Source organism: Salvia hispanica, chromosome 1 (genome assembly GCF_029641045.1).
Source record: "Salvia hispanica isolate PSC_SH4W2 chromosome 1, Shi_PSC_v1, whole genome shotgun sequence".
Lineage (NCBI taxonomy): Eukaryota > Viridiplantae > Streptophyta > Magnoliopsida > Lamiales > Lamiaceae > Salvia > Salvia hispanica.
In genome coordinates, this window is record NC_142692.1 from 27,993,939 (window position 1) to 28,137,776 (window position 143,838).

General features: G+C 39.2%; 13 protein-coding genes and 2 non-coding genes across 21 annotated transcripts; 6 read left to right on the forward strand and 9 right to left on the reverse strand.

Moving 5' to 3' along the window:
- Positions 1-40,840: 40,840 nt before the first annotated feature.
- Positions 40,841-41,780, reverse strand: LOC125223783 (protein SRC2-like). The gene has a single exon (XM_048127078.2). It carries the CDS (start codon positions 41,709-41,711, stop codon positions 40,944-40,946), a length of 768 nt encoding a protein of 255 aa, XP_047983035.1. The 5' UTR covers positions 41,712-41,780; the 3' UTR covers positions 40,841-40,943.
- Positions 41,781-45,581: 3,801 nt separating this feature from the next.
- Positions 45,582-52,542, reverse strand: LOC125222197 (PWWP domain-containing protein 1-like). The gene is made up of 2 exons (XM_089062605.1): positions 51,264-52,542; positions 45,582-47,925 (listed from the first exon to the last, which is right to left on the reverse strand). Exons 1-2 carry the CDS (start codon positions 52,324-52,326, stop codon positions 45,803-45,805), a joined length of 3,186 nt encoding a protein of 1,061 aa, XP_088918731.1. The 5' UTR covers positions 52,327-52,542; the 3' UTR covers positions 45,582-45,802.
- Positions 52,543-55,126: 2,584 nt separating this feature from the next.
- LOC125219492 (uncharacterized) lies at positions 55,127-57,774 on the reverse strand. 2 transcript variants are annotated; one of them, XM_048121480.2, is made up of 9 exons: positions 57,600-57,772; positions 57,444-57,509; positions 57,194-57,299; positions 56,542-56,584; positions 56,376-56,448; positions 55,940-56,027; positions 55,772-55,828; positions 55,589-55,667; positions 55,127-55,494 (listed from the first exon to the last, which is right to left on the reverse strand). In XM_048121480.2, the coding sequence occupies exons 1-9, from the start codon at positions 57,668-57,670 to the stop codon at positions 55,481-55,483; spliced, it is 597 nt and encodes a 198-aa protein (XP_047977437.1). In that variant the 5' UTR covers positions 57,671-57,772; the 3' UTR covers positions 55,127-55,480. The 2 variants fall into 2 exon arrangements, with proteins under 2 accessions (XP_047977437.1, XP_088914435.1); XM_089058309.1 differs by lacking the exon at positions 55,127-55,494 and having other exon boundaries at positions 55,501-55,667; positions 57,600-57,774.
- Positions 57,775-63,473: 5,699 nt separating this feature from the next.
- LOC125223867 (uncharacterized) lies at positions 63,474-71,232 on the forward strand. Of its 2 annotated transcripts, XM_048127178.2 has the most exons (3): positions 63,474-63,668; positions 69,043-69,525; positions 70,432-71,232. In XM_048127178.2, exons 2-3 carry the CDS (start codon positions 69,170-69,172, stop codon positions 70,913-70,915), a joined length of 840 nt encoding a protein of 279 aa, XP_047983135.2. In that variant the 5' UTR covers positions 63,474-63,668; positions 69,043-69,169; the 3' UTR covers positions 70,916-71,232. The 2 variants fall into 2 exon arrangements, with proteins under 2 accessions (XP_047983135.2, XP_088919090.1); XM_089062964.1 differs by lacking the exon at positions 63,474-63,668 and having other exon boundaries at positions 68,919-69,525.
- Positions 64,636-64,708, forward strand: TRNAK-CUU (transfer RNA lysine (anticodon CUU)). The gene has a single exon. It is a non-coding gene; the product is annotated as a tRNA-Lys (tRNA).
- A 1,139-nt stretch (positions 71,233-72,371) lies between the features above and the next one.
- Positions 72,372-73,615, forward strand: LOC125224404 (acidic endochitinase-like). The gene has a single exon (XM_048127800.2). It carries the CDS (start codon positions 72,512-72,514, stop codon positions 73,391-73,393), a length of 882 nt encoding a protein of 293 aa, XP_047983757.2. The 5' UTR covers positions 72,372-72,511; the 3' UTR covers positions 73,394-73,615.
- A 4,334-nt stretch (positions 73,616-77,949) lies between these two features.
- LOC125185433 (putative membrane-associated kinase regulator 6) lies at positions 77,950-78,957 on the forward strand. Its single transcript, XM_048081963.2, has 2 exons — positions 77,950-78,758; positions 78,882-78,957. Exons 1-2 carry the CDS (start codon positions 78,140-78,142, stop codon positions 78,887-78,889), a joined length of 627 nt encoding a protein of 208 aa, XP_047937920.1. The 5' UTR covers positions 77,950-78,139; the 3' UTR covers positions 78,890-78,957.
- Positions 78,958-80,834: 1,877 nt separating this feature from the next.
- On the reverse strand, positions 80,835-80,918 carry TRNAL-CAA (transfer RNA leucine (anticodon CAA)). The gene has a single exon. It is a non-coding gene; the product is annotated as a tRNA-Leu (tRNA).
- Positions 80,919-82,022: 1,104 nt separating this feature from the next.
- LOC125221731 (golgin candidate 4-like) lies at positions 82,023-88,040 on the forward strand. Of its 4 annotated transcripts, XM_048123947.2 has the most exons (16): positions 82,024-82,420; positions 82,797-82,895; positions 83,281-83,376; positions 83,790-83,903; positions 84,164-84,302; positions 84,384-84,448; positions 84,864-85,022; positions 85,203-85,316; positions 85,560-85,688; positions 85,816-86,112; positions 86,196-86,261; positions 86,486-86,688; positions 86,796-86,850; positions 87,052-87,237; positions 87,483-87,705; positions 87,792-88,040. In XM_048123947.2, exons 1-16 carry the CDS (start codon positions 82,196-82,198, stop codon positions 87,920-87,922), a joined length of 2,301 nt encoding a protein of 766 aa, XP_047979904.2. In that variant the 5' UTR covers positions 82,024-82,195; the 3' UTR covers positions 87,923-88,040. The 4 variants fall into 4 exon arrangements, with proteins under 4 accessions (XP_047979905.2, XP_047979904.2, XP_088918725.1 ...); XM_048123948.2 differs by lacking the exon at positions 85,203-85,316 and having other exon boundaries at positions 82,023-82,420; XM_089062597.1 differs by having other exon boundaries at positions 82,025-82,420; positions 87,483-87,973.
- A 98-nt stretch (positions 88,041-88,138) lies between these two features.
- LOC125221732 (reticulon-like protein B6) lies at positions 88,139-90,318 on the reverse strand. 2 transcript variants are annotated; one of them, XM_048123949.2, is made up of 5 exons: positions 89,954-90,318; positions 89,225-89,405; positions 88,995-89,136; positions 88,571-88,643; positions 88,139-88,471 (listed from the first exon to the last, which is right to left on the reverse strand). In XM_048123949.2, the coding sequence occupies exons 1-5, from the start codon at positions 90,171-90,173 to the stop codon at positions 88,305-88,307; spliced, it is 783 nt and encodes a 260-aa protein (XP_047979906.2). In that variant the 5' UTR covers positions 90,174-90,318; the 3' UTR covers positions 88,139-88,304. The 2 variants fall into 2 exon arrangements, with proteins under 2 accessions (XP_047979906.2, XP_047979907.2); XM_048123950.2 differs by having other exon boundaries at positions 88,571-88,640; positions 89,954-90,316.
- Positions 90,319-91,291: 973 nt separating this feature from the next.
- LOC125220945 (F-box protein At3g07870-like) lies at positions 91,292-91,942 on the forward strand. The gene has a single exon (XM_048123072.2). It carries the CDS (start codon positions 91,292-91,294, stop codon positions 91,940-91,942), a length of 651 nt encoding a protein of 216 aa, XP_047979029.2.
- Positions 91,943-92,661: 719 nt separating this feature from the next.
- Positions 92,662-94,308, reverse strand: LOC125218800 (S-adenosyl-L-methionine-dependent methyltransferases superfamily protein). Its single transcript, XM_048120573.2, has one exon. It carries the CDS (start codon positions 94,103-94,105, stop codon positions 92,726-92,728), a length of 1,380 nt encoding a protein of 459 aa, XP_047976530.2. The 5' UTR covers positions 94,106-94,308; the 3' UTR covers positions 92,662-92,725.
- A 1,769-nt stretch (positions 94,309-96,077) lies between these two features.
- LOC125218801 (RING/U-box superfamily protein) lies at positions 96,078-96,865 on the reverse strand. Its single transcript, XM_048120574.2, has one exon. It carries the CDS (start codon positions 96,750-96,752, stop codon positions 96,210-96,212), a length of 543 nt encoding a protein of 180 aa, XP_047976531.1. The 5' UTR covers positions 96,753-96,865; the 3' UTR covers positions 96,078-96,209.
- Positions 96,866-99,452: 2,587 nt separating this feature from the next.
- Positions 99,453-100,055, reverse strand: LOC125220944 (late embryogenesis abundant protein At1g64065-like). The gene has a single exon (XM_048123071.1). The coding sequence runs from the start codon at positions 100,053-100,055 to the stop codon at positions 99,453-99,455; it is 603 nt and encodes a 200-aa protein (XP_047979028.1).
- Positions 100,056-101,909: 1,854 nt separating this feature from the next.
- LOC125219079 (desiccation-related protein PCC27-45-like) lies at positions 101,910-102,654 on the reverse strand. Its single transcript, XM_048120944.2, has 2 exons — positions 102,381-102,654; positions 101,910-102,313 (listed from the first exon to the last, which is right to left on the reverse strand). The coding sequence occupies exons 1-2, from the start codon at positions 102,581-102,583 to the stop codon at positions 102,064-102,066; spliced, it is 453 nt and encodes a 150-aa protein (XP_047976901.1). The 5' UTR covers positions 102,584-102,654; the 3' UTR covers positions 101,910-102,063.
- Positions 102,655-143,838: the final 41,184 nt, after the last annotated feature.

The following is a 143,838-nucleotide window of genomic DNA, read 5'->3' on the forward strand; positions in this document are numbered from 1 at the left end:
CATGTGGTATCGGAGCATGGTTGAGAACTCATGTATTTTCGTATCATTGAAACCATAATTTTATGTCTTTTGCTTTAATTCTACGCGTCGTGAGAAAGTTAATTGTGTCTAGGGGTGGGTAGGTAAGATATACCTTACCGAAACCACCATACCGTATACCTTACCGTAAATAGGGTATGCGAAAAAATCATACCTTTACCTTACCAACGATTTCGGTATACCGAACTTCGGTATACCTTATTTTCGGTATGACAAATTTCCATACTGATACTGTACCTCATTTTCGGTATACCGTACCGAAGTTCGGTATACCTTACTTTTGCAGTATACCCGACTTTCAACATCAATTAAAATAGAAAATTAGAGTTTTTAAAATATTTATAATTTATAGTTTTAAAAATAAACTAAATATAATTTATTCATAATTATATTTATATTTCACAATAGATTTTATAATTTAAAAATATATAAAATATATTTTATATATAATTGTGTTTATATTTTTGTGGTATATACATTAGTTTACGGTATATACCGAATTTCGGTATGCAGCGGTATACCGCGGTATTTGAAAATTTATACCGTTACCTTACTGCAGTCTTTCGATAAGGTATCATACCATACCGAAAGTCACGGTATACCAAAAATTCGGTATTTTTTATATTTTTTCGGTACGATAAGGCCGGTATTTCGGTATTTTTCCCAGCCCTAATTGTGTCTATTATCTTGTGCCACAATTTAAATATATTGAAATTCATTTGGGTATATTAACCGTGTATATGCACGTTTACCGAATTTGTTTTAAGCTGATGAATTAAATTAGTATGCAGTGAACGTATTCTGAGAATTGCAATTGGTAATTCAGTTTATTTAGTTTCATTCGCATGATTTATTTATGAATTGTATTGTTCGGAAAATTGTTTCAGCATGAGTATTTAATTTTGTTCACATAATTTTATTGTGAAATATATTGCTTAATCACTTTTATCAGTTAAAGGTTATTTATTTTGGGTGATTATGCTTGAAATATATTGTTTCTAAATTGGTTCTATTTATGTATATAGAATTAATTTGAGTATATTGGTTGTATATATATCGTATGTAAATTGAGTGTGAATATATGTATTGGTGAATTGAGATTTCAATTAAATGTTTCATGATTATGAATCTACTATGATTATGAATCTACTGAGAAGGTAAAATGAATGATTTCATAATTCAATTCATGTTTTAATATGTACCTTGATTATACTATGTTTATTTTGCAATCACCAAAGTGAGGCAAAATAAGGAGAGTCTATAATCAAACTCATATAAAAATTTGTTTAAGCAATTCATCTCTATATGTTCTTGGTTATATTATGTTTATTTTACAATCACCAAAGTGAGGTAAAATAATAAGAGTTTATAATCAAATTAAGTGAAAATTTGCTTAAACAATTAATCACTATACATTGTTGATTATATTATGTTTATTTTGCAATCACCAAAGTGAGGTAAAATAAGAAGAGTTTATTATCAAGTTAATATGAAAATCTATGTATGCAATTAATCACCATGCTTGTTGTGGCTATTCATTATCTAATAGTTTGTTTGTCATAAAAGGTCTAGATTCCCAAAGAAAATAGTCTTTGCGACATAATAAACACTAATGGGGTTGATAATTTAAATTGGTGTCGATTACCCAAAGGTAACGTCAATTTATTTTTACTCAATAATTGAACTAAGATATGGATATTAAAAGCATGATTTTTATTATTGTATGAAGACTACCCAAAGGAGTTTTCATAATTGCCTCATGATATGGGTTTTCAAATTAATGTTTGTGTTATTATTCAAAGCTTTTATATGTGAGCATTGATCTTTTAATTGCTCCTATAATGTAAAACATATTTTTTCCTGCTAGTATGTTTACCTCAAACGTTCCCCAACTTAATGGAACTAACTTCTTTGAATGGAAAGAGAAACTTAAGTTCACTCTTGAAGTAATGGACTTGGACCTAACACTGTTGAATGATAAGCCAATTATTTTATGATCAAATTAGTTGGCTGATTACCCATAATGCTAGTGAAAAATCTAACAGGACTAAGTTTACAGTTCATTAAAATGTTCGTTGCAGATAAAGTCTCTCAACGACTGACATTGAAAAAGAATGTTTGCAGAATGTTGAGGATCGCTTCACAACTGCATATAAAGTCTATTGCAGGAAAACTTATGAAGGATCTCATGAGCATGCAATATAATGGTTCTCGGACTATCTACGAGCATGTGATGGACATATATAACATCTCTTCTAAGCTGAAATTAGGATTATAGGTGAATGAGGATTTCCTTGTCCAATTGACCTTAATTTCCTTACCTCCTCAATATGGACCCTTCCAAAATTCACTATAAAAGATTAGTGGACTCTTAAAGAATTGAGAAACGTATTGATCTAGGAGGAGCATAAGATGAAGAAGTATGGAATGAGTGCATCTCATGCTCACATTGCAATCGAAGAAGCATCTAAAGGATAATATTCATTCGAATTTATCATTCTTATGACATAAAGGAACTGGATCATATTTCTAGTAAAAGAATAAGAGGCTTATAAAGGATAATATTCATTCGAATTTAGACTTTACAAGCATTACCGTTTGTGTGGATTGTATTAAATGTAAACAAACCAAACACAATACTAAAAGTGCCACGAGAAGCAATGAGCTCCTTAAAATTATACATATAGATATTTGCGGACCTTTTGATGTCTCGACTTTTGGTGGAGAAAAATATTTGATCACCTTTATTGACGATTTTTTTTTTCGCGTTATGGATTTATTTATTGCAAGAAAAATCTCAGGCACAGTTGAACATTTTATGACTGAGGTTGAAAGACAATTAAATAGAATGGTGAAAATTATTCGATCTGATAGAGGTGGTGAACTTTATGGTCGTACCACTAAAATAAGTCAATTACATGGACCTTTTGCCAAATATTTAGAAAAGCATGGCATTTATGCTTAATATACTATGCCAAGTACGCCTCAGCAGAATGATGTTGCTGAGAGACGAAATCGAACTCTCATGGACATGGTTAGAAGTATGATAATTCTACCTTATCCATAACGTTGTGAATTTATGCTATTAGAACCGCTATTTATGTATTAAACTGAGTTTTTAGTAAGGTTGCCCAAAGACTCTCTTATGAACTTTGGACAGGTAGAAAACCTAGTTTGCAGCCCCTTCATGTTTGGGGTTGTTCAGCGGAAACTAGAGTATACTCTTCGCAAGAAAAGAAATTGGATTTTAGACAGATAGTGGTTATTTTGTGGGTTACTAGAAAAAATCCAAAGGGTATCGATTTTATTGTCCTAATGATAGCATGAGAATTGTGGAAACTGGAAATATATGATTATTTGAGAATGGTGAAATTAGTGGGAGTTCTAACATTCGTAATGCAGTCATTATTGAAATAAGGGTATAACATTCTTCTCTCATTTCCTCAAGAATTAAGTGTGCCAAATATTGTTGAACAGCCGAACAATATTTGAATGACCAACCACTTAATGATGATGCCAAAGTCATTGAACATAGGTGTGGAAGAAGCATCTACAGAAGTGTCATTAAGGCATTTTCTACAAAAACGAAGGTTGGGTATTTTTGATGACTGTGGCTAATATCTCCAAGAATCCGAATGTGATAAATAAATACGTAATGATCCAGTTTCATATTCACTAGCCATTAAGTGTAATAATTCTAATAAATGGATTGATGCATGATAAAAGAGTTAAAATGATATGACCACGGGTGCTCGACGTCAAGGGTCCTCCCTTCGGCGTGAACCATGGGTTGATTGGTGCCCAAGGATGAAAGAGAAGACATGCCAAGGATCCAATAAAGCTAGAGGGCCTCCCGAGGATGCGAGTAATAGAGAAGGCTCGGATTTGAGGACAAATCCTTTCCAAGAAGGGGAGGATGATACGATCATGGAGGCCGTGCGTCAAGGATTTCAGCTACAGCTGGATTCAACCGAAATCCGTCCTATTGAGATGATATCCGAAAGCTATGAAACTGCCACCATTGTCTTCGTCTTGGAAACAGCTTCGCGTGGGTATCTTGCACATCCCAATCGGAGTCCGAATGAGGGAGTTATGGCGGTTTTACGGAAGTCGCGCAGAGAAGGCCGGGAGCTTTGGGAAAAACGCCCGGTCGGGCATTTTTTACTGTGCAAAACGCCCGGGGACAGGGAAAACGCCCGGGCCGGGCATTTTGGCATGTGAAAAACGCCCGACCGGGCGATTATGCTGATTTTTCAGATTTTGTGGGCCAACTTTCTATTTTTGGACCCATAGTATAAATACCTCTTGATGTCATTTCTTTTCTAGAGGTTTTTGCTGAATTATATGCTTGAGAGCTTTGTTTCCTCTTGGAGAGGGTTTCTATCCACTTCCTAGATTTAGGTTGCTTGAATCCATCAATTGCTAGTTCAAGCATGGGATTTCCATCAATTGCTAGTTCAAGCATGGATCAAGTAGAGGTATGCTTTGAGGTTTGTGGTTCCCTTGAAGATCTAGCCATGGATGCATGTTAGTTATGTTGTAAGTGCCTTAGCTTGCTTCATCAATGACTATGTATCACAATTTCCACCCTATCCAATGTTATTTCCTTCTTGTTTATCTTAGCTTCCTTATTTCTTGTTGGGTTGCCCTTTATTGATAAAATAGAAAATCAATTCTCACAAAAAAAATACCTAGATCAAGCATCCAAATTGGGTAAATCCTTGGGAAATGGACCTTACAATACATGGGTCCACATCATAAAATCTATGGATTATAATAGAGTCTAGGACCTTGTCGAATTACCTGATGACGAAAGTGTATTGGGTGTAAATGGGTCTTCAAGACCAAATTCGACATAAATGGTTGTTTAATCGAAGATTTAAAGCCAGACTTGTTTCCAAAGGTTATACTCAGAAAGATAACATTGATTATATAGAGACTTTCTCTAATGTATCAAAGAAGGACTCACTTAGAATCATTTTGGCACTTGTAGCCCATTTCGACTTAGAACTACATCAAATGGATGTGAAAAACTGCTTTTCTAAATGACGATTTGTATGAAGAAGTCTACATGAAACAACCTGAAGACTTCATTAAGAAATGGAATGAAAATTTAGTCTGCAAACTTAAGAAATCAATTTATGGACTGAAATAGGCTTCTCGACAATGGTATTTTAAATTCCACGACACTATTACTGCTTTTGGTTTTAAAGAAAACATCGTTGATCGGTGCATATACCTCAAGGTTAGTGGGAACAAGTTCATATTTTTGGTTATGTATGTTGATAATATATTGTTTGCTAGTAGTGACATTGGATTACTACATGACACTAATATTATCTCTCTAAAAATTCCAACATATAAGATATGTGTGAGACATCCTATATCATAGGGATAGAAATATCTCGTGATCAATCACATGGGCTTTGGATTGTCTCAGAAAAGCTACATAGATCGAATTTGAGAGAGATATGGGATGAGTGCATGTTCTCCAAGTGTTGTTCCAATTCATAAAGGTGACAAATTCAGTTTGAATCAATGTCCAAAAACTAAATTAGAACCTAAAGAGATGGAAAATATTCCTTATGCATCTATTGTGGGAAGTTTGATATATGCTCAAGTCTGTAATACCAGATATTAGCTTTGCACTCGAAATGCTAGATTGTTACAAAAGTAACCCTAACATTGAACATTGGAGAGCTGCAAAGATGATAATGAGATACTTAAAGGGGCAAAAGATTTACATTTAGGAAATCTGATCAATTAGAAGTGATTGGATATTCCGATTCAGATTATGTTTGATTTGTTGACTTTAGAAAATCAAGTTTTTGTTACATTTTTCTTATGGCTAGATGAGCCATATCATGGAAAAGTGTAAAGCAAAGTTCTAATTCAACATCTACCATTAAAGCTGAATTTATGGCTTGCTTTGAAGCATTAATGATTGCAAAATTTTATTTCAAGTCTTGGTATTGTCTCCTCAATATACATGTCTTTGAAATTGTATTGTGATAATAGTGCAATCGTATCTTTCTGTAAGTATGACAAGTATTCAAGGAGCTAAACACATGGAATCAAAGTTTCTTGTCGTGAAAGATGAAGTTCGGGAACAAAGAATATCTATAGAACATATAAGCACACAGCTTATGGTTGTTGATCCATTGACTAAGGTGAAGGAACTGGCAGCGGAAGCGGTGCGACGGATTAACATAATTTAACAATTATTAATCGCACAAATAAATCACATAATAATCGGATCTATTTAGCGGATTATTTAGAAAAAATCTATTCGCGTAATTCTCACATGTATCATGCTCATAACTTGAATTAATCATGCTTTAAGAATATTGAAACCTAAAACATGCTTTTCTACGGAGCAGAAATAATACCTAATTAATTCTCCAAAGAATTTAAGATGGCTAGCAGCTTCTCCACATGACGCTTTGAATACTAGACCACAAATCTTCTCTCTGGTTCCCGAACTGTACTCCGATATCAGTGTGGGCTGATCTCACCAGAATACTAGGACTTAAATAAAGATGACAGAAGAAATCCTTTTTGGAATAGGACAAAATTTCGAGCTCCACTCTATATGGGGGGGAGGAAAAAAAATTTGAGTATTAAAACTTATGATTTCTGTCTCCTTTATTCTCCTATTTATATTAAGTTCCTTTTGGGCCCAGACAGGGATCTATGGAAGGTTTTGGATATGAGCTCATCCAATTTACTTTTTACTAATTAAATTGAACCCACAATTTTTAATATAAGCTTAATTGGAATATTATGAGCAGCCACTACAGAAGTAATATTGAACTCTCCTCATCCAAATCCGAAATTATAAGTAATCCGAATTTCCGTTTAACTTTCATTTCCCGCGCTTAAGATAAAAATGTCCATTAATTAATTGATGTTTGCTATGGACTTAATTAATTAACTTCTTATTAATTCCAAGAGTGGACTTAGCATGAAACACTTATTTATTATTCATAGAGTAATCAAACTCCAACTAGCTAGGTTCCGAATAATAAAACCTTGTTTCGCGCTCCTCTTGAGGACGTTATCAAACGAGACTCTCATCGCGTACGATTCAATATAATAGCAATCCTAGCACCGCTAGATACTAGTCACCACTACCCAATATATCAGGTTTATTGGGTTACGAAAAACCCGCACCATTTGATAAGTCAAAGTAATGCATAATCAATACCGTATGCTCAATGCTAACCTACATTGATTAAGAAACAAATATTTATCAAGAACTCGTCTTTCAGTAGATAGCTGATAAGGCTAATTTCATGCATCGGTATGTGCAAAAAAAATGTTATAATTGCTGGGTCTAACACGTTTCCTAAGCCAGGTGTGTGAAGAAAAGCGCTAGATCAAGGAAGTAAAGAAGGAGGTGGTCTAGCGAAAGAAAGGAATGAAAATGAGCAGAATTTACAAGGAAAAGTGGCGTGACAGAGGAGTCTACAGCTGAGGGCAACAAAGTCATTATCAATACCTCGTTGGGCCCACTAAAACGCCTATAAATAGAGAAGAGCATGCAGCGCAATGGAGGAGTTTTTCAGTTTTTCACTCTTCTTAGCTCATACATTTTCACACACACTTGGAAAAAATTCTGGGGATAATCGTGATAGGGGGGTACTTTCTAAGATCTCGTGTTTGGTAACACCGTCCTCGTGAGGGCGAAGATACAATTGCTTTAATTTCCGCTGTTTTTGCTAGTTTCCACCGTCGAACTTCACTTTTGGGAGTCGACTTTGATGTTGATGATGTTTAACTGCTTACCGTTTATGGATCTGCGTTTATTTGTTTAATTTCAAGTTATTTTGCTTAGATCTCTCTGCTGTTAGCGTAATTCTTAAATTGCTATGTCGATCTCTGTTTATTTCGTTATTGAGGTGTTTGATGTGGAGTTTGGTGACAGATCTGTGGTTGATTGAGTATTCGGAGCTTAAATTTGTAAAATCTGCAGTGATGGAGAATTTCTTCTGTTTGGAGTTCGTGTCGGACGCTTGGATCCGGAGTGGATTTAGCGTCTGAGTTGGTTTTGGCGTGTGAAAGAAACAGTAGTTGATAGACTTGTTTAATTTCTCTTGGTTTCTATTTCACTTCGTCTAGGTATGCAGATCTGTTTAGTTCTTCGTTATTTATGCATAGATTTGATTTCAAGTTAGTAGCTCTGTTTTGATTTGCTTATGTGTTTCCTTAAGAAGTTTTATGCGAGTTTGGTTGTAGAAGACGATGTCACTGTCAGTTAGTACGAGAGTTAGTTATTCTGCCACTTTCCAGTCGTACTCTGCTTTTTCTTAGATGTGGTCCCACCGTAGAATTATCTCCTAGGTCTAGCTGTTAGGTTAAGTTTCTTTCTAATGTTCCCAAGTCAAGTTAATTTTAATTTTCCTCAACCCAAGAAAATGCGTGGCAGCAGCCAACACCAAAAATACTTCCAAATATTTGATCATGAGTCTTACGCATCCTTCTCTGTGGGATCGATCCCTACTTCCCTATACTAGGTTTAGTAAAAGTGGTTGAGGGTTTTTGAAGCGGGAAAGTACTTGTGTGTCCGACGACCGGGATTCTGCACGACCTACGAGTTCCTAGACCAAGTGATCTAGTGGACTTGCTGGATCTGGGGAACCTGCCTTATTTGAATATCGCAACACTGCACACACACTACACTTGTACGGTCTCATTTCCAGTAGCTTCAAGTGGCGCCGTTGCCGGGGATGGATGGCGTTTGCTGTTATTAAGGATTTGGTGTAAATATTTTAATTTTTGTTATTTTCTTTCTCCCTGACAGTTTATGAAAGCGGGCTTCCAATCTGGAAGTTGGGCAAGTTCATCTGGATCAGGGAGTGGCCAGTACGAGTGGCGAATCAAGGAATCTACATCTACCATCACTACTAGATCAGGATTGAGAATGGAAGATCCATTCCCGTTCGAGTCAGAAAGTGAAAAGGAGTGGAATTCATCGACAGAGGAGAATCCAGGGACATCAACCGAACCAGAGCATTCCGAGACCGAGGAGGAGAAGGACCCAGATATGGCTCATCTACTAGACCCCGATCCGGAAATAGGGTCGCTCACCGCACATCTTGACGGTGAACCCGCTCATGCTATAGTCTCGAACCCACGACGGAGGTCGATTGACATCAAGACGAATGTGCTTGGAGTTCTACCTACTTTCTCTGGGCGTAGGAACGAATGCCCTTATGAGTTTCTGAACGAGTTCAGTAAACTATGTAGCATTCAGAAGCGACCCAACGAGGCAACAGAAGAGGACTACCGTCTTCGAGCAATTCCGTTTGCTCTCAAAGGGGAGGCGAACACTTGGCTGCTAAGGCTTCCACCGGATTCGATCAACACGTGGAAGGATTTTAAACTGGAATTTTTGGATTACTTTTTTCCATCTAACAAGACGAATGCCTTGAAGAAGGAGATTCAGGAGTGCAAACAAGAATACGATGAGTCTCTAAGTTCTTATTGGTCCCGCTTCAAGGGGCTGCTGGATGCTTGTCCAAACCACAGGATGATAGAAGCGGAGACTTACTATTTGTTCTATGAAGGTGCAAACCCTGAGTCAAAGGACTTGATGAACTCCTCGAGCGGGGGAAATTTTACTAAGAACAAAGCAAGTGAAGCCAGGGAAACGCTGGGGAGATTGATTGAGGCAAAGAAGGCCTATGATAACCCGCGAAGCATATTGAGGAGAGGATCAGCTAATGCAGTGATGGATCAAGAAGACAAGAAGGTGGAAGATAGGATCGATAAACTGGAAAAGGCCTTGCTAAATGCGATCGAGAAATGCAATCCGCATGCTCCAGTGGAGAATGAGAAATCCCTTGGTCAAGAGGAGAGGCAACTGCAACCATACTACAGTCAACCCTACGAAGGAGAGTGCCACGCTCAAGCAAATTCGATGGGAAGTTGGAATCCCGATGGAAGTTGGAATCAAGGGAGACAGAGGGACGCTCCATGGAGGACTCACCCCAACTTCAGATGGACTGACCATGATCAAAGCCAGCCACCTCCCTTGCAGCTCACGAATTTTGCACACCCTCCGGAGAGGCCGTCCAATTGGTCAGGGAAGGGATAAGAAGGACAATTGCAGCTGGGATACAGGAATCAGGATCAAGCTAATTGGGGGAACAAATAAAAAAAAACCCAGGAAACTCCTATGTGCCACCTCACCAAAGGAATAACCAAGGCAATTTTCAGAATTCCCAACAAAACCACCAAGGGAATCAAGGGTCTGGTGGCCAGTTCAACAATCAAGGGTCGAGTAACCAATACAACAATCATCAAGGAAATTTTCGACAGAACCAAGGTCAAGGACAAAATTTTGGTCAATTCAACTTCAGACCACAACGGAGTTTGGATGACATGGTCCATGATTTGGTAAATTCACAGCAGTTCATGCAAGGTAACCTACATTCCAACAATGACATGGTGCACAAGTTACAAGATGCTCAGTCAGAGCAAAAAGCCGCCATGGACATGATGGCAAAACAACTTTCCCAGATCGCAGTTTCTTTGAACGAGATGCGAGGGAATGAAGGCAAACTTCCCGCTATCGTCAAACCGCCAGACCGAGCAAATATTAGTCAGATCACTTTGAGATCTGGGCGGGGTTACGAAGGACCGACGTTGGGAACTGATGAGGAAGCGCCTATGCAAGCTAAAGATGGGAAACAGAGTCAGAAACAGCAAGAAGGAGGCGCTGAACCGAGGGCGATCATTGTTCAGAGAGACCTCCAGAAGGAAGATTTAGGGGGATCTCTACCTCGACCAAGGGACCCGTTCTTCCTAGACCCCGAACCTGAGGAAGTAAGCAGGGAAGGAAACAAAGCAGTTGATGAAACTCAGGCTGGTACTTCCACAAATGCAGTAAAGCGAGCAAAACCATTTCCATATCGAGGGGAGGCGAAGAAGAAAAAGGATGACACAGAGGATCTCATGGAGATTTTCAGCAAGTTGGAAATCAACTTGCCATTCTTGCAAGCTTTGAAAATGCCCACTTTCAGTAAGTTCATCAAGGAGTTTATTGCAGGGAAAACCAAGCTAGATGGGAAGATTGTGATTGGAGAAACTGTGTCTGCTGTGATACAAAAAAGAAGGATGCCCTCAAAATGCACGGACCCAGGTATGTTTACATTACCCATTTCTTTAGGGGATATCAAGGTTGAGCATGCCATGTGTGATCTAGGGGCGCCAATAAATGTTTTGCCACTTTCAATCTATAAAAGGTTAACTGGGGTAAGAATGGTTGATACCAAGGTAGTAATCCAGCTAGCAGATAGAACTTGCATTTGCCCTGAAGGAGTGTTGGAAAATATTATAATCAAAGTGCATGAGTTTCTATATCCTGCTGATTTTTACGTGATCAAGATGAATGATAATGAGTCTGCTGAGTCTAGTGGGGTACTTTTGGGGAGGCCATTTTTGCGCACAGCTAAGACCATTATTGATGTGTTTGATGGAACAATTTGCTTGGACTATAATGGGGAAAAATATACATTTAGCATAGATGAAGGGATGAAAAGACCCTTAGATGTTGAGAATCTCTACCCTATTGATGTTATTAACCCTTTAGTCCAAGAATATCTTGAGACAGAATTAATACAGGAACAGATTGATAACTCGGAGTTGAGCCATTCGATTGACAAAGAAGTTGTGGGATGGTGTGCAGCAATGAACACAGAAGAATTGACAGATGAAGAGCTCACAGAGGCTATTATGGAATTCTGCAGGAACCCGGAATCAGCTAGGTCTAAGGGATCGGCTTATGTGGCCAGTTTGGAAAAATCTCCTGGGCCAGGGAAAGAGACTTCACCAGAAATTTCAGGAAAAATCCCTTGCCCCAGGAGACGAATGGAACGAAAAAAGAGCTGAAAACACTCCCACCAGGTCTTAAGTACGCTAACTTGGAGGAGGACGAAATATTTCCAGTAATAGTCAACAGCAACTTGACCAAGGGACAAGAGAAGGAGTTGTTGGAGGTCATCAAAAGGAACAAGAAGGCAATAGGATGGACGCTCTCAGATTTAGTGGGAATAAGTCCGGATCTTTGCATGCACCACATCCGTCTAGAAGAAAGTGCAAAGGCTCATCGAGATGCACAACGGAAGCTGAACCCAAACATGCGAGAGGAAGTCCTAAAGGAGGTATTGAAGTTGTTTGCTCTAGGAATCATTTATTCCATTCCTGACAGTGAGTGGGTCAGTCCTGTCCATATGGTGCCAAAGAAGTCTGGGATACAAGTTGTAAAAAATGAGAAGAATGAATTGGTACCCACCAGATTAGTAACAGGGTGGAGAATGTGCATCGACTACAGGAAGTTGAATGAAGCCACGAAGAAGGAGCATTTCCCTTTACCGTTCATTGATCAAATGCTGGAGAGATTGGCAGGCAAACAGTATTTTTGTTTCCTCGACGGATACAGCGGATATTTCCAAATCTACGTTAATCCAGAGGATCAAGAGAAGACCACTTTCACGTGCCCTTTTGGTACATATGCATACCGAAGAATGCCATTTGGATTGTGTAATGCACCGGGGACTTTTCAACGATGTATGATGAGCATTTTTTCGGATCTGTTGGAAGTGTGCATTGAGATATTCATGGACGATTTCACCGTCTACGGGAACTCATTTGATGCTTGTTTAGCCAGCCTTGATCTAGTGTTGCAGAGATGTCAGGAAAAGCATTTAGTGTTGAACTTCGAGAAGTGCCACTTCATGGTGACTGAAGGCATTGTCCTAGGTCACGTGGTTTCTGAGAGGGGTATCCAGGTAGACAAGGCAAAGGTGGATGTGATATCAAAATTACCATACCCTACAAATCAAAAAGAGGTGAGAGGTTTCCTAGGCCATGCAGGGTTCTATAGGAGGTTCATAAAGGATTTTGCAAAAAACGCGCAACCACTCACTCGGTTGTTACAAAATGATGTTGAATTCGTCTTTGACGAAGGATGTGAGAGGGCGTTCCAGCTGCTTAAGGACAGGTTAGTATCAGCACCAATAATCAGGGCACCAGACTGGAACCATCATTTCGAGATAATGTGTGATGCAAGCGATTTCGCTGTGGGAGCTGTCCTAGGACAAAAAATTGATGGAAAAAGCTATGTGATCTTCTATGCTTCCAAAACGCTAAATCAAGCTCAGAAGAATTATGACACCACGGAGAAGGAAATGTTGGCCATCGTGTATTCCTTTGAAAAATTCCGACCCTACCTTCTTGGGTCAAGGGTTATAGTCTTCACGGATCACGCAGCAATAAAGTACTTACTGGCTAAGAAGGAGTCGAAGCCAAGGTTAATCCGCTGGGTGTTACTTTTACAAGAATTTGATTGGGAAGTACGAGATAAAAGAGGAACGGAGAATAGGGTAGCAGATCATTTGAGCAGAATCTTCCAAGGAGAAACAGAAGAGGCTATACTCGATGCCTTTCCCGAGGAACATTTGTACCTTTTGGAGAAATTTCCTAGACCACCTGACTGGGAAGCAGTTTTGGCTCTGACCGGTCTAGGGGAATCGGATAAAGGGAAGCGCACGCTGAATGAAGAACCATGGTTTGCTGATCTAGCCAACTACTTGGTCACGGGAGAGATGCCGGTTTCAGAAGAAGTTTCCCGGGCCCAGAGGATGAAGATTAGAAGCGAATCCAAATTTTATTTTTGGGATGATCCTTACCTGTGGAAAATGTGCTCAGATCAAGTGATTAGGCGCTACATTCCCGAATGGGAACAAAGAGATGTGTTAAATCATTGCCACGCGTTAGCATGTGGAGGCCACTTTGGGCCAAGGAAAACAGCGAGGAAGGTTCTAGACAGCGGATTTTATTGGCCAACATTGAATAAGGATGCTTTCGAATTCTGCCAGTGTTGTGAGAGACTGATACGCCCGGATTTTGCACTGTTTTAAGGCCATTATTTGGTCCGTTTTTGTTATCAAAATCACTCTACATGTCCATTATTTGCATATTCTATACATTTTGGTATTTTGACGTGTTTTGTGAGAAATGTGCATATTTGAGCCGAAAAGGGGAGTAAAAACGCATAGTCTGGAAATCTGGAGTCAGACGGCGACCAGCGACCGCCGCGAAGTTGTACGGCGACCGCCGGCGCCCAGCGGTCAGAGCTATGTGGCGGCCCGCCTCGGAAATTTACGCTAGGAGAAGAGTCTCGCCCGGCGACCGCCGGAGGACATGTGGCGGTTCGCCACCGAAGGGTCAGAGTCTCTGGACTCCAACGCGGCGACCGCCGGCCAAGGTGCGGCGGCCCGCTGGAGAAAGGCGGCGAATCCGACCAGCCCTAGATTTGCTCCAAGATTTACCAAATTTTGAAGATCTTTTCCTTCTATGATGAGGAATAATCTCCCCCTATAAATAGGACCTCAAGCTTCATCAAAAGGAGTTACACACAACAAGAACACATTCATAGAGAAAGAGAGTGACTACTTGCAACATTCATAGAGATCAAAAGCTAGAGTACTTCAATTGTGCAAGGAGTTGGAGAAGGATTTCAAGAACATCAAGAACGACAAGGATTCAACCTACGGGTTTTATTTGCTTTAGTTTTATGTTCAAATTGTTTTCCCTTCAATCTATGTTTTTAGTTTATTCAGTCATGTGTAACTAAACTCATAGGATTCTAGGGATGTGTTAGTAGCAACTTTGGTTATACAATTCCGTTTTCTATTTAATATCCGTTTTGTTTTTACTTTGTTTCTTCCCTAAGTTAATCATAATGCTTCATAATTGAGTGACACAATTATGTATGATTCAATACAACTTGCTTCATAACTGTGACAGAGTTCTAGCGAGTTAGATCCACATAGTAGACACTACAGTTAGCTTCCTTTAAAACGGCACTGTTAATTGAGAGTGAGGACTTTTCAAGGGTCTTAGGAGCTCTTTGGAGTTACGTGTTAGGATTGACAACCCTAATGTTAGTAATCAACGTTTGTATCGCATGAGCATAAGCTAGGTGACTCGTCCTTTCAAAGTATTAACTGTGCTAGGGTATTGTAGTTTGGAATTTGTATAACCATAAAAGTGAAAGCACATCCCTGGAATTCCCCTTATCTCTATACTTTTATCTCCGTGATTTGCTTGCATTTAGTTGTTTACTGTTTTAATATTTACTGTTTTCAAAAGTTTCCAAAAATTCTTGTTTCTCCAGATAGTAATTGAGTTCTAGTAGAAGATAGACACTTTGTGTACATCTTCCCCGTGTTCGATACCCGGTACTAACCTTTTGCTATACTATACCTACTCTGTATACTTGCAGGTATTTATAGTGCAAATAAAAAGTGCATCAAGTTTTTGGCGCCGTTGTCGGGGAAGACAATTCACTTTGGAGTGATATCTTCAAACGATAATTTTACTACTTTGGATTTTAATCGCTTTCATTTTTATTTTATTTTATTTATTTTATTTTATTTTTCTTTTTGTTTTAATGGATTTTCCTGCAGGCGTAGGAAATCCATGTGGTTATTTTGATGAGCAGCATGGGGGATCGCACTACGTCCCAGACTGTTCTGATTACTCCTATGATGCACAAGAGTACTGTTCTAATGATTATGAAACATGTGCAGGTTTGGAGGATCAACCCCGCTCCAGTTGGGAGGTTCTGTTAGAAGTTTGCATTACTGAGGTTCTCAACCATAGAAAGGTGACGAACAAAAGGTTGGAGAATTTGGAAAGAAATACCAGCGCCTTGGAAAGAGGGTTGGCAAACCTCGCTACTCAAGTCGGGATGCTGGAATTCAACCTTGGGATCTTAGCCACAACCATAGGAAACAGGCACACTCCAGGGTCGCTTCCTAGCCTACCAGAAATAAACCCGAAAGGAAAATGTCACGCGGTGCAGCTACGCAGCGGGACTACATATCAACCTCCGGAGGCAGGAGACCTGGGCAGGAGAGGAAGAGAAATAGAAAAACCACCTGGTACCTTGTTTGTCGATGATGTGCGGCGGCCCGCCGCATTCCAACACGGCGACCCGCCGCGTACACACCAACAGGACGAGGAAGATTCTGGAATTGGCATGGCTGAAGACCCGGCGGTCGCCACGCCTCATCGCGGCGGTCCGCCGGCCGATAAACAGCAAGCAGATGCTCTACCACAAAGCAGTGTCACCATTCCATATCCTCAACGATTGAAGAGCAAGAAACTTGACGCTCAGTTTACCAAGTTCTTGGAAGCAATGAGCAAAGTCCACATCAACATTCCACTGGTAGAAGCCCTTCAACAAATGCCCAATTACGCCAAATTTTTGAAAGATGTTGTGGCAAAGAAGAGAAAGTGGGGGAAGTACGAGACAGTGGGCCTAACGGAGAGCTGCAGCGCTATCATTCAAAAAGGGTTACCCACCAAGCACAAAGATCCAGGGAGTTTTACATTATCTTGTGTTTTAGAGAATGATGTGAAAGGTAAGGCGTCATGTGATTTAGGATCCAGTATTAATTTGATGCCTTTATCTTTTTACAGGAAACTCGACGTTGATAGTATCCGTCCCACCTCAATCACGTTGCAAATGGCAGATCGTAGCACAACAACGCCAATGGGGATAGTGGAAGATGTCTTGGTAAGAGTGGGAGAGTTTATTTTTCCTGCTGACTTCGTTGTGTTGGATATGCAGGAAGACAAGAAGGTTCCTTTGATCCTTGGAAGACCATTCTTAGCCACTGGCGGAGCCATGATAGATGTACAAAAGGGAGAGCTGACATTGAAGTTGAACGATGAAAGCATCACATTTAACATCTACGGTGCACTGAAATTCCATGGAAAGGAGGGGGCAGAAGGCTATCAAGAATGCAGTGTCATACAAATCGTTACCGACTGTGTGGGAGAAGTAGAAGTCACTTATCATCAAACCCAGGATCCTCTTGAATCTTGTCTCATAAACTCATTTACTCCTAATGCTGATTTATCATCTTGTGATGCAAGTGTTTGTGCAGTGGTGACAGAATTGGAAGCGCTACCGGAGAGAATTCCTCAAAAGGGAAATGCATTTTTGCCATTGCGTACCCCCGAAGAAGAGGAAGAAAGAAGGCAGGCAGTGGGAAAACCACGGGGACCACCAAAGGTGGAGCTAAAGCCGCTCCCCGAACATCTCAGGCTTTTGAGACCTTGAAGAAAGCTCTAGTGAGCGCTCCCATTCTCATTACCCCAGATTGGAGTCAACCATTCGAGATTATGTGTGATGCAAGTGATGTTGCAGTTGGCTCAGCTTTGGGACAAAAGAGGAACAAGATTTTTAGAGTCATTTATTATGCTAGTAGAACTTTAGATTCTGCTCAAGCTAATTATACGACTACCGAAAGGGAGATGCTCGCTATCGTGTATTCTTTTGATAAATTTAGAGCTTATCTTGTGGGGGCTAAAACTATTGTTTATACTGACCATGCAGCTATAAGGCATCTGTTCGCAAAGAAAGAAGCAAAACCCAGGCTCATTCGATGGATTTTGTTACTTCAGGAATTCGATGTTGAGATAAGAGACAGAAAAGGGTGTGAAAATGTTGTGGCCGATCATCTGTCGCGGTTGGAACATCCGGTGGAAGGAGAAGACTTATCACTTGAAATCAACGAGGATTTTCCCGATGAACATCTGTTTTTCACTCAAGCCACTTTCCCATGGTACGCTGATATTGTCAATTATTTGGCAGCCAAGGTACATCCTCCTGATCTCACTCCTTATCAGAAGAAGAAATTTTATAGAGATGTACGATCTTATTTTTGGGATGAGCCCTACTTGTTTAAAAGATGTGCAGATACTATACTTAGGAGGTGTGTACCTCAAGAGGATTGGGCGGCCATTGTTGAGAAGTGTCATTCATCCCCTACTGGAGGACATTTTGGTGTGCAAAGGACCGCAATAAAGATTTTGCAAAGCGGTTTCTATTGGCCCACCATATTCCGCGACTCAGCTAGTTTTGTTCTTCAATGTAATGAATGTCAGCGCACGGGGGGAATCACTAAGAAGAAAGAGATGCCTATGAATACCATTATTGAGGTGGAATTGTTTGATGTATGGGGGATAGATTTTATGGGACCATTCCCAAAATCATGAGAGTACCAATATATCTTACTTGCAGTAGAATATGTTTCTAGATGGGTGGAAGCAATTCCAACCAGAACTAACGATTCTAAAGTGGTTACTGCTTTTGTTAGAAAGAATATTTTTTGCAGGTTTGGTACTCCTCATGCCCTCATTAGTGATGGAGGATCTCACTTCAACAATAGATGGTTAGACAACGTGTTGGACAAATATGGAGCCAAGCATACGGTCACTTCTCCATACCATCCGCAGGCGAATGGACAAACGGAATTAGCAAACAGAGAGATCAAGTCGGTTCTTCAAAAGACGGTGAGTGTGAACAGAAAAGATTGGGCACTTCGGTTGGAAGATGCGTTATGGGCTTACCGCACTGCCTACAAGGGTCCCATAGGTATGTCTCCTTATCAACTTGTGTTTGGAAAGTCATGCCATTTGCCTCTTGAGTTGGAATACAGGTCGTATTGGGCAATCAAGAAGTTGAATCAAGATTTTCAAAAGGCCGGTGAGGAAAGACGTCTTTTTCTTAACGAGATGGACGAATTTCGAATGGAGGCTTATGATAGTTCATCCATCTACAAGGAGCGAATGAAGGCTTATCATGATAGGATGATCAGTCCAAGAGAGCTCACCTTGGGGGATGTGGTTTTGTTGCATAACTCGAGACTATCTTTGTTTCCCGGGAAGTTGAAGTCCAAGTGGACTGGTCCATACATAATCAAGAAAATCTATGATAGTGGAACAGTTGAGTTACTAGCCCCGGATGGACAGTTGTTTCAAGCAAATGGTCACCGTGTTAAGAAGTATTACAGTGCAGACAAAGTGTTAGATGAAGAGGTTGGTCTCGAAGAGCCACCCAAGGAGTGAAAAAGGGGGGTAAAAGTCAAGCTAATGACTCTAAAGGAGCGCTTGTTGGGAGGCAACCCAACAATTTTTGCTTTAATTTTAAGTATTTTTGGTTTTGGTTTAATTTTGTACTTTGCAAAAATTTTCGCAGGTTCTGACCTCTCCGTGGCGACCGCCGCAAGCTCTGCGGCGGTCCGCCACCTGAACGCTGGAAAACATCTTTGACGTGCGGCGACCGCCGAACAGCTGCGGCGGACCGCCACCTGGGCACAATTTTCCAGCGTGATTTTTTGAAATTCTTCGAATTTTCGCCCCGCTCAACCTCTACGCGAAATTTTTCAGGGTACGTTTTTGTTTTCAGTAGTATATTCACGTCCCTACCGACTCTACAAACTTATTTTACACTTTGTTGTAAATAAGTTTGGGGGGATGAAGTGGTGGACCGTGAGTTTAGGGTTTTCTTTTTGTTGTTAGTTTGTTTTTGCTTTAATTTTCCAAAAACCCGTAGGAGATTTTTGTGTTCTAAAAATGTTTTCTTGAATCCATGTCATGAACATAACATGAAGAACTTAGAAACACGCATGCTTAGGGACACATTAGACCGAGTTGCCAATGATATTATATTCCATCTATGTTTAAGTGTGGCTTAACGTTTTGATATGATGGTTGGGTGAAAAGGTGCATAATTAGTAAATTGCTTGTTCACCTTGAATCGTGCTTTTACCTTGTGAGATTTGTGCCTTAAATTCTTTCTTGTGTGATTTATCTGTATGCATGTATATGTTTCTAGAACTTGCTCCTAGTCTGCCTAAGTTTACATAGTGTTTAAGTTGATTTAGGAGGATGTTAGGCCGTCTTTTCTTAGCTACTTTTATATCCAAAATTTTCGACCCTCTCAAATTTTTCCTTTGGAGCCAATTTTGAGCCTTTAAGCCTTTTCTTTGGAAGCCAAAATAAATGGGGGGACAATTCCTTGGGGTAGTATAGTTTTTGTTATCTTCTTTTGTAAAGGAATTGGAGAGATAAGGAGGAAAGTATAAAAAGTAGTGTGCTTAATATTAAGAAAGTACAAGTTGTGAAATTGAGAAAAATTCCAAATATGTGCTTGATCTTAGAAAAAAAAAGAAAGGATGTGTAAAAAAAAAAAGAAAAAAAAAGAGGAAAAAAAATGTGTGAAAGGTTGTGAAAAGAAAATAAAATCAAAGGATTGAAAGTAAATTGAAGGAGAAAAATAAAGTGTTAGAAGTGCCTTAAGTTTTAGAAAAGTGGAGTCATCTTAACTCTACTTGGGATATTTTTATATTTGAGTCACTTTTTAGCCAAATATTCCTCACCTACCAAAGAGCCTACGTTACAACCGAAAAGAAAGACCTTTCGGACTTTTGATGCTTAATCACATTGAGTAGAGGAGGGATTAGACTTTGAGCAAGCCTATGGTAAACTTTGCATGATGCATGATTTGAGTGATTTACACTTTACCTTTATACACTTTGAGAGTGAGAGAAAGAACACTTCCCATCTTTGGAAGTTTGCCACATGTGAGTGCTTGAATTCAAGGTGTTCCACGAGTTAGTAATGAAAGTGCACTATTAAGCCTTGCTTGATTTGATTGTGTTAATCCATGCTTAATCTATTCTTTCATCTTTTGAGGCAATTATGACGTCTAGTCCTTGTGCATTCCGTGCGTCTATTCTTGTGTCTTTAGTGTTTTGTTCGAGGACAAACAAAAATGTAAGTTTGAGGGAGTTGATACGCCCGGATTTTGCACTGTTTTAAGGCCATTATTTGGTCCCTTTTTGTTATCAAAATCACTCTACATGTCCATTATTTGCATATTCTATACATTTTGGTATTTTGACGTGTTTTGTGAGAAATGTGCATATTTGAGCCGAAAAGGGGAGTAAAAACGCATAGTCTGGAAATCTGGAGTCAGACGGCGACCAGCGACCGCCGCGAAGTTGTACGACGACCGCCGGCGCCCGGCGGTCAGAGCTATGTGGCGGCCCGCCTCGGAAATTTACGCTAGGAGAAGAGTCTCGCCCGGCGACCGCCGGAGGACATGTGGCGGTCCGCCACCGAAGGGTCAGAGTCTCTGGACTCCAACGCGGCGACCGCCGGCCAAGGTGCGGCGGCCCACCGGAGAAAGGCGGCGAATCCGACCAGCCCTAGATTTGCTCCAAGATTTACCAAATTTTGAAGATCTTTTCCTTCTATGATGAGGAATAATCTCCCCCTATAAATAGGACCTCAGGCTTCATCAAAAGGAGTTACACACAACAAGAACACATTCATAGAGAAAGAGAGTGACTACTTGCAACATTCATAGAGATCAAAAGCTAGAGTACTTCAATTGTGCAAGGAGTTGGAGAAGGATTTCAAGAACATCAAGAACGACAAGGATTCAACCTACGGGTTTTATTTGCTTTAGTTTTATGTTCAAATTGTTTTCCCTTCAATCTATGTTTTTAGTTTATTCAGTCATGTGTAACTAAACTCATAGGATTCTAGGGATGTGTTAGTAGCAACTTTGGTTATACAATTCCGTTTTCTATTTAATATCCGTTTTGTTTTTACTTTGTTTCTTCCCTAAGTTAATCATGATGCTTCATAATTGAGTGACACAATTATGTATGATTCAATACAACTTGCTTCATAACTGTGACAGAGTTCTAGCGAGTTAGATCCACTTAGTAGACACTACAGTTAGCTTCCTTTAAAACGGCACTGTTAATTGAGAGTGAGGACTTTTCAAGGGTCTTAGGTGCTCTTTGGAGTTACGTGTTAGGATTGACAACCCTAATGTTAGTAATCAACGTTTGTATCGCATGAGTATAAGCTAGGTGACTCGTCCTTTCAAAGTATTAACTGTGCTAGGGTATTGTAGTTTGGAATTTGTATAACCATAAAAGTGAAAGCACATCCCTGGAATTCCCCTTATCTCTATACTTTTCTCTCCGTGATTTGCTTGCATTTAGTTGTTTACTGTTTTTAATATTTACTGTTTTCAAAAGTTTCCAAAAATTCTTGTTTCTCCAGATAGTAATTGAGTTCTAGTAGAAGATAGACACTTTGTGTACATCTTCCCCGTGTTCGATACCCGGTACTAACCTTTTGCTATACTATACCTACTCTGTATACTTGTAGGTATTTATAGTGCAAATAAAAAGTGCATCACTCAGCCGAAGTGTAATTCCGCTTGTTCATCTCGAAATTGAGCTTCAACTATTGGAAGCTAAGGGGAAGACTCTGAAGTATTATAGTAACCTGGGACTTGGATCGATCGTACCTCCCAAAACCTCAATCTGGTTGAGGTGGCTCATCATCTCGAGGACATGCTGCCTCACTGACAAGCCTTCCTTCATAGTCTTCGTCATGATACTCCGAAAGGCTTGAGACTTAGCCGTTCGATTCTGAGTACCAAAAAGATTTCCAAGATTTTGCATAATCTCGGCGGCAGTTTCCATGGCGGAATGCTGATGTTTGAGTACTGATGACATAGAAGCCAACATGTAGCACTTAGCCATCTCATTCGCCTTATGCCACCGTCTATGCGCATCTCGCAGTCCTTGCGCGGCGTTAGCCGCCGGCACTGCAGGGCGTGGAGTAGTGAGCACAAATTTGTACACTTCGGCTGTGAGTACGATATCCAAGTTTTGTTTTCATTCTATGTAATTTTGGCCCTCGAGTTTGTTTTCTTTGATAATTGTAGAAAGAGGATTAAAAAACATCTTGACGGATTTTATTGCACTGCAAACAGAAGACTTTACTATTTGTCATAAACTTATGTAAGGAAATTGAGTAGATTAACCATAAAACTTTTCAAAAAAATTAATAAATTGTATCCTCCTTTGGAGGTTAATACGCATTAAAATTTTGACAATTTTACTGGTCACAACACCGACGAATAGTCCAGAGACCACAAGACATGGCATGGCCGCCTAATGTTGCCTAAGCACGACCATCAGATTTAGCATTACATAATTTTATTTCTACAACACACTCCCATAACAATGTTCATGTGCTGATATCAAAACCAAGCTATCTCATAAATTCTTATTGAACCCTGAAAATCGCAGTTCCTTAGGATTATTGTCCCTACTTTGCAGGTGGCAATAATATTGGGAACCACTTTCTAGTTCATTCTATTTATTATGTGAGAAGTCCGCCCTTATGAACTTACTGTTTTCGTAAGATTATTGTCCATACAAAGCAGGTGACAATAATATTAGAAAATCAGCTTCACAAAATTTGGCAGTCCAACCGATGGAGATCATATATAAACTTTTAGTTCATAATTATCGCTTAGATATTTGGGTTATGGTTTTTCATTAATTATCCTTTAGCCTTAAGGCAGATTAAGACTAATTAAATTATGTTGGTATTTAATTGACTAGATAATTAAATCTTTTATTATCATTAGTATCTTAGTTCAGGAATTTATTAATCTAGAAATTAATTCTTATTCATGTCATACTATAAGATATATCTAAAATAAAATACATTATTTAAATCTTAATTAGACATGAAAGATTAAATTCACATAAATTCCATGTTCAAGATTAGGAAGAAAATAATTTTTATATTATTTAATGTATTCTTATATATCTATCTTATTTAGAGATTCTAGATATATATTATAATTAGGAAACTATTAAATTATTCTTATTTATATCATCTAGGATATAAAATATTCATAGATATAGAAAATAATCAAAATATTCCTAAAATCTAGAGAAATCTTCCCAAAATATTTTATTTTATTAAATAATATTATTTTTAATGATATCTTTTAATTTAGGAATTAAATAATCATTAAAATAATCTTTCGTCAATATCTCGAGATCAAGGTTCGCATGATCATCAACGGGAAGATTCGCCGGCGATTGGCTCGCCGGAATGGCGAGTTCACCGTTTAGCGTCGCCGGTCACCCCGCGCGCAAAGCGTGGCGCTTCCTTTTCCCTCCGCGGCGTTAACACGTCGCGTTTTTCCCTCCGTCGTCTTCATCCAGCCGCGCAGCCACGTCTACGCAGCTCCGGCGATCTCCCTCTGCCCCGACTATCTCGCGCGTTCCAGCAGTCACCGCTCCCGGCGTGGCTGCTCTCGGTCGCGCTTCGCTAGGGCTGGGCGACTAGGGTTAGGGTCTTGCGGCATTTTCCGGTGGCATCGCCCCCTTGTCGCAACGTCGACAACCTCTGCGCCGTCAGCTTTGAGGAGGACCGACGCCGCGGTCTCGACGGCGGCGTGGACGAGCCCATGCTCGTGTTCACGTTGCCGTGTGATCGCATTGATCCTTCCTCGATCGGCGCGTTCTCCAGGTAGCACCAGGACCGGTAGTGGTTCTCCGGCGGTGCGCACGAGACCATTCTCGTCAGCGCATCGCCGGTCGATCCCTTCCTACACGGTCTTCGAATTGCATCGAGCGCCGCCTAGGGTTTTCGGCCTTGGCCAACGGCATGCACGAGCCCTTGCTCGTCAGCGCGTCGCCCCATGTCCGTCGACCCTCGGCTCCCACTGCTTCGACACCCCTCTCTGATCGCATGTAGTGCGATCCGTCCCAGCGCAAGCGCCGACGAATCGCACATCTCATGGGTTCGAATAATTCAAGTTCCATGATTCGAATGTTCTTGAGTTCATCATGCATATAATAAATAATAAAAATACAAGAACATGCTTCGTAATCAAATAAGACATGCATACATGAATTTCGCGAAATTTAAATCCAAATAATCAGAGCCAAAGACTGGCTCTGATACCAATTGAAGGAACTGGCAGCGGAAGCGGTGTGACGGATTAACATAATTTAATAATTATTAATCGCACAAATAAATCACATAATAATCGGATCTATTTAGCGGATTATTTAGACAAAATCTATTCGCGTAATTCCCACATGTATCATGCTCATAACTTGAATTAATCATGCTTTAAGAATATTGAAACCTAAAACATGCTTTTCTACAAAGCAGAAATAATACCTAATTAATTCTCCAAAGAATTGAAGATGACTAGCAGCTTCTCCACGTGACGCTTTGAATACTAGACCACAAATCTTCTCTCTGGTTCCCGAACTGTACTGTGGGCTGATCTCACCAGAATACTAGGACTTAAATAAAAATGACAGAAGAAATCATTTTTGGAATAGGACAAAATTTCTAGCTCCACTCTATATGGGGCGGGACGAAAATTTTGAGTATTAAAACTTATGATTTCTGTCTCCTTTATTCTCCTATTTATATTAAGTTCCTTTTGGGCCCAGACAGGAATCTATGGAAGGTTTTGGATATGGGCTCATCCAATTTACTTTTTACTAATTAAATTGAACCCACAATTTAATATAAGCTTAATTGGAATATTACGAGCAGCCACTACAGAAGTAATATTGAACTCTCCCCATCCAAATCTGAAATTATAAGTAATTCGGGTTTCCGTTTAACTTTCATTTCCCGCGCTTAAGATAAAAATGTCCATTAATTAATTGATGTTTGCTATGGACTTAATTAATTAACTTCTTATTAATTCCAAGAGTGGACTTAGCATGAAACACTTATTTATTATTCATAGAGTAATCAAACTCCAACTAGCTAGGTTCCAAATAATAAAACCTTGTTTCGCGCTCCTCTTGAGTACATTATCAAACGAGACTCTCCTCGCGCACGATTCAATATAATAGCAATTCTAGTAACGCTAGATATTAACCACCACTACCCAATATATCAGGTTTATTGGGTTACGAAAAACTCACACCATTTGATAAGTCAAAGTAATGCATAATCAATACCGTATGCTCAATGCTAACCTACATTGATTAAGAAACAAATATTTATCAAGACCTCGTCTTTCAGTAGATAGCCTAAGGACAAGTCTTGCTGTTAGACCGTTCAGTGCTATACCACACCAATGTCATCTTATTTCAGTAAGGCTTAGAAATATGCAGACTGACATTGCAACCTTTCTCGATGGATAGTCTAATTCCAACTAGGTTGTGAAATTCATCTTTTTCTTTGTTTAGGACTGACCGTATTACCTTAAAGTGGACGCCGCCCACAACCGGTCTACTAAAACAAAGACTTAGACTTTGTTAAGTTAACTTATACATTTAAACATGCATGAACATCCATTAAATGTAAAACATAACAACATTATGACAAAAATAATCTGTTTTATTCCTTGGAAATAAAATAAGAGTTTTACAGTATTCAATCACTCGAAACGTGATTTCTAGTATACAAACTCTAACATAAGGCGTTACCGCCTAAGACATTTATGGAACAAGCTAACACAATGGGTCTTGGGTATGAAAATGTCTAATCTTTATGTATCCATGTTGGCTCAGACACTTATGTTATGGATATTTTGAATTCAATAAATGTTGTTTCTACTTTTCCTGCTTAAGCTTATTATTTTATGCATATATATGTTTTAGTATTAATGCAGGAAGTCTTGAAATAAGACAATTATGGACATTGTGTCACTTATAGATTATATTAGTGGGGTTATTGGTGATGTGGTACATGGAAGGAACTATGTCGATTGAATGATATACGCCCGCCATGACCCGCAATAGTAGTCTCTCTAATATAATACTTATGTTTACCAATGATGAAAGTATTTATAAAGTCCAATATTATGCGCGTCTTATGTTTATTATGTCTATTTTACTGTGGCTCTGTCAAGTGTAACAAGTGGGAGAATCGAAAGCTTTGTGTCCCACATGTTCGCCAAGTGGGAGAATTTAAGTTTTATGTCTCACATATGTGACATGTGATAGAATCCTAAATAGAATTGAATTTTACTATAATACATATATTTGGTATAAGACACATTTTACCTTAATTAATTGACTATCAATTAATTATTGTCACATCAATTAATTAAATAATCATATTATATTTTTCCAAAGAGAATATATGTTCATATATATATATATGCCGATTGATTGCCAATAAATGGAAAAGATTGATTACATAATCTTTTTATGGAATGAATATTCATTCTCTTGGCCATCAAGTAAAAGAAACGTGCATATATATTATTAAGATTTTATTAGAATTGATTGTGTTCAATTAGTAATATTAATAGACGGAAGATTATATTCTTGGTCAATAAGAAACGTATTTACTAATTATTTTGGGCCTCTTTGATGGAAAGGGCTTTTAGGGTTTGATTATTAGGGTTTGTCCTCTCTTTGCCTATAAATACAAGTGTGGTGATCCCATCAAATCACACACATTAAGAGAACACATAAACGAGAGAAAGAGAGAGAAACAAATCCTTGGAGTTGCGCCACTACGCCGAAAAAGGTTCAAGGAAATCGTCTCCTCCTTCCTCAATCGCTTCCGCTATGGATCGCCAAGGTATATCTCGATCGTATAATGCTTATGGTTTACGTGAAATACATGTTGTTCGAAGATCTTGCTTTATTTATATTCAATTATCTAATCTTGAATATATGATGATAAATAATATCCAACACCTCCGTCCACCAAAATTTGTCCCATTTTATCATTTCTGTCCGTCCCCCAAAATTTGTCTCATTTCACTTTTACCATTTTTGGTAGTGGACCCCATATTCCACTAACTCATTCTTACTCACATTTTATTATAAAACTAATGTATAAAAGTAGGACTCACAATCACTAACTTTTTTAACTCACTTTCTACTATTACATTTCTTAAAACCCGTGCCGGGTCAAAGTGAGACAAATTTTGGTGGACGGAGTTAGTAGTATCTAAGTAATACTCTAAGCAACAAATATGCTAAATCAAAACAAACTTAATAATAAGATATGGGGATATTCAAGGAGATATGCTCTTATCAATCTTCCGCGGTTGATGAAATCCACCTTGCCCTTAAGGGGGTTTATGCTTCTATTACAGTATTCTAATCTATGTTATTTGTTTTTTATATAAAAAATAAAATAATAAAATATGAAAAATGATGAAATAAGGGGTAGATGATTTTGAGATTGTCGAATTGTGACCGAAATTAAAAATGCTAACAGAGGAAAAACGGGTTATAGCTGATTTTGGGGCGATTTTTGAGTCCATGGATGCCCTTAGCATCATCCTTCATCACTTCTCATCAAATCACCAATTTTACTATAATAATTCAAATATAAAAGAATTTACTCTATCTAATCACTTAAGTCCCTCAAAATCTAAAAAAAATAAAAAATAGGTTACGTTACGGTGTAAACCAAAAAATTGGTAAATTGTCAAACCTAAAATGAGATATATTTTGAGGTTTCCTTTCTCTGACTTGGATGTCGGAGATGTCTACATGAAGCAATTCTTGATTTTATAATCAAAGTAAGTAAATCTGGTCCGGCAGATACGGCGCGGAAGGCACAACGGCGTCGTACTGATGAGCATACTCTTCCAAGGGTGGCGCCGAAGGCACAAAAGCCACAACCGTAGCAGAGGCGCAGTAGTCTTCAATCGGTGGCGCTGAAGGCATTAAAGCAGCAAGCCGAGCACCGGCACAGTATTGAGGAGCGTAGTCTTCAATCGGATGGACAAACATGTAGGCCATATACAAAACTCCCCGCGGCTTCCCCGACTTGGACGATATCGGAAGCGCAATATCCACCGGCATATTTCCCCACGAATTCCGTCGATAATAATCCAGCAGCGCTCTCACCGCCAACTCCACGGACCCCACACCCACACTTTTGCCGAATCCCATCCACACACTTCTCTTGCACTTGATGCATGCAACCAGGGTTCCCTCGCAACCCTGGCCGACCTCGAACTCCATGGGGGACCACAGTGGCGCGGCGGTGCGCGTGTCCACCGTGATTCTCTGCGGAGGGGATGAGGAAGAGGAGCCTCCCACGACGGCGTAGAGGAGGTTCATCTTGGGGCTCTTGAAAATCTGCGCTGATCGCACCATGATTTTGAGCTTCATCTTTGGATTCAAAGATTCAGATTGGATATTTGCGCAAATATATAGATTATTCAAACCCTTACCCTAATTCCATCGGCTCTCGACTTAACTCATCTCATATTTTTAATTTTGTGTTATTTTCATGGGTTAATCAACAAATCTACCAATTTTATTAGTATAATCTAATCAGAATTTCACTCTAACGGTCAAACCGCAACATGATATATGTCAAAAGATATGGTAAGATTTACTCCGGAAAATAAGTTAATCACATATATACACGACGATATTTATTTATGGAAATAGTAATTTGTAAGACGCCTATGGTAGGCAACAAACTAGGTAATTTACAAAGATCATAAATAATGGTAGTTTAAAAATCTATTTTAACATTCATTTAAAAGCACAATTTGGATTTGTTCATTTAGTTTACTGAATAGGGGAGTCGAACTATGCAAATTACTGACACAAACTTATGACATGCCATTTCCACAACGAACGTCTAACTCATTAGAAGTTATATTAGCAGCCGATGACTAATTATGCAGACGCTCGAACCAAGAATTAAACCTTATATATATATATATATATATATATAGAGAGAGTTGTGATCAATGTCGAACCAATTTTAAAGACCGAACTAGAGACCAAATCTGGGCCATTAGATCTAGTTTTTTTTTATGAGATGTGCTGCTGTGAAAATTTTTTCGGCTTCATTACAAGCCCATTTTACTTCAGTATATACGTTTATTACTTCATTCTGTACTTCAAATGCTTCTACACATACTTCATTCCAACAATTTATTACATTATTCCATGTGTTTATTAAACCATATTAGTGCATGGCGTTGGTGATAGATATTGTAGAGAGAAAGAACGACACGCGACTGCGAAACCACATTTACGTATTGGAATGAAGTAAAAACCTACTGGAATGAAGTAAAAACCTACTAGAATGAAGTAATATATTCTGGAACGAAGTTAAATCTTCGTAACATGTTAGTATGACTTATTTACCTTCAGATGAATTAAAATAGGCTCGAGATGAAGGCGAAAATAATTTATAAATTTCTGTATCTTATCCATAAAAAACTAGATCTAAAAGCCCTAATTTGGTAGGGTTCGGTGATTCGGTCTTTAAGAGTAGATTTGTGGATAATAGGACTCTATATATATATATATATATATATATATATAGGGATGTACTAGTATAACAACTAATTTTAAAGTTACAACGTACATCCAACCATGTGCTGCCATGTGGCACGAAAAATGCAATATTGTATACAGAAAAATGCAATACACATTTGTAGAAGCTATAAATGAATTTCGGCGGATTGCATTTTTGTTATATGCAGATTGCATTTTTTATCATTGAGTTTTGCATTTTTGATATTGACTGTTTAAGTTGCATTTTATATATAGACGAATTGCATTTTTATATGTGAAAATGCAAAACTTAACAATAAAAAATGCAATTTATGTGAAAATGCAAAACTCAACACTATAAAATGCAATTTACATACAACTAAAATGCAATCTGCGAAAATGCATATACAACTAGATTGCATTTTTGTGTTTAAAATATTGCATGTTTTGTGCCACATGGCAGCACCAGATTGGATGTACGTTGTGACTCTAAATAAGGGGGCACTCTAGTACTCCCCAATATATATATATATAGATATATATATATAGGGGTGTGTTAGGGTCCTTACAGCATCTTAGTGTAAAACGCAGCACTAATCACAGCCCTTGGATCATTAGATTGGATGGTTGTGATTAGTTACATTATCATACTAAAAATCTACATTATTAGCCGAGGTACATTATTAGACTAGAAATGTACATTGTAAGACTAAAACTGTACATTATTAAACTAAAATGCTACATTATTATCCGAGCTACATTATTAGTCTAAAATTCTACATCATTAGATGACACGTGGCATTAATCTAACCGTTAGATCATAAGATCCAATGAACTGCAAGTGTTTTGAGTTTTACTTATACTTAGCGTTCTGACCTGAATACATCCCTATATATATATATATATATATATATATAGAGATGTGATCATATCATAACCCTCAAATCACATAATAACTCTATAATTAAATCTGGACCACACATATTTGATAATCTTGTGGTTGAGATTCAAACTTAGATTTACTTCATAAAAAAGGCGCAGAGGGATAAAAGTGTAATTTCCTCATTTAATTTCTGAATTTTACTCTAAACACGCGATTCACGCTTTCATTCTGTTTGAACTCAATTCTCTCACCTTCATCTTCATCTTCATCTTCATCTTCACAATTAACAGATCGATTCTCTCATCTTCATCTTCCATATTTCTCGCCTATTTTATTTCAACATCTCCAGATTTTCTTCGATTTGTTCATTATTCCGTAGTCTCCAGATTTTGTTTCCATATTTCTCGCATAATTGTGATCGGGAAGATGTTTTGAATTTTGTGTTCTTATTTTCATTGATTACCTCTTCAATTGCTGTGAAAATTTGCTTCGATGGAATCTGTAGAAAATAACGAAGATAACAATCATTATTGATTGTGTTCATATTCATGTATTGAATTTGATTTTAGATTAATATTAGTCGGATAAAATGATACTACGATAAAATGATACTTTGGGCTGATAAAATGATAGTCATAGCTGATAAAATGATACTTTTCAGACGTGTCATAGCTGATAAAATGATAGTCCTAGGTGATAAAATGATAGCCATAGCTGATAAAATGATACTTTTTGCTGATAAAATGATACTTTTGGCTGATAAAATGATAGTCATAGCTGATAAAATGATACTTTTGACTGATAAAATGATACTTTTCAGACGTGTCATAGCTGATAAAATGATAGTCCTAGGTGATAAAATGATACTTTTGGCTGATAAAATGATAGTCATAGTACTTGATAAAATGATACTTCTTACTAATAAAATGATACTTTTGGCTGATAACATGATACGTTTTAGCTGATAAAATGAGCAACCTTGGAACAAAGTTTCTACAACGGTTTACATCTACAAGGAAACTTCTATGACAAACTATCTTTGAAGAGGGCTTCCAAAATAATTTCAATTGAACAATACAGAAGAGTTCTCTTCACATTGCACCGACCTACAAATGAAAAGTCTAATCTAGTTCAAATTGAACCACAAACAATGGCAAAATAATGTTTAAAGCCTACATAAGTAAATGTCTACCAACAAAATCTATGCTGAAGTATGGTAATTAAAACAAGCGCTGAGTTTCAGTTAGAGATCCTATCATGCTCGCGCTTGGCTTCACCATCTACGCACTTCACCATCTACGCTTGGCTTCAACATCATCAATGTTCTTACCTAATAAACAAATGATTTCAGTGTGTTAAACAGTTTATGTAATTATATAAAGTCAAAGTATCATTTTATCCCATGAAACTATCATTTTATCAAGAGCAATTATCATTTTATCTTCTGAAACTATCATTTTATCAAGAGCAATTATCATTTTATCTTCTGAAACTATCATTTTCTAAATTTCAATGAGTTCAAAAAAGCAGAGAGGGCATAACTTGTCACTTAAGTAGAACAAAACACTATTCACAAATTATCATTTTCAGAAACTATCATTTTATGCATCCAAAGTATCATTTTATCAAGCAAAAGCACAATTTCTACATTTAAACAGATCATCCAAACACATAGCAACACACACACACACAAAAACACAGAGACACACACAACAACACACACAAACACAGCAGCAGTAGCCTCAGGACACACACACACACAAACATAAAGTATCATTTTATCCCATGAAACTATCATTTTATCTTCTGAAACTATCATTTTATCCCATGAAACTATCATTTTATCAAGGGCAATTATCATTTTATCAACTATCATTTTATAATATGAAACTATCATTTTATTCCATGAAACTAACATTTTATCTTCTGAAACTATCATTTTATCAAGGGCAATTATCATTTTATCAACTATGATTTTATAATCTGAAACTATCATTTTATCCCATGAAACTATCATTTTATCAAGGGCAATTATCATTTTATCAACTATCATTTTATAATCTGAAACTAGCATTTTATCCCATGAAATTATCATTTTATCTTCTGAAACTATCATTTTATCAATGGCAATTATCATTTTATCTTCTGAAACTATCATTTTCTAAATTTCAATGAGTTCAAAAAAGCAGAGAGGGCATAACTTGTCACTTAAGTAGAACAAAACACTATTCACAAAGTATCATTTTATCATTTTCAGAAACTATCATTTTATGCACCCAAAGTATCATTTTATCAAGCAAAAGCACAATTTCTACATTTAAACAGCTTATCCAAACACATAGCAACACACACACACAGCAAAACACACATAAACAAAGCAAAACACACACACAAACACAGAAAAACACACACCAGTAGCACACACAGCAAAATGTAAATCTAAATATATAGATTGTTCTCAATATTGTTATGCATGAATGATATTGTATAAATATAAGAAATATCTACACTAAAAAACTACAGAATCTAAAAAAATCGAGAAAATCTCCAGCAAAATGATAAATCGAGCAAAATCAAAAGTGAAATAAGTAATAAACTTCATCCAACCTTTCTTCGATGATGCTTGATCGTTTTCCTTCGACATTTTCCAGAATCGGATGATTTTTCCTTCGATTCGAAGGCTTTGAAACATGATTCAGAGGGTTTGATTGTGTGAGAAATTGATGCAGGGTTTGAGTCAAGTTTCCTTCTTTCCTACCAAATTTTAAAACAAAATGACAATTTTGCCCTTAATATGTCCGAAAATGATAGTTTTATTTGATAAAATGATAGTTTTGTTAGATTAAATCTAGATCACATATTTTAAAAATGTGTGGTGGAGATTTAGTTATAGGGTTATATATATATATATATATATATATATATATATATATATATATATATATATATATCCGGAAGCAAAGTTGTAAACCACATTACAACGCATGTATTGGTGTTTGATTTTTTTTTTAAAATTAATCATAATATAGGACGCCAAAAAATTAAAGAGTACAAGGCCAAATTATCTTAATCCTTTTCTATTATAGGAAGTTTCTATTTGTGTCCCCTAATATTAGTTGGGACACCAACAATAAGGACACTTTATAGATGGTTTGTGGTATAATTAGATATACAAATTTGCATCCTTAATAATATTAAAAAATATCTTTAGCCAATCTTTTTGTTGTAGTGCAATGAACATATTTCTCGTACCTAATTTTATCCACCATATAATTCTGTAGTACTACCTCCGTTAGGGGTGAGCATTCGGTCCTCTGTCCATGAAAAATAGATAAAATTGTACATGACATGAGTTTTAATGCGTAATTGATAAAGTAAAAAATATGGTGGAAAGAGGTGGTGAAAGTAGTTAGAGAATCGTGGGTCCATAATCATAATATATGTAGGGTTAGTATTTGTTACAAACTTTCATGTCAACTGAATTGCTCTTTATAGTCTTTTTATACATTTATTTATTTATATTTGTGATAAGTTATTCGTGATATATTAACTTATTAGCATTTGTTTTGACATTAATAGCTTTGCATATATGTCAGTATTTAAAATGTAAAAGTTATACTTTGATTATTTCTTTTTATTGTAGAACTATCATTTAAATTTTAACGATTCACATCTAATCAAATCATTCATATATCACTATAGTCATTACATGGCTCATTTGGAATATCCGGAATAAAGTGATCTTTCAAGGCTTGATCCGAATTGAAATTTTGAAAAAAAGGAAACTTTTCTGGCAGCTTGGCTTGTGGACTCGGGGTTGGTGCCATGATTTTTCCTTCTCTATAGGTGTTAACATAACTTGTTCACTGTCTAATCCCTCTACAAAAATAAGTGAACGAAAAACATGGATCATTATCACATATGCTAGACCTCCATCTGAAGCTTCTGTGTCATTCACAAGTATAAGAAACACATGAGATATAAAACAACGAAAAAAGACTCAATATTTGCATAAGGGGTTTGGATGATTAAACGTCTTGTACCTCCTCTGATCTTGGGCTGAATTAGTGCCGTGTCACTTCTAGGTGTCTTGGAGAGAAGCAGTAGTAAGATCATTTTCAATCATACACCAAATTTTATTTTGTGTAGAAAACTTTTTCAAATCATACTGCAAACTCAAACCTACTACTTTTACGTTTTTCATGTAACTAACACCAAATAGCTATTGCAAAAATGGAGTTTATATACTAAATAGAGTCTCTCTACTAATAGACTAATATTTTGAGATGAATTTTTTCTGCTATTTAATGTTGGTGCTTTCATTGGGAAGTCTAATTAACTGTCTAACAACTCAAAGTTGTGACATGGAAAAAAAAGGAACCAACAATAATTGGCATGGTCTACCGACAAGAATATTTAAGAGTCAATCCATAGTGATAAAATGATAAAAACGAAGTCAGTCATGACCAATGAAGTTGTAACATCCCGAAATTTCGAACCCTAATTTTAGAGCAATAGAAATTTTTTTAATACTATTAATGACGTGGGAGACGTGAATTAAATGATGAATGAATTTATTGCATGAGTTCTTATGACCAAGTTGCGTCTAGGGTTGAGGTTTGGGTTGAAAAGTCAAACTCGTTGAATATATGACGTGGCTTATGAATATTTGATTTAAAGGTGAAATTATGTGGCGAATTATTTGTTTAAGGATGAGTGAGATTCTTAGAATAATTCCATAGATACCATAACCACATTTTTGTGGAATTTTCGATCTCTTTATATTATTGGAGGGAAATTCTTTTTTTTTTTCGGACTTAATTTATTTGCTTGGGATATTATTCCAAATTAAATCCAAAACCCAATTATTCCTTATTCATTCATGAAAATTTCGACCCCTATGCCTTACACATGGAGATTTTCGAAATCTCCTAATTATGGGAGAAGGGAATTCTTTTATTTGTTTAATTGGTTCCTTATTTGTTCCCTTCTATACATTAATTCAAAGATCCTAGCAAATCTTACCAGGGAAATCTTGCCTTACCCTAATTCAAATAATAATTAGGATTTATTCCTTATGAGAAATTCTCATAATTTTCGCCTATTACCCTATATATGGTAGGAAATAATTATTTTTATTCTACTCCATGACATCTTCTTCCCCAAGTAAGATTTAAATCAAATCCCACAACCATTTAATAGGCAAAATCTCGCCTATTTCCCTTCCCTTAAGTCCACGCCTTTTTCCTTTCTACATGGGAGATTTTCTTTTATTTTATTTTGCTCCGTGATATTTTATTCTACTCCGTGAAAATACCAAATTAAATCCTAGGCTAATTAAATAGCCTAATACTCGAAAATTCCTTATCTTTCTTCCCTATTTCACGTCACTTTTCTTCCTCTCTACTTCACAATATTTATTTTATTTTATTCAATTGTGGAGAATCAAATCTTCCCAAATATTCTATTTATTTACCTGGAGATTTAATTATTGAACTCTATAAATAAGAGAGAAAACCCTAAACCCTAGCACCACAATTTTCGCCCCCTCCCTCATACCACACGCCTCTTTTCCTCTCCACTCTCTCTCAATTTTCTTCCACTTTCCTCCAAGATTTCTCCATCTTTTGAGGAGATCCGATTTTGAAACCCAAGAAATTGTTGAAGAACCAAGAGTATACTTTGTTTCTACCGATTGTTTCATCAAGAAAAGGTACCTTGATTTCCTCTTTTCTTATCTAACCGATTAATCGGTGTTCTTGAACCCTCGTGCATCTAGATTGAGTGAAAGTGGGATAATTGTTATAGAAAGTGCATGTGCGTGTGTGCGTGCGTGTGTGCGTGCGTGTGTGTGTATGTGACATGTGAATAACGCTCATGTGTGACATAAGTTGATGATAGATCTAAGATTGTTGAGAGTATAAATTTATATGATGAGCGTGTCTTGGTTTGGAATGATATTATAAACCGGATCGATGGGAAAAAGGGGAAGCGTTGGGACATGCATGATTTAGGAGTTGATGTTGAAACTAATACATGATATGTGCATATGTGATCAAAATGTGAAATCTTGGTTGCAAAGCAGGATAACAAAAGGAAGAAACATACTTGAAATCTAAGCAGTCAAGGTGGGCTTTACTCACTAAACTCCTTTATTTTCAAAAATATTGATTATGGTGTTATAAGGGTGGTTTAAACTGTTATGCCATGCATGTGATTGTGTTGATGATGTTGTGCGCCTGATGCCTAGTTTAAGAGTTCGCTCCGTTGGGCTATAGGGCTATGGATATGTATAAACGAATTCGGGTCTGAGTAGGGCCGCAAACCCTACCAGGCTAGTGTACACAGTGGGATCGGGAGTCGTCCTTGCTAGTCGCCCGGTCTCGTGGGCGAAAAGTGTGGCCACACTTTCGTCGCACTATGGAAATGTTGTGATTGATGGATTGTTGAGAAAGTGGGGAGTTTGTTTGACTGGCCAGTCTGTGAAATTATTTTTGTGATACTCGATGATATTTCTTTTGATAACTGCAAAAACTCGAGTGCACTATGGTAAGGGTGGCATAATTAATAAAATGTTTTGGCATGAGTCCACTGGGTATTTCAAAATACTCAGCCCTGCATGTGTTTTCCTTATGTGCAGGTTGAACGACGACGAGCGTTGGCGGGTGTTGAGCATAAAATGAATTATGAAATCTTTTGATGATAGTTAGAGTTTTGGTGTCGCCGTGTCTCCACACATGACGTCACTCCTCTTGAACGTTTCCGCCAGAGTCTTTAGTTCTTTTCTTACACTATTATTGAATTTGAACCTTTCTAGAGTTTTTATTCGAAATTAAGGTTTGTTGTTGGAAAAATATTAAGTTATGGCTTTGTTATTTATCACATTTATGGATGGTCAACTTTTTGATTAAACCCTAGTCTTATTCTTCGTCTCTTTAAGTTTCCTTAAGTCGCGATCGTCCGAATTTATTAGCCCTAGAAGGACGGTCGTGACAGAAGTTGTCAGCCTTTTATGAGTTGTTGGTTCATACCAAATGGGAAAGTTGAAGGTAAACCTATTACCAACAATGTATCAAGCATCATAACCTCAACAATGAAGCATCATAACCTCAACAATGTACCGACCTGGAATCACACATGATCTATAGCATAGCAACATACTATTGGTATTAGACCACTAGACCATGAATGCTCCTTGTTACCAATTCTGACGTACATATTTCCTTCGTCCCATAAGAATATGTGTTATTATTCTACTAATAATACTTTAATTATTTTTTCTTTCTATTTTTCTTTACTTTACCAATCGTGCATTAAAATTTGTGTCCAACCAAAAGTGCAGATTCTTATGAGACGAAGGGAGTATAAATTATGACTGAACATTGGCTAACTTCATTTCTTTGTACAAGTTTTGCCAATAACATTTATTGGCATGCAATTGGTCTCTAATATTATGAACTTTGATCAAATTTTAATTTTTTTACGATTAAATTGATTGTAAAAGCCATAGATAATCATGCAAACTAAAAAATAAATATACCCTCTTGAAACCATGTACATACATAAGGCAATACACATAAACACTGAATTATAGGGTTTTCTTTTTTGAACGGTTCCAAGTGTATAAGTGAATCGTTTTATTTTTTGAACAAAACATAATACTTGTACTCGATCTTACCTTTATTCTCTTTTCACTTCTCTATATTATTATTTTCACTTCTCTTACTAGTATCATTTTTTTAAAATCTTGTGTCAAAGAAATTAAAGTACAATTTGAGAGAGTAATTTTTTGTGAAATGCGTGGGATTGTGAAAAGGAATATAAGAGGAAATAGAATCGAATAAGAACAAAGGTCGCAAACACACCATGGACGGTTTGATGACCTGCCCAAACGTGTCTACAGTTTTTTTTATTAGTGAAAAATCGTATCTCCAATTTGAACACTACTCGTAGTATTTAATATTCTGAAAAGATAATAAATATTCTAAAGGTAGCCTTGGCTTGGGAATAGTCGGTATAGCTATAACCTCTTTGAATTAGATTCTTACTTTCTTAATAAATTGGTCATAAATTTTCATTCGTTCTTTTGGGCACTCGTTTGCATATAACATGAATATTTTTTTATACTTATTCGTAAAACTTTATATTCTGCATGGAGTTACCTAATTATATCGTTCAAATTGTGCTCATTGTATATTTAAGTAGAAAATAGGATTTAAGTAAAACTATTTTGTGCTCAGAAAACTATTCATAAATAAGATTTTCACAAAACCAAATACTAAGACGTTTCTTTAAATTGAGTAACATCTTTTAAATCGAAAATAAGATTTTAAGATTTAATTTCTCCTTTTATTCATAGATACATAAAAAGATATTAAATCAAATGCAAATAGAGTAACACTTATATAGCGAATAATTTTGCTTTTGTACATATGAGAATTTATTTACATGTAAATTAGACTTTTGACAAAATCAAACACCGAGTAGTAAAACCTTTCTTTAGCACAATTAAGACTTCATAATTAAAAAACAAGACAACAAAAGACTTTATTCGTAAATAATACAATTTCATAAGACTTTTAGGACAATTAAAACTTTGTTCTTTATAAATGATACTCCATTTATCTAAATATAAATGAATTTTTTGAAAATCAAGTAAGACATTTATTAAGAGATAGTATATATACTTCTAAAAAAATCTAATTTTATTTTTTGAAACTATTATTTACGTTCAAGCAGAGTATAATTATATTTCATCCTTTTCCATGAAAATATAAATTCTTTTCATTTTAGTTTATTACATAAAATTTCATCCTTGAAAATATACATTCTTTTCATTTTAGTTTATTACATAAAAATAGTCTATTTCTTTGTTTTTTAAAATATATTATTTATTGACCATACTTTAATCATTTTATTATATAATTAATTATACATTAAAATAGTCTATTTCTATTTTCTAAAAATATATTATTTAAACCATACTTTAATCATTTTATTATATAATTAATTATACATTAAAACTTACTAGCATTGATACTAGGAACATAATTATTTCAAAAACTCGTATGCATCTAAAAGATACTAGCACTGATACTAGGAACATAATTATTTCAATTGAAACTTTCTAAATAATAGTAGTAGTAATATTTTAGAACGCTAAAAATAGAAAATGATGACGTTTTTAATGTGATAGTAGTATAATTTCTCAATTTGAATAAGTTCAAGTTCAATATACTCGTGTGTGTTTGAATCTATAATGCGGACTGCGGCGAACAAAAGGTGAATTTGAATTTTAATTTGAATTTTAATTTTAATTTTATGAAAGATATGATTAGATTAGCATTTGTGGATTGCGGCGACTAAAGGTGATAGGAAAATTTTACTCCCTCCGTCCCCTATTAGAGTCAACCGAACACGAGTTTTAAGAAATATAAAGAAAAGTTGGTTGAAAAAGTTAGTGGAATGTGGGACCTATTTTTTTATATTAATTTATAATAAAATGTGAGTGAATTGAGTTAGTGGATGTAGGACCTAATTACTATTTATGGTAAAAATGAAGTGTGACTCTTTAATTGAAGACGGACCGAAATAGAAAAGAGTGACTTTTAATAGAGAACGGAGTATTAATTTTATATATGATAAATATCGTAAGTGGAAGATATCATTATCAAAATTTATGACATAATTTAGACTAATCTGTAAAGGTGATGGGTGAAATTTTTAAATTTTAAATTTCTGAGACATGATAAATATCGCAAGTGGAAGATATCATTATCTCACTTTATGACACTGATCTCATTTATTAAATAAGATATATTTTTATTTTAGTATTAAAATTATGTAAAGAATAATACAGTAGTAATGATTTTTAAACTTCAATTATACCTCGACTATAATATCGGTTTTAATATGTTCCCAGATCTGAAGAAACTTGGCAATGTTGCTTCCATACCATTGTTTTGGATTCATGTATAAAAAAAACTGGATATCATCAGATTTAATTCATATATACAATAGCTAAACATCCACTCTTATGCATAAAGAAGAAAAGAAAGAAATGAATAACAAATTAACTAGAAATCAAAATCACCCATATCGCCCATGGCATCGCCGTAACCATCAGCATACGCCGCCGATTCCCCAATATCTCCCACCATATCTCCCACCAACAATCCTCCCAGCAATCCCGCCCCCAATCCCAACCCTAATCCGCCGCCCATCCTATTCTTCTTCGGCTTCTGCGGCTGCGCGTACGCCGCATATCCCGCCGGCGGCGCAGCCGGGTACCCCTGCCCATACCCGCTCGTCGTCGGATACGCCCCGTACCCGTACCCGTACCCCGGATGCTGCTGCTGCGCGGGCGGCGGGTAGGCATACTGCGGCGGCGGAGGATACGCCGTGACGGGCTCCTCCGCAACCTGGTGGGTGAATTTATCCCCAAATTTGTAGGCGAATTTTAGGGTTCCTTTGGATTTGCCGGAGGGGGTGATGACCTGGTGGTCGACTGTGCGGTCGGCGGCGGCGGAGTCGGGGCGGAAGAGGTCGTGGACGGAGACGGTGACGGCGCCGATGTCCTTGTCGGGGCCGATTGTGCTCTGCGTGCGGAGCTGGAAGAGGAGGGAGAGGCCGGGCTTGGTGAGGTAGGGCTCGTCGACCACGAACTCCATGCGGTGGTTCCATTTGGGGGAAGTGCCGGAGTTCTTGTCGACGAGGGTGCGCTGCATCGATTGGGGGTAGCCGGCGATGGAGACGTCGACGTAGACGTCCATTTTGGAGAAGTGGTTGACGTCCTTGAGGCCCTGCGCGGAGAGGAGGGTGATGTTCAAGCGGCGATACTCCATTGTTGAGTTGATTTGATTAGTTGATTGGAATTAGGGATTTGAGAAAGTTTTGAATTGGGGATTTGGGGGTTGTGGTGGGGGAGGCTATATATAGGGAGAGTAAAGTGAGGCGGCTAAGGAAACTACATAGTGAGGAAGGTGCATTACACCGCCTTCCATACTCCGTGTTGACATCACGATTTCTGATATGCATTAAAGTCTACAATATCGACAAGGTATATTCATATAATAATGAAACAATTTATATTCAATTTTAATATATGTTGAGTAGTATTTCAATTCACTTAAACCCAATCTTCAACGAATATTACTGTTATAAAACAAGTTTTACAATTTGTATCAATTAATGTATGCTTATTACTTTTGTAAATCAAATCATACAATTTGTATCAATTTTACTTTTTAAGGAATTAGCTCTCATAAAAAATCTGATCACACCCCCTATGTATATTTGGGTATTAAATATCATTAGAGATCCTTAATTCCCTATCTAATGGATGTGTATGGGGTTGTAGGACTCTATCATTCCATATCTAGCAACCTCTCAATTTATAATACTAGTACTCTAATATTTATTGTGTCATCACTAGCAAGAAACACAATAGTTTAGAATTAAAATTGATAGATTATAATTCCAAAAAATTATAGCCGGAATAACCCATAATTGAATAATTTAACACTACGTTAGAATTGACTCGATTGATATCCTTAATCACATAAATATGTTAGTGTCATAATTTAATGTTTTTTTACAAAACGTATATGATACTACTAGAAACAAGATGCTCACACTATATATATTCAAATTCAAATTATATTCATATGTAATGCTATATTTAACTTTAAATGTTTTATACTCCGTATTTGTTTTAATTCTAACATATGAAATGTCATAGGTCTGGTCCATAACTCATGTTAGAAAGAAAGATTTGATTATATAAAGTTGAGAAATATAGTGACTTAATTAAAAATAAACAAGCAAAAAGTGTGCACTTTGAGGAGGTCAGGAAATACGACAACAATGTCACTCTATGAGGTGGCATTGTAGGTGAGTGTGGGAAGAAATCGCACCACTCTACGCCTATTCCAACGCTCATATGCACATATTATTACCGTGGGCTGGTCTGAATAGCCCGCCAAATTTATAGGATTAGGGTTGAAAATTTATAGCCCGATTAGCCTGCAACCAACTAATCCGCAATCCGTTAGGGCCATACTCGAAAATCCGATGGACTGGCCCGAAAACCCAATAAAATTTTTATTATTCTAATTTTTACTCCTAATTCGACACTTCATTGATTAATTTTATAATATATATAACTAACAAAAAATAACTTCCAATTTTATATTAAATATAAATTATATATTGAATTTTTATTAATATAATAATTGATAAATAAATTAAAAATACTTCAAATTCACTAAAAAATTATTTAAATTTCTAAAATATGCACTAAAATTTCACGAAATATCTCAAATATTAGTATTTTATTATGTTTATGATTGACTTTAAGAATATAACTCAAATTTATCATAATTAAATATTTTATATCTTATGAATATAACTAATTTTCATCATTATTTATTGGATTGATCGCATGTTAATCTTATCAGTAGCAACACGATTAACCCACTGCGCTAGCCCGAAACCCAATCTTTTAGGGTTAGAGTTAAACTTTTATAACCTGAAAGAAATCACAACCCGACTAACCCGCACCCGACTGACCCGCAACCCGATGGACTGACCCGATTGACATCCCTATATATTATCATTCTAGCTTTATTTTATCTACTATCTTATCAAAATTATCAAACATGTTCATAGTGTCCTAACTTTCAAATGCAAATTAATTTGCTAAAGTTATAAATTTTGGGCCACATTTGATTGTTAATATGAAATTTGTTTTTGATATTATTTCAATTAGTCGTTACAGATATGTTTTAATCGAATTTACTTTGAAGGTAAATGCAATGAATTACCCATATTGAATACTCCCTCCGTCCCCGATTAAGAGTCACATTTTTCCATTTCGGTCTGTCCCTAATTAAGAGTTACAACTTAATTTTACCATAAATAGTAAGTAGGTCTCACATTCCATTAACTCAATTCAATCACATTTTATTATGAAATCAATATAAAAAAATGGATCACACATTCCACTAACTTTTTCAATCAACTTTTCTTTATATTTCTTAAAATTCGTGTACAGTCAAAGTGTGACTCTTAATCGGGGACGGAGAGAGTATTTTTGTGGACGTCTAAATTCATAGTACATTAATTAGCATTGACAATGGACATTCAATTCACGAGGAATTTCGTGGAATGCTTAGTCATAGTAATAGATGATGAAGCTAAGACAAGTGTCACTTTCAAGCACGAAACGCTAGTGGCGCCACCAAGAGAACGCGTTGGTGTGCATTCCATTTTCAACAATATCTCGAAAGTAGTAGGAGCATATTCCAGATTTTCTTTATTCAGAAGCTTCTCCCTTCACTTAAATTAATTCTATATGTGCCTTACCTCCTCGAGTTTGTATTCCTTCTTGAGATGTAGTACTACTTATTAAATAAGAGAGTTTTTTTGTTATTAAAAATCAACATTAATAATTTTTAAAATCTTATTCTTTCTATATTTTTTCCTCTGTTCGTATTAACAACGCCAAGAATAATTTGAGGTTGGACTGCTCCAATGACCAATGGTATGGGATAGACATGATCCCACCCTGGGGCAGGGGTACGGCCCGATGGGGTTGGGCCTGGTATCTCTTTGGAGGGGTGTGAGACCGGGCCTGGAGAAGGGTCCGACAATGAGAGCAGTATGCGTCGTAGGGCTCCGAGCTGGACCGCAAGCCTTTTTTTTATCCTTTTTTAAAAAAATGGAAAATTGTATTTTAATTAATTATCTTCAATTGCAAAATAATTTACCAATACTCCCTCCGTCCACCAATAGAAGGCCAATTTAACCAGACACGAGTTTGAAGAAAAATAGAAGTAGAAAGGGAGTAAAAGTGGAAGACGAGTCCTACTTTTATATGTTAGTTTTATAGTGAAATGTGAGTGAGACGCTTATTGGTGGACGGAGGGCCGAGTGAGTAAAATTCATCCAAGAGAAGTGAGGTAGAGATGAGACATTCTTGTGTGAAAAACACAAATTCGCGTCAAGTTAGTTTATAGAGCCTGGAATCAGTTTACGTTTCCGATCGCATGGTTAAATCATCTCATATCGGACCAATATTTTGCAGAGAGTTCCCAAACTCATTGTACTTCTTGACAATCCGCAGATTGTAAGATAGTACATACTTTAAAGTTCCAGCCACTGTTTTGGTTGAAATTTGTCCATTTTATTTTTCTTTTATATATCAATAATATCTCATTCTTGATATCTTGTATTTTAGTATGATACTCCATAGTCTTGATCGATAGTATCCCCGTTATATTTCTATAGTAAATTTTTTCAAAGTTGGTCCCTTAGTTTTCCCCCATATAAGATTTTTTCACGTAAATCTTAGTACCTTTATTTTTTGTTGCATCACTTGGTATTCTCTAGTCGGTTCCTTCACTTAAATTGGGGCATATATTCCCTTCGTCTAAGGTTGATATAAATATAATCCCTTCCCTTAAATTTGGCATCTTATGCATGTATCTGTACGAAGCGGGCATTCTAACTCAACTTTTGGCATTTTCACCTAATAACACAATTAGTTACCTACCATGTCAATAAACGCATTATTCAGTAAATATAACTAATAAGAAAAATAATCATTTTTTTGAAGTGCGCCCTCTATGAAAGCGCTAACAAGAACAGAAAAAGGTTAGCTTTTGAGGCTGCCTATGTACCTAAATTACAAGTCATCAGTAAGTACTAAAATGTGGCATGAAAATGAAATTCACCATGTATAAAAAACGAAGCAAATGACTCACATCATAGTACTACTACAAACGAGAGAGAGAGAGAGAGAGAGACAGAGAATCTCTATTGATATTATACCGGGAGCGCTACATTGACAACAAAACATAACTACATTGATTCCGGCCATTTGAGTGAGGTGCATTAACTAGGATAAATTCTGCTGCCTTTTTTTCCGATTGATCTAAAGAGGATGGTAGGGCACACAGCCCAACGCAGCGCTCAAATTGTTAACCACATCGTTGCATCTCGTTAGAAGACTAAGCATCTGTTGCGAGATATCACCCGGCGCCGTTTTCAGAGCCGGCGGTCTGATCCCTTGCTCCGGAGCAGGGAGCTGTTGGAATGGAGGTGCAAAAGTATTGCTGGACTGATGATTAATTTTTGGCAAATCCTTACTAGTTGAATGTATAGAAGAACCACCCGCCCCAAAACTAGCGATCTTGTTTATACTATTATTTTCATTTAACGGGGGACTGCTATCGTCCCCTCCCAACACAAACTTAACTCGGGCGCTTTTACCAGCACCTCCATTCCCAGCCTCCTCTCCGCTGGGCTTCTTCAGGCATGACCTGAGCTGCTCAGAGGACGTTTTGGCAACTACCGGCATTGGCTCAGAGGCCGTTTTGGCCACTACCGGCATTGGCTCAGTATCTTCTTTGTTTTGATGAGGCGCCTTGACCGGTTCTGACTCTGCCCCCTCACCTTCCACTTCACGAATGTAGCATCTGACATTCGTGCTTCCAAACAAGTTGCTACTTCCAACAGCAAACTTCAAAGCAGCCTGTGCATCTATCTTGTGTTGGTAGACCAAGCGGCACACGTACGACTTCCAGAAAACTCTTGTGGCCGACTGATCCAGAGGCCCGAAACGGGCGAATTTCGCCTTCAGCTGGGGAATGGATGGAAGTGCCGCATCAGCAGGAAACTTCATCATGAGCATAGTTGGAGTCGCAGATCTAGTCATCTGCCCTGCTGCTGTCCTTTTGCTTGATTCTTGTTTCACAGCTTTTATTTGCGGAGCAGAATCTTTCGCATCCCCATACTGGGATTCAGAAGACCTCTGGATAATAACCTTTTTTTCCACTGTCGATGGTTTGGAGCTATTTATCTTTTTTCTCTTAGACTCCAAAGACTCATCCAACTCCTTTTTCTCCACTGTCAATGATTTAGAGCTATCCATCTTCTTTCTCTTAGACTCCAAACACTCATCCAACTCCTTTTTCGCAAACGTAAATGATTTGGAGCTATCCATCATCTTTTTCTTAGACTCCAAAGACTCGTCCCACTCCTTTTTCTGCACTGTCAATGATTTTGAACTATCCATCTTCTTTCTCTTAAACTCCAAAGACTCATTCAACTTCTTTCTTTTTACGCCTTCTGAGACATCGAGCTTCATTTTCTGGACATCATCCAGACGAACACGTTTCTTTCCACTTTTGGTTGGATCAAGTAGTCTTACTGAAGAAGGTCTCACAATTTTGTCAGCAACAACAGGCGTGGGCACAGGTAATCCACTAGGACTACCTTCACTTGCCTCAATCTCTGCTGGTGGCACTACAACCAAGCTCTTCTGATACACAAGGGATCGGTATTTTAAGAAAACCTGCTTGATGACAGCTTGGCAACTCTTCTGCTCCCCATGAAAGGGATTGCAGGCAACAGCACGTAGATCCCTCACAAACATTTGAAGCTCTATTTTCACAAAGTCATCTGCTTGCTTTGAATGAGATAATGATAATTCCACAGCTGCATCTATTTTCTGGTCTTCTGGTCCACTGTTTTCAGAGGGATGAACACGGGCTGGCATTCCAGAGACATTCTCTGTAATGTTACTGACTGCGAGAGGTAACTCCCGACGTTCCCCACCGGTATCAGGGTTAGTTACTTTCTTTTTCTCTTTCTTTACGCGGATTGCATTGTCATCTGTGGATTTCCCAGCGGGACGCTTTAGAAACTTAACTTTTTTGGTGCCACCTTCAACATGTTTCCTGGAACTATCAGAAGGTTTCATATAAATTGACGCCTGCTGACTTATAGGTTGATGTCGACCCTCAGTGGAACAAGACTCGGATGGCTGGTGCATGTGGTCTCTCACACCAGAGTACTGTCTATTTATCGAGAATGGACGAGGGAAGTGACCCACCTGGCTTGAACTTGCTTTCTTGCTCTTCAATGGAATAGATTCCTCCTGTCGTCTAGAAAGATACTTGTCTTTCTCCACTTGACCTTTTGCTTTTGCAGGCTTCACAGAGATTTCCTTCTCACCAAGTGTTTCAGCAAACACCAGTCGGCCACTCAAAGGAGCTGCAATATTGAACCAACAAGATAAATGAGAAGGAGAAGACAAATGGAAACACTTGAAAAAGAAAATGATCAGAGAAAGGACAAAATTATAAGATGGTTTTATACATGTTGAACAAGGGCATCAACAATCTTCTACACTGAAATTGTATACATAAGGCAAGCAAAATTGGAAGAGAAAAACGGTAGCAAACTAGCAACCAATAACAAAGCTAAGGATAGTAAACAATAAAATCAAATCTCTTTAAGAATGTCAACTAGCATATCCCTCTACCAAGCACAATCAGTGATACAGTGATAATAGAGTGGGTTAGGTTAAACGTTCAGAACATGTCCAGACTTGCTGAATTACATTCTAGAGGCAATTGGTCAAATTGCTGGTACAAGAGGACAGCTAAGATTAAATGACACAAAAATAACCATACAATCGGAGAATGGTTTCACAAGGTTAATATTGTCTTTAGTTCAGATTTCCATGGTATATATCCGTTCATACATACAATGTTTCTTTAAATTCCAATTCTTGGGCAAGCTTCAGTAGTTTCCTTTTAGTGAAATAAAGCTGGCTAAAAAGCATAGTACCTCTGATATTTTCTCTTGGACAAATTCAGGATATTAACGAATTTCCAGCAGTTACAATTACATATACCCTTATATTGTTAGTGTTATCTTTCTCCTTAGTTATTGCTGCTGTTTCCACCACTGGCACAGCCATACCCCGATTTTTCACACTAATATTAGTACAACTACTATCACTTTCATCATCTTTTCATTATAAATTACATCTATAATGTTTTTATAGAAGTAATGAAAATTAAATGACAACTCCAAAAGCTTATGACGTCATATACTATACTACAATGCCTTTAACACACTTCAATTCCTTCTGTTCATAAAAAAGTGGTTCAAGTGCTAAGTATGAGCACACACAGAATATTCGTTAGTCTTAGCATGTTACACATCATTTCAGCAGACTTAGCCCTCTGCTTCTAGATTATAAAACTAAAGACACCAGCTTAGCTTGAAAGGCCCCTAACCACCTCTAGGACAAAGCATCCAAATAATGTACAGATTTGGCTGAGGTCATATCAGACATACTGGAGCAATTAAGAAGCAAAAGCTGTGTAATTACTATTATGAAATAAGATGCTGCTATACCAAACCAAAGCCTAGGATCAGTTTGTTTAATAATTAGCACACACTTTTTTGTACTGCGATTCAATAAGGAATATCTAAATCAAACCCCAAAAACGGAGGGAGGCTGCATAAGGAGGACAGTTGAAGAAGAATAAAGGAATATGCTGCATTTCAGATCCACCTTCATTAACAACAATCCATCAAACAAACAATTATTATAATATAAAAGGAGAAAGACTTGAAGAAATAGAAAAATATTTAGGGGGATTTTTTTCAATATTCTTACTCCATTCACAAACAATCATATGGGCGATCATGGCCTAACTGGAGGCTTAACCTATTTGGTGGTGGCATATGACAGCTTTGGTTATTACCGAGTATGCTCTTTCCGTTGTTCAGTGAGATGAAGAGGCAAAAAGTAATGAAGAGGAAAAGAGGGGCAGCACATTTAGTAAATGAGAGAGTGGTAACTAATTTATTCAGTCGAGGAAAACAATTAACAATCAAGGAAAGTTCAATATTCAGTTAGTACAGTTTACAATGTCCAAAAACACCAAACTCTGCTAAAAAACAAAATCATACACCATAAGTACACCAAATGTAGAAACCTAATCATACAAGTGATGACTACCATGAAAGTTTAATTATATTACCTAGTCGGCCTAACAAAATGCTTTATCTAGCACTTCCAGTTCAAGTTACTTTCACTTGAGAAGAAATGGCACATTTTCCCAAGTAGCTATTAATTTAACTTCTCTATTTACAGAGAAACTTCAACAAAAAAAAGTACTATTATACAAAGCATAACCCACTTTGAAGTTTGGACCCTATAAGATAAAGGTTTCTCTATTTAAGCATGCCCACAATAAAAAAGGAAGTATTCATTAATATTTTTTGGTTAGACAGCTGCAATCATTTTCTCATATTATCATATTATGACATGAGAAATCAACATTTTTATTAGTATTCTGCACCACAAGTGAAAAATATTAGAAACTAAGACAATAGAACAAACTTCTTTAGTGCAACAATCAAGTTTGTCGAAGTGTCCAACTGAAACTCAAATGCATTTGCGCAAGTTCTTTTGGTCTAAAAGTACACCTTATTTATCTCCTTAGGTGGAGGAAAATTCATCTCATCCACAGGCCAAGGATAAGAAAATTATACAACTAGTTCTGTGAACAATTCCTAGTCACCCTTAAAGCTAGTAGCTACAAACACAAAGCAAAACACCTCATGCCTCTGAACTATAAGTAGACTCATTAGATAGTACTATGAACTATTTCCATTTAGTCCGTCCCTTACTTTCTAATTTAGAAAAAAAATATATTTCTAATGAGATGGGAGTCATTCTCCACTAACAATTATCAATCACTTTCCCTTTCTATCTCTCTCTTACTTTACCGATTGTGCATTAAAACCCGTACCCCCCCAGAAGTTCATATTTTTAACAGAGGGGGAGTACTTGTCAAACAAAGGAAAGCAATGCTCAAATTCCCAGCCCATGTAAGATTATATGATTACAAAGGTTTTCCAGTATATAGATTCATGTAATATTATATAATTGATGAGAACAATATGAGGATAGATGAAGAACCTATTCAGTTGAATAAATTATTTAATGAAACATATGAGCATGGTGGCATAAAAATCAATATCTAGAGAGAAAAGTGCAACTCCAATACTAGCAAGATAGAGTAGATGGAAAAGGCATCCTGCAAATGATTGTGTAAAGTACTAGGCAAAGGAGATATTTCCTATTTTATATCTCATTGTCACTTCTATTACTCCCTAAGCTCATTCACAAAAAACTGTGGAGACCAAAAAAAAAGGCATTACAATGTTTTGCTTATGTGCCATGCCCGGAAGCAGCAGAGAGCCAAAGTATGAATATGACACATCAGACTGTATTTGTTTTCACCATTACCATTAGCTACCTTCTTCAGTGAACATGAATGGGATTCTATTAATATTTTTTATTCTTTGTAGCATGTCATTTATTTTTGAAAGCGTATCAATTCTGTTCTACTTCATGAGATCAATAACTGTTGATAACACAAAATTATCTCTACAATTTTTTTTGAGATCTTTAGTAGCAGGCATGATAGTAACATAGACAAAGAATGGTCATGACATATAGCACCACAAATATATAAATGACATCACACCATGGAATATTCTAAGAAATTCACCACAAACACTACCTGTAGATGGATCCACCGTCGCAGGGGCAGTGGGACGAGAAGGGCGCAACGGTTGAGTTCCAAAAGCCTGAGCATATGTCTCATCAAAATCCTCAAAACGCATCTTTCTAACAGCAAGAGCCACTGCCTTCTGCTTGATAAAATCAACGGAAAAGCGCTCGTCACTCATGGGATTCAAGGCTACTTGATGCACGAAAGAAACTACGTCACTGGGTCGAAAACTATCATGTGCTTTACTTATCTCGGTCAAGCTATAAACCCCTGCTTCAGAATCACCATCATCCACAACAACATATCCCTCTACACTAGATGGCGAGAACTGATTTTTGCAGCGGCAGGCTAAACCCAAACTACTTCTTCTGGCTATCTCATCTGCAGCTTCCTCCACCGCCTTTACGAATGACCGGGATGTAGTTTGAATCGACTTCTCTGCGAAATTCTCCTCAAATGGAATCAACTCCGCCGGATCAAACCACCCATAGCTGCTGTCCCCAAAAAACGCCACCAACACATGGCCTTCTTGCTTGCCTCTCCGGGCAGAACGTGGAACAAGTGCCTCATTATATATGTGGCCCGGCCACCACGGGTGGGATTTTACCTTCCCCCACACCATATCACCGATTTGGAACCCATGTCCAACCGCTTCGTCATTTCCTTTAGCAGCGAACTTGTCGAATGCGGATAAAATAGAATCGTAATCCTCAGCTGCACTCGTATTCTTCTTATGCTCCAGTTTCTCGCTCTGCGGAATGCTTTTTTCACTGCCCCCGAGCAATCTACAAACGGAAGAACTAGGTTTATTTTCACCTCCTCCGCTACCGTTGAACCTGAATTCTTCATTCTCAATCGCAACTCTAGAATCACTCACATTACTGATAAACCTAGTTTCATCTGATTCATCGCCGCCAACTCGACCAGCTTCCACATTAGAAACCACCGTGCCAAATTCGAAAGCTCCGGGGGAAGAAATTTCGCTCGCTGAACCGGCGATTTTATCTTCTTCGACGGTGTGTCTTCCCCGTTGTAGCCGGGCGTCGTTGCTGGAAGTCATGAGCGACATCATCTCAGCCACCTGCAAACGCTTCGAAGCCGAAACACTGAAATTACTAGAAACATGCTGAATCCGGAGAAAATGGCAAGTGAGTACAAATTGGCGAGAAGCATGAACCCTAGAGAAGAAGATGAGGAGTTGAGCGTCCCCTTCTACTGAATCTGATACTGTGGGTGTGGGTTTTGAGCGCGTGGTTGCGCGCGTACAACAATGTGCTTTTTACGGTTTCGTGAGTTTTGAAATGGATATATACACGCTTCACGTTTTAGGGAGAAAATCATTTCATACTTACTAAAATTTAATATAGAGCTCTAGTAGTACTCTAAAATTAATTTTATTTTATTTTTTAAGTAAAATATAATCTCTCTGTTTTCTTCAAACCTCATAACTAAGTAATTTTTTCATTTCTTCATAGTTGAGTCATTTTCATATATGTAATTTTTTTCTCTTTTATTTTATTCTCTCTACTTTTTTCTCTCTCTTACTTTTCTTATCTATTTATTTAACACACCCAACATTCCATTTTAAAATTCCGTGCCAAAAAGTTTCGCCTCAACTATGAAGAAACGGAGGGAGTAGTATTTATCTTTATGTTTATACTAAAATAATCATAATTCAGAGCATCCACAATAGGGTGGAGGATGCGACGGACGATGCATCCTCCGTCCCTTCGTCCGCCACTTTGGCATCGCGGACGATGCGCGTCTTCCGCCAATTCGTACATCACATTGTCCGCCACTGTGGGCGATGCGGAAGATGCGATGGACGATAGAACGCATTTTCATTTTTTTTTATTTTTTCAGTTTTTTTTTCTGTTTAAACACCACAATTCTCGTACCATTTTCCCATCTTCCAATTTCCCATCTCCCAATTTTTCTCTCTCATCTCACTACAAAAATGAATACCGACGGCGACGAATGGAGTACATCAGAAGGCATTACTCGGGCCTTGTTCGATTGCGTTAATGATGCCACAGCGGAATGCTTGGCAGAAATGGAGCGCGAGTGTGCAGCGGCGGAGCAGGCGGTGACGGCGGCGGCGCGGATCCCTCGGCCGATTCGACGTTCGACGTTTGTCCCCCGCGAGCACGACGTGGCTCACCAACGTCTATTCGCAGACTATTTTTCCGAGCAACCACGGTAGGGCCCGACGGTTTTTCACCGCCGTTTAGAATGCAGCGAGGATCTTTTTCTCCGCATTGCCCGGACTTTGGTAGGACGTGATGAATACTTCCAGTATCGGGAAGACGGCATCGGCGACCCGGACTTACGTCGTTGCAGAAGTGCACAGTTGCGATCCGGCAGTTGGCCTATGGCACCACGGCGGATATGTTCGACGTGTACCTTCACGTCGGGGAGACAACTGGCCGCGATTGTCTGAGGAATTTTTGTAGGGGAATTGTGGAGGCTTTTAGGAACACATATTTGCGAAGGCCATCTACTGAGGATTGCCAGAGCCTGATGAGGATGCATGAGACGGTGCACGGCTTCCTTGGAATGCTAGAGAGCATCGATTGTATGCACTGGGAGTGGAAGAATTGCCCAACGGCGTGGAGAGGCCAATTTACTAGTGGCTACAAGAACAGCCACCCGACGATGATCCTCGAAGCCGTCGCTGACCATCAGCTCTGGATCTGGCATGCATGCTTTGGTGTAGCCGGGTCGAACAACGACATCAACTTCCTCAACTCGTCCACCCTCTTCGCCGATCAATCCAGGGGTCGCAGTCCGACCATCGAGTTCACTGCCAATGGACGCCAATATCATATGGGGTACTACTTGGCCGATGGCATACGGACGGTGGCCTATTTTTGTGAAGACGATCAGGTGCCCAATAGGTGACAGGAGAGTGTTATTTGCGGCAAAGCAGGAGGCTACGCGAAAGGATGTGGAGCGGGCTTTTGGTGTGCTCCAATCGCGGTGGGCATTAGTGAAAGGTCCGGCGCGTTTGTGGTTCAAGGAAGTCATCGCCAATGTCATGTATGCGTGCATCATCTTGCATAACATGATAGTCGAACAAGAAGCTAGACATGTCACCGATTGGGCCGATGATGAAGGTGGATCTAGCTCCAGCACGGCGACCCCGCCTGTCGCTCGAGGATTACCGATGGACTTCGGTGAGGTTCTAGCTAGGCAGACCTCAATGCGCAGCCAACAAGACCATGCGGCGCTCAAAAACGACATGATTGAAGAAGTTTGGAAGCGCCACGACCATTGGGAATTTGTAGTTTTTTTATTTCTTACTGTAATTTGAACTTTCAATGAAATGAAGTTGTTTTTTTCAATTTCTGTAGTGTTTAAATATTCAAAAAATAAATAAAATGCTTAGGACGGGGCTTAGGGCGGACTATAGTACGCCCCATTGCAGGTGGACGCGATGGATGATAGAATACTGATGTGGCGGAGCATAGAGCGGGGCTTAGGGCGTCGCATCCTCCGTCCCATTATGGATGCCCTCACTTTTTCAAAATTTATGAATTATGAGAAAAAAAATGTACTGGAATAATAGATAAAATATTCTTTCAAGTTTTATCCGTTTTCTCGTTTTAGCTCATAAAAATTAATCCATGTCAATTTTAGATAAAAGTATTTTGACACATTTGTCAATTTTTGATAAAAGTTATTTGCATATAAATATATATACTTTATATAATTTTAATTTTCCCTCAAATTCTATTATACTCCATTTAAATCTGAATACACTATCTGGAGCTTTTTTTCCTCCAAAATTAATTTTCTCAAATTAAATAGCAAAAGCAATATTAAAACGATCCTTTGAGTAGAAAAGATAACTTGTTCGTAAATACACAAACTTTTAAAAAATATAGAATTTCCAAAACTTGAGATTTTGTAAGTTTTTACCTAACTTGTAATACAAGTGACAAGATTTCATGTTGTTTACAGTATTTAGTCCAACTATTGCACCAAATATCAGCTACATTACAATAGCTATATTGAAATAATGTTTCAGAACAGGCTCCATTAGCCATAAGTTCAGACATCCTGGTGACTTCGCACCTGTATATATACTTAGCATCAACCCACTTGCAACGCCCGGATAAATGTTCTAAGCTAATAAACAAAGTGTTGTCTCACGGTGGAACTTTTCTATGGTGGTTATCGAGCAAATGAGCCCCAGAGATTTTTAACTTCTGAAGACCCTAGTTTTAAATTCTTGGAGCTGCAGCAAATGCAAAGCAAGAAAGAAAATCAAGATATGAGAAACTTTAAAGAAGAGTACGGAAAACGTGTTGATAACAAATGGTTTATCCTACCTCCACCAATTGTAGCCTCAGGTAGCCGTTCAATGGAATATTGGTGCTTTGTAATGTACATAATTGGCACACCAGGGATCTGAAAATCGACCAATCTCATAACCAAATCGCTAATATACGAAACATATCAATGTAGTAAATAGAATATTATAATTCTTAGTCCTGCACGTGAGTTGATCATACCTTACGGATTCTTCTCTTCAGGTCCCGATCACAGGTTGCAACAATGTAGCACTTATGCTGTTTCATTGGCCATGATGGCAATCAATTAGTTTGTTTGCCATAAAAAAAACTCACAATGACATCAAATACAATTTGACAACAGCAAAATTCAGCTGATTATATTTTTACCTGTGTAACCCTGTCAACAAGACAGTCATCAGCATAAGTTCCTTTGTGTATGCAGGGAAGCCTTTCAAATCGAGGATCCTTGGCAATTCTGTTGATACAAGAAAGAAAAGCAAACAAAATTAACCACACATAGTATAGGAAACAAGCTAATTCAGGAATACATGATATTCTTCATACTGTAACACACTTGCCACAAAATAGATATTGGGTATTTTTGGGGGAGACCTTGGGGAGAAGTGAAAGTAAATGCTTTGAGCACTTGCGTTATTACTAATACTCATATTGCATTAATGTAGACAATCAGCTTAGGCTCACAAGCATTCTAGTACTCTCAACATCAGTGTAATAGCAGCATGAACTTAAAACTTCGAACAGAAGTTAATAATTTATACTACTATCCAAGATAAAGATACTTAAATTGGGTTAAAGAACATGCCTCAAAGCAACTCGGTATTTCTGACCTAACTTCTCAAGCTCTGCCATAACACAATCTGTAATGCAAGGAGTGCCTACAGCGAGGAAGATGAGACAAGTCATTAAACAAATACGCAACAGAGAAGTGTACAAATAAGTTGTGTAAAGAATGCTATAGCATAACCTACATTTTGCATACAAGCAGTCCATCATTGCTTTCTCCAAATCTAACTGCAACACATTTGGACAATCAATAAGAATAAGAGTCATAAGACAACAAACAGTCAGAACCTATAGTCTATCTATATTTAAAGAATCGATAAACTAATATCCCTATACATAGTCTAAGCGATTTAGGTAGATTTTATTCTTTTTTCCAGCACAGTAATGATACATGGAAAGGAGATGAGCAGAGAAGGATCGAGAAGGTTAAACGAATGAAGGCAGAAGAAGATTCCGTTAGAGAAGGTAGTTAAACTGTTGTGCAGCAAGGTTGTTTGATCATATATGTAGTAAGATAGTTGTATATCAACTCTATAAAAGAGATCATGTACACTCATTGAGATGTTTTCTTCTTTTACAATTCTTCATTCTCATTTTCCCAAATCTGCAGTTACTTCTTCTTTTACATGTTAAGTATCGAACAGAAGCTCTCTAGCAACCATATATCACTTAACTTCTCCATCCCAATCAAAATTCAAGTACCAGATAAAGGAACATCACAGAATTTCAAACTCCATAAATATCTCACAATACTTGTAACCTTGTTTTCATCCACGAAGTGTATCATTCATGCAGGGGAAAATAAATTAATGAAATCTAGAAACTGGCAGCACTCACTTTATTTTGGATGGAGAAATTAATGAAGTTAGTATCCACCAATACTCGGTAAGGCGGCCCTAAAGCAGTATTGTGCTTGAAGTAAAGCGCTGATGAAACTTGCGGCCTGCATCAAATACCAATTTGATATCAAATTCAATACCAATATCTAAACTGGAGTAACTGACCCAGTATAATATGCGTAAACACGGTTACAACACAACAGTAGAATTCAAAATATGAAATTTAAGCTAGGAAATATGAAACTCACACATTACGGGGAAGTTTCTCCTTAGTCAAGTCTTTCCTGTTAGGGTTCAAGACGTCCTCCTTGTACCTGCAATAGCAATTAGAGGAATTGAAAATTAACAAAACATGATTTCACGAAAATATAGCTTTAACTGTGAATCGACGCGGGGGGATTTACTGTTTAATTGCTTTATGGGTGACGATTTTCTTCATGACAGCAAACTTAGGAGATTTCTTAGCTTTTCCCATCTTCTTCAGTTGTGATTTGCAGGCGCTGGCAGGAGATAAATTTGTCGTCGTAGTTTCCGAAAAGAAACCCTAACCCCTAAACCCCTAAATTTAGACGGAAATTGTGCTATAGACCAACTTACATGGGCCGAATGATTTTTTTTAAAATTAGGTGCCCATTAACCTATTTACTGTGTGGTAATTTTGTTATGTAAGATTCTATATCCATGAATATGTATGTAATACTACTTCATTACTAATATTCTATTGATTTAATGACAAAGTAAAGGGTTATTGATTTATAATATCACAAAGTTCGAAATTATATAGATTCATGATTTTGTTATTTAATTAAAGTTCATGAAAAATACTAAATTAAGTTTAAAAAGTTAAAGTTTGTGGTATTATGAATAAATTCATGATTTTTGTTATTCAATTTTAAGTTCATAAAAAATACTCTTTCCGTCCCACTAATTATAAAATACTCCCTTCGTTCTATAGTAATGGAGGCGATTCTTTTCGGCACGGAGATTAAGAAAAATTGTGTTATGTGAATTAAGTAAATGGAGAATAAGGGCATCCGCATCGCAGACGCGATGCTGTCTCGTCTCGACGAGACAAGACATCTCTTCACGCGACACGTGCCGGCGAGACCGGCCTCGAGCTGGAGGATGGCGTGACGCCCACTCGCCGGCCCGCGAGTGGGCGTCGGAATTATGACGTAATAATTTATTTATTTTTTTATAAATTCGAAAACTTCAAATTTAATAAAATAAATAAATAAATAAACGGTCAAATGACCGTTGCGTCAAACGGTCGAATTTTTAAATTTCTTTTTTTCTTTTCTTTTATTATTCTATAAATATACTCCATACTCCATTCACCATTTTACACACAAACACTACTCTCATTCCTCTTCCATTCACTACACTCATCTATTCCTTTCTCTCCAATTGTTGAAAAAATGTCCGGCGATGGAAACTCCAGCGGCGGCGGCGGCAGGCAGCGCTCCGGCGGGTTCGACTTGAACTCGTTCGACAATTGGGCGAGCATGTACAACTTTTTGGGTACTCCCGGTTCGTCGCCGGGCACCCAAGCCTCGACCACTCCGCCGGCGTACCAAACACCACATTTTGATGTGGATGCATACTATCGTCCCCCCCCCCCAAGGTACGGGCAATCGCCGGGATTATCCCAAATTCTGGAGAATTTTTTGTCGCCTGAACGCACTTTGCCCGACTCGCCAATAGGTGGAGGCTCTGGTTCTGGCTCCGGCAGGATTGGCCTCAGGATCGGCGTCAATGCCGAGGAGGAAGAGGGCGACCACAAGGTTGGGGGGGACGACAGCCGTCATCCATACAGCCAAAACGAGACGTTGGCTCTGTACGACGCTTGGATCAGCGTCTCGTACGATCCTGTCGTCGGAAATCAACAAACCAACAAGTGATTTTGGAAAAAAGTCACCGAAGTTTACAACGCACGAAGGCCGAAGAACACCTTTGCCCGCAACGTGAAGATGCTCCGCAGTCATTTGGACCGATGCGACAAAGATGTCAAAAATTTTTGCGCGATATTCAGGGCAGAAGAGGCGAATTATCAAAGCGGAGCCAGTGGAGCCGACATTCTGAGAGTGGCGTTGTCGGTCTTCAAAGACGACGTCGGTAAAGATTTCAAGTTTGTCGATGTTTGGTCGCAAGTCCACCACCTTGAAAGGTGGGCTGGCGGTGTCGAGTCAGGCTCGAAACGCACGAAGCACACGGCGCGTGGCCACTACTCGTCTAGTGATGGCGGTGAAGGCAACACCTCACGTGAGGGCACGCCAACCGATACGCCAACCGATGATGCGGGGGGGTCTTCTTCCGGTGCACGACGTCGGTCGCAAAGGACCAAGGCGGCGAGAGCGAGGGGGAGAGGGAGAGGGAGGGGGAGGGGCCGCGGCGAATCAAGCCAGGCGGGCGAGGGCTCGGGCTCCGGCACGGGCACGGGCTACAACAGCCTAATGTCCATGTACCTGGTCGCCACGATGGCTGACACTTCAAAAATGAATCATCGCCAATTTGAAGCCCATATGGACGGAATTGAGCATCTGAGAGCTCAACTTGGTATTCGGGATCGATCTAACTTGGGTGCACCGCCGACTTCGGGGATGATTCGCCGGCGGAGTAGTTTTTATAGTTTAATTTACAGTATTTTAATTATATATTTTTTTATTTTTTAGAATTTTAAATTATGTATCTTTTTATTTTTTAGGTTTTTAAATTGTAATTTTTATTTTATTTAATGAAGTGTGTTTTTCTTAATTGAATTTGTTGGAATTAAAAATAAAAAATAAAATTGAATGAATAGTTAAGAGATGTTAAGAGATGGAGGGATGCAGGTGTTGTCTCTTAGTTAAGAGATGAACTGAAAAGTACAGTGGGGCCCATGAATAGTTAAGAGATGAGACGGTTAAGAGACGGATAAGAGACAGGGATGCGGATGGCCTAAAGTGGAAAATGAGAAAGCTAGAGAGAGGATAAAGTAAGAGAGAGTAAAGTAGATGTGGAAAAATGTGTTGACTTTTACTAAAAAGAGAAATGACTTTATTACTATGAAACATATCAAAATGACAAAATGACTCTAATACTATGGAACGGATGGAGTATTTATTTTTCAATAGGGAATTTTATGCAGTGTTGTGTTCCGAAAAGATAAAAAAAAAAAAGTAGATAGATAGAGTCAACACATTTCATTTCATTTTAAGACACATTTCATTTTTAAAAGGACAACCTTAGTGAGATAGATAGAGCTCTAAATTAAGTTTAATAAGTGTGATATAATGAGCAAATAACCTTATTCAATAAAATTTCATTATATTTTCTCACACTAAATTTCTTATTATAAACTGTGTTCATTTCATATTTTATATTTCAGATTCAAGTGACTATTCATTTCATCTAGATCTGGATTAGGATTATATGCGCCTAATGTTAAAAAAAAATTAAAAATTTAATTTATTCACGAACTTCAAATTTGGCATCTAAGAGCATCCACAGCGGTGAAGAAGACGCTGCTCGTCCGTCCGTGCTGCTGAGCACGGTGCCGTCCGTCCGCCGCTGGAGCTCGTCCGTCCGTGCCAGCGGCACGGCGCTGCTCTTAGCTAAGAGCACGTCCGTGCCGCTGAGCAGCCCTACGTGGCATGCCGTTGGCAAATTCGTTTTTTTATTTAAAAAATTCGAAATTTATTTAAAAAAATGTTTTTAAATAAGAAAAAAATTTCCCACTTCCCAAAAAATTATATCCGTTTTCTACCCACTTTTAATTTACTTTTCAATTTTTTTCCCCCAAAATTCACATTTTTATCTATAAATACCCCCACTTCAACACAAAAAATAATCACATTCTCATCTATTCTATCATCATTCATCTACATTCTCATCTTTTTTCCTCATACTCTCTCATCTAAATTCCCACCACACTACACAATGTTCGGCTCCGGCAATCACGGTTGGAACCAAGATTGGTTCGACTCTGAGACCGGATATAGTCCGGAAACCCAATTTACGGCCCCTCCTCAAACTCAAGGTTCGCAAGCTCCGGGTGGCTACCGTCCTTACCCGTTGCACGACCTAAACGCCCCCAGGTTCGGGTGGGCACCCGAACCCACCCGAACCCGGATCGGGAGGGAGCATGAGCTCTACTCCTACTCCTACTTCTGTTCCTACTCCTCCTGTTTGTGGCACCCGCACCCCGTACACTCCGGGTGAGATGATGGCGATGTTCAAAGCCTACCTGGCAGTCTCCGAAGATTCGGACGTCGGCACGAACCAAACCGGGGATACGTATTGGTGGCGCATCACTCGCCTCTACAATGAAACCCGGCCGGCGGGAACCATCTATCGCAATGATAGTATGGTTCGCAATTGCATCTACAGATGCAACGAGGCAATCGGGAAGTTCCAGGGGATTTACCTCCAGGAAGAACGGTCAGAGGGGAGCGGCACGAACGAGCTGGACATCATCACTGCCGCCTTGGCGGCATACCAACGGGAGGAGTTCAAACCGTTCAAGTACCTCGATTGTTGGCAGGAGGGGCGCCAACATCCGAAGTTAGGGGCGGCATAGCAGCATCCTCCTCCAGCTCCTCCAGCAAACGGTCCAGGTCGGTTGCCCTATCCGACGACGTCTCCGATGATGTGGCTACCCAGCTTGCCGGAGCTAACTTAGGTAGCCCCGACGCTGGCCCGAGCAGTTCCCGGCCGCAAGGAAGGAAGAAGGCGGCGGCCAACCGCCCCCGCCGTCGAGCCTCGACTCCATCCGCCCCCGCCCCGGCCCCCGGCCCCGCTCCCTTTGTGCCTCCTCCACCCCCGAACAACACGTTATGGGCCATCACGAGTCAACTCTATATGAACGATACGTCTCGGATGACTCCGGATCAACTTGCAACACATGAGCAAATGATCCGGGGTCTCAAGAGGCAATTGGGGATAGAGGACTAGTCTTCCACGTGTGTAATTTTTAATTTGTAGGATTTTAATTATGTATTTTTTATTTTCTAGGATTTTAATTATGTATTTTTATTTTTTAGTATTTTAATTATGTAATTTTTATTTTTTAGGATTTTAATTATGTAATTTTTATTTTTAATGTATTTTTATAATGTAGAAATGTTTTTAATAATTGAAGTATTTAAATTGAATAATAGAATGGTGGGACCCTTGAGTTTGTCCTTAGCTAAGAACACGGATGTGGGTGTTGTGCTATTAGCTAAGGACAAAGAGTAAAAGTGGGTTTGGACCCACCTCCGTACTATTAGCTAAGAGTACGAATGGGGATGCTCTAATATTGTGAACTTCTTCATGGGTGCTAATTGCTAAATTTCCATTTGCTAGCTTGGGTGGCAATTTTTAGCCCACGTGGCTTGTTCTCCACTTTTTATTAATATTAATAAAAATTATGCATTTTTATTTTAGAAATATTTTTTTCTTCAATAAGATGGAGTTTATTATCCACTAATAATATTTCAATTACATTTTTCTTCCTGCGACTTTTTTACTTTACAGAATTAAATTCTGTAAGCACCTTTCACAAGTTCATAGTATTATTTTAGAAGGATGGAGGAAGTATATATAACAAATAATTTAAATAAGAGAATAAGTAGAGTTAATTGGTCTTTAAAATCACCTACTTTAATCCGATTAAATAGTTTCCATGCACTTAAAAATTTTGACACTTAATTTAATATTTCCCATTAAATTTTCGACACAAAAAGTGTGAACTTATTGGAAATTCCCCACAAGTTGATAATTTTGTGAGAAATTTCCTATAAATCCTAAGTTGATCGTCTTTACAATCAAATTTAAAATTTATAAAAAATACTATCAAATTTCGATCAAAATTTATAACTTTATGGATCAATACTTCTCGCACAATTTCTTATCTATTTTACACATTTAAGTCTGGTGTAGTGGTGTTTATGGACTTCTTCGGTATAAGTTCTTGAATTTCTTTTTCCTTTACCCTTTTGCTTTATGTTTTGAGATAAAAGACAGAAATATAACTGAGTAAACAAGAAAGCGAATGCATAAAAAGTTAATTTAGAATAATTCTTAATCTAAGAATAAAGAATCAATTTAGATGATTAGATTAGAAAATACGTGTAGATCAGTTAAAACAGAATTAAACTCGAATATTCATGCTCACATCCTGGATCGATGTTGACATGTCATCTAATCCAAGTGATTTGTGTCGACAACATCAAATAGACATGTGGTGGATCACCGCGTGTTTATAGATGTCAATTATAGAGAAAAAGAGATAAATTCAAGAAAAGGAAGCCTTCTTCTCCCAACAAACTCTCTAATAATTCGGTACATACACACACTCAAACCACCGAGATCTCGGTCGTTTCTCCTAGCCGCCGGGGCACCTGCATGCATCCGTCGTGGCGTCTATAACCGGCCATCTTCCCCCGTATCTTCTCCTATCTTCTTCGTCATTTTGAGATCAAAGATTGAACACCCAATTCTTGTGGAAATAGGTAAGAATTTTATCTTTATATGGTTGATGGGTATCCTAGATTTATATACATATGAATGAATTGTGGGAATTTCAACATAGGATTGAACATATTCATGTCTCATGTTGTTTTGCCGATTTCAATTGGCCAAAGCCATGAAAGTACAAGCCCGAACTCACGTTAGTATAATAGCTTTAGGCTAAACCTTCACGGTTTTGCTTTAGAGAGACTCCTCAAAAAACCTTATACTAATGTAGTTGGCCAGCCCATGTGTATTGTTTGCAACTCTACTTATTCTCTGATATAGGATATGGTTTGCACACCTCATCGATATATTGTTATTTTTTTTAAGCTTTTGGAGTTGAATGAGTTTTAAGTTGATCAACTCAATGGCCTTGAATTTTGAATGTTATACACTTTTTTGCAAGTGAATTGACCTATGGTATATGTTCAATTCCTTTCCTTATTATAGTTAATAAGGATAATAGGACCTAAACATATGATTGAAAATGTGTATGTCTCATGTTGTGGTCACGTAATATGGCTAATAGTATGTGTCAAACTTACTTGGCCAAAGCTAGTTAACACATGAATGTATTAGTTGTTATATGAAATCCGATTCCAGCAACCCTTTTTTTTTCTAATTAATGAGATGAACCTCATTGATATAATGATATTGATATATTGCTTCACTTATTTGAACTAATAGTAGAACCAATATTCTTTGGTGTTTTTGTTAATTAAGTGGACTCTTATTGATATAAGTATTATCTTTTGGGTGGGTTTAGGAAAACTTTAATTATACTCATTTTGGGAATTTGAAACTAGAAACTTGCAACACAAACATGTTGCATATTAGCTAGAAACATATTGATAGGCTTTGGTTATGCAGATGCTGTTTATTTTACATATAATAGTGAGTTAGTTGTAATGGGTTGTTAGAAATAAATGTAAATATTACAATAAAAGTGTGATCAAAGGTCAATAAGCCCGTCTAGCTCAGTTGGTAGAGCGCAAGGCTCTTAACCTTGTGGTCGTGGGTTCGAGCCCCACGGTGGGCGAATTGTTTTTTTTATAACATTTTATAAGCTTTTGGATTGGAAAGTAGCATGTTTGGTTTCTTTCTATGGTTTCTTTAAGGTTTTGGAATGTGTGTAGAGAACATCGAGATATATCTTGTTTTGTCTTATTGATAGCAAGTGAAAAAAATAAATAGTAATTTACAATTGTCAATAACTATATAACATTGGTAATTATATTATGGAACATTTTTCTTAAACATTTTTATAAGCTTTTGGAAAGTAGCATGTTTGGGTTCTTTCTATGGTTTCTTTAAGGTTTTGGAATGTGTGTAGAGAACATTGAGCATATATCTTGTTTCGTCTTGTTGATAGCAAGTGAAATATGTTAAAATAAAAAATAAAGAGTAATTTACAAATTACAATTGTCAATAACTATATAAGCATTGGTAATTAAGTTATGAAACATGATGTTCAAGGTGATCATGGTCTTAATGATAGCCAAGGACAGGAGAAGTTGTGAAAGTGAGACGTTCATTATAATTGAGACATTTAGACGTACAAAGTAGGTTCTGTACCCAAAATCGATTTTCTTAATTGAGTATTGCTTATAAAATATAATATGATAATAATGTGCATATTGTCTGAGAATTAAAGGTTAATATATGTGTTAGTAATAATTAATATCATTATTTAAAGAGTGAACCGTAAAATAAGGACATGTGTATGTGTATGCCCATTCGAACTCCACATGTACTTACGTTTAAAAGATACCCTCACAAGTATCTATATGTAAGTATAATATCATTTCAAATACTTTTTCTTCTATTTCAAGTCTTTTATGCCCTTTTTTCATTCTCTTTTAACCATATGCCACTCAAGGCATTTTATTCTAATTCCTGCAGGCTCCTGTCACTTTTTTAATTCTTATGACTCTCTTCAATTGAAAAGAAGAGCAGTTGGTCATTAGTATCAAAGCTGATGCAGACGAGAAAATAATAAGGATCGAATGTAATAATCTTCATCACTTCAGGGGCGATTTTGACATTTCGTTTAAATTTGAGGATCGAAATGCAAAGATAGACGTGTTGCATTCAGCGAGGGAGAAGGGTAAAAGATTGAAATGCGAAAGATTGTAGTATAATTAAACAATCTTTAATGAAGAAGTGTAACAAGAAGGGAAAAAAGACATGAATTTTATTAATCCCGGATTCGAAATTCTAGGAATATTATCTCTTCCCAGAATTACAAACAAGATAAGATTCACTCCATTCAGCTATCTTCCACGATAAACTGAAATACACAGATTGAAAAATAATAAAAACAAGTAGCACGCATTTGCTCATCTTTGTTATACGACGCCACGCATAAGTCATAACTGCATGCTCAAGATTGGATTCGTCCCTTGCCCTTACTGCTAAGCGAGATATGGATTCTTGGGTCCTTATGACAGATGTTTGAGTTGTAAAGAATGAAGTTGTTTGATCCCTGCGCTGCTGCACATTGAAGTTGAAGTATCCTCAAATACTAAGAGCACTCCCAATGCTCTCCCTAAAAACTCCCTTATTTCTCCCTAACTTCTGCCACATCAGCGCCACATCAGCACCAAAATTTATCCCCAGTTTTTAGCCAACTGCTCCAATGGTTTCTCCCTTATTTCTCCCTTATTTCTCCCTAACTCAACATTTCATTTTTACATCATCATTTTTAATATTATTTAATTTTCCCTACAAATGTGTTTAATAAATAGATTTATAAATGAACAATTCGTCGTTGTATTAATCATTGGAAAATATAATACAACGAGAAAAAAAAAACTACAAATAAAAAACCATAAAAAACAAGGATTTAAAAAACTAAGAGGGAGGAGCGTCCGGCGAGAGGCCCATCTTGATCTTCATATTTTGGATGGTCAACCAGAGGGACTGCTTCTCTTCTGGGGTGCCGCCGCCGGTGAAGTACAGCGTGTAAAGCTGCGCCAGAGTGGCGGCATTGGAAGAGAACGTGGCTTGTTGTAAGAACGGGGATTCCGACTGGGCATCTGACGATGTGCCCTTCCCCTTTCGCCTCCCCTTCGCCTTCTTCGCTCCCACAGGGCGGTCGTGCGGACCATCCTCAGACAAGTCGATGGGGATCGCGCTGCCCTCACTCTCCGCACCGCTAAGTCGCGAGCGCACCGATTTCCCGTGCAGCGCGCTGTGCATCTCCGTCCGGAATTTGGGGAGATCCTTCAGCCTATCATAGATTTTCCAATACTTGAAGCCCTTCGACAAGAACTGGCCACTATACATCTGGATGGCCTCATCTCGGACCATGTGCTCGTTCTGGCCACTCGTCATGTTCGTCATCAAGTTAGAATATATACCGTTGAAATGACCGCAGTCCCTCATGAGGCGCTCCCAATGCCGGCGGATCGCCTCACTGCCATGGTCCTTCATCGAGGCAGTCTTGTTGGTCGTGTACTTCTCCGTAACCTACGCCCAGAACATGATCTCAGTCCGGTAGTTGCTGCGCGCCGCGTCTTGCGTCGTGTCCGCCCAGCAGTTGGCTATCAGCTCGGACTCTTCGAGAGTGTAAGTAGTCCTTGTCCGCTTCGGCTTCTCATCGGAAGCCGTATCAGTCGCAGCCGTCGACGCCGGCGCCTTCCCCTTCCCGCTCCTGGAAGGCGGCTCGGCGGGCGTTTCTTCCAGCTCGTAGTCGTCCGTGCTAAGTGTCGGATCCATTGTGTGCGTCGCGGCCTGAGATTCTTCGTCGCCTGGGGTTGATCCAGGGGTGTCGAACAACGATGTGACTATCTGGGGGCGTACACATCGTCGGCTGGAGAGGGCATGCTGAGGGCAGACTGGAAGTACGGAGAAAGTCTGCGTGGCGTAGGAGTCTGCAATGGGGACGGACCCGCATATGGATATTGGCCGGGAGGAGAACCCATCGACAACAACGAGCTCATCCACTGCTCATTTGCTTCATCAGTGTTGGGAATTTGCGAACTCGACTCTTTGCCCTTACCCTTACTTTTTCGGAAATTTTTCCTATTTGAACTCATAATTTTGAAGATTGAATATAGAAGATTGAGAAAATGAAGATTGTGTGTGATGAATGGAGGAGGAGGAGGAGGAATTATATATAGGGGAGTAAAAATAGCCGTTGGGTATTTAAAAAAAAAAAAAAAAAAACGCCGAAAATACGCCGAACGCGCCCTACAGTGGCCGGCGTTCACTCTGCGATAAATCGGCGTTAAAACGGGAACCAGCGTTAATTCGGTAGAATTAACGCCGGAAAAACGCCGACTTCTCCCCATTGCCGGCGAAAACTCGGCGATACCCGGCGTTAAATCGCCGGTTTTTATCGCCGAGTGCATTGGGAGTGCTCTAATACAAAGACTAAAATGCAATGCCCTCTAGGGGCAGGGATCCCACAGCAGGGGCTTTGCCAAGATATATACACACAAATAATTATTTTATAATAAAATAAATTAATATTTTAGTAATAAAATTTAATAATATAACAATTGATTGAGTCTAACAACATCCTCTGTTGTGCCATCTACCACAGCAGGGGATCCAAATCTGCCCTCTAGTGGCATAATGGTTAAAAAAAGGACAAGAAGGTATAAAAGACTCAGTGATAACTTACTCGAAATCTGATTGTACCTATACCAAATCCTTGTGAGGATATTTTTCTGATAATTTTATTTTACTTTTTTGTTAATCATTTTTATGCCTTTTTTTTATAATGGGTTTGATTTTTTTGGTATATTTATTTAGCAATTTAGAAATTTCGTCTATTTAATTTTACAAAGTTAAATTATGTATTTTATGAATCTGGATGATGTAATTTAGAAATTTAAATTATGAATATTTTAGGTATTTTATTTTGAAATGAGGCTATTTTTATTGCATGCAACCAAGATTCATTTTTTTGTGTCACGCTGCTTAAAAGGCCCACTTAATTTCAATGGCCTAAAACGATAGTGACACTGTGTGCAGGGTGCACCACCCTAAATATCTTCCATTTATTCAAGCCAAGGTTTATTACTTAAATCCTTTTTTATATAGGAGTATTAAAATTACAGATATTTAGTACTCGTATATTTTAGAACAAATTTATAGAATCTGATCCAAATAGGCCAATATTAAAGAAGTTGACTAATCACGTGAATGTCGAGATTAGAGGAGTCGTGATTTTTCTCCGTTTATAACCACTGGGCCATTGGCCAAGGAATGTGGTGAAAACAAGGCCGCCTTCATTTTAGCTATCAACCTATCACTATATTTGTTGAAACTTGAAAAATCAATTTTCAATTCATAATCATAAATTTCAAATTATCCGAAATCACAATACCTATCCAATAATTATTCTATTTCCTCCTTTTCCAGCAATGAATCTCCACTTCAATCCAACAAATTCTCTATTGATCGCCGAATGCCAGCTGTAAACCATAAATAAATTTCAAACTTCAATCCATTGATTCTCAACCCTCAAATTTCCCCCCAATTCCGCGGTATGACGCTCCTCATTCATTCGCCGGGAATTTCATTGTTCACCGGAAGTGGACAGCCTGGAAGAATCACTCCGGCAATCAGAAGAAGAAACCTCAAATTTTCCGTCTGTTCGGGCGTTAAGGATTTAGAGAAGAAAGAGGCTTCGGAATTAAGGAGGGGCGGCGGATACGAGGATTGCTTGCTGTGGCTGTACGGGCAGGTGAAGCAGGACGAGACGGTGTCGTTCTCGGTGAGCGAGACCAAGGACGAGGAAGGGAGGAAGCAGGATTATTATGTGAATGCGGGTTACGCGATTCGAACTATCCGAGAAGAGTTTCCGGAGCTTTTCTACCGAGAGCTAAGCTTTGATATATACAGGTATATATGAGTTAATTGATTTTCCTTTTTTCAGTGTAGTATTCTAGTTATAGCATTTAGATCGCGGATTACTATGTGTTATAGTTTATGATTCTGGTGCAAGTGTAATGTGAATGATTGTGTAAATGTAATTGTTTGTGAACAATTATTTACTGATTCAGTTGTTGCTAGTTTTGAATAACAATGAATTGATCATGTAGCTCAGCTCTCCATGAAAAATTTGTGATTCGAGATGATTCTTGATGAGAAACAATGAAAGAGAAAGGATTAGAATTGTTTTGATGTATTCTTCCTGCAAAACTTATTAGCAGGGTTGAGTGCTGTAGTGATGTTGGAGTCGGTTGATTCAGCAACTTAAATAAAGGGTTTGATGTTATACTATAACTTATATTGAGTGAAGGCTTGAGTCATGTACACTCATTAAAATAACATGCATACTTGTAGGTGTTCGTTTTTTTGGACAATGCTCAGCTAGTAATGATCAACATCTTCTATTGATTATATTCATTCGCAACTGTATATGCTATACAAAATAGATAGCTCTTGTGGCAGTTCCTGGTACTGATCCATCAAATTCATAAGATTAATTTATTAGCAAAATAATATAAGGTCATGAAACGTTTATGCTTCTACCGTACCATTGCTGCAGTTCAAATTGTTCTCACTTTCTCCCAACAAAGTGTTTGGAAGACTACTTTATGCACATTAGTTTAAGTTTGATTGTGTGATTTATGTTCAACATGGTTGTTTCTGAGGTGACATAATCATTTGAAAATGAACAACATAGGGAAAACTTGATGTTCAATATCTTTTGGTTTGTCTCCTTTGAGGAATGAAGATTTTTCCACAGATGACAGATGGAATTCTTTAATCTTCGGTTTCTAATTACAGTATGTCTTAATATAGGGATGACATTGTCTTCAAGGATCCCCTCAACACCTTTTCTGGCATTGAGAATTACAAGTCGATCTTTTGGGCTCTAAGACTTAACGGAAGGATTTTCTTCAAGGCCCTGTGGGTCGACATTGTAAGCGTATGGCAGCCTGTGGAGAACCTGATAATGGTCCGTTGGACTGTCCATGGCATCCCACGAGTACCATGGGAGAGTCATAGCAGATTTGATGGTACCTCAGAGTACAAGCTTGATAAGGACGGGAAGATCTATAAGCACAAAGTTCACAACATTGCCTTGAACGGACCTCAGAAGTTTCAAGTAATTGGTGTGGAGCAGTTGATTCAATCAATAGGTTGCCCCTCCACCCCAAAGCCTACTTATTTTAAACTCCTATCTCCTTCAAATACAAATATTGTGCCCCATGTGAAATTGTCTGCTGTTAAATGCTACTTAGCTTCTCTTCTAACCAGACTTAAATCTGAGGTCAAGTCATGATGCGCGCTACCCAGTACCCTCTGGTCCGAGCATTGCAACTGGGGGGTGCTTGTTTGATGCGTGTTCTTCAAGATTTTCTCCTCGTCAATATTGAATTTTGTGGAACTGCACATTGTAAATACTAAATAGGGACTTGAGTTAGTGCAGTGTAATTGTATTATCTGTATAGCGTTCACCCTCAAGTATATAATGACTACCTACCAGTGTGTTTTGCCAAAGTTTGTAGTACTAGTTTCCGAGCTTGGAGAATTGTATCTCAGGGTAGTATCATTTTCCTCAGATTCTGGATATAAGTCTGTTTGCACGTTGTTTTTTCACTTCCAGAGGTCATAGATGATCAACTGAAATGGTGAAGAAGAATACGATATTGGTAATTTTAAAATTGGATACACATTGACAAGCAGACTGCCAACTGAGAAATTCGATATTGCGATTTTGATCTGGTGACATTTTTTGAAAAATGTTTTTTCTATGCATATCTTGAAGATTGGCATAGTTTGCAAAGTTAAAAGTCTCCCTATATCCCAAAAGTGTTTTAAGAGTCCCACTTTTTGTTGTCAAATGATAAAGAGTGTGGGGAGTATTAAACATTAATCTTATAAACCTTACTTTTCTCCTAATTGTGAACAGATAATGCAGTAGATTTATTAGTTGTTTATCAGAGAATAGCACTGAAATGGAGTACTACTCATGTGAACTGTGGTAGCTCACAAATCAAGTTCTAGGATATAAATATTGTCTGCACAATCTTACGGACTCATAAAACTTTTAGCTTTTAGTTATTGCCAAAACTCTAGGCAAAGATTTGCATCTGGGAATGCAACTTCCATAATAGGTTGACAGAAAACAGACAAACACATAAACATCTATTGTGAAAGCTAGAAAACAGACAGAGACAAAACAGTCACAATTTATGTCAGCAGCTACAGTTTCACTTAATCTAGTTTATACAGCAACTATGTTATCTTTCATGTGTTCAAGAATGGAAATTATGGCTATGATAGGTTATTTCAGATAGTCATCAAACTCATTCTTGTAAAGCATGTTCAAACATGCAAATTCAGAAACACAAACACTAAAATTGGCCATGAACGCAAAATGTAACGCAAAACGCAGTCAGATACTGAACTTCCACACCAATTTACGCTGAGTTTCATGCTAACGTTGAGTATAATAGTTTATATATGTAAACTGGTTTAGCACTGAAATACTACCCATGTGAAGTGGGAGTTTATAAATGTCGTCTCCGCAACAGACAATACATAATCTGCCAATATTAGATAAAAAAAAAGGATTAATCTTTGATAACTGCCAAAACTGTAGTCGAAGATTTGATTGAACTTCCAGAATAGGTTGACAGAGAGCAGACAAAAACCTGAAATACATGCACAAACATATATTGTCAAAACTTAAAACAGACAACACAGATACAGTCACAATTCATGTCAGCAACCACAGTTTCACCGTTCATCTACGTTCATCGATATAGCAACATTAATAATCTCTCACAAAATTGACTCCACGAAAAAATGCCTATAAAATGCAGCAAAAGCTAATCTCATTTCACAAACAACACATTGTTTTCTTTAGTAAATTATGGATTTCAAGAATTCCGTTTCACTATTATTGGTGCTGGTGGTGCTAGTGGTGGGATCCGAAGCCGGAGGAATTTCAATATACTGGGGGCAGAACGGGAACGAAGGCACACTAGCTGCCACATGCGCCAAAGGCAACTTCGAATACGTGATCATAGCCTTCCTCTCCTCCTTCGGCAACAACCAGAAGCCGATGCTCAACCTAGCCGGCCACTGCGACCCCTACACCCAAGGCAGCTGCACCGTGCTCACCTCCAACATCACCTCGTGCCAGAGGATGGGCGTCAAAGTGCTCCTCTCCATAGGAGGAGGCGCAGGCGGATACACCCTCACCTCCTCCCAGGAGGCGACCCAGCTCGCCTCCTACCTATGGGACAACTTCCTGGGCGGGAGCTCACCCTCCCGCCCACTAGGTCCCGCTGTCCTGGATGGGGTGGACTTTGACATTGAGGGCGGGACGAGCCACCACTGGGATGAGCTGGCACGGGCACTTTACAGCCACGGAAAGGGGAGCAAGAAGAAGGTCTACTTGACCGCTGCTCCTCAGTGCCCGTACCCGGATGCTTGGGTCGGGGGAGCCTTGCAGACGGGTTTATTCGACTGCGTGTGGGTGCAGTTCTACAACAATCCACCCTGCCAGTACAGTGGTGATCTTGTGGGATCATGGAAGGTTTGGACTTCGTCTGTCCATGCAACGAAGATATTCTTGGGGCTGCCGGCTGCACCGGCTGCAGCTGGGAGTGGCTTCATTCCGGTGGCGGATCTGAAAGCGAAGGTGCTCCCTGCAATCAAGGGCTCTAGCAAGTATGGAGGTGTTATGCTGTGGTCTAAATACTATGATGATCAAACTGGCTACAGCTCTGCCATTAAAAGCTATGTTTAGATATTTGAAACCTCTGTTTTTCATGTAATAAAAGGAGACTCAGATCTGTGTGTGTGTGTGTGTGTGTGTTTTATCATGTGAATTTAATATATTTTCGGAAAACAAAAGCGTCTGAAACAGAATAGAACGTACACATTATGCACATCAAGATCAAGAATATCACCTTCTTTCGTAAATCATGAAGTAATATGGGGTATATATCAGTGGCAGATTCAAGATTTTTGATTCGGGGTTGCGACTAATAATTACATGAACTTTGCTGTTGTATTTATCTAAATTTTCTTTCTCAACTTGTAACTAGAGTATTTATTTTGATTCGACCATGTTGGTTTGTTACTATAATTTCATTTTTTGTAATATTTTGGCTGCTTGATGGTTGTAGATGTAGATTGCAGTATGAACATATGAGTTGATTACGTAATAATGTATTCATGGACAGCTAACCTTCCCCTTAACGGGCCGTTAAGTACCTGATTTACCTCATCGGGCCCTTGCCCATTCAACCTTTTGCCCCAATGTATTTGTGAGTTGGATAGATCATAGGTCTGGTCAAATTGTAAATAAGCTGACAATGTGTGGATGAACGATAATTTTATAAAAATGAAAAATAAATTACTCCATTTGTGATTGGACTGGCAGCTTGAACAGTTGAACACCATTAGACATAAGATCTCATTTATGTCTAATCGACCCCTACTTTTCCAAATATTGTGCAAGTAGACTTTCACATATTGAAAGGTGAATATAGCATAAGTGAAATTCGATCAAGAATATGCCATTTTACCACTTCTATATCATTTCATAGTTGGAGAAACTAACAAAAGGGTAACAAAGCAAACACTAAAAAAGTGTCTCCATTTTACCATTTTGATAAAGTGAATCCATGCACTAACATTGCTTGCTTACTTCAGAATGCAAATTTTTATACCTAAAAGAAATGAAAAATCTTAAAGTCGACATCATTAAAAGGCACAAATGTCTGGAAAATAATTAGGGAATGAGCACACAGCCTTTAGTTTATGTTGGTGAAAATCAAAATTTGGGATCTCTACCACATGTCCAATTTTTTTTTTTACTTTTTTGTCTTGTATATTTAAACTTTTTTGGCTCTCCTTTGCGTTACGTCCCCACATATTGGGATACTTGTCTGCTACTTTTGTTCTTTTTATATACACTAGTTTAATTTTTGATAAATTTGTCAATCTAGTGAATACAACAGAACAATCACAAGTATTGGCAGTCTATGTGCGTCGATTCCAACTAAAAAAAATCGTCGTGGATGCTAGATTTTATTCGTTTTAGTAGAACTTAAAGCAATAGCATACAAATAAAATGAATCCGAACTTAGAGTATCTCCAACTATTTACACAAAATTCAAGCTTATTTTAGTGTTAAATGTTAAATTAAATAGTGCTTTAATTTTCAACTATATACATCAAACTCAAACTTAAAAGTATATTCTCTACTCACTTCTTATATCGACAAAATTTGAAAAAGTAATTTAGATTTGTTTTAGTGTAAACCCAAAAATGATACTATCTTGTTCAAAACCCAACTTATGGTGATGGTGCTATAAAACTTAGTTAAAATTTCACACAACCATTTTAAGTCCGGTGCCCTCAGCCCACCCCTCGGCCTTAATATGCTCTAAAAAGGTTTTCTTTAAGAGGATCAATAATTGTTTCATATTTATCCTACGGTCACTTTAGATGGAAATCGTCTTATCCACTGAGTTACGCTTTATCATCATTTATTTTAAAGTACTATAGTAGAAGATATTGATTTGCTCTCACAAGGGTCATTTTTAAAATTCAAGTTCACATTAACTCTTTGCATATAATCAAATAAAATTTTTTACAAAATGTATTTATATTCTTTTAATATAGAACTAAAATTGAAATGAGCATAGTGTTTGAGATTAATAACATTTGAATGACATCACTGATTTAAATTGGTCAAATTAATTAATATTAAAAGAATATATACTAGTATATGCTATTATCATTTATAAATCACAATATAAATAATTTATCATCGAATTTCAAGAGTGGACATGCCAGCGAAAGATATACAGTACTACATGTTTATATAAGAATATCAATTAGCATCACTTATATATGACGTGTACCAGCGTAAGTTTTGTGATGGATATCAAAAGCTTGTTTAAATGTTTGAAGACGGTGAATGTCACTGTCTCAAGCATGGTCCATGCCTTATTCAGCTGGCAACTATCCTTCTGAAAAATAAATACTGAATCAGGGAAATCTTTTTTTTCCACGAATTTTGCCAAAGTATCATTTTAGGTCTTTGAACTTTGAAAATATCATTTCAGGTTCATCAATTATGAGTTAATATTATTTGAAGTACTTTTTTACTATTTTTAATTTTTTCTGGACAAAAATACCCTTGATACCTTAAAGGGTATATATTTTTAATAAACTTATCCTATACTCATATTTTTTATAAATATCTTTACTATATATTTTTAATGAATTTTCTAAATATAATTTGACCTTCAATATTATCACTTAATTTTGTGACATGCAAGAAAAGATCCTTATTAAATTTTTTATTATTAAAAAAAAATTCTTTATTCAATTTTAAAATTCTTTAATATAAAAAATTGAAGAAGCAATTTTACTTGCATGTTACATAATTAAGTGATAATATTGAAGGTCAAATTATATTTAGAAAATTCATCAAAAATATATTATAAAGATATTTATAAAAAATATGAGTATATGATAAGTTTATTAAAAATATACCCTTTAAGGTATCGAGGGTATTTTCGTCCAGAAAAATTTGGAAATAGTAAAAAAGTACTCCCTCCGTCCACCATTAAGAGTCCCATTTCTCAATGGCACGGGTTTTAAGAAATGTTAAGAAAAGTAGATGGAAAATAGTTAGCGGAATAGGGTTCCCACTTGTAAATATTAGTTTTAAATGAAATGTGAGTGGAGTGAGTTAGTTGAAGGTGGAACCTTATTACCATTTATGGTAAAAGTGAACCGGGACTCTTATTCGCGGACGGACTAAAATGGAAAAAACGGGACTCCTATTCACGGATGGAGGGAGTACCTCAAATGATATTAACCCATACTTGATGGACCTGAAATGATATTTTCAAAGTTCACGGACCTAAAATGATACTTTGACAAAGTTCACGGACTTAATAATGAGTTTGTCCTTACGGTATAATATACTAGTGACAAAAATCAAGTACTTTCTCCGTTAAAAAAAAAATAAGGACATTTGGGATGACACGAAAATTAATGTATAATTGGTAAAGTAAGAGAGATGAAAAGAAAGATAGTTAAAATAGTGTTAGTGGATAGTGAGATCCATATTATTATTAGTGTTTAGTGATGGGTCCTAGTGGTAGAAGTTGAAAATAAATTGATGTGTAATAAGTTTGGGGAGTACTACTGTTTAATTATTTTGTTGAGATTATGATATTTTTTCGAGGACCCATACGTGTTTACAATCAATTTTAGGCCTTCAGGCTTGTTATTGTAAGTTGTAACGATTATCATTTTTCAGGTTGTTCTCTATCTATTCCAAATGCATTAATTCGACAGACTTATATACTCCTACTATATTTTTACACTGCAACCACTTTATATTGTTAATTACATCCAACACATGCTTTCTATGGTCCACTCACTAAGGTTGCCTCTTTCAGTCATATCATAAGCTTTATATATGTTCTTTAGGACAAACTCATGTGAAAAGAAAAAAAAAAAAATCTTTCGAAATGACTTAATTGCGTGATTTTGTTCGTTGCGGACCACTTTCAGAAAACCTAATACTCCTACTACTAATTAATTAGATTAGAGGTAACCTATAAAATCACGAAATTTGAACAATTTGTCTCACGAACGTACAAAATTTGAATAACAAATTCTGAAGTCTCAAAAATTCTCAATTGAGCCATTTGACCAAATTTGTGCTACTATAATTTTATGTTTTTTAAGCTCAAAACAACGTTGATTAGTCCCATATTGTCATATTAATACACATTTATGTCCATATTCGTTGACAACACCAAAATTTTACATGCGTGCACCATTTAGCATCGATTTTGTATTCAACAAAATTATCATGGGATAATTGAGAAAGTTTTGAAACTATGTGATTTATTATTTAAAATTTTAAAGGTGCTAGAAACGAAATTTGACAAAATATCATTGATTTTTTGAGGTAATTAACCTAAAAACTAAAAAGAATGGGGAACATGAAAGTGGAGCATCTAATCCAAAATCTTTGTCGAGAATTGAATATTACGTGCACGGTTGCATAATTGCATTTCTTGAGAAAATTCCATCTACACCGAGGAGACAAGAAATAAAAATTAGTTGGACGAAACTCAAACATCTAAGTTAAAGAGAACAAAAAAAAGGGAAAACGAGAAGCTAGAGGGCCAAACAATTATTCTCAAAAGCAACAACATATGGTATAGATGAGGGAGAAATCAAGAAAGTATGTTCAAACATTGATATATTCTTCAAACATGTTAGATAATCAAAATTGCAATTTACCAAACTAGTGTTACACTGATTTGTGACAAGCCATGTGTTGTTGATGAAAAATCCATTCATTCCCCATATAGTATATAAAATACCATAGGTGCAAAGTTTCCAATATTAAGAATTCCCACATTTTTCCACTCAAAAATTATAGTTTAAAAACCACTACTTTCTCCATTCCTCTTCCCAAAACTCTTGGTAAATAAGTTCCCATTTCACCATGGAGAACTCCAAGCCATTAGCCACAGAGAGTTTTTCATACAGTTGGTTAGTAGACAAAAAACAACACTCTCTTGATGTCCTAGCTGAGATCACCACACCCCAAAAACCATGTGAAAAAGATCAAAACTTCAACTTTGATGTTTCTTTCACAGCTTTCCAAGCTTCCCTTGTTCATGCTGATGAAATATTTGCAGATGGGCAGCTCATGCCGGGCTACGCCTTGGAAAAAACTCCGGATCATGTCCCTGCGTCGCCTCTCTCCTCGTGTAAGTTTGATCATGGAGTCAAGAAGCAGTCTTGCTTGGTTGCGAAATGGAGGAGATCATCAAAGAGGATCTTGCACAAGTGTTTTGGATTCATTAGGCCATTGTACAAAAGCTCGAGGAACAACAGTAGAGTCGATGATCTCGAGAGAAAGGTTTGTGAGGTTGAGAGGTGGACTAACTCTCTGCAGGCATCACCAAGGCCTAGCTATGCCCCTGCTCTCATGAAGGCAAGGAGTTGGGCCGCTTCCCCACAAGCCTCGCCTAATTTGATCCCATCTCGTGCTAGTAGTGCTTGGTGCGGCGATGAAAGCTCCATCCACGAAGCAATTCTCTACTGTAAAAGATCAATAGGTAGTTGAGCTATTAAGTCCAACTGATATTTAGTTTCTTGGTTGTTTTTTTTTTTTTTTTTAATGTAGAAGTTCTTATAGTCTTGAACAGGACAAATGATTTGTATATTTTCAAAAATTTCAGAAAAGTAGAGGGAAATGTCATCTGCACAGAGAAGAAATTAGGAATCAAACTCAAGAAATGCAGCCCTTTTCCTTTAGCCTCATGGTGTATTATTTAGTTTTTTTTTTTCTATCTTTAGTAGGAAAAAAGAAAAGGGTGTGTCAATTTTTGGAATTCCACTCAGGGCATTGTGCAATCTGTCAATCCTTGTGTTGTAAAATGAAAATTTCTCTACACTGTACATATGATGCTATCTGTCATGGAGAAAAACAGGCATGTAGACACTTATGTAATGATCATATTAATGATTAATTTTTGCCTCTGTTGTTTCATCTGTTCGTTGTGATGAATGATTCATCGGAGAAAGAAACCAAACAGGTTCGTTGTTGCAGAAGAAGATACCTTTGGCATCTTGTTAGCAAGATGCTATATTTTGTTAGGATGAGGTTACACAGAGGGCCTCACATGATCCCCTTTCTCCCTTTTTTGTTCCTTATTGGTAAATTATTTATTAATTTTTTGAGGTGTTTCAAAACAAAATTGATGCTTGGTCCACAACTATTTGGAATTTGATCCTTTACAATAAAAGACATTATCACATACTATTACATTAGCTCTACCAGATAAAGATTTGTCTTAAAGACTCTGTTCCTATTATTACAAAAACAAACAGATGCTGCCCATTTTTAACAGTATGGAGAGCTTCACCAATCATCAGAAAACACCAAACATTTACTCAAGAAGATTCATTGCCAACATATCCACAAGAAGCACTATTACATCATCAACATAACAAAAACAAACAAAATACCACTATTTGCATTAACCTGCTATGATCAATTCCAGGGGTGATGCCTAATTCCTGTCAAGCTTGAACATTGTATGGACCATGAACTAAAGGATCTCAAATTGTACAAGCAACCGAAACCTAACACTTTTGTTGGGGAACAGCCGGGGACATGGAGGCTCCATCGGGGCAACATACTGCTAGAGATAGACCATAAAACAACAACATATTCTTGTTTCTATCTGCCCTTTTTTCTGTGTTTGCATATCCATTCCCTTTATTTGTGAAACAGTGCAATCTTGATTCGCTAACGTCTAAAACTTCATGTTTCAAACACATCTCAATACCATCCCAAGATTGTGGGGGACCAACCCCTTAAGACATCTTCCTATTCTTGTCTTAACTCTTAACCAACCACGTGTATTTGGCGTTACTCCCAATTGAACTCACCAGAAGAACATGATGTGAAAAGAGTGAGGCTTGTGAATTGGTTGAAACCATGTAAGATATCAACTAGTCATAGACTTCTGGTAAGTTATTATTGTTGTCAACAGTTTTTAGATCAAATAATGAAATTTAAAGGCAAATAAATTGTGGTAAAGGATGATTATTATGTTAAGGAAACATAACAGAAATCCATGTAAATATAGATGAACAGACAAAATCAGGACAAGAATGCAAGTTTTTAAGAGTTCATCCTTGGGAAAAGCAAAGTGTGAAACATCGCTATATGTAGCATCAAGCATGTCGGAGAAGTCGGCTTTTAGCTTTTGTTTTTGCCTTGAAAGGACAATACATTAAAGAGGAAGTCCTGCTTTTGCCGTTATGCAGCACATGAAGGTGCTGATTGTTAGGTCCAATGCTTTATCAACATCCTTTCTTCAAAAGAGAAATGAGGAGTGTTCAAAATGAAGTGAACAGCTTTGTAACAAGGATGTGAAAAGGATGCATGAGAGAGTTGAGTAAAACTATTAATATTCCTCTCTTTCTCTCTCTCTCACACACACAAACAAAAGGATGATTTATAATGGAAAATCTTCATGCTAGGGGAAATTGTGGCTCCTGTTTTAATATTTGTGTAATGATGCTGTGCTGTCAGCATTCAAGAAATTGGTTGAATGTTTTGTGATTGGGAAAATAAGATTCTAGTAGTAGCAAAACATACTAAATTAAATAAAAATAATAATTGTCAGAAGTGGGATTTGAACCCACGCCCTCTCACGAAGACCAGAACTTGAGTCTGGCGCCTTAGACCACTCGGCCATCCTGACCTTTTGTTCTGTTTCTTGTTACATATATATAGAAACAATTTCAATTATTTGTAAGTAATAAGCTTCTAATTGATTTTAAAGTCTATGCTTCTTAATCCTATTAAGGTTTATTTGATGCAACTATACAACCAACTTTATTGGGAGGATAAAACGGCAACCGATAGATATTCAATTTGGGATGGTTAAAGTGTTAAACTAGAAACAAGAGGTATTTCTATAAATACAAACTATAAAAGATAGTTCTCCAACAAATAATAATCATACAAATATACAATGACCTAGTTTCACCAATGTTAGTCTGTTTGTTTTTTATGATAGTGAAGAATGTGACCATTGTTGATTTTGAGATGGTTGATTTATTAACTAAATGGTTTAATTGCACATAGCTTCTTGTATAATCATGGAGTTTTTATTTAGTATGTGATTTAGATATGCTTTTTAGATTGAACGTTTTATGTGTTTGGGAAATTTAAATTTCTGATTTAATTTGGAGACAGCAAATTATAGTTATAAATTAGCAATAAATTTATAATTGCTTATTTTTATGAATAAATTAACTAGATAAAACAAAGATATATAGAAACACAACCATGTTGCTCCACCTCACGCTCATAAAACTGCAATGATCCTAGAACTTTGACATTTTCACTGCCGGTTGTTGTCTTCCACGCTCTGCGCACATCTTCAGTCAGAAAATGCAAGGCTCATTTGTGTACATAGTAAATTGATAAATAAATCACGAAAAATGATTTAGTTTGCAATTATCCATCCATCTGAAAATTAAATTATGAAAGATAAATATTTTGCAACTATCCATCCGTCTATTTTCCGGTAAAATAGAAAATAATGTGACACTTGATCTTGAATACGTGGATAAAATGGTGGTCGATAAAACGACGACAACAACAATAACGATTTAGCGTCAATTGGAACTTCTTTAGCATGTCAACTTGGATCTTGTTTAGCGGGCCTTATTGAAAGCCCATTCTAGAAATGAACCCAGCAGAGTATATGGCCCGCTTATCTATTTTATAATTTTATTACATCACCCGACGAATACAGAGCTGTGTAAATTCCAGGTCAGATAAAACTTATTTATTTATTTATTTCCGCTCTCTCAGATCTACCAGCGTGCCTCAAAACCCCTTAAATCAAATCGAAAATTCAATTCAATCCTGTCAAATTCCCCCCTAAGAATTTTCTCCTCAAATTTTGCCAAATTCCAAATCTAGGTGAAGGGGAAAGAGGGAAATCGAGATTTTGGCGCGTAAATCTCGATGCCGATGTGGAGCTCGGTGGCGAATTTGAAGGAAAGTCTGAGTAAAATCGCACTAGATGTCCACGATGACGACGACGATGAAGAGCTTCCTATGTACACTCCTCCGCCGGCCGATCATTCCGACAAGGCCAGTTCAGGTTCGGAGCGGAGAGCTTCGCGCATTTCCAGTGCACCGACTCATTCACCGATCGTCAATGGATTCGATTCCCCGTCTAATCACGAGGTATCTATCGATTCATATGTGATTTATTAGTTTGATCTCACTTTGGATGCTTTCGTGATGGTTAATGTGTATCTACTTCTCAATTTCATCTATAAGGATGTTTCTCTATCACCTGAAGTTACCAATGCATGCGCTTAGTATAACGACTTTATGGTGAAGGGCAGCAATGTTATCTAACACAGTCAGTTTTTGGTATGAGTAATTTTTTATTTATCTGAACATATTTATGTTGTCCTGAAAGATGCAGGGAGTGTCCTCATTGGTCTTGATCAAATGATACAAGTCATTTATTTGGGCACCTTGGACTTCTTTTTCCTATTCTGCTTCTTTGTTCTGAACAAATGCTTTTTCTAATAAGCGTCCGCTATTTTATCAGATCGAGCTGTACAAAACAAAAATTAAGAAGCTTCAGGAATCTGAGTCAGAAATCAAGGCTCTATCAGTTAATTATGCAGCTTTATTAAAGGAAAAAGAGGTATAGTCATCTTCTGCTATCAAATTATCTTCTAATTTATTTCTCTAGATAAGTATTGTTGAGAGATTTATAGAGTTCCATACGAAGGGGCCTGATATTATGTGCTATTGCTGTCAAAAGTTTGATGGTTATTGATGGATCAATTGTAGTTTTATTGAATGTCATAATAAAAGTGAGTTGTTGCCAGTTTTAGCCTGCTATCGATCTTGTTATTATCACATACATCCTGATATTAGAAAATTCAGTAGACTTCTTGTCACTTTTCTCGCAAATGAACTCATATAATAAGTCAAGGTATGTCATGAGTGGTTGGATTCTTTTGTCGCTATGTCCAGGGCTTTCAAAGTTTGATTGACTCTTATTTTCTTGATTTTGTTCTTGGCAGGATCAGATTTTGAGATTGGCTGAAGAAAATGGCTCACTAAAACAGAATCTCCTTAGTGCAAATGCTACTCATGGTACACCTAGAACTGTTCTTAAGGTGAGGAGGCTACTTGAAGCTGATCATATATCAGTTTATGAATTTTAGCATAATATCTGGATCCAATCGGACATGGTTGTGCTTTTATGTCTTTTTTTGTTCAGTTATTATTTATGATCTCATTGGCTCAGTTGAATAAGTCTGGTCTGGCTTCTGTCTAGAAAATATCCTTTACTCGTGGAGATAAAAACCAATGCTGATATGATAAGTAGGCATTTTGAAAGCTGTTCTGGATACTAAAAACACTGCCTACCTTGTGTATATATACTATATAGTTAGCTATAGGAGTTGAGCTGTGTGAAGAAAGACAATGTGACGACAGCTTAGATTGTGTAAATTTCCATCGAACTTCTTTGAGAGAAATTTTTACTCGAATATTGTTTGTTATTTGATTGCCTACTTTAACATCTCAGGGTAATGGTGATATTTCCCCTAATCGGTTTAAAGCTGCAACAAAAAGTCGTGGAAATGGTATTGTGGCAAAGCATGATGGATTAAATAATGGGACAACTTCATCCAATTCAAAGGTAGGAGAACCATTTTTTTTTCTGCAGTTAAGGAGGCTACTTTCCTTTCTCTGATGCTTGGCATTTGTTTGCTTCATAACTCCGAGTTTCGTACTCAATGTTAGGAATTAGTGCCAATCTACTACACTTGCTTCATAACTCCCAGTTTCTTGTGACTTTTGTATTTGGAGTCTCTTGTTGTTTCTAGAAGTGTTGAATTGTAATGTGTTGCTCTTCACTAAATCAATGCAGCAAGTGAAAGTTTTTCTATTGCCTTGTAGGAACTCTCAGATGCAATGGAAGACAAAATTAGATCCTTGACCGCGATGCAAGCAACTCATGAATCTCAAATGAAACAAATGATAGTGGAACTTAATAAAGAACGTGGCAAGCTGGCAAGTGTCCAGCTGAGTTTACAAGGTACACATCTACTACTGGAGGATCTTGTTTTGGAGCAATGCATCTTTGAATATTTGATTGAGTTATTTATTCTATTTCTAGAGGAGCAAAAGTTGAATGGATCGTTTCAGCAGGACTTGAGCTCATTAAAAGATGAAAAAGATAAAGTGAGTGTTTATAGTTACCTTTTCTGCTATTGTGGTGCAGCTGGGCACCGGGCATCACTTAAAATAGTTGACAAAGTTAATATATTTGAAGTTATTTGAATGCTCTTCATAATATTATGTATAATATTGTGTTTGATTTGATCAAGAAGTACTGTTTGATTATTGTTTTTTTTGTGTGACTTTGATATGTACGGAAAATTGAAACTTCTTAATCATGTATTACTGTTAATGAAAGTTATCGACATTTTCAAAATTATTAGATGTATTTTTAGATTTTGGATAATATGGGATAAGTAATTAGAAATTTTCCACTGTAATTAGAAATGTTCCATTAGGAATCTTTTGTGGTTATCTTGTTTCTGCCCTGTAGATCGTAATCTTACCCATTTCTACTTTTTTCCTTTATATATTTCAGATGTTGAGAGAGATAAACAGAACACAAGACGAGTTAAATCAGAAGATATCAGAGATAGGAAGGTTACAAATGGAGTTGCAGAGAAGAGAACCAAACAACAGTGTGGAGAAGTTGAAAAACATTATTGCTTCTTTGGAGGAAGATAACAGAAATATTAAGGTCTATATCTTCCTACAGTTTTCCAATAATTCTTTTCAGTAATTGTTTTGCATGCTTCATGTGTGTTTTCAATTGTCCTTGTGTGTGGGTTTTGTGTAGTATAGTTATATATGTGTAGTTGTGTGCACATTCACAAGCATTTTCACACAGACATTGAACCTTACCAATTTTTCATGGTAGAAAGAAAAAGAAGAATGTGAGACTGCGTTAAATGCAATTCGTTCTTCTCCAGTTCGCGAAGAGAAACCTGATGGCCTGCATCTTTCAAATAAACATTCAAGTAGCATGAATGAGGTATTCAGCATTGTATTGTCCGATGAACATCCCTTTTTCGTATATTGATTCATTGCTTCCATGCTCAGTTATCTTTCATCCAAATAACACTTATTTATGAACATTTATCCCACACGTTGCAGTTTACTCATGCATGTTGAATAGTTGAATATTCATGCAATATGGCTTTACATGGATATCCATGTAATTTTTAAACTGTACAAGTTACAGTGCCTTAGTCTAACCAATAAAGTCTCTCTGCAGGGATTGCTGGAGAATGAGAAAATGCAGAAGTCTTTGCGTAAATTAGAAAATGACCTAAAGGAAGCACGGATGCAAAAGGACAAAGCCTTGCACGAATTGACTCGTCTCAAGCAACATTTGTTGGAAAAGGTTTTCCCATCTTCAACTTCTCTATAGGCTGACCATTATAAGTAATGATCGTTAGTACCACTAATGAAATTGTTATTTTGTTATAAAAAAATTCTGCTACAATCTCTCTGACTTAACCCACTTGCAGGAATCCGAGGAATCAGAGAAAATGGATGAGGACAGTAAGATTATTGAGGAACTGCGAGGAATCAATGAACAACAAAGGGTTCAAATTTCACGTATGGAGAATGCTCTGAAACAAGCAATCTCAAGACAAGAAGAAGTAAAACTGTCCAACAATAGTGAACTTATGAAGGCCAAAGAAGTTATAGACGATCTTAATAGAAAATTGAGTAACTGTTACAACACAATAGATGCCAAGAATGTGGAAGTTCTAAATCTGCAAACTGCTCTTGGGCAATATTATGCTGAAATTGAGGCTAAGGTAAAGCTCTTTCTCATTGGTATAGAATATGAGTAAGGGGAACATCATACATGATTCATATTTTATGGATATCTGTTTTCCAGGAACGTCTTGGTGAAGAGTTGTCAGTCACAAAAGAGGAATCAGCTAGACTTATCATGCAGTTAAAGGTTTAGTTTCTTAGCTTTATTGTAATATTAACATTTGTGTTTCTGTTTACAAGTCCAGATCTAGACTTGAACTGAAAAAAAAACATTTGTGTTTCTGTTTGAAACCCATTTTCTGGAATGCTTTAACTTTTAGCTATAATAAATGTTTATGCACTAGTCTTTTCTGGATTTATAATTCAGGCTGCCATTGTAAATTCTCAAGTCTTCCATTGATATGATTCCAGGAAGCACACCAACTAGCAGAAGCATCAAAGAGGGAGAGGGAGGAACTTTTGAGAAAGCTCTCACAAGCTGATATTGTGATTGCTGAAGGAAAGAACAGAGTTAAGAAGCTTGAGGAAGATAATGAAAAACTCCGCAGAGCTCTTGAGCAAAGCATGACAAGATTAAATAGGATGTCTGTGGACTCCGATTTCCTTGTCGACAGGTGAAACTCTCATTGATGCTCGATACTAGATTTTTGCTCTATTACTGGAACGCTAGCTTTTAAAAGTGGTAATAATATACTGTTACAACTGATGGTGTCATCTGCAGGCGCATTGTAATCAAATTACTTGTTACATACTTCCAGAGAAACCACAGTAAAGAGGTGCGTCTGCTTCATAAACTCCTGGCTTTCCAAAATATTAAGTGGGGCTCACTGTGAGAGAGTAAAGTTGTCCCAATGATAGCTTTAAAATTCCCTCGAGAATTCCTAGTTTGTCCCCCTATTTATTGAGGTGTATTTCTGCTAAGACAGAAGCAAACTGCTGTCAAATATCTTGATTTATATTTGATTGATCTTCTCCAGGTTCTTGATCTAATGTGTCGCATGCTGGGATTTTCTGATGAAGAAAAACAAAGAATCGGTGTCGCTCAGCAAGGGCCTGGCAAAAGTGTAGTTCGTGGTGTATTTGGCCTTCCAGGTCGGCTTGTTGGGGGCATCCTTGGCGGTGGTGCCCCTGAACCTCAATCATCTATGACATCTGATGACCAGGTCTTTCTTATCCTCTGCGTTTACACCCTCCCCCACCCCCCTTCTCAAGCTGTCAAGCATGCCTGTGCATGTACTCATACACACACACATCAATTAATGTGCCTAAGATAATCGTGTTCACACAAATTTGTAATCTCTTCCCTTTATGTACCTAGTTGATATGCGAACATAGACAGTTTTCTGACGTTGTCCATCTCTGATAATAGTTTCTTTATTAAATATTACTGGAAAAATCTCTCTTCCAGTCATTTGCAGATTTGTGGGTGGACTTTCTTCTCACGGAGACGGAAAGGGAAAAGAGGGAGTCCGCCAATAATTCAAATCAAGATCAAAACTCTACAGGAACCACACCCCCTTACCTCAACCCAAACCAAGTTCCCACATTATCTCGCAGCAACTTGGGACGGGAACTCTCAGATTCAGAATTTTCAACAGTTCCCCTCACTTCATCAGAAAACAGTTTGCAAGGTTCGAGACTACCACCGAGATACTGATTATTTATGTAAGTTCGACTGTAAATACCCAAAATTTACCACCCGCCTAAAATTTTCCAGCCGTGATCTGCCTAAATGTTCTTTCGATTCTTTGTCTAACTTGTGAAAACAAAGAGAAGCAGCAGCCCTTTGGAGCGTGTATGTACGTGCATTGTAATAATCCCTGTATGAAGAAAGCTACACACACTTGAAACTTTTTGTAGACGAGATGGCACATATTTAGATAGATTTGCTAAAGAATATTACAATTTGCGTGAATTGTATATAAACGCTATACAGAAACATAACACATCATTGTTCACTCTGCAACCCTTTTTTTGTCCCATGTAACAGCTCATTTATTGGATTCCAAGGTTCTACTCATGAATTTTTACACTAACAGCATTTTCATCTCAATGACAAATCCATTAACGAAAGAAACATTAATTTAAATACTATAATGTTGTACACAATTCAACAATTTTGGTTCCAACGAACTTCAACTTTTGAAGAATGCAAATTGAGACGGAAGCCATAAGGTAAAGCAAAAACCATATGCTCTAATTTCACCATGTTACTATGTCACGAATCCCCCTAAGCTCGTTTCTTGGCTAGTGCTCTCTTGGGCATCTTGCTCAAGATTTTGCTATCGAACACAGCATATGGCTTTCGGATCCCGTGCATTGCTTTCTGACTATATGGATCAATCCTATGACCGTACTTCTCGTACAAAACAGGCAGAGTGTGGAACGAAACAAATACTACGAAAAATAAGAGAAGACAAGGAAATTCAGGATGGACGAATCAATACCCTAACAACCTGTTTATTATTAGGTAAATAAAGGTGAAAGAGTTCTTACTTATGTAAGACAATGTCAAGAAGCTGCAGCAGCTGCCAACAATCGAGAAAAACCAAAGACCAAATACAACCTGCTAATGAATTCAGGCCACAGACTCAATTAAGTAAACAGGGGAAAGAAATGCAGCAGTGTAGAAACCAGAAAGAACTCAATTACAAATTTTAAGGCACAAACAATGATCCTTTAAAGGCTAACTAAATTAAAATCTGAAATGTTTCTACACTAATTTCATTATAATTTACTTATCAATAGCAAATGATATATGATCAAGACTAAAGATTAGTGCCCATGCTGGGGAAGATAATTCCTAAGGGACCAAGGTTCGATCACCAGCACAGGGGTAATGTATAGCCATGAGAAAGTTATTTCACTCTAGGACTTGAAGAAGCACAAAGAGAGAGGTCCAATATCCAATTAATATTACCTTAAGGAATTTCTTAAGATTTCTGCCAGATGAGATTTCTCTCAACTCTGCGAATACATGATTGATCTCAGAAACGAGACCTGAGGCAATCTCCACAAACGGTTCCTGGGGGAGGCGCACTTCTGGAATATGGGGAGACAGCCTGCAGACACATAAGAGATAAATCCATATAACTGAGCACGACATTTTTCAGAGTACGAACTAACAACAAGACTGTTTCATGAGCTCACTTGTTGATGAAAACTGATGCATTAGACCATAAGAACGAAAGAGACAGCATGAGGATTCCAATGTGACAGACCAGAGTGAGTAAATGGTATTCAAGTAACTCGAAAAACACCCAGGCTGCTGTTGCTACACCAAGCAGCGAGGCAGATATGTTCTTGTTCCTCCACAAGAACACATCAGCAGCTAAAAAAAAACATCACCATAAATTTGTTAGGTTTTATAAAAACACTAATCCAAAATTTTATACTCCTGCCATTTAAGCTACAGAATTACACCAACATGAAAGGTCAAAAAATAACTCGAAAGCATAACATTACCCTAAGTAGTTAAGCAAAACGATGAACCTAAATTAAACTACACAATTATCAGAAAGTAATTTTCTAAATCAATCCAATCTCTAATTTGCACCAGAAGTATATCATTAACAGCCATGGTGAAAGGTAAATCACAGAAATGAAATATCGATCTCAAATTCACCAAATGAAACCTAGCAAATTTTTGAAGCCTGATTGCAAATACACCTCAACATTTCATCAAACTCTAAAGGCTAATTGTGAACTCTCATAATCAACACAACACCTAAGCTCATATAAAATCTCAGCATAAGTCATTATATGCACATAAACAATCAGCGAAATCACAAAAAAAATTCAAAAAAATCACAGGAAATAAACTAACAATAGAAAAAGCGAGCAGATAGAGGGGTTAACTAGTGAGCGCGTGATACGTACACATGCCACCACCAAAAACCTTGTGGACCGGCTTTTCACGGCGGAACTCATTATTCTCCTTGGCGGAAGATTCCGATGCTCTGTTGTCATCGTCGTGATCCGAGTCAGATGAGGATGAAGAAGAACTCGTGTGGACGTCGCCGTCGCCGTGAACCCTATCGGAGATTTTGTCAGTGAACGACTCAGTTCTAGGATCCGATATCTCCTCCTGTTCCGCCATCGCCGATCCAAATTCCGAAATCAAGCAAATACGTATTACTGAATATCGAAAATCCGAACAGTAGCAATGCGAGAATGATTATTGATCGTGTGGATTTCAATTTATGTATGAAAGGTCGTGTTCGGAGTTGGACCAAATGGAAGAACTAATCAGGTGTTTAACTCATTCAACTCCTTTAATTTGTATTTTAATTTATTCGTTCTTTTTTTTTTGTGCAAATAGTAAAAAAAATCAGACTGTTTAAATAAATTCTGTTTTATCCCATAACTTTAAAAAATTGTCAATTAAATCATAATATTGACAATTTTATGAACCTTTACATGAACTTATGATGTGGACACCGGAAATGTAAGTGGAATAAATTATTAAACGACGCCGTTCCCTTCCAGATTTATGTCCCTTACAAAAAAAAAGGGCTGAAATTGTGTTCCTTCCACCCTTCTTCATCGCGATGGTTAAGTTATGATTTAACAGGGATGAAATCAAGTTCAATTCGATCAATCATGTTCTCTAAAAAAAAATATGATTGAAATCACAATCTCGTCCATGTCATGTTTAATTTTTCTCAAATTCAAATTCATGAGACAATTAAAAAAAATCATCAGAGTTGTGATTCAATTTGTCATTTTTAAAAGTTATGGGCTTTATCGGAATCTGATAGTAACATTTTTTTTGCAATTTGTTTCTCATACACTTAGTATTAATCTCCGCTCTCTGCATCTGTGATTAGAAATTTAAAACTCACACAGTATGCTATTTTATCTGTCCACGATTAAGATTAATAGTTAAATTTACTATCAAAGATAAATAGGACTTGCATTTGTATCCAAATTTTGATATTTTAAACTCGGGTCAAACAAACTAGAATATCCAATCGTGTATTTTATATTCTTTGGAATGGGTTGGGAATTTTTGTGGTTAGCATGGTTGGATCGCTGACCGGGCTAGATATCAATCTACTATGACAAATTTTAATCGGCCTACCATGTTTTGGGCTAGGATTGACGAATAATATATTCAATAGATATCTACAACTTGAAGGTATCAGTCGAGGAATTTTAATATATACTACCAGTCCTCGTAAACGAGGGCTACATGCTTACTTGTCTCGGCTGTAGATGGCAGAAGTAAACAATATAGATTTGTTCGCAAATATCCCACGGGAAATCACCACAGATGTTCTCTCAAGACTCCCCATAGGCAGCATCATCGAGGCCAAATTCGTGTGCAAGGAATTCCGTGATGTCATCGAGAGCCCCGGCTTCCATCTCTCCGAACCCCAACCGCACCTCCTCGTAATTCCATACACCACTACTTCTTCATCCACATCTTGGCACGCTAAATTCTTGAAGTTGAAGGATGATGGAATCGTCCCTAACACGGTGGCCATCGAGTTGGCCGTCCCCGGCTACACACCCCTCCTACTTAGCTCCGTCAACGGTTTGATCTTGCTATCGGAGAACCACGATGATCTCCCCCTTCATAATCTCTCTATATGCAATCCCATCACCCGCGAATATGTCACACTTCCTAATCCTCCCCGTCCAGAGTATCACTACTCGCGAAACAGTAGTTTTGGACTTGGGGTGAGTATAAGGACCCGCCAATATAAGGTGGTTCGGATTGTCCAACTTGAGAGTAAAGAGTACGAATGTCAAGTATACACTCTGGGAACGGGGAAATGGAGGACCATTATTGCGGGGACCTCACCTGTAAAGTCAAGGGCCGTGTGTTCGTTCGTGGCTTCACTGGCTGCTAGTATGGAGTGAAGTGAGGACGAGGAGGTGGCGCAGGTTTCTAGGTTTGATCTCGAAACAGAGTTCTTTACCACTTTGTCTTTTCCTACTCGTTGTCATGACCTTACTAGTCATAGGAGCCTTTATGTTTTTGATGATTGCTTGTGTTTGTGCGATGATTCGTCGTCGACGTCAAATGGTCAAATTGTGATTTGGTTGATGGGATGGCAAATCTTGGACTAAGGATTTTTTTCATATATAAAACTTGCCACTATAGGCGTAGATTTGGTTACCTTACCCCTATTCAAAGTGTTGGAAAATGGAGACTTAATTATATGGGACCGTACAATGGCGTGTATATTTTGCTACTCCAGCAAGACCAAATATATCAAAGACTACACTAATTTTTTTGGTCCATCTTTTGATTTCCAAAGCATTGCGCTTCGTTATACCCCAAGTTTTATTCCGCTCAAGACATTGTTCATGGGAGGAGGATGTTTGCTCCTTTTAATTTTCTGTTACATATTTCAATTTGTAATTTTTTTTATTACTACTACTAGTTAAGTTTATTTGCCACTTTTATTCATTTGATTAATGTTCTCATTTCAACAAATCTTGACGTCTTGCAATGTGTATATGTTTCTGATTATTGTTTCAGACTTCCTATAGTCTATTCGAACAAGCGTATGTATCACAAGATAAAAAATAATGATCTACTATATGATTAATCAATTGTATGTCCACAAAAGTAAAACCATCAAATAGTAAATACCAATATCATATAATGATTCAAATTATGAAAAGATAAATCCCCAATCATCTAAATGGCCTAGATGGTTTCTCCAAGACAGCAGAAAAGAAGACCTCTCTCTCATCATTCTTATCAAACTTAGGCACCACAATCCACTCATGTCTCTTGTACCTCATCATCCCAAACACCCCCAAATACTCATCCAAATCCTCCTTCAAACAAAAGAAGCTATCAATCCACAGCAGCCCCCCTGGCCTCAGCACTCTATCCCAATCATACACCACAAACTCCAGCAGCACCAGATCAATCCACCCATCCAGAAATCTCGTGGTGTGGATTAGATCCAGCGTGTTGTCGAAGAACGGCAGCCGTTGATTCACCGTCACGTACAACGGGATCAGCCCCCGCAGCGCGATCATCTCATTGAACGGAGCGCCAAGATTGACCGTAGCTGTCACTATAGTCACATTGTGCTCCCTCATCCGCGCTGCGAACGTCCCCGTCCCCACGCTGAAATCGAGCCCGATCCTTATCTCGCCGCGCTTCAAATCAAGAACATCGGAGATCATGAAATCCGAAGTCAGATTAATGTTAGGATTCTGGTACACTGGCTTGATCCACCTTGGAGATTCATGATCAACCAAATTGAAACACTCTGCACATTTGAAGAAGCCCTTTTTTGTGACATTGCTAGCCAGGCATGTGAAGTTCTTGCACCGGTACCCGCCCCATCGCACGTTCCGGTCGTCAGGAAGCTTCCAGAGGGACTCGTTGATCGGGAGCGGCCGCGTGTAGATCTGAGGAGCGCGGGCGTAGCAGCGCCTCCGGGGCAGGGGATCGCAGCCGTGGATCATGAGTTTTTGAGCTAGTTTCCAGTCGTCGTTGCACACGTCGCCTATGTCGTAATCCATGTAGGATTCCAGCTCGTCTCTCAGAGCGAAGCACCCGTGGCCGATGCTCGTGAACGTGCCGTTGGCGCCCATGAAGTTCTGTTTGCCAAGCCTGTTGGGCTTGACCAGGATGTATTTCCTGATCTCCTCTGTCAGGAAATGGTCAGCAGGCGCGAACTGTGCAGTTCGCGCCTGCTGATCCTGATCCCCATCCAGGGATGGGGAGGCGGACAGGGAGTCACGGACGGACTCAATTAGGCCAAGCACGTCGGCCAGGAGGGGCGCGTGCTTGGAGCGCAGGGGCGTGTCGTGAGGCAGGACACGCATTTGGTCGAGCTCGTGCTGGAGCTTGTGGATGACTAGGTTGAGAGTCTGTGTGATCTCTTGCTCGTTGACGTGGGACGGGAAGAAGGCGGCGTGGGTGCTGGAGGCGTCGGGGCGGAGGAAGGATTTGAGAGAGTAGGCTTTGGAGAAGGTGGCAATGCAGACTGCGGCGGCGAGGATTGATAGATAGAGGATCAGTTTGTTGATTGATTTGAATAGTTTTGGAGCCATCTTGATTTGTAGGAGAGATTGAGAATCTTGGTAATGTAGAATCAACACATAGAGACTCAAGGATCTAGCAAAGCTACTACTATGATATGATTACAAACAGGAGACTTCCATGAAATTAACACAGTTAAGAGAATCTGGGAAATGTATTAGAAATTTAGTGTACTTGTTGATATGGTCACTGAAAAGATGGTTAAATTTGTGGAAAGAATTAACTACTAAGAAATAGATGGGGATCAGAGTATGAATGAAGTAACTCGACATTAAAATTATAAAGTAGTAGTAGTAATAGTAGTATTTAAAATCTTGGGATTAGACTCGATACAGAGAAGGAGTTGATACCAAGCAATTCAAATGGTAAAGTAGTCTACATTTTCCGATCTATACTTCTGCCTAAAAAATATAGATATTTTAGAATTGTCAATGGTTATTGAATACTACTCCCTCCATCAGCAAAATATTGTTCAAATTAGACTTGACAGAGATTTTAAGAAATGGGAAGAAAAGTGAAGAAAAGTGAGTGGAAAAAATTTGTCAAATATAGGTCCCACATATTTATATAGTACTACTAGTTTATAATAAAACGTGAGTGTGTAACTGAGTTAGTGGAAATTGAGTTCCATTTACCACAAATGAAAAAAAAAAACTTAGCGGACAATATTTTGTGGACGGATCAAAATGGTAAAATTGGACAACATTTCACGGACAGAGTATGGCTGTACCATAGTATGATTATGGTCATTACATATTCGAAAAATAATACTAGCATTATAACAATAATCGATTTCATTATGTAAATTGAATCCACAACCGTATAAAAAAAATTACTCGTATACATTAAACCAAATTGTTGACTTACCATACAACTAATAAGAAAATGATGGTAGTAATGTGAATTTACATACACGGTGAATTTTAATGTTTGTTTTTTATAATAATAATAATAATAAAAAATAATAATAATAATAATAATAATAATAATAATAATAAAAATAATAATAATAATAATAAAAAAATAATAATAATAATAATAATGCTAAATTGCATATACGGTGATTTTTAACATAAAATAGAAAAACTAGTACACAATTTGAAAGGGGCATGTTAGGGTGCCACCACCCCTTAAAATAACACCATACCACCATTTCTAGCCAATTATTTGTACACGTGGACGAATAATAAGCTGCCACGTGGCAAAAAAAAAAAAAATTCTGGAAAAAGACGGGCAGCAATCTGCTATTCTTTAAACAGCAATTTTTCTTGAACAGCAATATCCGACACACTATACAACAATCTATAGATTGCTGTCTACCGTATTGAATATTGCTGTGTAGCGTTAATAATATTGCTGTACAAGTGTTGTCACGTTGTCATTTTAAAAGGAGTTGTCATTTTAACACAAACCTAATTTGAAATATCAATAATACTAGTATCTAAGATTATTATGCAGTTAAATATTATTGCACATGCTGAGTAGGACAATGCGAGTATGTCAAAAGTTGGTTTTATATGAAGTTAATTCAAGTTGACCACCCATTTTTTCAGTCTATATAGATTCACATTAATTGTCATACCAATTTGAATTCTCATTTCTCGTAATTGACAAAGACTAAAAAAAAAAAATTGAACCTACACTACATATAAGGCCTCGTTTGATGGAGTAGATCACATAAAAAATAAGATTAATCAAATAACTTATTTAATCTAGATTATTTAATAAATTAAAGTTGTGAAAAATTACGTTTATCTGTTTCTGCTTCACTTGCTACATGCCTCCTTCCCCGTGTCGGCAAAATTCTTCACAATTAACTGACATCAAAGGAAAATCGACGATCCAAAGCAATTATACTGAAACTCATCTCTGTAACAATTTATAAACTAAGTTTATCTCTCTTTTATCATGATTAAAATTGGTTTTATTCAATGGACATTCATAAATCTACATATATTAACAAAAAAAAAAAGTAGTAAGACGTTTTAACAACACGGAGTATATTTTCATATTTTGTAATTGGAGAACACAAATAAAATTACAATCCTTTAATTCACGACTAAAAATGAAAAAAGTAAGCCCCAAATATATGAGATTAACGCCAAAATACCTAAATCAACCCCTCCGCCCGTCGGAGTAGAGCGAGAGCGGCACCACCTCCTGCAGCGGCGTCGAAAGCGGCGTGGGCAGCGGCGAAGTCCGGCACACGGGGCACGACGCGTTGAGCTTCAGCCACGCATCCACGCACATCACGTGGAAGCAGTGGCGGCAATCCGGCAGCATCCGCAGCATCTCCGATTCCCTGTACTCCGACAAGCAAATCGAGCACACGCCGTCGTCCGCGCTCTTCTTCGTGAAGACGAATCTCGGATAGGAGTTGATTACGGCCTGATCGAGGCCGACGACGGCGTTCTGCCCCTCGTTCTCGTCTTCCTCCCCGACGAAGATGATCCGCGGCAGGTAGACGCTGTTATCGGCGGATCGGCTGCGGCGGCGGGCGGCGACGGAGCGGTAGCAGATGTAGGAGGCGAGGAGGAAGGTGGAGAAGAGGACGAGGAAGCCTAGGGCGAGCGCGACTGCGTAGCCGATGCCGATGGATGTGAGGTTCTGAGAGAAGGAGAGCTTGGCGGCTAGGGGCGGAGGAGGGGCGGAGGACATTGGGAGAGGCGGAGGGTGGAGGAGGAGGCGATGGCCATTTCAATGAAGAGGAAATTGTAGAGAGAGAGAGGGTGGGTGAGGGTGCTGAGCTGCACCATTTAATACACAGAGCAACTCACATTTAATTGCGGATGAACGAATTGATGGCGATGCTCTTCTAACATTTTTTTTCATTTTTTCATTTTTAAGGAATTTGGACATTTTGGAGCAATTTAATTAATAAGGGTTGACTAAAGGTCGTTTGAGATACTATAGTAGTATTAAATTATATTAATTTGCCTAACGTGCTAATTTGTCTATATGACGAATGGAATGCATAAATAATTAGAGATCTATCTTCAAGATATTAATCTATCAATTCTTAAAAGTTTATTCCAGAAAAATATAACGAGCATATATTTCATCATGTAGAAGAATCGGGTTCTGGATTGGGATGTGACACGATTCGAAATTTCTAGCTAAAATAGACACTTTGATTGTAATGTAATATAGTGTACAATTATAGAAGTATATGAAAAGATTAGCAGAACGCCAGTGTGATATTTCAACATTTAAATTTCAGACAGCCTGTTTGTGTGAGCATATACATCGATGGATACAATGATATAAGGAAGTCCCTATTGGCTATCTAAATGTGAATTTTCAGTAAATTGTGTGAATTAATCTCATGTAAGGTATATATGTATAATTAGAAATTACAATTCCGAAACATTTCTATTTTACTTATGAGGGCACTGCAAATCATTGAAATAGATTCTTAACAAATTTATTTATTTGCAATACTTTCTCCGCAAATCAAATCTCATCTTAACTTTGTATAGCAATGTATTTTTGTACTGATTTCATTAAGTCAAACACGTCTACATTTATTAATAACTATTCCACTCGATGCTCTTTTTAACTTTTAAATTATTTCTATTAGTACAATTTGTATAAAAGCATCTTCAATCATTTATTAATAAATTTAAAAATTCATTTGATATAGTCATAGTATCATTTACACTAAATTCAAATATAAATAAATATTCTCCTAATCACTATTTTTTTACTCACAAAATTTTTAAAAAGTTATTTAGATTTATTTTAGTGTAAATCTAAAGATATAAAATAGTGTTTCTCTAAAATCAAAATTGGACTTAATTTTAGAGAACCATTGGAGCTAAATGACTCCCTATTCCATTTTGAGTTTTAATGTATCATTGAAGATGATCTAATGTTTAAGAGTTGGGTCAATATTTAAAAGAAAAAAAATTGTCAAATAAATTATGAAGGTTGATTATATTTTGGTCGGTCGCATATTTAAACAATAGAACTATAGATACCAAATTTGAAAATTTTGTAATTATTCCATATTTTGTAATTATGGTGAAATCAACATTGATATCTCAACCAGATTTGGTTGACTCCGCACTCTTAAAATCACAATTATTTTTTCTTAATTTTAGGAAAAATCGAGACTATGTTAGTCGGAAATATCTACATGGACAAAACGACATCGTTCGGTAACACACTAACGCTAAAAAGCACACTCGCATTCGGGCCAAGATCCCCTACTGTGCACAGCATGGCTGTGACAAATACACACACACATTGAATTGTTTTATAATAAATAAAACTAATATTTTAATATTATACTTTAACAATTAAAAAATGTTTGTATGGAACAACACCCCCTGCTGTGCTAACAGCCACAGCAGGGGATCCAAACCCCTCGCATTCACTTCTCTTTCTTCTATGTCTATATCGGTTGGTAGAGAACATAGTGTTTTGAGGTAAAAGAGACAAGCGATGTAAAAAAGATTCAATTTTATTTGGAATAATAGAATGGAAAAAAAAATATTCCACTAATCCTTTCGTCCCATATTAGGAGTACCAATTAGAATCTTTCATAAATGTTAATAGACCTCACATTTCACTCACAATTTATTACTCATTCCGTCCCTCATTTTTTGTTCACTTTTGTCATTTTCGTTTGTTCTTTATTTATCGCCCACTTCCACTTTTTACCATAAACGATAAGTAGGTCTGACATTCCACTAACATTTTATTATACAACTAATATATAAAAATGAGATATACATTACACTAACTTTTTCTACTCACTATTCTTTCTTAAAACTCATGGGATCATAAAACTAGTACTACTATATAAAAATTAGACTCACATTCAACTAATCTTTTTACACCAACTTTTTTTTACATTTTCATAGAACTCGTGTACAACTCAATTGAAACTGCTAAAATGGGACGGGATAGTACTACTTGTTTTAATTAAACACCATTATTTCGATGATCACTAAAATACATTATTTTTTATGCGAATGAGACAAATGAGAAAAAACTGAAAATTCATTAATATTTAATATTCTATTTTGAAATTTTACACCTTAGGCCTGAATTTGACAAAATTTTATGATTTAAATAACCTATACTCACATCATTTAAATAAGTCTACATGTGTACGTCATGTAATAAAAATCTGTACACATGATCGAAAAAATTTAGAAGAGATCATTGTGAAATTTTCAAAGTTCATAATCTATGGTTTCGTTTATGAAAAGTATTATATCAATCTGAACTTGACTAATATTCTTAATTACTCCGTATTTGATAATTTGACCTTTAAAATAGACGCAGGCCAAAGAAAAACAAGCAAGAAGCCAAGAATGCAATCGCGTACATAATTTTGTGTTGAGATAACTAAAGTTTGATCTTCCTTTTGCATTTATGGTGCTGAATCTCTCTGCTCGTAACGTTGATGCTCACATTGCACCTCATCCTCATCGTCACATGCTTCTCAAAAATCGCCCAATCGATTTTCCCGCCAACCCGCGTGTCGCTGCTCACATTCACCAGACCCGACCCGATATCCGCATCCAGATCCGGCTGCGACATGATCTGATCCGCCATGATCACCACCGTCGCGCTGATCACCTCCGACCGCCGCGCCCTCACCGTCCCCGGCGGCGCGCGCGACTCCCCGACCGCCACGCCGTGGTAGAACAGCGTCGTCGTCACGTTCCCGTAGTCGATCGACGCGAAGTTCGGATTCTTCACCCACACGTCGGCGATCAGAGTCACGTTGCTGATCAGCCGCGGGGAGCTTCCGACGGTGACGTTTCCGATCCGGAGGATCGGGCCGCGGAGCCTGAACACGGTCGAGGCTAGGATCACGGCGACGGTGGCTAGAACGAGGACGGCCGCGGAGGCGAAGACGGAGCATTTGATGAGGCGGAATTTGGCTGCTGCGGCGGTGATTCTCTTCTGTTCGTCGTCGGCGGGCGAGTGCTCGGAATTCATCATCTTTGCTTGAAATTAGAGGTATTTTCTGTGAAATAGAATCGATCTGTGTGCCTCTGTTTATGGTGGAATTGCTTGCAAACAATGTTTTAATCACACATTTTATCATTGTTTGGAAGTATGGTGTGATTCTAAATATTGCTTCATTTGTGCAAAAAAGGGCATACATCGCACTTTCTGTTATTTAATGGGAAACGAACTTGTAACTAAAGGCAGACTGAACTTAGATTAGAAAAATAAAATAAAAATTGTTGAACATTCAACTCATCTACTCTATTGCATAAGATATTCATTTCAGTTTTATGTATGGTGGAGAAATGTTTTTGCAGTTAAGGATGTGGAAATTGTTTGGTTTTCACTTTTCTGCCAAATGCTGCAATTTTAATGCCATGATACATGTTTTCGTTCCTTAAATAACTGGCAACTTTACCGATTTTCGCTTATTTAGTTTTATATGGAGTATTTTTTTTGGACTGGATGAAAGAGTATAAAATGAGGAGATTTGCCAGTTGTGAAATTGTAAATGTGTGGAATTTTAAATCTAACAATTTTAGGTCACAATGAGCTAGTATATTTATTTTCACATGATAGTTACATATGCATATAAAGGCGTAAGAGTGCACTATGATCAATAAGTGAAATTTTGTCAAAAGTCAATGTAAATCTTAGCCATTGAATACTTAGATTGGATGGTTGTGATAAAATATATACGATCTATATTATTACACTAAAAGCGTTACATTATTAGCCGAGCTACATTATTACACTACACAATCTACATTATTACACTAAAAGCATTACATTATAAGCCGAGCTACATTATTAAACTACACAATCTACATTATTAGATGACACGTGATATTAATCTAACGGTTACATCACAAGATCCAATGACTACACAATCTACATTATTAGATGACACGTGATATTAATCTAACGGTTACATCACAAGATCCAATAACTGAGATTTGCTTTGATATTTTACAAAATTTCACTTATTGACCTGATCACGTCCACTAATACAATGCCATAGTTAGGGACGTGTATTTTTACTGACGCATCAACATTTTGTGTACCAACATTTTTTTGTGCGATACTCCAATTTTATTATAAAAAATTAAAACAATTGATATAAATGACAACGGTGGAACAATTTTGGATAAACGCTTCAAGCCTTCAAATAATGACATTTTTGACCTTTTATCCTATACTTTAAAACATTTGGTCTTTCATTTTCGACATTTTACTCTGTACTTTAGACATTTGGTCTTTGATTTCATAACATCCGTATCCTTTATACATTTGGTCGTTGATTTCATAACATTTGTATTCTGACCTTTTGTAGTTATTTAATTGTTTTAGAGGACTTGTTATAATTATATAGTAGTAATTTTTCAGAAGAAACAAGTCCTCCACCAATTTTCGTGATGATTAATCGAACCCCTATCTGTTGGATAAGAAAAAAAATCTTATTTTTATTAAACACTGTTGGATTCCCCTGTTTTACTTTATAAGGTTTAATTCTTTTTCAGTGTTGCCTTAGAATCTGTAGTGTATAGGAGCACTACATAATTTTTCTATGATTACAAATTGTACATAATGTCCTTTTTTCCTTGAGGGTGTATTTCCCTTGATTGGATTGACATTTGAGATTAAGAGGTAAATGTGATTTTATTTTAAACGATCATCAAAAAGTTAAGTTGGATCGTTTCAAGTTGAGTTTAATTTTGCCTAAGACGCATTTTAAAGGATACATACCCAAACCCATAAATTTCTTGGATGTTCGTATCCGATGGAAAATTATTAGCCCTATCTATAACCCACGTACTCATAAAGCAAATTCGTATCGGCAGAAGATTATTAGAAACATATTAATTTTATAACACGAATGAGAGTAGTTTTATTTTGTAATACAACATGATAGTATTATAATTACAATAAGCAGGTAAATACATATGCTTATCCAAATTAGAGGGAGATTTAGTTAATTAAGTAGAGAGGAACAAACATTCTAAATGCAGTCCTGGAGAGACGGCAATTTCATCTCACCCTTGTGCGTGAGCGGAATCGTGAAATTCCCAAACACGGGAAGATCCACGATTATTCCAATCTCGACCGTGTAATCCACGTCCCAATCGGCGCCGATGTCCTTGATCAAGCTCACCAACACACTGTGCGGAACCTTCATCCCCACCTCAAGGATCGTCTTGTCGTTCCCCTTCAACGACCCCGGATCCGGTATGTTTCCCGACGCGATAACCCTACAAATTAAATCAACATTTCTCTAAATCAATGATCAATTCCATCATTTTAATCAAATTGAATTACCTGTCGACGCTTTTGAGAGTGTAGGTGATTTCGCCGACGGGAACGGAGACGCCGTAGGGATTGACGACGGTGACCTTCGCGAGATAGGTGATGCCGTCGCGGCCGACGTGCTTCAGATCTACGTCGTCCACGGACGCCGACGGCTTCTCTATGTCCGCCACCTTATCGGCGACGAAATCCTTTGCCTTGTCCACGTATTGCATCGCTGCTGTTTGAGGTGATTTTATCAAGTGCTAATTATATAGACTTGTTTATGAACGCCAAAGCAAAAGAGGTTCGATTTCTTATTTTTCTTTTATTTTTGGATAATGATGAGCGGCCGAATCCAACTAAAATATCTAGGTTATTAATGGGGAATGATATTCAATATTCTATGCTATGTTACACCTTCAATTATCTTTAAATGCGGAAATATTTAGGAATTATGGGTGACTAATTATTTTTGGATTGGATGGTATAATCAACGTACCCCATTATTTAGGCGATATTATTCGACATGCCACCTTAAGTCGCTGTTTAGAGACACGTGCTGATTATCACGGGATTGATGGGGGATGTGTCAACGTGGATAAGTTAGGGTGCGCCAACCCAAAAAGAGCTCAATTTTGCCGACTCTCTTTAAGTATTTTTCATTAAATTTAATATATATATTTAATCCCTCATTCCTACAAAGATACGGAATACATTTATTTCTATTCTTATTCGGTTCTATAAAAATATATATTTTTAAATTTTTGAAAAAATTATTTTCAGATGAAACTTATTCTTCACTAATAATATTTTAATTATTTTTTTTTATTTTTTTTATTTCTACTAATTATATATTAAAATTCATGTCAAATTCAAAATATATATTCTTTTGGAACGGAATGAATACAAAATTGAACAATTTATTGTCATAATACAACGTTCAAACAATTACAATCGAATGACTTTGTGTGAAGCTTCAACCTAAATTGTTTTGGTAATACAAATTCCTAGGGGCTTCTTACTCAAAATTTATACTCCCTCGTTTCCTCTCATAATTAAGATAAAACTTTTCATCATAAAATTTTAAAAAAGATGTTAAATATCTTAAATAAATAAATGAACAACAAAATCACTATTATCACCAAGTTAATCAACAAATCTATGAACAAACATCAAAATTATTAAATTACCACAATTTCAATATAGAACTTAAAATGACAAGATAAAATAACTTCTGCGTTTTGTGGCACAACATACGTGATAGCTTCTGATTCGTGCCAGCGGCACGGCGCTTCTCTTAAATAAGAGCACGTCCGTGGCGTTGAGCAGCATACGTGATAGCTTCTGATTCGCCAACGGAATAGCCGTTGGCATATTCAAATTTTTTTAAATTCGAAATTAATTAAAAAATGTTTTTAAATAAAAAAAATATTTTTCCACTTCCCAAAAAATTATATCCGTTTTTGAAGCTACGTGTAGGATGTGACAGTACAAGTGTGGTGTGTGTGCAGTGTTGCGATATTCAAATAAGGCAGGTTCCCCAGATCCAGCAAGTCCACTAGATCACTTGGTCTAGGAACTCGTAGGTTGTGCGGAATCCTGGTCGTCGGACACACAAGTACTTCCCCGCTTCAAAAACCCTCAACCACTTTACTAAACCTAGTATAGGGAAGTAGGGATCGATCCCACAGAGAAGGATGCGTAAGAATCGTAATCAAGGATTTGAGAGTATTTTTGGTGTTGGCTGCTGCCACGCATTTTCTTGGGTTGAGGAAAAATTAAAATTACCTGGACTTGGGAATATTAGAAAGAAACTTAACCTAACAGCTAAACCTAGGAAATAATTCTACGATGGGACCACATCTAAGAAAAAGCAGAGTACGACTGGAAAGTGGCAGAATAACTAACTCTAGTACCAACTGACAGTGACATCGTCTTCTACAACCAAATTCGCATAAAATTTCTTGAGAAAACACATAAGCAAATCAAAAATAGAGCTACTAACTTGGAATCAAATCTATGCATAAATAACGAAGAACTTACAGATCTGCATACCTAGACGAAGGGAAATAGAAAACAAAGGAAATAAAACAAGTCTATCCACTACTGTTTCTTTCACACGCCAAAACCAACTTCAGACGCTAAATCCACTCCGGATCCAAGCGTCCGACACGGACTCCAAACAGAAGAAATTCTCCATCACGTCAGATTTACAAATTTAAGCTCCGAACACTCAATCAACCACAGATCTGTCACCCAATTCCACATTAAACACCTCAATAACGAAATAAGCAGAGATCGACATAGCAATTTAAGAATTACGCTAACAGTAGAGAGATCTAAGCAAAAGTAACTTGAAATTAAACAGCTAAACTCAGATCCATGAGCGATAAGCAGTTAAACATCATCAACATCAAAGTCGACTCCCAAAAGTGAAGTTCGACGGTGGAAACTAGCAAAAACAGCTGAAATTAAAACAAATGTATCTTCGCCCTCACTGGGACGGTGTTACCAAACTCGAGATCTTTAGAAAGTACCCCCCCTATCACGATTATCCCCCAGAATATTTCCCAAGTGTGTGTGTAAAATGTATGAGCTAAGAAGAGTGAAAAACTATATCCATTACGCTGCATGCTCCTCTCTATTTATACGCGCTTTAGTGGGTCCAGCGAGGTATTGATAATGACTTTGTTGCCCTCAGCTGTAGACTCCCCCGTCACGCCAATTTTCCTTGTAAATCCTACTCATTTCGTCCTTTTCTCTCGCTAGACCATCTCCTTCATTACTTCCTTGATCTAGCGATTTTCTTCACACACCTGGCTTAGGAAACGTGTTAGACCCAGCAATTTATAACATTTTTTGCACATTACCGATGCATGAAATTAGCCTTATCAAACTGCTCACACTTAAACCATACTTGTCCTCAAGTATAAAGACAAGAAAAGAATAAGGCAAATTTCAAGCGAGGTTATCTCTTGACCGACTCCTAGACCTAGACTCAAGAAAAACTAAGAAATATAAGAAAATCACACAAACACGCAAAACACATATATACATGAGCTAGTTTCAATTTTAGGCATCTGTCCCCACAAGATTAAGGTCATTCCAATAGTTTGCACTCCTCCAAATAGGCCCTTTCCCTTCCTTCACCTAGCCAATCTGTCAGTTTGTCAAGATAGCTCTCTACTTACCCAATTGTTAGGTTCACTCGATCACTCATTCCTCACCAGGGATGTTAGGATCGATTCTCTCTTAAGTTAATGCTACACCACTGAAGCGTTGGGTTATGAGAGTTATCTCCTTTCTGGCGCAGGCTATCATTATTCCCGTTTTAGACCATTCCCCCCTCTGGACTTCGTCCAGCTTATTCCTCCTCTTTTTTTCTTTTCTTCTCTCTCTTTTTTTTATTATCTGGACTTTGTCCAGCTTGTTCCTCCATTTTTTTTCTCCTGGACTTCGTCCAGCTTATACCGCCTTACCCTGGACTTCGTCCAGCTTATGCCTTCATAACCCAATTCCCCCTTTTTTTTTCTTTCTCCTTCATAGCTCTTCTTCCCTAAGCATTCAGTGGTGGCCCTTAAACATTTGTTAGCTCAAAGTTATCTGAGGTTTATAACTCACTATATAGTAGGGCTTCACAACTAAGTAAGTAGAGGCATTCTCCGTCATTCTTGGTCAAGAGATGTTCGATCATTTCTGGGGCTGGCCCCCTCAGGGAGCCAGACTGGGGAAGGACTCCGGGTGCTCGTCGACAAGGGTTTCCTCGGTCTCAGGGGTAAGGGTCTCCTCGACCTCCTGGACGGAGGGAGCTTTCCTTGACCGGGTAGATGCAGTCGCCGGCGCCTTTCCTTTTCTTGCTTTCTCCTTGGCCAAGCGCGCCTCTGTCTCTGTCGCTTCAGGTATGAAGTCATCAACTTCGTCAAGGAGGCTTCTCCTGGTGCGCCTCCTTTCGGCCCTTTCATCAATCTTGGGCTCATTTTTTTCCTGGTCATCAACCAGGTCCACGATCAATTTCAGCCCTTCCTCGGGCTCCGGTACCTCCGTCGAATGTAGATCCGACTCCGCCAACAGGTTTTCTGGGGTTTCCCCCTCTCCAATCAACATTGGGGTTGCCCCCTCGATATAGATGGGGTTCTCCCCCCTGACATCTCTTGGAATAGGGGTTTCCCCCTCAGTGATTCTCTCCAAAGTAGGGGTTTCCCCCTCAGTAATTGTTTCAAACATAGGGGTCTCCCCCTCAGCAGCCTTCTCAAACACAGGGGTCTCCCCTCAGCAATATCAACAGAAACCGGGGTTTCCCCCTCACGAACTTCAAACACAATAGGGGCTTCCCCCTCATAAATTTCAACAGCAGTAGGGGTTTCCCCCTCAAGAATTTCATCAGCAATAGGGGTTTCCCCCTCAAACATTTCCCTACCCTCAAAATTAGGGTTCTCCGGTACCTTACCTTCTGTCTCCTTCAAGGTCTCGTCATGCGTCTGTTCACCGTCCTCCGATTGCCTATGTAAAACCTCCTCTTTCTCCGCTACTTGCGAAACGGCCTTTGCATGCGGCGGTTCCGCGACTTGCGATCTTGTTTCAGAGAGATTTTCCGGTGTCGCGGCCGAATCCGCCGGAATTGGCAGTGACGGTACAGTCGGCGCAGACGACATCAGACTGGCGGCGAATAGGGCGTACACCTCCTTCGCTTTCTCTATGCTTCCCACCTTCTGTGTCAACTCGGCCAACAAAGTGGGGTCATACTCAGTTCCCTTGGTAGAATCCATTGGCTTAGATCTGAAAAAGAAAACGAAAAGAACTGGGCAATTTTGTTGTTAAGGTTTCGTCCGTCTTTTAGAGAGAAAAGTGAATGAAGAGAGAAGGAAGAGCAAACTCAATTTTTTGTCTAATGAGGAATGATGGAGAGAGAAGGACGACGGTTGCCTTTTCTGGTGAAAAGATGGTGCGGTTGCAGGCGTGATGTAAGCAACCGTACATCTCCCATAATTATCGGCCAGAATTTGAAATTCAAAATATCCTTTCCCTCCTTGACTCCTTCCTTCAGGGTCTCTCCTGGCGAATCCCCTCGACCATGCCCTACAAAATAAAATTTGAAGATTCCAGACCCCTGGGTCTAGGTTAGGACATACAATACGAGTTCCCCTAGGAGTCTGGTGCTTCGAAATTATATACACATAAATACACATATTTTCATTTTGTTTTTGTTTTTTTTTTTTTTTGAGAATGATTAAACTATTTACATGTTGTATTTCCGAGATTCCCTGGGTCAGTTGTGAATTTCCAAAATCATTAACTTACCCCTTGACCCAGGAATATCATCGGAAATGACCCTCGTCTGTTTTTTTAGGCAATAATAGGGAGTGTGTGTAGTGGAATCTCGTCCACAACACACAACTCGGAATTATCCCTATAGACTTTCACTCTATGACCATTTACAAGGAAAGGAACAGAGTTTGGAGCACTTCCCTGGACCTCTACTGCTCCATTTGCTCGGATGCCAACGATGGTGTATGGGCCAATCCATTTAGACTTCAGTTTCCCTGGCATGAACTTAAGCCGAGACTGAAAAAAGAGCACTTTCTGTCCCACATGAAGTTCCTTGACCCGAAGGTTTTTATCGTGCCATAACTTCGTTCTTTCTTTGTACCACATGGCAGATTCAAACGACTCCAGCCGAAGTTCCTCCAACTCTTGCAATTGCAACTTCCTCTCTTCTTCGCATGCTATCGGCTTCATGTTCATTTCCTTCACTGCCCAGTATGCCTTGTGTTCAATTCCTACAGGCAAGTGACACATCTTGCCAAACACAAGTCTGTAGGGTGACATTCCAATAGGTGTTTTAAAAGCAGTTCTGTAGGCCCACAATGCGTCCCCGAGTCTTTTGCTCCAGTCTTTCCTTGACGGATTAACTGTTTTCTCCAATATCGCCTTGATCTCGCGATTAGAAATCTCTGCCTGGCCATTGGACTGAGGATGGTAAGGAGTTGACACTCGATGGTGTACATCATATTTCTTCATCAAAGCCTCGATGGTGCGATTACAGAAATGTGTTCCTTGGTCTGAGAAGATGGCTCTAGGAACTCCGTATCTGTTGAAAATGTTATCCTTGAGAAATTTCGCCACCTCCTTTGATTCGCAAGTTGTGGTGGCCTTGGCTTCTATCCACTTAGATACATAGTCCACTGCAACCAATATGTAGGTATTCCCACATGATGACGGAAACGGTCCCATAAAGTCCATTCCCCATACATCAAAAATTTCGCACACGATCACTGGAATCAGAGGCATCTCATCTCTCCTTGAAATTCCCCCTGTCTGTTGGCTTCTCTCACAACACTGGCAGAATTCGAAAGCATCCTTATTCAATGTTGGCCAATAAAATCCGCTGTCTAGAACCTTCCTCGCTGTTTTCCTTGGCCCAAAGTGGCCTCCACATGCTAACGCGTGGCAATGATTTAATACATCCCTTTGTTCCCATTCGAGAATGCAGCGCCTAATCACTTGATCTGAGCACATTTTCCACAGGTAAGGATCATCCCAAAAATAAAATTTGGATTCGCTTCTAATCTTCATCCTCTGGGCCCGGGAAACTTCTTCTGAAACCGGCATCTCTCCTGTGACCAAGTAATTGGCTAGATCAGCAAACCATGGTTCTGCATTCAGCGTGCGCTTCCCTTTATCTGATTCCCCTAGACCGGTCAGAGCCAAAACTGCTTCCCAGTTAGGTGGTCTAGGAAATTTCTCCAAAAGGTACAAATGTTCCTCGGGAAAGGCATCGAGTATAGCCTCTTCTGTCTCTCCTTGGAAGATTCTGCTCAAATGATCTGCTACCCTATTCTCCGTTCCTCTTTTATCTCGTACTTCCCAATCGAATTCTTGTAGAAGTAACACCCAACGGATTAACCTTGGCTTCGACTCCTTCTTAGCCAGTAAGTATTTTATTGCTGCGTGATCCGTGAAGACTATAACCCTAGACCCAAGAAGGTAGGGTCGGAATTTTTCAAAGGCATACACGATGGCTAACATTTCCTTCTCCGTGGTGTCATAATTCTTCTGAGCTTGATTTAGTGTTTTGGAAGCATAGAAGATCAAATAACTTTTTCCATCAATTTTTTGTCCTAAGACAGCTCCCACAGCGAAATCGCTCGCATCACACATTATCTCGAAAGGATGGTTCCAGTCTGGTGCCCTGATTATTGGTGCTGATACTAACCTGTCCTTAAGCAGCTGGAACGCCCTCTCACATCCTTCATCAAAGACGAATTCAACATCATTTTGTAACAACCAAGTGAGTGGTTGCGCGATTTTTGCAAAATCCCTTATGAACCTCCTATAGAACCCTGCATGGCCTAGGAAACCTCTCACCTCTTTTTGATTCGTAGGGTATGGTAATTTTGATATCACATCCACCTTCGCCTTGTCTACCTGGATACCCCTCTCAGAAACCACGTGACCTAGGACAATGCCTTCAGTTACCATGAAGTGGCACTTCTCGAAGTTCAACACTAAATGCTTTTCCTGACATCTCTGCTTAGATCTAGGCTGGCTAAACAAGCATCAAATGAGTTCCCATAGACGGTGAAATCGTCCATGAATATCTCAATGCATACTTCCAACAGATCCGGAAAAATGCTCATCATACATCGTTGAAAAGTCCCCGGTGCATTACACAATCCAAACGGCATTCTTCGGTATGCATATGTACCAAAAGGGCACGTAAAAGTGGTCTTCTCTTGATCCTCCGGATTAACGTAGATTTGGAAATATCCGCTGTATCCGTCAAGGAAACAAAAATACTGTTTGCCTGCCAATCTTTCCAGCATCTGATCAATGAAAGGCAAAGGAAGATGATCCTTCTTTGTGGCTTCATTCAACTTCCTGTAGTCGATGCACATCCTCCACCCTGTCACTAATCTGGTGGGTACCAATTCATTCTTCTCATTTTTGACGACTTGTATCCCAGACTTCTTTGGCACCATATGGACAGGACTGACCCACTCACTGTCAGGAATGGAATAGATGATTCCTAGAGCAAGCAACTTCAATACCTCCTTCAAGACTTCCTCTCGCATGTTTGGGTTCAGCTTCCGTTGTGCATCTCGATGAGCCTTTGCACTTTCTTCCAGACGGATGTGGTGCATGCAAAGATCTGGACTTATTCCCACCAAATCTGAGAGAGTCCATCCTATTGCCTTCTTGTTCCTTTTAATGACCTCTAACAACTCCTTCTCCTGTTCCTTGGTCAAGTTGCTGTTGACTATTACTGGAAATGTCTCGTCCTTCTCCAAGTAAGCGTACTTAAGGCCTGGTGGGAGTGTTTTCAGCTCTTTTTTCGTTCCATTTGTCTCCTGGGGTAAGGGATTTTTTTCTGAATTTTCTGGTGAAGTCTCTTTCCCTAACCCAGGGGATTTTTCCAAACTGGCCACATAAGCCGATCCCTTGGACCTAGCTGATTCCGGGTTCCTGCAGAATTCCATTATGGCCTCCATGAGCTCTTCATCTGTCAATTCCTCTGTGTTCACTGCTGCACACCATCCCACAACTTCTTTGTCAATCGAATGGCTTAACTCCGAGTTATCAATCTGTTCCTGTATCAATTTTGTCTCAAGATATTCTTGGACTAAAGGGTTAATAACATCAATAGCATAGAGATTCTCAACATCTAAAGGTCTTTTCATCCCCTCATCTATACTAAAGGTATATTTTTCCCCATTGTAGTCCAAGCAAATTGTTCCATCAAACACATCGATAATGGTCTTAGCCGTACGCAAAAATGGCCTCCCCAAAAGTACCCCACTGGACTCAGCAGACTCATTATCATTCATCTTGATCACGTAGAAATCAGCAGGATATAGAAACTCATGCACCTTGACTATAATATTTTCCAACACTCCTTCAGGGCAAATGCAAGTTCTATCTGCTAGCTGGATTACTACTTTGGTATCAACCATTCTTACCCTAGTTAACCTTTTATAGATTGAAAGAGGCAAAACATTTATTGACGCCCCTAGATCACACATGGCATGCTCAACCTTGATATCCCCTAAAGAAATGGGTAATGTAAACATACCTGGGTCCGTGCATTTTGAGGGCATCCTTCTTTTTTGTATCACAGCAGACACAGTTTCTCCAATCACAATCTTCCCATCTAGTTTGGTTTTCCCTGCAATAAACTCCTTAATGAACTTACTAAAGGTGGGCATTTTCAAGGCTTGCAAGAATGGCAAGTTGATTTCCAACTTGCTGAAAATCTCCATGAGATCCTCTGTATCATCCTTTTTCTTCTTCGCCTCCCCACGATATGGAAATGGTTTTGCTCGCTTTACTGCATTTGTGGACGTCCCAGCCTGGGTTTCATCAACTCCCTTGTTTCCTTCCTTACTTACTTCCTCGGGTTCGGGGTCTAGGAAGAATGGGTCCCTTGGTCGAGGTAGAGATCCCCCTAAATCCTCCTTCTGGGGGTCTCTCTGAACAATGATCTCCCTTGGTTCAGCGCCTCCTTTTTGCTGTTTCTGACTTTGTTTCCCTTCTTTGGCTTGCATAGCCGCTTCCTCATCGGCTCCCAACGTTGGCCCTTCATAACCCCGCCCAGATCTCAAAGTAATTTGACTAATATTTGCCCGATCTGGTGGTTTGACGGTAGCAGGAAGTTTACCTTCATTCCCTCGCATCTCGTTCAAAGATACTGCGATCTGGGAAAGTTGTTTTGCCATCATGTCCATGGCGGCTTTTTGCTCTGACTGAGCATCTTGTAACTTGTGCACCATGTCATTGTTGGAATGTAGGTTACCTTGCATGAACTGCTGTGAATTTACCAAATCATGGACCATGTCATCCAAACTCCGTTGTGGTCTGAAGTTGGATTGACCAAAATTTTGTCCTTGACCTTGGTTCTGTCGAAAATTTCCTTGATAATTGTTGTATTGGTTACTCGACCCTTGATTCCCTTGATGGTTCTGTTGGGAATTCTGAAAATTGCCTTGGTTATTCCTTTGGTGGGGTGGCACATAGGAGTTTCCTGGGTTGTTTTGATTTTTGTTTCCCCAATTAGCTTGATCCTGATTCCTGTATCCCAGCTGCAATTGTCCTTCTTGTCCCTTCCCTGGCCAATTGGACTGCCTCTCCGGAGGGTGTGCAAAATTCGTGAGCTGCAAGGGAGCTGGCTGGCTTTGATCATGGTCAGTCCATCTGAAGTTTGGGTGAGTCCTCCATGGAGCGTCCCTCTGTCTCCCTTGATTCCAACCTCCATCGGGATTCCAACTTCCCATCGAACTTGCTTGAGCGTGGCATTCTCCTTCGTAGGGTTGGCTGTAGTATGGTTGCAATTGCCTTTCCTCTTGACCAAGGGATTTCTCATTTTCCACTGGGGCATGCGGATTGCATTTCTCGATCGCACTTAGCAAGGCCTTTTCCAGTTTATCGATCCTATCTTCCACCTTCTTGTCTTCTTGATCCATCACTGCATTAGCTGATCCTCTCCTCAATATGCTTCGCGGGTTATCATAGGCCTTCTTTGCCTCAATCAATCTCCCCAGCGTTTCCCTGGCTTCACTTGCTTTGTTCTTAGTAAAATTTCCCCCGCTCGAGGAGTTCATCAAGTCCTTTGATTCAGGGTTTGCACCTTCATAGAACAAATAGTAAGTCTCCGCTTCTATCATCCTGTGGTTTGGACAAGCATCCAGCAGCCCCTTGAAGCGGGACCAATAAGAACTTAGGGACTCATCGTATTCTTGTTTGCACTCCTGAATCTCCTTCTTCAAGGCATTCGTCTTATTAGATGGAAAAAAGTAATCCAAAAATTCCAGTTAAAAATCCTTCCACGTGTTGATCGAGTCCGGTGGAAGCCTCAGCAGCCAAGTGTTCGCCTCCCCTTTGAGAGCAAACAGAATTGCTCGAAGACGGTAGTCCTCTTCTGTTGCACCGTTGGGTCGCTTCTGAATGCTGCATAGTTTACTGAACTCGTTCAGAAATTCATAAGGGCATTCATTCCTACGCCCAGAGAAAGTAGGTAGAACTCCAAGCACATTTGTTTTGATGTCGATCGACCTCCGTCGTGGATTCGAAACTATAGCATGAGCGGGTTCACCGTCAAGATGTGCGGTGAGCGACCCTATTTCCGGATTGGGGTCTAGTAGATGAGCCATATGTGGGTCCTTCTCCTCCTCGGTCTCAGATTGCTCTGGTTCTGTTGATGTCCCTGGATTCTCCTCTGTCGATAAATTCCACTCCTTTTCACTTTCTGACTCGAACGGGAATGGATCTTCCGTTCTCAATCCTGATCTAGTAGTGATGGTAAATGTAGATTGCTTGATTCGCCACTCGTACTGGCCACTCCCTGCTCCAGATGAACTTGCCCAACTTCCAGATTGGAAGCCCGCTTTCATAAACTGTCAGGGAGAAAGAAAATAACAAAAATTAGAATATTTACAACAAATCCTTAATAACAACAAACGCCATCCATCCCCGGCAACGGCGCCACTTGAAGCTACGTGTAGGATGTGACAGTACAAGTGTGGTGTGTGTGCAGTGTTGCGATATTCAAATAAGGCAGGTTCCCCAGATCCAGCAAGTCCACTAGATCACTTGGTCTAGGAACTCGTAGGTTGTGCGGAATCCCGGTCGTCGGACACACAAGTACTTCCCCGCTTCAAAAACCCTCAACCACTTTACTAAACCTAGTATAGGGAAGTAGGGATCGATCCTACAGAGAAGGATGCGTAAGAATCGTAATCAAGGATTTGGGAGTATTTTTGGTGTTGGCTGCTGCCACGCATTTTCTTGGGTTGAGGAAAAATTAAAATTACCTGGACTTGGGAATATTAGAAAGAAACTTAACCTAACAGCTAGACCTAGGAAATAATTCTACGATGGGACCACATCTAAGAAAAAGCAGAGTACGACTGGAAAGTGGCAGAATAACTAACTCTAGTACTAACTGACAGTGACATCGTCTTCTACAACCAAATTCGCATAAAACTTCTTGAGAAAACACATAAGCAAATCAAAAACAGAGCTACTAACTTGGAATCAAATCTATGCATAAATAACGAAGAACTTACAGATCTGCATACCTAGACGAAGGGAAATAGGAAACAAAGGAAATAAAACAAGTCTATCCACTACTGTTTCTTTCACACGCCAAAACCAACTTCAGACACTAAATCCACTCCGGATCCAAGCGTCCGACACGGACTCCAAACAGAAGAAATTCTCCATCACGTCAGATTTACAAATTTAAGCTCCGAACACTCAATCAACCACAGATCTGTCACCCAATTCCACATTAAACACCTCAATAACGAAATAAGCAGAGATCGACATAGCAATTTAAGAATTATGCTAACAGTAGAGAGATCTAAGCAAAAGTAACTTGAAATTAAACAGCTAAACTCAGATCCATGAGCGATAAGCAGTTAAACATCATCAACATCAAAGTCGACTCCCAAAAGTGAAGTTCGACGGTGGAAACTAGCAAAAACAGCTGAAATTAAAACAAATGTATCTTCGCCCTCACTGGGACGGTGTTACCAAACTCGAGATCTTTAGAAAGTACCCCCCTATCACGATTATCCCCCAGAATATTTCCCAAGTGTGTGTGTAAAATGTATGAGCTAAGAAGAGTGAAAAACTATATCCATTACGCTGCATGCTCCTCTCTATTTATACGCGCTTTAGTGGGTCCAGCGAGGTATTGATAATGACTTTGTTGTCCTCAGCTGTAGACTCCCCCGTCACGTCAATTTTCCTTGTAAATCCTACTCATTTCGTCCTTTTCTCTCGCTAGACCATCTCCTTCATTACTTCCTTGATCTAGCGATTTTCTTCACACACCTAGCTTAGGAAACGTGTTAGACCCAGCAATTTATAACATTTTTTGCACATTACCGATGCATGAAATTAGCCTTATCAGTTTTCTACCCACTTTTAATTTATTTTTCAATTTATTTTCCCAAAATTCACATTTTCATTTATAAATACCCACACTTCAACAAAAAAATAATAATCACATTCTCATCTATTCTATCATCTACATTCTCTCATATTTTTTCTCATCTATTCTCTCATCTTTTTTCTCATATTTTATCATCTAAATTCCCACCACACTACACAATGTCCGGCTCCGGCGATCACCCCTCCGTCTCCCGCGGTTGGAACCACGAATGGTTCAACTCCGAGCCATTCTCTAGTCCGGAAACGCAATTTTCGGCCCTCCTCAAACCCAAGGTTCTCAAGTTCCGGGTGGCTACCGGCCTTACCCGGTGGACGACCAAGATGCCCCCGGGTCCGGGTGGGCACCCGAATCCGGATCGGGAGGGATTGGCAGCCATGCTCGTACTCCTACTTCTACTCCTACTCCTCCTACTCGTGGTACCCGCACCCCGTACTCTCCGGATGAGATGATCCAGATGTTCAAAGCCTACTTGGCAGTCTTCGAAGACTCGGATGTTGGCACAAACCAAACCGGGGAAACGTATTGGTGGCACATCACTCGTCTTTACAATGAAACCCGGCCGGAGGCAACTATCTATCGCAATGATAGTGTGGTGCGCAATTGCATTTTCAGATGCAACGAGTCAATCAGTAAGTTCCATGGGTATTACCAACAGGAAGAGTGCGCGGCGGGGAGCGGCAAGAGCGAGCTCGACATCATCAGTGCCGCCTTGACGACGACGGCAGGAGGGGCGCCAACATCCGAAGTATAGGGTGTCGAGGCCGGTAACCCTATCCGACGGTGCCTCCGATGATGTGGCTACCCAGCTTGCCGGAACTAACTTGGGTAGCTCCGACGCTGGCCCGAGCAGTTCCCGCCGGCCGCAAGGATGGAAGAAGGCGACGGCCAACCGCCGTCGCGCCCCGACTCCATCCGCCCCCGCTCCCGCTCCCGCTCCCGCTCTCTTTGTGCCACCTCCACCCCCGAATAATTCGTTGTGGGCCCTCTTGGGTCAACTCAATACGACTGATACGTCTAACATGACTCCTGACCAACTTGCAACACATGTGGGAATGATCCGGGGTCTCAAGAGAACATTGGGGATAGAGGACTAGTCTTACACGTGGATATTTTTTAGTCTTTAATCATGTAATTTTTAATTTGTAAGATTTTAATTATGTACTTTTTTTATTTTCTAGGTTTTTAATTATGTATTTTTATTTTTTAGGATTTTAATTATGTAATTTTTGTTTTTTAATGTATTTTTATATTGTCGGAATGTTTTTAGTAATTGAAGTATTTAAATTGAATAATAGAATGGTGGGACCCTTGAGCTTGTCCTTAGATAAGAGGACGAATGTGGGTGTTGTGCTCTTAGCTAAGGACAAGGTGTAAGAGTAGGTCCGGACCCACTTCCATGCCCTTAGCTAAGAGCACGGATGATGATGCTCTAAAGAGATACGAAATTTGTTGTTGAGAAAGATAAAGGAAAGTGGTGTACAAAGCCTCGTCCGTTTAATAGTGGTAAAGTTTCAAACAAATATAAGCAATTTCATATGTGTAGTGTTACAACTACTCCATTTAATTAATATTAATATTAATTTTTCTGTTCTATAAAAATTACTATCTCCCTCCCTCAAAATTTGTCCCACTTTGACCTGGCACGGGTTTTAAGAAATGTAATGGAAAGTGAGTTGAAAAAGTTAGTGAATTGTGGGTCATACTTTTATATATTAGTGTTATAATAAAATGTAGGATTGTCTAAACGGGTAGTGGGTAACGGGTAATTCCCGTCCCAACGGGTACCCGCTACCCGACAGAAGCGGGACACAGAGCGGGTGCGGGTATTTAAAATCCGACCGGGTATATCCGTTACACCCGCTTAATACCCGATAATTCTTGAAATTAGGGATTTTTCTTTTTTAATATTAGGATTCTATGGTTTATTAACTTATACAGTTATACTCTTCCATTCCATTCTATACCGTTCTATATTTGAATATATTTCTGATACGATCCTTAGATATCTCAATATCTCAATTATTTAGTATCTTTTATTTTACCATATCTTTTCCATATGTTTGTTTTCTTATTCAATAAGTTAGGGTAGTATTCTAGTATTATAAATAGGAGAGCTTGTTATCTTTTTAAATCAATCAATCAATGAAAATATTATTTGCCCACATATCTTGTGAATTATCTTTAACCCTAGTTCTCACGCTGCCCGACGGAAAGCCACACACTGCCTGAAACTAATTTGTCCACCGGCCCTATGATTGGGCGCTGGAATCGTTACTTTGATCGTCGAGGAACAACCGTCAATCGCAGTTAAGGAGAAGGTCCTTAACAACTGGTGCTTTCATCCAGAGCTCACCCTCCCACCATCTCGAACCGAAGCTACACCGCTGCCCGACGGAAAAGACTCCGCTCACAGCAACTGCTTTGGCTGTCGAGTTCCGCCTGTCCGCCGAGCTCTAGCCGCCGGACAACTCTACTTCTGCAACGCCCGACGGGAAGGATTCTCACGCTCCGCGTTGAATTCAGACCACCATCATGTCATACGAATACATCAACTATCGCCGTCATCAATACGATCTCCCTCAGTCTGCGCAACCGTTATGTCCCTACCAGCCGGTCCAACCACGGCGTGCAACTTGTTGGGATACCCCCGGAATCCAACCACTGTCGAGGTTCCAGCCCTACGACCCACCACAGTCGCGGCATCCCTCTTGTTGGGAACCACAGTCTCGCCGTACATCGCGAGGATGTTCGGATTATGATCAGCCCGTACAACGAATTGATCGCTGCCGTCCACCACCGTATATTGGCCCATATATTGACCCGTATTCAGATATGCATCCGCGACAATCCTATGCACGATATCGTTCGTGGCAGCCTCAATATCAGTCTCGTTCAGCCACCAAACGGAGGACCCGATCAACGCAAAATTAGACCACTTATTGGAAGCATTTGACAGGATGAAAACTTCGGTCGATGCCACAAATCGCCGGTTCAGCAAATTCCGATCGTCGCTGCACCCCGAGCCCGACCTTGATCAGCCAAATGTTTCCGCGCCGCTCCGAAAGATGGCATATCCTCCATCGAGAAATAATGAGGCTTCTTTTGGGCCTTCGGGTTTAGTCCCCAACGAATCAACGGATCCAGCACGACACCGCACCAAATCCGATCAACCCCATGTTAGAGTTTGTATACTAGAAATCACGTTTCGAGTGATTGAATACTGTAAAACTCTTATTTTATTTTCCAAGGAATAAAACAGATTATTTTTGTCATAATGTTGTTATGTTTTACATTTAATGGATGTTAATGCATGTTTAAATGTATAAGTTAACTTAACAAAGTCTAAGTCTTTGTTTTAGTAGACCGGTTGTGGGCGTTGTCCACTTTAAGGTAACACGGTCAGTTCTAAACAAAGAAAAAGATGAATTTCACAACCTAGATGGAATTTGACTATCCATCGAGAAAGGATGCAATGTCAGTCTGCATATTTCTAAGCCTTACTGAAATAAGATGACATTGGTGTGGTATAGCACTGAACGGATCTAACAGCAAGACTTGTCCTTGGGCTATCTACTGAAAGGTGAGGTCTTGATAATATTTGTTTCTTAATCAATGTAGGTTAGCGTTGAGCATACGGTATTGATTATGCACTACTTTGACTTATCAAATGGTGCGGGTTTTTCGTAACCCAATTATCCTGATATATTGGGTAGTGGTGATCAATATCTAGCGGTGCTAGGATTGCTATTATATTGAATCGTGCGCGAGGAGAGTCTCGTTTGATAATGTCCTCAAGAGGAGTGCGAAACAAGGTTTTATTATTCGGAACCTAGCTAGTTGGAGTTTCATTACTCTATGAATAATAAATAAGCGTTTCGTGATAAGTCCACTCTTGGAATTAATAAGAAGTTAATTAATTAAGTCAATAGCAGACATTAATTAATTAATGGACATTTTAATCTTAAGCACGGGAAATGAAAGTTAAACGGAAACCCGGATTACTTGTAATTTCGGATTTGGATGGGGAGAGTTCAATATTACTTCTGTAGTGGCTGCTCGTAATATTCCAATTATAACTTATATTAAATTGTGGGTTCAATTTAATTAGTAAAAAGTAAATTGGATGAGCTCATATCCAAAACCTTCCATAGATCCCTGTCTGGGCCCAAAAGGAACTTAATATAAATAGGAGAATAAAGGAGACAGAAATAACGCATTTTTCATTATTGAAATTTTCGAAATTTTCAGCCTAAGCTGAAGAGAATTTCGAATTCCTCTCCTATTCCAAAAAGGATTTCTTCTGTCTTCTTTATTTAAGTCCTAGTATTCTAGTAAGATCAGCCCACACTGATATTGGGATACAGTTCGGGAACCAGAGAGAAGATTTGTGGTCTAGTACTCAAAGCATCACGTGGAGAAGAAGCTAGCCATCTTCAATTCTTTGGAGAATTAATTAGGTATTTATCTACTCCGTAGAAAAGCATGTTTTAGGTTTCAATATTCTAAAAGCATGTTTAATTCAAGTTATGAGCATGATACATGTGATAATTACGCGAATAGGTTTTGTCTAAATAATCTGCAAAATAGATCTGATTATTATGTAATTGATTTATGATGAGCGCTTCCGCTGCCAGTCTTTGGCTCTGATTATTGGATTTAAATTTCGCGAAATTCATGTATGCATGTCTTATTTGATTACTGAAGCTACCTCTTGGTTGTGACAGTACAAGTGTGGTGTGTGTGCAGTGTTGCGATATTCAAATAAGGCAGGTTCCCCAGATCCAGCAAGTCCACTAGATCACTTGGTCTAGGAACTCGTAGGTTGCGTGGAATCCCGGTCGTCGGACACACAAGTACTTCCCCGCTTCAAAAACCCCCAACCACTTTACGAAACCTAGTATAGAGAAGTAGGGATCGATCCCACAGAGAAGGATGCGTAAGAATCGTAATCAAGGATTTGGGAGTATTTTTGGTGTTGGCTGCTGCCACGCATTTTCTTGGGTTGAGGAAAAATTAAAATTAACTTGACTTGGGAATATTAGAAAGAAACTTAACCTAACAGCTAGACCTAGGAAATAATTCTACGATGGGACCACATCTAAGAAAAAGCAGAGTACGACTGGAAAGTGGCAGAATAACTAACTCTAGTGCTAACTGACAGTGACATCGTCTTCTACAACCAAATTCGCATAAAACTTCTTGAGAAAACACATAAGCAAATCAAAAACAGAGCTACTAACTTGGAATCAAATCTATGCATAAATAACGAAGAACTTACAGATCTGCATACCTAGACGAAGGGAAATAGAAAACAAAGGAAATAAAACAAGTCTATCCACTACTGTTTCTTTCACACGCCAAAACCAACTTCAGACGCTAAATCCACTCCGGATCCAAGCGTCCGACACGGACTCCAAACAGAAGAAATTCTCCATCACGTCAAATTTACAAATTTAAGCTCCGAACACTCAATCAACCACAGATCTGTCACCCAATTCCACATCAAACACCTCAATAACGAAATAAGCAGAGATCGACATAGCAATTTAAGAATTACGCTAACAGTAGAGAGATCTAAGCAAAAGTAACTTGAAATTAAACAGCTAAACTCAGATCCATGAGCGATAAGCAGTTAAACATCATCAACATCAAAGTCGACTCCCAAAAGTGAAGTTCGACGGTGGAAACTAGCAAAAACAGCTGAAATTAAAACAAATGTATCTTCGCCCTCACTGGGACGGTGTTACCAAACTCGAGTTATTTAGAAAGTACCCCCCCCTATCATGATTATCCCCCAGAATGTTTCCCAAGTGTGTGTAAAATGTATGAGCTAAGAAGAGTGAAAAACTATATCCATTACGCTGCATGCTCCTCTCTATTTATAGGCGCTTTAGTGGGTCCAGCGAGATATTGATAATGACTTTGTTGCCCTCAGCTGTAGACTCCCCCGTCAAGCCAATTTTCCTTGTAAATCCTGCTCATTTCGTCCTTTTCTTTCGCTAGACCATCTCCTTCCTTACTTCCTTGATCTAGCGATTTTCTTCACACACCTGGCTTAGGAAACGTGTTAGACCCAGCAATTTATAACATTTTTTGCACATTACCGATGCATGAAATTAGCCTTATCAAACTGCTCACACTTAAACCATACTTGTCCTCAAGTATAAAGACAAGAAAAGAATAAGGCAAATTTCAAGCGAGGTTATCTCTTGACCGACTCCTAGACCTAGACTCAAGAAAAACTAAGAAATATAAGAAAATCACACAAACACGCAAAACACATATATACATGAGCTAGTTTCAATTTTAGGCATCTGTCCCCACAAGATTAAGGTCATTCCAATAGTTTGCACTCCTCCAAATAGGCCCTTTCCCTTCCTTCACCTAGCCAATCTGTCAGTTTGTCAAGATAGCTCTCTACTTACCCAATTGTTAGGTTCACTCGATCACTCATTCCTCACCAGGGATGTTAGGATCGATTCTCTCTTAAGTTAATGCTACACCACTGAAGCGTTGGGTTATGAGAGTTATCTCCTTTCTGGCGCAAGCTATCATTATTCCCGTTTTAGACCATTCCCCCCTCTGGACTTTGTCCAGCTTATTCCTCCTCTTTTTTTTCTTTTCTTCTCTCTCTTTTTTTTATTATCTGGACTTTGTCCAGCTTGTTCCTCCATTTTTTTCTCCTGGACTTCGTCCAGCTTATACCGCCTTACCCTGGACTTCGTCCAGCTTATGCCTTCATAACCCAATCCCCCCCCCCTTTTTTTTTTCTTTCTCCTTCATAGCTCTTCTTCCCTAAGCATTCAGTGGTGGCCCTTAAACATTTGTTAGCTCAAAGTTATCTGAGGTTTATAACTCACTATATAGTAGGGCTTCACAACTAAGTAAGTAGAGGCATTCTCCGTCATTCTTGCTTCATTCAAATTAACTAGGCTCATTTAAAGAAAAAGCTTCTAAGTTGAAATGCCTCCTATCTTCAATTACTTTCACTAAGGGAATCATGCCGTATTAAATCCACTGGCTCATGTGACAAAACTTAAAACTAACAAACTCTTAACATGTAAAACGGGTAATGCATTGACTCCTCTCCCCCTCCCACTTCACTCAAGCTTGTCCCTAAGCCATCGTCGTGAAGGGGGGAACAGAGAGATCAATGCAAAACGTAAAATCATAAAACTTCTCACACTTAGACCAAGCAATGGGCTAAGTGGGAGAAAGACACAGAAAAACATAAAAAAAAAAACAAATAAAACAACAGAAAACACGAACTTCTCACACTTAGACCACGCAGTGGGCTAAGTGGGAGAAGATATAATAAATGTTAAACACATATATAACAGGTGGACAAAAAAAAACGAAAAGAACGAAAAATAAAAGTTACTTGGTCAAGAGATGTCCGATCATTTCTGGGGCTGGCTCCCTCGGGAGCCAGACTGGGGTGGGACTCCGGGGCGGGTTACTTTCACCTTCTTCCTAGCTGGCTGCTCCAGCTCTTCTTCCTTCTGCTCTGGGATTTCCAGTACTGACTTTCTCACGATCGATTTTAATTTTGGTGGGGCTGGAATTTGCACGGGAATGGTCGGGGAGATCATCTGAAGCGACTGCTGTGGTCGCTTGACGGAGGGACTGCTATGGGTGGTCTGCCTGACTTCACTGCTGGACCCAGGAGTTGTCCTCAACTGGGTCAAGGGGAGCGTCTGCTGCATCCACTTCAACATTTTCATTGAAAGCTCCACCGCTTCCGTCATCCTATCATTCTGTTTGGCACATTTCACTGCCAAATCAGCAATATTTCCCCTCAGGGTCTGCACTGCCTCCCGATTCCCCATCAATTCGTTCCTTATCCCACCGAGTTCCTTCATCATATCCTTCCGCATTATCTGCATCTCCTTTTTCATGTCTTGGACTTCCTTCCGCAGCTCCTCGATCTCTTCACTTGGTATGGCCTCTTCTGCTTCCTCCGGCTCCGCCTTCACCTTGTCTCCTAAAGAATAGAAGAGAGTTTTGGTGCCTTGAGTCTGCAGCAACCCCTTGTTGAAGAAATAATCAACACTGAACACCTCTGGGGGGTCGCACATGACTACAAGTGGAGCAGCCTTGGCAATTCTCATTTCTATATTCCTCTGGAGGTAAGCGCCGATGAGGTGGCAGGTGTACATATGACGTCCTGGGTTGCTTGTCATCTGGTGGCACGCCTGAGCCATCCAATATCCGAGGTGCACCTTAACACCCTCTGCCATGCACCAAGTGAAGTAGAGATCGGTAGTAGTGAGGGCTGAATTCGCACTGCCCATCAAATTGTAACTGATAAATGTTTGAGCAAAACGGAGGATCCGATCTTCGATGTGGGAGGCCTTGGAGTAGCTGGATTTGAACGCCCCTGATTTAGAGTGCGTGACCAGTTCCCATGCTGTCTGGACTTTGAACCCAGGTGTGTTCTTTGGCATCCCCACCATCCTGTCGTTCCAAGCCCCCTCTTCATCTTCTTCCTTAGTGAATAACCGCATCCGTAGGGACCACTCCCTAATGCTCAACTCATGTTCCTGATTGAAGAGTCTGAATGTGATGGAATCCGCGTCCAGGTCTGAGGTATTCTTCAAACGAAAAGTGGAGAAAAACTCCCTTGCCAGATCCACTGGTACCCTCTCTTGGCTGTGCTGCAACAGCCACTCAAATCCTATTGCCTGGATATAGGCGCGAAATTCTTTGTCACATGCAATCATCTTGAGCTCCCTCTTGCTATACTGTTTTCCTGACTTGGCCATTTTCCCTGCGCTGCATCGTTCCTTGTACACTGCGATTCTTTTCTGGTCGTCAAACTGTCTCATTTCCTCCAGCAAGCTCTTGGTCAGCCAAATCACGGGGCGTCCGGGAATTGGCTCTTCCTCAACCTCCTCAGAGTTAGAGCTTGGCTCAGGGATGGGCTCCTCGTGCTCGTCGACAAGGGTTTCCTCGGTCTCAGGGGAAAGGGTCTCCTCGACCTCCTGGACGGAGGGAGCTTTCCTTGACCGGGTAGATGCAGTCGCCGGCGCCTTTCCTTTTCTTGCTCTTTCCTTGGCCAAGCGCGCCTCTGTCTCTGTCGCCTCAGGTATGAAGTCATCAACTTCGTCAAGGAGGCTTCTCCTGGTGCGCCTCCTTTCGGCCCTTTCATCAATCTTGGGCTCACTTGTTTCCTGGTCATCAACCAGGTCCACGATCAATTTCAGCCCTTCCTCGGGCTCCGGTACCTCCGTCGAATGTAGATCCGACTCTGCCAACAGGTTTTCTGGGGTTTTCCCCTCTCCGATCAACATTGGGGTTGCCCCCTCGATATAGATGGGGTTCTCCCCCCTGACATCTCTTGGAATAGGGGTTTTCCCCTCAGCGATTCTCTCCAAAGTAGGGGTTTCCACCTCAGTAATTGTTTCAAACATAGGTGTCACCCCCTCAGCAGCCTTCTCAAACACAGGGGTCTCCCCCTCAGCAATATCAACAGAAACCGGGGTTTCCCCCTCACGAACTTCAAACACAATAGGGGCTTCCCCCTCATATATTTCCACAGCAATAGGGGTTTTCACCTCAAGAATTTCATCAGCAATAGGGGTTTCCCCCTCAAACATTTACCTACCCTCAAAATTAGGGTTCTCCGGTACTTTACCTTCTGTCTCCTCCAAGGTCTCGTCATGCGTCTGTTCACCGTCCTCCGATTGCCTGTGTAAAGCCTCCTCCTTCTCCGCTACTTGCGAAACGGCCTTTGCATGCGGCGGTTCTGCGACTTGCGATTTTGTTTCAGAGAGACTTGCCGGTGTCGCGGCCGAATCCGCCGGAATTGGCAGTGGCGGTACAGTCGGCGCAGACGACATCAGACTGGCGGCGAATAGGGCGTACACCTCCTTCGCTTTCTCTACGCTTCCCACCTTCTGTGTCAATTCGGCCAACAAAGTGGGGTCATACTCAGTTCCCTTGGTAGAATCCATCGGTTTAGATCTGAAAAAGAAAACGAAAAAGAAAACGAAAAGAACTGGGCAATTTGTTGTTAGGGTTTCGTCCGTCTGTTAGAGAGAGAAGTGAATGAAGAGAGAAGGAAGAGCAAACTAAATTTTTTTGTCTAATGAGGAATGATGGAGAGAGAAGGACGACGGTTGCCTTTTCTGGTGAAAAGATGGTGTGGTTGCAGGCGTGATGTAAGCAACCGTACATCTCCCATAATTATCGGCCAGAATTTGAAATTCAAAATATCCTTTCCCTCCTTGACTCCTTCCTTCAGGGTCTCTCCTGGCGAATCCCCTCGACCATGCCCTACAAAAATAAAATTTGAAGATTCCAGACCCCTGGGTCTTAGGTTAGGACATACAATACGAGTTCCCCTAGGAGTCTGGTGCTTCGAAATTATATACACATAAATACACATTTTTTTTTAGAGAATGTTTAAACTATTTACATGTTGTATTTTCGAGATTCCCTGGGTCAGTTGTGAATTTCCAAAATTATTAACTTACCCCTTGACCCAGGAATATCATCGGAAATTACCCTCGTTCTTTTTAGGCAATAATAGGGAGTGTGTGTAGTGGAATCTCGTCCACAACACACAACTCGGAATTATCCTTATAGACTTTCACTCTATGACCATTTACAAGGAAAGGAACAGAGTTTGGAGCATTTCCCTGGATCTCTACTGCTCCATTTGCTCGGATGCCAACGATGGTGTATGGGCTAATCCATTTAGACTTCAGTTTCCCTGGCATGAGCTTAAGCCGAGACTGAAAAAGGAAGACTTTCTGTCCCACATGAAGTTCCTTTACCCGAAGGTTTTTATCGTGCCATAATTTCGTTCTTTCTTTGTACCACATGGCAGATTCAAACGACTCCAGCCGAAGTTCCTCCAACTCTTGCAATTGCAACTTCCTCTCTTCTTCGCATGCTATCGGCTTCATGTTCATTTCCTTCACTGCCCAGTATGCCTTGTGTTCAATTCCTACAGGCAAGTGACACATCTTGCCAAACACAAGTCTGTAGGGTGACATTCCAATAGGTGTTTTAAAGGCAGTTCTATAGGCCCACAATGCGTCCCCGAGTCTTTTGCTCCAGTCTTTCCTTGACGGATTAACTGTTTTCTCCAATATCGTCTTGATCTCGCGATTAGAAATCTCTGCCTGGCCATTAGACTGAGGATGGTAAGGAGTTGACACTCGATGGTGTACATCATATTTCTTCATCAAAGCCTCGATTGTGCGATTACAGAAATGTGTTCCTTGGTCTGAGATGATTGCTCTAGGAACCCCGTATCTGTTGAAAATGTTATCCTTGAGAAATTTCACCACCTCCTTTGATTCGCAAGTTGTGGTGGCCTTGGCTTCTATCCACTTAGATACATAATCCACTGCAACCAATATGTAGGTATTCCCACATGATGACGGAAACGGTCCCATAAAGTCCATTCCCCATACATCAAAAATTTCGCACACGATCACTGGAATCAGAGGCATCTCATCTCTCCTTGAAATTCCCCCTGTCTGTTGGCATCTCTCACAACACTGGCAGAATTCGAAAGCATCCTTATTCAATGTTGGCCAATAAAATCCGCTGTCTAGAACCTTCCTCGCTGTTTTCCTTGGCCCAAAGTGGCCTCCACATGCTAACGCGTGGCAATGATTTAATACATCCCTTTGTTCCCATTCGGGAATGCAGCGCCTAATCACTTGATCTGAGCACATCTTCCACAGGTAAGGATCATCCCAAAAATAAAATTTGGATTCGCTTCTAATCTTCATCCTCTGGGCCCGGGAAACTTCTTCTGAAACCGGCATTTCTCCTGTGACCAAGTAATTGGCTAGATCAGCAAACCATGGTTCTGCATTCAGCGTGCGCTTCCCTTTATCTGATTCCCCTAGACCGGTCAGAGCCAAAACTGCTTCCCAGTTAGGTGGTCTAGGAAATTTCTCCAAAAGGTACAAATGTTCCTCGGGAAAGGCATCGAGTATAGCCTCTTCTGTCTCTCCTTGGAAGATTCTGCTCAAATGATCTACTACCCTATTCTCCGTTCCTCTTTTATCTTGTACTTCCCAATCGAATTCTTGTAGAAGTAACACCCAACGGATTAACCTTGGCTTCGACTCCTTCTTAGCCAGTAAGTATTTTATTGCTGCGTGATCCGTGAAGACTATAACCCTTGACCCAAGAAGGTAGGGTCGGAATTTTTCAAAGGCATACACGATGGCTAACATTTCCTTCTCCGTGGTGTCATAATTCTTCTGAGCTTGATTTAGTGTTTTGGAAGCATAGAAGATCACATAGCTTTTTCCATCAATTTTTTGTCCTAAGACAGCTCCCACAGCGAAATCGCTCGCATCACACATTATCTCGAAAGGATGATTCCAGTCTGGTGCCCTGATTATTGGTGCTGATACTAACCTGTCCTTAAGCAGCTGGAATGCCCTCTCACATCCTTCGTCAAAGACGAATTCAACATCATTCTGTAACAACCGAGTGAGTGGTTGCGCGATTTTTGCAAAATCCCTTATGAACCTCCTATAGAACCCTGCATGGCCTAGGAAACCTCTCACCTCTTTTTGATTCGTAGGGTATGGTAATTTTGATATCACATCCACCTTCGCCTTGTCTACCTGGATACCCCTCTCAGAAACCACGTGACCTAGGACAATGCCTTTAGTTACCATGAAGTGGCACTTCTCGATGTTCAACACTAAATGCTTTTCCTGACATCTCTGCAACACTAGATCTAGGCTGGCTAAACAAGCATCAAATGAGTTCCCATAGACGGTGAAATCGTCCATGAATATCTCAATGCATACTTCCAACAGATCCGAAAAAATGCTCATCATACATCGTTGAAAAGTCCCCGGTGCATTACACAATCCAAACGGCATTCTTCGGTAGGTATAACTCCAAGCACATTTGTTTTGATGTCGATCGACCTCCGTCGTGGATTCGAAACTATAGCATGAGCGGGTTCACCGTCAAGATGTGCGGTGAGCGACCCTATTTCCGGATTGGGGTCTAGTAGATGAGCCATATGTGGGTCCTTCTCCTCCTCGGTCTCAGATTGCTCTGGTTCTGTTGATGTCCCTGGATTCTCCTCTGTCGATAAATTCCACTCCTTTTCACTTTCTGACTCGAACGGGAATGGATCTTCCGTTCTCAATCCTGATCTAGTAGTGATGGTAAATGTAGATTGCTTGATTCGCCACTCGTACTGGCCACTCCCTGCTCCAGATGAACTTGCCCAACTTCCAGATTGGAAGCCCGCTTTCATAAACTGTCAGGGAGAAAGAAAATAACAAAAATTAGAATATTTACAACAAATCCTTAATAACAACAAACGCCATCCATCCCCGGCAACGGCGCCACTTGAAGCTACGTGTAGGATGTGACAGTACAAGTGTGGTGTGTGTGCAGTGTTGCGATATTCAAATAAGGCAGGTTCCCCAGATCCAGCAAGTCCACTAGATCACTTGGTCTAGGAACTCGTAGGTTGTGCGGAATCCCGGTCGTCGGACACACAAGTACTTCCCCGCTTCAAAAACCCTCAACCACTTTACTAAACCTAGTATAGGGAAGTAGGGATCGATCCTACAGAGAAGGATGCGTAAGAATCGTAATCAAGGATTTGGGAGTATTTTTGGTGTTGGCTGCTGCCACGCATTTTCTTGGGTTGAGGAAAAATTAAAATTACCTGGACTTGGGAATATTAGAAAGAAACTTAACCTAACAGCTAGACCTAGGAAATAATTCTACGATGGGACCACATCTAAGAAAAAGCAGAGTACGACTGGAAAGTGGCAGAATAACTAACTCTAGTACTAACTGACAGTGACATCGTCTTCTACACCCAAATTCGCATAAAACTTCTTGAGAAAACACATAAGCAAATAAAAAACAGAGCTACTAACTTGGAATCAAATCTATGCATAAATAACGAAGAACTTACAGATCTGCATACCTAGACGAAGGGAAATAGAAAACAAAGGAAATAAAACAAGTCTATCCACTACTGTTTCTTTCACACGCCAAAACCAACTTCAGACGCTAAATACACTCCGGATCCAAGCGTCCGACACGGACTCCAAACAGAAGAAATTCTCCATCACGTCAAATTTACAAATTTAAGCTCCGAACACTCAATCAACCACAGATCTGTCACCCAATTCCACATCAAACACCTCAATAACGAAATAAACAGAGATCGACATAGCAATTTAAGAATTACGCTAACAGTAGAGAGATCTAAGCAAAAGTAACTTGAAATTAAACAGCTAAACTCAGATCCATGAGCGATAAACAGTTAAACATCATCAACATCAAAGTCGAATCCCAAAAGTGAAGTTCGACGGTGGAAACTAGCAAAAACAGCTGAAATTAAAACAAATGTATCTTCGCCCTCACTGGGACGGTGTTACCAAACTCGAGATATTTAGAAAGTACCCCCCCTATCACGATTATCCCCCAGAATGTTTCCCAAGTGTGTGTAAAATGTATGAGCTAAGAAGAGTGAAAAACTATATCCATTACGCTGCATGCTCCTCTCTATTTATAGGCGCTTTAGTGGGTCCAGCAAGGTATTGATAATGACTTTGTTGCCCTCAGCTGTAGACTCCCCCGTCAAGCCAATTTTCCTTGTAAATCCTGCTCATTTCGTCCTTTTCTTTCGCTAGACCATCTCCTTCCTTACTTCCTTGATCTAGCGATTTTCTTCACACACCTGGCTTAGGAAACGTGTTAGACCCAGCAATTTATAACATTTTTTGCACATTACCGATGCATGAAATTAGCCTTATCAATTACAAAGCATGTTCTTGTGTTTTTGTAATTTATATTTATGCATGATGAACCCAAGAACATTCGAATCATAGAACTTAAATTATTCGAACGCACGAGGTGTGCGATTCGTCGGCGCTTGCACCGGGACGAATCGCACTACATGCGATCGGAGTAGGGATGTCGAAATAGTGGGAGCTGAGGGAGGCGATCGACCGGCGATGCGCTGACGAGAATGGATTCGTGCGCATCGCCGGAGAACCACCGCCGGTCCCGGAGCGGCCTGCAATATGTGCCGGTCAAGGAGAGGTCGACGCGATCAGCCGGCGACGTGAACACGAGTGTGGGGTCGTCCACGCCGCCGACGAGATCGCGGTGCTACTCCTCTTCGAAGCAGACGGCGCATAGCCTCTCGACGTTACAACAAGGTGGAGATGCCACCGGAAAAAGTCGCAAGAACCCTAACCCTAAAAACCGAAACCCTAGTCAAACTCTAAGCCATCGACGCCGAACCGGAGCTGCACCGCCACTGGCGGCTGTCGCTGGTTCGAGTGAGGTCGACGGCGGAGCTGGGTACTCGCCGGAGTAACGCGGAGTAGCTGCGTTCAGGTGACACGGTGGCTGGGTCAGTCGCGGCGTGACTTCGCCGCGGAAAAATTCGGAAAAGGAAGCAATGCGCCAAGCGGCGCGGCCCAGCCGGCGGCGGTCGGGCAGCATTCATGCGGCTCGGCGAGCGTCTCCGGCGGCGTCTTCAAATCTTCGTCGACGTTGATTCGTTCTAACCTCGAACAACGAGATAACGATGAAAGATTATTTAATGATTATTTAATTGATAAATTAATAGATATCATTAAAAATAATATTATTTAATGAAATAAAATATATTGGGAAGATTTCCCTAGATTTTAGGAATATTTAGATTATTTTCTATATCTATGAATATTTTATATCCTAGATGATATAGATAAGAATAATTTAATAGTTTTCTAAATATAATATATATCTAGAATCTATAATAAGATGCAAACTCGAGGGCCAAAATTACATAGAATGGAAACAAAACTTGGATATCGTTCTCACAGCTGAAGAGTACAAGTTTGTACTCACTACTCCGCAGCCTCCAGTCCCCGCGGCTAACGCCTCGGTGGGAGTTCAGAATGCGCATAAACGGTGGCATAAGGCGAATGAGATGGCTAACTGCTACATGTTGGCATCTATGTCTTCAGTACTCAAGCATCAGCATTCTGCCATGGCGACTGCCCCCGAGATTATGTAAAATCTTACAAATCTGTTTGGTACTCAGAATCGAACGGCTAAATCTCAAGCCTTTCGGAGTATCATGACGAAGTCTATGAAGGAAGGCACGTCTGTGAGGCAACATGTCCTCGAGATGATGAGCCACCTCAATCAGATTGAGGTTTTGGGAGGGACGATCGATCCCGAGTCCCAGGTTACTATAATCCTTCAGAGTCTTCCCCCTAGCTTCCAGCAGTTCAAGCTCAACTTCGAGATGAACAAGCGGGATTATACTTTGGCTGAGCTGCTGACTGAACTTCAGTCGGCGGAGGACCTTATGGTTCAAGCTAAGGTAGCCATGCTAAGTTTGGCGCCTAATTCCTCTGGCTCTAAGCCTAGAAGAGGAAAGAAAAAAGGCACCGAACCTAGTGGCAGCTAACAATGCTAAGGGAAAGAAGAAACAGAGAGGTGACAAGAAGCCAACTAGAAAGTGCTTCAAATGTGGAGAGAAAGGTCATTGGAAGCCAGATTGTCCTAAAAAGGGCAAGGCTACAGGTATGCACCATGCTCTAGTAGTCGAGTCATGTTTGGCTTCGACATCTACTCATACTTGGGTTATTGATACTGGAGCAACTGATCATATATGTTTTGATCCTGACTTAATGCAGGTGACAAGACGGTTACATGATCGTGAGATCGAAGTCCAGCTGGGCGACGCTACGAAAGTGGCGACCGTTGCAGTGGGAGACGTTTATTTACGTTTTTCTAGTGATAGATTTTTTATTTTGAAGAATGTTTTGTTGATACCTTCTTTTAGAAGAAATTTAATTTCAGTTTCTAAATTGTCTTTTGATGGATATTCGATTTCTTTTAATGACAATTGCGTTATTAAGAAAGATGGCTCTTATATCGGTCGCGGTATCATGGAAAACAATCTGTACACAATCACTTCTACACAATTTAATCAACGTAAATCAGAACTCAATGCTACGTCGAAGATTTCTAAGAAAAGAAAAGAACCTTCAAGTTCAATGAATGACACGTACTTATGGCACCTTAGACTTGGTCATGCCAACGAAAGAATGATTCATGCGATGGTTGATCAAGATCTTATCAAAGGTCTTGAGAAGGAACCATTTTCGAAGTGTGAATCCTGTATCGAAGGCAAAATGACTAAGAGACCTTTTAGGTCAAAGGGAAATAGGGCCAAGGAAGTACTTGAGCTCATTCATACTGATGTGTGTGGACCAATGTCAACCGAGGCAATGGGCGGCTATCGATACTTCGTCACCTTTATAGATGACTTCTCGAAAGTTGGATATGTCTATTTGATACGCTACAAGTCTGAAACTTTTGACAAGTTCAAGGAGCTTAAGGCTAATGTAGAGACTTGAAGCTACTGCTGTATTGAGACAGTACAAGTGTAGTGTGTGTGCAGTGTTGCGATATTCAAATAAGGCAGGTTCCCCAGATCCAGCAAGTCCACTAGATCACTTGGTCTAGGAACTCGTAGGTTGTGCGGAATCCCGGTCGTCGGACACACAAGTACTTCCCCGCTTCAAAAAAACCCTCAACCACTTTACTAAACCTAGTATAAGGAAGTAGGGATCGATCCCACAGAGAAGGATGCGTAAGACTCGTAATCAAGGATTTGGGAGTATTTTTGGTGTTGGCTGCTGCCACGCATTTTCTTGGGTTGAGGAAAAATTAAAATTAACTTGACTTGGGAATATTAGAAAGAAACTTAACCTAACAGCTAGACCTAGGAAATAATTCTACGATGGGACCACATCTAAGAAAAAGCAGAGTACGACTGGAAAGTGGCAGAATAACTAACTCTAGTACTAACTGACAGTGACATCGTCTTCTACAACCAAATTCGCATAAAACTTCTTGAGAAAACACATAAGCAAATAAAAAACAGAGCTACTAACTTGGAATCAAATCTATGCATAAATAACGAAGAACTTACAGATCTGCATACCTAGACGAAGGGAAATAGAAAACAAAGGAAATAAAACAAGTCTATCCACTACTGTTTCTTTCACACGCCAAAACCAACTTCAGACGCTAAATACACTCCGGATCCAAGCGTCCGACACGGACTCCAAACAGAAGAAATTCTCCATCACGTCAAATTTACAAATTTAAGCTCCGAACACTCAATCAACCACAGATCTGTCACCCAATTCCACATCAAACACCTCAATAACGAAATAAACAGAGATCGACATAGCAATTTAAGAATTACGCTAACAGTAGAGAGATCTAAGCAAAAGTAACTTGAAATTAAACAGCTAAACTCAGATCCATGAGCGATAAACAGTTAAACATCATCAACATCAAAGTCGAATCCCAAAAGTGAAGTTCGACGGTGGAAACTAGCAAAAACAGCTGAAATTAAAACAAATGTATCTTCGCCCTCACTGGGACGGTGTTACCAAACTCGAGATATTTAGAAAGTACCCCCCCTATCACGATTATCCCCCAGAATGTTTCCCAAGTGTGTGTAAAATGTATGAGCTAAGAAGAGTGAAAAACTATATCCATTACGCTGCATGCTCCTCTCTATTTATAGGCGCTTTAGTGGGTCCAGCAAGGTATTGATAATGACTTTGTTGCCCTCAGCTGTAGACTCCCCCGTCAAGCCAATTTTCCTTGTAAATCCTGCTCATTTCGTCCTTTTCTTTCGCTAGACCATCTCCTTCCTTACTTCCTTGATCTAGCGATTTTCTTCACACACCTGGCTTAGGAAACGTGTTAGACCCAGCAATTTATAACATTTTTTGCACATTACCGATGCATGAAATTAGCCTTATCAATTACAAAGCATGTTCTTGTGTTTTTGTAATTTATATTTATGCATGATGAACCCAAGAACATTCGAATCATAGAACTTAAATTATTCGAACGCACGAGGTGTGCGATTCGTCGGCGCTTGCACCGGGACGAATCGCACTACATGCGATCGGAGTAGGGATGTCGAAATAGTGGGAGCTGAGGGAGGCGATCGACCGGCGATGCGCTGACGAGAATGGATTCGTGCGCATCGCCGGAGAACCACCGCCGGTCCCGGAGCGGCCTGCAATATGTGCCGGTCAAGGAGAGGTCGACGCGATCAGCCGGCGACGTGAACACGAGTGTGGGGTCGTCCACGCCGCCGACGAGATCGCGGTGCTACTCCTCTTCGAAGCAGACGGCGCATAGCCTCTCGACGTTACAACAAGGTGGAGATGCCACCGGAAAAAGTCGCAAGAACCCTAACCCTAAAAACCGAAACCCTAGTCAAACTCTAAGCCATCGACGCCGAACCGGAGCTGCACCGCCACTGGCGGCTGTCGCTGGTTCGAGTGAGGTCGACGGCGGAGCTGGGTACTCGCCGGAGTAACGCGGAGTAGCTGCGTTCAGGTGACACGGTGGCTGGGTCAGTCGCGGCGTGACTTCGCCGCGGAAAAATTCGGAAAAGGAAGCAATGCGCCAAGCGGCGCGGCCCAGCCGGCGGCGGTCGGGCAGCATTCATGCGGCTCGGCGAGCGTCTCCGGCGGCGTCTTCAAATCTTCGTCGACGTTGATTCGTTCTAACCTCGAACAACGAGATAACGATGAAAGATTATTTAATGATTATTTAATTGATAAATTAATAGATATCATTAAAAATAATATTATTTAATGAAATAAAATATATTGGGAAGATTTCCCTAGATTTTAGGAATATTTAGATTATTTTCTATATCTATGAATATTTTATATCCTAGATGATATAGATAAGAATAATTTAATAGTTTTCTAAATATAATATATATCTAGAATCTATAATAAGATGCAAACTCGAGGGCCAAAATTACATAGAATGGAAACAAAACTTGGATATCGTTCTCACAGCTGAAGAGTACAAGTTTGTACTCACTACTCCGCAGCCTCCAGTCCCCGCGGCTAACGCCTCGGTGGGAGTTCAGAATGCGCATAAACGGTGGCATAAGGCGAATGAGATGGCTAACTGCTACATGTTGGCATCTATGTCTTCAGTACTCAAGCATCAGCATTCTGCCATGGCGACTGCCCCCGAGATTATGTAAAATCTTACAAATCTGTTTGGTACTCAGAATCGAACGGCTAAATCTCAAGCCTTTCGGAGTATCATGACGAAGTCTATGAAGGAAGGCACGTCTGTGAGGCAACATGTCCTCGAGATGATGAGCCACCTCAATCAGATTGAGGTTTTGGGAGGGACGATCGATCCCGAGTCCCAGGTTACTATAATCCTTCAGAGTCTTCCCCCTAGCTTCCAGCAGTTCAAGCTCAACTTCGAGATGAACAAGCGGGATTATACTTTGGCTGAGCTGCTGACTGAACTTCAGTCGGCGGAGGACCTTATGGTTCAAGCTAAGGTAGCCATGCTAAGTTTGGCGCCTAATTCCTCTGGCTCTAAGCCTAGAAGAGGAAAGAAAAAAGGCACCGAACCTAGTGGCAGCTAACAATGCTAAGGGAAAGAAGAAACAGAGAGGTGACAAGAAGCCAACTAGAAAGTGCTTCAAATGTGGAGAGAAAGGTCATTGGAAGCCAGATTGTCCTAAAAAGGGCAAGGCTACAGGTATGCACCATGCTCTAGTAGTCGAGTCATGTTTGGCTTCGACATCTACTCATACTTGGGTTATTGATACTGGAGCAACTGATCATATATGTTTTGATCCTGACTTAATGCAGGTGACAAGACGGTTACATGATCGTGAGATCGAAGTCCAGCTGGGCGACGCTACGAAAGTGGCGACCGTTGCAGTGGGAGACGTTTATTTACGTTTTTCTAGTGATAGATTTTTTATTTTGAAGAATGTTTTGTTGATACCTTCTTTTAGAAGAAATTTAATTTCAGTTTCTAAATTGTCTTTTGATGGATATTCGATTTCTTTTAATGACAATTGCGTTATTAAGAAAGATGGCTCTTATATCGGTCGCGGTATCATGGAAAACAATCTGTACACAATCACTTCTACACAATTTAATCAACGTAAATCAGAACTCAATGCTACGTCGAAGATTTCTAAGAAAAGAAAAGAACCTTCAAGTTCAATGAATGACACGTACTTATGGCACCTTAGACTTGGTCATGCCAACGAAAGAATGATTCATGCGATGGTTGATCAAGATCTTATCAAAGGTCTTGAGAAGGAACCATTTTCGAAGTGTGAATCCTGTATCGAAGGCAAAATGACTAAGAGACCTTTTAGGTCAAAGGGAAATAGGGCCAAGGAAGTACTTGAGCTCATTCATACTGATGTGTGTGGACCAATGTCAACCGAGGCAATGGGCGGCTATCGATACTTCGTCACCTTTATAGATGACTTCTCGAAAGTTGGATATGTCTATTTGATACGCTACAAGTCTGAAACTTTTGACAAGTTCAAGGAGCTTAAGGCTAATGTAGAGACTTGAAGCTACTGCTGTATTGAGACAGTACAAGTGTAGTGTGTGTGCAGTGTTGCGATATTCAAATAAGGCAGGTTCCCCAGATCCAGCAAGTCCACTAGATCACTTGGTCTAGGAACTCGTAGGTTGTGCGGAATCCCGGTCGTCGGACACACAAGTACTTCCCCGCTTCAAAAAAACCCTCAACCACTTTACTAAACCTAGTATAAGGAAGTAGGGATCGATCCCACAGAGAAGGATGCGTAAGACTCGTAATCAAGGATTTGGGAGTATTTTTGGTGTTGGCTGCTGCCACGCATTTTCTTGGGTTGAGGAAAAATTAAAATTAACTTGACTTGGGAATATTAGAAAGAAACTTAACCTAACAGCTAGACCTAGGAAATAATTCTACGATGGGACCACATCTAAGAAAAAGCAGAGTACGACTGGAAAGTGGCAGAATAACTAACTCTAGTACTAACTGACAGTGACATCGTCTTCTACAACCAAATTCGCATAAAACTTCTTGAGAAAACACATAAGCAAATAAAAAACAGAGCTACTAACTTGGAATCAAATCTATGCATAAATAACGAAGAACTTACAGATCTGCATACCTAGACGAAGGGAAATAGAAAACAAAGGAAATAAAACAAGTCTATCCACTACTGTTTCTTTCACACGCCAAAACCAACTTCAGACGCTAAATACACTCCGGATCCAAGCGTCCGACACGGACTCCAAACAGAAGAAATTCTCCATCACGTCAAATTTACAAATTTAAGCTCCGAACACTCAATCAACCACAGATCTGTCACCCAATTCCACATCAAACACCTCAATAACGAAATAAACAGAGATCGACATAGCAATTTAAGAATTACGCTAACAGTAGAGAGATCTAAGCAAAAGTAACTTGAAATTAAACAGCTAAACTCAGATCCATGAGCGATAAACAGTTAAACATCATCAACATCAAAGTCGAATCCCAAAAGTGAAGTTCGACGGTGGAAACTAGCAAAAACAGCTGAAATTAAAACAAATGTATCTTCGCCCTCACTGGGACGGTGTTACCAAACTCGAGATATTTAGAAAGTACCCCCCCTATCACGATTATCCCCCAGAATGTTTCCCAAGTGTGTGTAAAATGTATGAGCTAAGAAGAGTGAAAAACTATATCCATTACGCTGCATGCTCCTCTCTATTTATAGGCGCTTTAGTGGGTCCAGCAAGGTATTGATAATGACTTTGTTGCCCTCAGCTGTAGACTCCCCCGTCAAGCCAATTTTCCTTGTAAATCCTGCTCATTTCGTCCTTTTCTTTCGCTAGACCATCTCCTTCCTTACTTCCTTGATCTAGCGATTTTCTTCACACACCTGGCTTAGGAAACGTGTTAGACCCAGCAATTTATAACATTTTTTGCACATTACCGATGCATGAAATTAGCCTTATCAATTACAAAGCATGTTCTTGTGTTTTTGTAATTTATATTTATGCATGATGAACCCAAGAACATTCGAATCATAGAACTTAAATTATTCGAACGCACGAGGTGTGCGATTCGTCGGCGCTTGCACCGGGACGAATCGCACTACATGCGATCGGAGTAGGGATGTCGAAATAGTGGGAGCTGAGGGAGGCGATCGACCGGCGATGCGCTGACGAGAATGGATTCGTGCGCATCGCCGGAGAACCACCGCCGGTCCCGGAGCGGCCTGCAATATGTGCCGGTCAAGGAGAGGTCGACGCGATCAGCCGGCGACGTGAACACGAGTGTGGGGTCGTCCACGCCGCCGACGAGATCGCGGTGCTACTCCTCTTCGAAGCAGACGGCGCATAGCCTCTCGACGTTACAACAACGTGGAGATGCCACCGGAAAAAGTCGCAAGAACCCTAACCCTAAAAACCGAAACCCTAGTCAAACTCTAAGCCATCGACGCCGAACCGGAGCTGCACCGCCACTGGCGGCTGTCGCTGGTTCGAGTGAGGTCGACGGCGGAGCTGGGTACTCGCCGGAGTAACGCGGAGTAGCTGCGTTCAGGTGACACGGTGGCTGGGTCAGTCGCGGCGTGACTTCGCCGCGGAAAAATTCGGAAAAGGAAGCAATGCGCCAAGCGGCGCGGCCCAGCCGGCGGCGGTCGGGCAGCATTCATGCGGCTCGGCGAGCGTCTCCGGCGGCGTCTTCAAATCTTCGTCGACGTTGATTCGTTCTAACCTCGAACAACGAGATAACGATGAAAGATTATTTAATGATTATTTAATTGATAAATTAATAGATATCATTAAAAATAATATTATTTAATGAAATAAAATATATTGGGAAGATTTCCCTAGATTTTAGGAATATTTAGATTATTTTCTATATCTATGAATATTTTATATCCTAGATGATATAGATAAGAATAGTTTTCTAAATATAATATATATCTAGAATCTATAATAAGATGCAAACTCGAGGGCCAAAATTACATAGAATGGAAACAAAACTTGGATATCGTTCTCACAGCTGAAGAGTACAAGTTTGTACTCACTACTCCGCAGCCTCCAGTCCCCGCGGCTAACGCCTCGGTGGGAGTTCAGAATGCGCATAAACGGTGGCATAAGGCGAATGAGATGGCTAACTGCTATATGTTGGCATCTATGTCTTCAGTACTCAAGCATCAGCATTCTGCCATGGCGACTGCCCCCGAGATTATGTAAAATCTTACAAATCTGTTTGGTACTCAGAATCGAACGGCTAAATCTCAAGCCTTTCGGAGTATCATGACGAAGTCTATGAAGGAAGGCACGTCTGTGAGGCAACATGTCCTCGAGATGATGAGCCACCTCAATCAGATTGAGGTTTTGGGAGGGACGATCGATCCCGAGTCCCAGGTTACTATAATCCTTCAGAGTCTTCCCCCTAGCTTCCAGCAGTTCAAGCTCAACTTCGAGATGAACAAGCGGGATTATACTTTGGCTGAGCTGCTGACTGAACTTCAGTCGGCGGAGGACCTTATGGTTCAAGCTAAGGTAGCCATGCTAAGTTTGGCGCCTAATTCCTCTGGCTCTAAGCCTAGAAGAGGAAAGAAAAAAGGCACCGAACCTAGTGGCAGCTAACAATGCTAAGGGAAAGAAGAAACAGAGAGGTGACAAGAAGCCAACTAGAAAGTGCTTCAAATGTGGAGAGAAAGGTCATTGGAAGCCAGATTGTCCTAAAAAGGGCAAGGCTACAGGTATGCACCATGCTCTAGTAGTCGAGTCATGTTTGGCTTCGACATCTACTCATACTTGGGTTATTGATACTGGAGCAACTGATCATATATGTTTTGATCCTGACTTAATGCAGGTGACAAGACGGTTACATGATCGTGAGATCGAAGTCCAGCTGGGCGACGCTACGAAAGTGGCGACCGTTGCAGTGGGAGACGTTTATTTACGTTTTTCTAGTGATAGATTTTTTATTTTGAAGAATGTTTTGTTGATACCTTCTTTTAGAAGAAATTTAATTTCAGTTTCTAAATTGTCTTTTGATGGATATTCGATTTCTTTTAATGACAATTGCGTTATTAAGAAAGATGGCTCTTATATCGGTCGCGGTATCATGGAAAACAATCTGTACACAATCACTTCTACACAATTTAATCAACGTAAATCAGAACTCAATGCTACGTCGAAGATTTCTAAGAAAAGAAAAGAACCTTCAAGTTCAATGAATGACATGTACTTATGGCACCTTAGACTTGGTCATGCCAACGAAAGAATGATTCATGCGATGGTTGATCAAGATCTTATCAAAGGTCTTGAGAAGGAACCATTTTCGAAGTGTGAATCCTGTATCGAAGGCAAAATGACTAAGAGACCTTTTAGGTCAAAGGGAAATAGGGCCAAGGAAGTACTTGAGCTCATTCATACTGATGTGTGTGGACCAATGTCAACCGAGGCAATGGGCGGCTATCGATACTTCGTCACCTTTATAGATGACTTCTCGAAAGTTGGATATGTCTATTTGATACGCTACAAGTCTGAAACTTTTGACAAGTTCAAGGAGCTTAAGGCTAATGTAGAGACTTGAAGCTACTGCTGTATTGAGACAGTACAAGTGTAGTGTGTGTGCAGTGTTGCGATATTCAAATAAGGCAGGTTCCCCAGATCCAGCAAGTCCACTAGATCACTTGGTCTAGGAACTCGTAGGTTGTGCGGAATCCCGGTCGTCGGACACACAAGTACTTCCCCGCTTCAAAAAAACCCTCAACCACTTTACTAAACCTAGTATAAGGAAGTAGGGATCGATCCCACAGAGAAGGATGCGTAAGACTCGTAATCAAGGATTTGGGAGTATTTTTGGTGTTGGCTGCTGCCACGCATTTTCTTGGGTTGAGGAAAAATTAAAATTAACTTGACTTGGGAATATTAGAAAGAAACTTAACCTAACAGCTAGACCTAGGAAATAATTCTACGATGGGACCACATCTAAGAAAAAGCAGAGTACGACTGGAAAGTGGCAGAATAACTAACTCTAGTACTAACTGACAGTGACATCGTCTTCTACAACCAAATTCGCATAAAACTTCTTGAGAAAACACATAAGCAAATAAAAAACAGAGCTACTAACTTGGAATCAAATCTATGCATAAATAACGAAGAACTTACAGATCTGCATACCTAGACGAAGGGAAATAGAAAACAAAGGAAATAAAACAAGTCTATCCACTACTGTTTCTTTCACACGCCAAAACCAACTTCAGACGCTAAATACACTCCGGATCCAAGCGTCCGACACGGACTCCAAACAGAAGAAATTCTCCATCACGTCAAATTTACAAATTTAAGCTCCGAACACTCAATCAAACACAGATCTGTCACCCAATTCCACATCAAACACCTCAATAACGAAATAAACAGAGATCGACATAGCAATTTAAGAATTACGCTAACAGTAGAGAGATCTAAGGAAAAGTAACTTGAAATTAAACAGCTAAACTCAGATCCATGAGCGATAAACAGTTAAACATCATCAACATCAAAGTCGAATCCCAAAAGTGAAGTTCGACGGTGGAAACTAGCAAAAACAGCTGAAATTAAAACAAATGTATCTTCGCCCTCACTGGGACGGTGTTACCAAACTCGAGATATTTAGAAAGTACCCCCCCTATCACGATTATCCCCCAGAATGTTTCCCAAGTGTGTGTAAAATGTATGAGCTAAGAAGAGTGAAAAACTATATCCATTACGCTGCATGCTCCTCTCTATTTATAGGCGCTTTAGTGGGTCCAGCAAGGTATTGATAATGACTTTGTTGCCCTCAGCTGTAGACTTCCTTTATCACGCCAATTTCCTCGTAATTCCTGCTCATTTCGTTCCATTCTCCTGCTAGACCATCTCCTCCATAACTTCCTCGATCTAGCAATTTTCTTCACACACCTGGCTTAGGAAACGTGTTAGACCCGGCAAATTATAACATAATTTTGCACATACCGATGCATGAAATTAGCCTTATCAAACTGCTCACACTTAAACCATACTTGTCCTCAAGTATAAAGACAAGAAAAGAAAAAGAATAAGGCAAATTTCAAGCGAGGTTATCTCTTGACCGACTCCTAGACCTAGACTAAAGAAAAACTAAGAAATATAAGAAAATCACACAAACACGCAAAACACATATATACATGAGCTAGTTTCAATTTTAGGCATCTGTCCCCACAAGATTAAGGTCATTCCAATAGTTTGCACTCCTCCAAATAGGCCCTTTCCCTTCCTTTACCTAGCCAATCTGTCAGCTTGTCAAGATAGCTCTCTACTTACCCAATTGTTAGGTTCACTCGATCACTCATTCCTCACCAGGGATGTTAGGATCGATTCTCTCTTAAGTTAATGCTACACCACTGAAGCGTTGGGTTATGAGAGTTTTCTCCTTCCTGTGTCAGGCTATCATTATTCCTGTTTTAGACCATTCCCCCCTCTGGACTTCGTCCAGCTTATACCTCCATGACCCAATTCCCCTTTTTTCCTTTCTCCTTCGTAGCTCTTCTTCCCTAAGCATTCAGTGGTGACCCTTAAACATTTGTTAGCTCAAAGTTATCTGAGGTTTATAACTCACTATATAGTGGGGCTTCACAACTAAGTAAGTAGAGGCATTCTCCGTCATTCTTGCTTCATTCAAATTAACTAGGCTCATTTAAGGAAAAAGCTTCTAAGTTGAAATGCATCCTATCTTTAATTACTTTCACTAAGGGAATCATGTCATATTAAATCCACTGGCTCATGTGACAATACTTAAAACTAACAGACTCTTAACATGTAATACGGGTAATGCATTGACTCCTCTCCCCCTCCCACTTCACTCAAGCTTGTCCCTAAGCCATCGTCGTGAAGGGGGGAACAGAGAGATCAATGCAAAACTAAAATCATAAAACTTCTCACACTTAGACCAAGCAATGGGCTAAGTGGGAGAAAGACACAGAAAAACATAGGAAAACAAATAAAACAACAGAAAACACAAACTTCTCACACTTAGACCACACAGTGGGCTAAGTGGGAGAAGATATAACAAGTGATAAACACATATATAACAGGTAGACAATAAAAGAAAAGAACGAAAAATAAAAGTTACTTGGTCAAGAGATGTTTGATCATTTCTGGGGCTGGCTCCTTCGGGAGCCAGACTGGGGTGGGACTCCGGGGCGGGTCACTTTCACCTTCTTCCTAGCTGGTTGCTCCAGCTCTTCTTCCTCTGCTCTGGGATTTCCGGTACTGACTTTCTCACGATCAATTTTTATTTTGGTGGGGCTGGAACTTGCACGGGAATGGTCGGGGAGATCATCTGAAGCGACTGCTGTGGTCGCTTGACGGAGGGACTGCTATGGGTGGGCTGCCTGACTTCACTGCTGGACCCAGGAGTTGTCCTCAACTGGGTCAAGGGGAGCGTCTGCTGCATCCACTTCAGCATTTTCATTGAAAGCTCCACCGCTTCCGTCATCCTATCATTCTGTTTGGCACATTTTACTGCCAAATCAGCAATATTTCCCCTCAGGGTCTGCACTGCCTCCCGATTTCCCATCAATTCGTTCCTTATCCCACCGAGTTCCTTCATCATATCCTTCCGCATTATCTGCATCTCCTTTTTCATGTTCTGGACTTCCTTCCGCAGCTCCTCGATCTCTTC

Bases quoted from the DNA above. Each gene is read 5' to 3' on its own strand.
- LOC125223783 (XM_048127078.2), bottom strand. From the start codon at position 41,711: ATGGAGTATCGCCGCTTGAACATCACCCTCCTCTCCGCGCAGGGCCTC.
- LOC125222197 (XM_089062605.1), bottom strand. From the start codon at position 52,326: ATGATGTCGCTCATGACTTCCAGCAACGACGCCCGGCTACAACGGGGA. The intron at 47,926-51,263 runs GTAGTGTTTGTG...TCAATATTGCAG, and splicing joins GACGGTGGATCCATCTACAG to CTCCTTTGAGTGGCCGACTG.
- LOC125219492 (XM_089058309.1), bottom strand. From the start codon at position 57,670: ATGGGAAAAGCTAAGAAATCTCCTAAGTTTGCTGTCATGAAGAAAATC. The intron at 57,510-57,599 runs GTAAATCCCCCC...TTGCTATTGCAG, and splicing joins ACCCATAAAGCAATTAAACA to GTACAAGGAGGACGTCTTGA. The intron at 56,449-56,541 runs GTAGGTTATGCT...TCCTCGCTGTAG, and splicing joins GGACTGCTTGTATGCAAAAT to GCACTCCTTGCATTACAGAT.
- LOC125223867 (XM_048127178.2), top strand. From the start codon at position 69,170: ATGACGCTCCTCATTCATTCGCCGGGAATTTCATTGTTCACCGGAAGT. The intron at 69,526-70,431 runs GTATATATGAGT...GTCTTAATATAG, and splicing joins CTAAGCTTTGATATATACAG to GGATGACATTGTCTTCAAGG.
- LOC125224404 (XM_048127800.2), top strand. From the start codon at position 72,512: ATGGATTTCAAGAATTCCGTTTCACTATTATTGGTGCTGGTGGTGCTA.
- LOC125185433 (XM_048081963.2), top strand. From the start codon at position 78,140: ATGGAGAACTCCAAGCCATTAGCCACAGAGAGTTTTTCATACAGTTGG.
- LOC125221731 (XM_048123947.2), top strand. From the start codon at position 82,196: ATGCCGATGTGGAGCTCGGTGGCGAATTTGAAGGAAAGTCTGAGTAAA. The intron at 85,317-85,559 runs GTATTCAGCATT...GTCTCTCTGCAG, and splicing joins ATTCAAGTAGCATGAATGAG to GGATTGCTGGAGAATGAGAA. The intron at 86,113-86,195 runs GTAAAGCTCTTT...TCTGTTTTCCAG, and splicing joins ATGCTGAAATTGAGGCTAAG to GAACGTCTTGGTGAAGAGTT.
- LOC125221732 (XM_048123949.2), bottom strand. From the start codon at position 90,173: ATGGCGGAACAGGAGGAGATATCGGATCCTAGAACTGAGTCGTTCACT. The intron at 89,137-89,224 runs GTGAGCTCATGA...ATGTGTCTGCAG, and splicing joins GCATCAGTTTTCATCAACAA to GCTGTCTCCCCATATTCCAG. The intron at 88,644-88,994 runs GTAATATTAATT...TGAATTCATTAG, and splicing joins ATCTTAAGAAATTCCTTAAG to CAGGTTGTATTTGGTCTTTG.
- LOC125220945 (XM_048123072.2), top strand. From the start codon at position 91,292: ATGGCAGAAGTAAACAATATAGATTTGTTCGCAAATATCCCACGGGAA.
- LOC125218800 (XM_048120573.2), bottom strand. From the start codon at position 94,105: ATGGCTCCAAAACTATTCAAATCAATCAACAAACTGATCCTCTATCTA.
- LOC125218801 (XM_048120574.2), bottom strand. From the start codon at position 96,752: ATGTCCTCCGCCCCTCCTCCGCCCCTAGCCGCCAAGCTCTCCTTCTCT.
- LOC125220944 (XM_048123071.1), bottom strand. From the start codon at position 100,055: ATGATGAATTCCGAGCACTCGCCCGCCGACGACGAACAGAAGAGAATC.
- LOC125219079 (XM_048120944.2), bottom strand. From the start codon at position 102,583: ATGCAATACGTGGACAAGGCAAAGGATTTCGTCGCCGATAAGGTGGCG. The intron at 102,314-102,380 runs GTAATTCAATTT...TTTAATTTGTAG, and splicing joins ACTCTCAAAAGCGTCGACAG to GGTTATCGCGTCGGGAAACA.